The sequence below is a fragment of the Pempheris klunzingeri genome, chromosome 18 (genome assembly GCF_042242105.1).
Source record: "Pempheris klunzingeri isolate RE-2024b chromosome 18, fPemKlu1.hap1, whole genome shotgun sequence".
Classification (NCBI taxonomy): domain Eukaryota; kingdom Metazoa; phylum Chordata; class Actinopteri; order Acropomatiformes; family Pempheridae; genus Pempheris; species Pempheris klunzingeri.
In genome coordinates, this window is record NC_092029.1 from 17,339,071 (window position 1) to 17,460,864 (window position 121,794).

The following is a 121,794-nucleotide window of genomic DNA, read 5'->3' on the forward strand; positions in this document are numbered from 1 at the left end:
AACAGTGCTTTGAAAATATAAAGTTTTCACCCAACAAATCCATTTTAAAGTATTCAGCCAAAATATGCAACATCACTTGTATTTTATCACATCACCCGGTTATTGTTACTATTATACAATGACTGTACAGCTTATGATGCTTCGTGAGCACCAGTACAGTTTTTTTTCAAACTGTCTTCTGTCTTTTTGTGTAATTATCAGAATGGAGAAGAGGGTCATTCTCAAAGATTAAAAAGATATATATATATATATATATATATATATATATGAATAAATGTCTCCTATAGCGGGAGCATCAACAGTGTAAATTGATTATAACCATAAAGACCAAGTGGTCAAACAGTGTGACCGGTTGAGGAGTTGGTGGCAGTCTTGGACAAGAATCCGCGCTACAGTTAGACGAACTCCATTTCCCATGCTCCTTTGGTCCGCTCCGCAGTGATGTGGGGTGTGGTGGTTAAATGACTGAATGCGAGTGTGTGTATGTGTGTGTGTGTGTGTGTGTGTAAGTCTCCCAGTGCGTGTGTGTGTGTGTGTGTGTGTGTGTGTGTGTGTGTGTGTGTGTGTCACGTACAGGAGGGGGGATCTGTCTCTCCGCACAGACCGAGACCCGCAAATCCACCTCGGAGCATCAGTGATCGGAGGACGGGAGGATGCGGACAGCGGTCTGGAGCGGGTCTACCGGGCGTGTTAAATCAGGACGACATGAGTGTGATATCTGAACGTTTTCATTGTTGGATCTTCCTTCACCGAGTGAATCTGGACGTGTAGCGGACTGCAATGGAGCGTCGATCCAACGCGTGAGAGCCGCTGACCGTCTGTCTGTTCGTTAGCTGATATTACAGACAATACGGAGAGGAAAGTAGCCATTAGACATAGTGGCATTCCATCATTTATGGTGGTGATTGTGTAATTAGGTACTGTAGCTATTTTCCTTTATGATATGATCAAGGAGCCATACTGAATTTGTTATTAATGGTTGAAAAATTAATGGTTGCACAGTTCACAGACGACGGGAGGCTGATTAAAGGCATCATATCGTTTTTTTCATTTACATCGTATTAATTGCCCTTTTGTTGTCCACAACAAGAAACAGAAGCCAGTCATGTCAAAGAATAAAAGCAGTGAGTCGGTGAAGGTGGTGGTTCGCTGCCGGCCTCTGAACCGGAAAGAGGAGTCCAGTGGGCCTCCAGGGGGCATCGTGCAGATGGACCTGCGGCTCGGACAGGTGATCCTCAGAAACCCCCGTGCACCAGCCAGCGAGCCCCAGAAAACGTTCACTTTCGATGCCGTTTACGATGCAAACTCCAAACAGCGAGACCTTTACGATGAGAGCGTGCGGCCGCTCATTGATTCAGTGCTTGCAGGGTTCAATGGCACTATATTTGCATACGGGCAGACCGGAACAGGGAAGACGTACACCATGCAGGGGGCGTGGATGGACCCAGAGAAACGGGGTGTGATCCCCAACTCTTTCGACCACATCTTCACACACATCTCCCGCTCCCAGTCCGATAAGCAGTACCTAGTGCGGGCGTCCTACCTCGAGATCTATCTGGAGGAGGTTCGGGATCTCCTCGATCCCAACCACGGCAGCGCCAGAGCCTTGGAGCTCCGGGAGAGTCCGGACAGAGGGGTGTATGTGCGCGACCTCACTTCGTGTGTTTGCAAGAGCATCAAGGAAATTGAGGAGGTGATGAATGTGGGCAATCAGGCGAGGGCGGTTGGGGCGACAGACATGAACGAGCACTCGTCCAGGTCCCATGCCTTGTTCCTGATCACCGTGGAGTGCAGCCAGCCTGGGCCAGATGGGAGGAAACACATCCGGGTTGGTCGCCTCAACCTAGTGGATCTGGCTGGCAGCGAGCGCCAAGCCAAGACAGGCGTTCAGGGCGAGCGCCTGAAGGAGGCCGCCAAGATCAACCTTTCCTTGTCAGCGCTGGGGAACGTGATCTCGGCGCTGGCCGATGGCCGCAGCAGCCATGTGCCGTACCGGGACTCCAAGCTGACTAGACTGTTGCAGGATTCTTTGGGCGGGAATGCAAAGACAGTCATGGTCGCCACCTTAGGCCCGGCCCCCCAGCACTACGACGAGACCCTCACCACCCTCCGTTACGCCAACCGGGCCAAGAACATTCAGAACCAGCCCAGAGTCAACGAGGATCCCAAGGATGCTCTCCTGCGCGAGTTTCAGAACGAGATCGCTCGCCTCAGGGCCCAGCTCAGCTGCAGGAAGTGGAGGAGCAAACAGAAGAAGGAGCAGGTGGACGGTGAGGGCTGGGAGAGGAACGGGGATGAAGAGACAGACGGTGAGGAGGAGGTGGAGAAGGAGGCGGAGGAGTATGTGAAGCTGGAGGAGCAGCGGCTGGAGAGGGAGAAGGAGGCCATCAGAGAAGACCAATTCCTGTTGGCTGAGGAGAAGCAGAGGCTCCTGGGAGAGAAAGAGAGGATGATGGGAGATCTGAGGAAGGAGCAAGAAGCCACGGAGCAACTGACCGCCAAGTACAAAGTGAGTCTGTAGCTTCATTCATTCATTCATTCTTGTCAAAAATAGACAAACTACAAAATATAAATGGATTCAAAGGTCACAAAAACACAGTTTAAGACAAAACAAATAAACATGCAGGACAAACACACCACCACTGCTCTAATGTGAATAATCTGAATGACACTGAAGGTCACTTAATTAGAAAAACACTAACTTCAGCTCCACGTTCTCAATGAACCAGACCCTCATGGGTTTATCTACCTTTCTTTTTCACACTCACAGTCCACACAACTCAGGAAATCAGATTAAGGACATGTGGTCTGTTGGATTATCTTGTGTGATAATCTGGTGAGCTGTTAGCAAGGTACATTATGGACAGTAACACTGGGAGCTTCATATCTAATTATGTCTCACTTTGTGAGTGTGTTATATGGGTGCATCATAGAAATCAGATGTACAGTACAGGTGTTAGTGAAGAAAGTCTCTACATTAAAGGGGCCTTCCACCAACTGAGTCAGTACTTTTATAAAGGTGAAGTACTTGTAGGAGACAGATTTTGAAGAAATGGTCAAAATCGATGCAGCAGGAGCTGAGATATCTCAACTTTTAGTCCTTAATCAGGTTCAGCGGTTGATCCAAACACTAGGTCCTACATTTCCCATAATGCCACTCATCCATTGTTAGCCTCCATACCCCATATTGTTGACATCATAACCCTGATGAGAACATTTTTGCACAGAAATGAGTTTCTGTATTTATTTTAAATGAAAGTACTGATATAGAGGAAATTATATGATTGCTGCCAATAAGCTTAGCTGCTTCCACTTTAGGGTCTTGATCACCCTGTTGGCTTTTATTTTGCCAGCACCTTACCATAGCACACTATGGTCTGTAGATGTTTTACACAGCTATTCTGGGTCCAAAAACAATCCCACTGCCTTGTTGTGCCTGAGACTCACACAACCCTGTGACAAATGCAAATGTAGGTATTATTTTATAAAACCATACATAAAGAAAGGCGTGTGTTTTAGAGTTGGTGGAAGGCTGATCGTGCAGCACAGAGTGAGATGTCTCGACCATGCTCCACATAACCTCTTTTGCTCTTCAGTCTAAACAGGTTACGTATTAGCAAGCAAACACTAGTGAATTCAATTAACGACACAGCAGCTACACCTGCATCCTGTATCACAAAGGGGCCTGGAAACATGGAGTCATGATCCCTACAGGATCCTGACATGGACAAAAATACTGAGTGACAAATAATAAAGAGCATTTTGCTGTTCCAGGCTTTCCATTTCCCATTAAAACAGAGCTTGTTGAGTTTCAGTAGAATAGAAAGCAGAAAATACTCACAGTATAGTGTGACGTATACTGTATAATGATTCCAGGACTTATTTATAGACTTATTTATTTATAGACTAGTACCACAGATTTCTTTTCTATTTTAGATATGTGATTATATTGTCGACATTCCGATTGGTTGAATATCGTTAGTAAACACATAACTAAGATGTGAATCACAAACAGCTGCTGCAGTTCCATCGACTGGTGCTATGTGTGTTTTTGTGCCTGCTGCCCTTCCTCCACAGTATGGACGAGTACCACTGTAGCTTAAAATGTCAGTTCTCTCTGTGGCCTATTCACACACGCAGGCAGCAATCAAAGACTGAGTCAGAGCTGCATTAATTACTTGCTCTGATTCATGGGCCATATCCAGCCAATAAGTCACCCATGCACAATGACTGAGTGACTGCAGTCTATGAGACCTTCCAGCCCACAGCGCGGACCATCAAACATGAGACACTACTGGATCGGCTTACCGAGCCTGAGGCCCCAGTGTGAGGAAATGATAGAGGGAAAAAGATATTTTCAGTGTCATGGGAACAATAGAAGGGCACGTTGAGGTTGTACAGAAAAGAAAATTCCTCACTTGTATCATCATTTTGTGTTTGGTGATGATTTGTGTACTTTAGGAGCACTTATATTTTTGTTGTTCCCATTTTTCTCTCAAACTACTAGAGCGCCTTTAACCTGAGCCTGATTGTTCAGCTGTGTAGGTGATATCAGGGAAGTGTAATAGCAGAGAGAGATTTTCCAGTTTAGAAAAGGTTACATCTATACCCATGTCTGAAAACACAGCATGCATTGTGGCTGCATTACAGTCTGGTCTGTTGAACCTGTTGTCAGTGGAATAATGGATCTGTTTCTTCCATTTATGGCCAAATGGTTAAGACTGATAGGCCTTTCAAAAAATAAGGACAAATAATATTTATATTATTGATACTGATGTACAGCATATCACAATGATGCAAAGTAATGCACTCACATGTAAAAGACAATTTCACATGTGTGTAAGAAAAGTAATTTACTTGATTGAAATTTGTTTGAAAACTCTGTGTATTAGTGTTAAATGTCAAATGCAAATTTGTGGCCTCTGATATACTGGGGTGGCTGTGGCTCAGAGGTAGAGTCGTCCAAAAATCGGAAGGTTGGCTGTTCGATGCCCAGCTCCTCTGAGTCAGCATGTCGAAGTGTCCTTGGGCAAGACACCGAACCCCAACTTGTTCCTGAAATATAGCTTCAGTGTGTGAAAGAATAGTCTCCTCCAACTCCTGTATGAATGATGGGTGAATGGGTGAGTGAGGATGTAATGTAAAAGTGCTTTGACTTGTCGAAATGACTAGAAAGGTGCTGTACAAATACAGACAGACCATTTACCATACTGAATGTATACATTCTAGTCTGGTTCTGGTTCTACTGAATTCTGCTCAGTAGCAACACTTCCATTATCTTCCAGTGTGGCATTACATTTTTGCCATTTGACCAATAATCATTTGGAATGAGCGAAAGGGTGCTACAAAATTTGCATCTAGAAATGCAAAGTATAGTGTAAGCTGTTTTTTGATAGTGCTGCGTGTTTGATAGGGACTTTTCCTTTATTTCAATACATCTCCTTCATTAAGTGTACTTATGTAAAGGATTCATTAGGTTTGGAACAGATTTTAGGTTGTCTTGTTTGGGTTATATATTTTATTTTCTGTCTGTCTTTTGTTCTCATTTGTTCTATGAATGCTTAGACTAGTGTGTTATGTGTGAGTTGCTTATGATGGGCACTTGGTGATGGGTTGAAAAGGGTCAGTCTTTAAGTTAAATGAACATCTGTGCGTTTTACGTACCTCTGCTTAAGATACCTTCACCCCAATAAGAACTTTTTGTGCCCAGAAATGATTTTGCCAAGAAAACAGTGCTAAAATGTTTTAGAGGATTTAAGATATATACATGTCCAGCATAAAGTGAACTTATGGGAAGGTTTCACTTGGTTTGGAGTGAATTAGTGGAAAAAAGCCAAAATGATTGTCAATAGTTATGTATTTGTAATTTGTTTTATATAATTAATGTAACATACAGACAACAGAAAAGGTCTAAAAATCAAATATTTGCCAACCTACAGCACACTCATTTTTAGTGTTTAAGCAGCTTAAGCACTCTCTTGTTTTTGCCTCCTTTTCAGGATGTGGGAAAGTCCCGTGAGACAGAGCTAATGTATATCCTGCTTTCATGTATGCTCTTGTGTGAGGGAGCTCATATTTCTTCCTACTGCGTCCTCAACAATGTTTTGTGCTAAACCGTTTAAAATCTGCGATCATGCAGCGTAATTCAGGCGGTCTTTGACGCTACGTGTGTTTAATGCTGACTGGGTGGCTACTGAGTGATGTCAGAACAGAGAATCAGCAAAAGTCCCCCTCCTCTGCCCCCCCGAGGAGGAAGATGATGAAGGAGAAGAAATATTTCCTGCCTTTGATGCATCAGTCTGTTGCTGTTGGTTTAGAGGGGTTTTCATGCGAGATACAAGTTAATTTGTTTGTTCCAAGATGCAAACATTTAATGTTTAAGTCTGGTGATTTTGTTCATTTTTCTTATTGTCAACAAATCCCATTACAGACCAACTCTAAAAGAGAACTGAAGTATTTTCATTGTCACCAAAACCTGATATTTCTTATTCCTCTATGCTTATGTCTTATGCCATAAGCTCAACTCGGCTCAACTATACCCTATATGACTACTTGCTATTGTTATCAGGTAGTTTGATTTCCACTGCAACCCATCAGTGTAGCCAGGATTCAGCTGATCGCCATAGCGACACCATGTGAAACTTCTGTCACACTGTCGTCAACACAGGAAAAAAAACAGGAACAATGAAGGCAGTAATGTGCCTTTATATACTGATAAACCATAACCTACACTCTACCTAACCTCTCCTTGTGACCTGCCTGGGTTCACTGGGTAATTCTGGGTGATATTTTGTTTTTATGCCCATTATACCCAAATGTTGACCTGACATTGCGTCATGCCAAGATATTTCCAGGTACAAGAGAGTGAAACTTGGCAGACTGTACAAACAGAAGCTTGAATAAACAAGCAGCCAAACCACATTATCAGGAATGGAGGAAAGTAGATGATGAGATAACGCTAATGGGAGGATCATGAAGTAACTCAGTAATGCAATAACCTGCTCTGAGCCTGGTGCATTGATGGCATTGATCAGACAAGGAGGATTCTGTGGCAGCTGGTGCAATAACTGGCAAGAGGAATCAGTCACACGACTCAGAGACGGAATCTTAAATCAAGACAGTCTTTACTTGCAAAAGGTGAACTGGGAGGCAGTCACAAGATAAGGCAATCCAGCAAGGAGAAGCCAAAGATGAGGTCCAGGAAAACTGGCATAGACTAAAAACACTAGGAGAACAAGACAGTTGTTATCAAGACAAGGCTGGAAAAAGATGATCTGGCACTGAGAGAGCCTATTATGTGTTGTTATTGGCTAGTGTGTTAATATGCTGGTTTGTTGATACCCTGCATTTGATGTCTTAATTGTAAGGAGAAATTATTGTGCTCATCTTTATGTGATGGGTAAATTTAACCTATATGTGCCTTATTAGTGGCCATAAACCATAAAATATAGTATATCAGTCTGCAGTTTATTTCTTTGGCTGCATTGTATCATAATGCAATGTTTTGCTTTGATACCGATGTGGAGGTTTGATCGTTATGTATTAGTTATGTATGCTTACATAAAGCAATTAGGCCTACACGCTTGCAGCTAGGACTGCTTCTTTGCAGTAAGAGCCGGAGTCATTCCTCTCTTTGAGGCAAGCGCCACCCCCTCGACCCTGAAAGCCATGGTATGGTTCACACACTGAGAGAGAACACACACAATAAATACCTCGGGGAGGGAAGGATAATGAGGGGCAGGTGAAACTAATCATGGAGGGAGGAGATCACGCAGGGGGACACACACGAGTGAGAGGTGTGTCTAACATGAGAGAGGAGGTGACTAGATCAAAATCAAAAAGGGAAATGATGAATGAAAGACATGAAATAGTGAAAAACATACAGTAGGAAGCAGGACAGAACAGATTCAATGGAAGATTTTTTTTAAAAACAGCTATTTAGATTTTAGATTTAGATTTTAGGGCATCTTTTAGCCAGAAATGTCAGCTATCAGTTTTTCCTGCTTTATAATTTTTGTCTTACAGTATATGATTATGAAGATTTTGGGGGTTTAGCAACAGAAGATTAACCACCAGTAAAAATAATCATGAGTTTCAAACCTAGAACAGCTGAGGTGGTGTAATCACAGAAAATTGTCTTCATCACATGATAATAGTTGATAACAGTAAGTTTCTTAAACACAGGTAGTTTTTTTGTTCCAGTATTTCCTGTTACCCAACTTAACACGATTATAAATAGTAAATAAAGTTTTCAGCTCGTAAAAATATTTGTACAGCATGTCAACATTGTGATTCAGGCAGATCAATCAGCCAGCTCTAACTGACTCTGGCCCAGCTTTGCTTTGGTTGGCTGACACTGATACTCGCCCACCAATCAGAGAATGTGGCCCGCAGGTTCCATTTTTCCTCTCTGCTCTGATATCCAGTGAGACAGAGGTTGCTAGGCAGAGAGTCAAACGGGGAGAGAGAGAGAGAGAGAGAGACAGAGAGAGAGACACTGGAAACATGGTGGAAATTATAGATAACATCAGATCGAAACAGAACCTCTTCTCCCCTTTCCTCTCCCTCTCACCCACGGAAACAGGCACACACGACAAATGGAAGTAGGTCAGGAACCAACCTTGTGAGAGTATGTTGAGTCAGCTGGTGTTTCTGCAGGGCGCCATTAGCTAACTGGCCTCCAAGGTGCAGCGCTCCATCTGTGGATTGTGTCGTTATGACGGTGCAACTGTTAGTGTAGCTGTTGTCTCTTCTCCTGGAAGTGCCACCAGCTCTAATGCACACGGGTAAATACCTTAAATAAGGGAAGTACATGTACACCACCTCCTTTACCTTTTTGCTCATCAACGTGCTGTCAAACCATAAATTGTAGTTGTTTCCTGATTTACTTTGTGGGTGTTTAGCAATTAAGAAAGCCAAGTGTTTCTCTCAGGGATTCATAGGAGACCAGTAATTTTCCTTCTTCAGTACATTTCAGTAACATCACAATATTTCTCGTGTGTCAGAAATTAAATTTACACTCCAGCTTTTGCTCTGTTCACTTTGGCATCCTTTGACCTAACACATGAATAAGCGAAGTGTGTCTTTCAACAGTGTCTGTGCTCTTATGAGACAGACAGGTATCAGTGCAGTCACTGTGGAGAGCTTCATGTTGAGCAGCAGGTTCTCATGACGAGGCTGCTGTGTCCGTCCCTCGTGTGGACTTTTCTGGGTCACAACTATAACGTCTGTACTGTCTCTGGCCATTCCACGTCAAATATCTCTTTCATTCTGTCTCTTTCCATTAAGACTTGAAATGTCTTAAAGCGATCTGAACTTTAGACCCTGAAACATGCTTTTATCTTGTAACTTACTTACATCCAGGTCATATTCTGTCTCTCTTTGAAGTCTGAGAAGGCATTTTTTCCATCTTCTCGGAGAAACAGCACAGTAAATAGGTCAGTTTCGTGCATCTTAAATTAAAAGTCTGAAGTTACTGTTTAAAAATATCACTGTTGCAAATTTGAATCAAACTGTAGAATTTTATGCCTCATTTATTTTAACAGAAAAGCTATATTAGCACAGACATCTCTCAGGAGTGTGAATCTAAACTAATCCAATCTAAACTGAGACTGAAAATAAAAACAACTCCATGGCATGCTGCCCAGATAAAGTCTGCTTGTGGGAAACGCCAAGCTATTTCTCTCCGATTCTTTTGATCTTGTGCTTTATTTTGTAAGGAGTCTAACATAGATTATGCTGCTGCAGGGCAGACGGAGGAGGGTAACCTGGCCCGGAGCACGATCATAATTGAATCTTTCAGATGGGAAACAAATAGGCTACATACTTTCTTTTTTTTTTTCTAAACCATGAATGCATCCTGCAGTCTTCACTGTCTATTGTTATCAACATTGACTGTGCATTAAAGTCTTTTCCTGCCAGCTGAAGTTCAGCCAATAGGAGTACATCAACAACAATGCCCATTGCCTCATGGGAAATATCGTCAGCGTAACACACAAACTGTACATGCACGTACACACACTGTGCTTACATATCAGCTTTCCACATGTACCGTAGACATCCATTTGAGCATGCAGAATGCATTTTACACACACACATACACACACACACACACACATAGCATTATGGACAGTATGACTGCTTCCTGTTTATATAGCTGCTTTCCTGTCCAGTTAGAGTAGGAAAAGTCTGGGCAGAGAGACAGGCTTGTGTGTGTGTGTGTGTGTGTGTGTGTGTGTGTGTGTGTGTACATTAACAAACAGAGAGAGCTCATCGCTGTTCTCCATCTTTCAAGCATGGAAGGCTGCGTCCCTGAAATATTGATGAATTAACTCTGTGTGTGTCCATGCGTTTTTGTATGTGTGTGTGTGTGTGTGTGTGTGTGTGTGTGTGTGTGTGTGTGTGTGTGTGTGTGTGTGTTGTTGTGTCCACATGATTGGAGTGTGTATGTGTGTGTGCATGCTCATCCAGTCATGGGATCGGAGGAAAAGCAGAGCCTTTTCATAAACAGCACACACTCCTCTGTCTGTCATACATGCAGACAAACAAGCAGAGAGAGGCAGAGAAATGTCTGCACGTAAAACTAAAATATTAAATGTGTTTATCTTTTATGGCACAGACTGAGAGAGTGGAAATGACCAGTAACCACTGTAGCCTCGTAAAATATACAAAGCAATTATGAAAACATCTGAATTATTAATTTACCCATTTTTAAATAAGCTGTGTTAAGACTTTTAAGTATGAAATTATGAAACCACAGACACCGAACAGTGGTCTCTCATGACTTAATGTGGCATTGTCTTGATCCATCCGGCCGCCCCGGCGTCACAGTGTTTGTGGACTTTGCAGCTTCGTAACAAAGTCACTATTTCCTCCTTTGCTCATGACACACAAAGGCTTTGTCACTTGAACATAAATAGAACATTCTTTCAGCGCTTTTGCTGAAACAGCTGATGCTGTCTAGAATTTCAACAAACGTGACATTTTCACCAAATACGTAGATTGTAAACGGTTCACTGGAGGATGAAATCTTCACAAACACAATACGTCTTGAGTTGAAAAATAAAAGAGGATTCACTGTGACTTTATCCTTTTAGAAATATACTACTCTGACATACATATCTGCACGCATTTTGCTGCGACTAATTCGAACAGACAGCAAAATAATTCATAATAGAAAAAGGACTTTTTTTTGTCTACGTCATTTGTGTCTATGTTCCATTTTATTCTAGCAGGACAAAGGATGTTTTATCTGGGGTTTCTGGTCCTATGTTGAGATCTGCTGATTGCTTGTCACTTACTGGATCTCCCTCGTGTGTTCGGTAGATGCAGGAGATGACTGACAGGGAGTGAAGGGTAATAAGGTTTCAGGCTTTAAGTTGCGGCTCCTTAAGTGGTGGTAGCATCGACCAGCACTGATTTTCATGCTGTCTTTCATGCTCACTGTATCTTGTCTTTTTACTTTCCCCCCGTCTTTCTCTTCTGTCTCTTCCCAACAATCTTTCTGTCTCTCTGCTGCACACATGAGAGCTGTTGTAGTCACATTGTATTTATAACCCAGTGGCTCCCAGCGGGCCCCGGCCTCGCCGTGATTGGCTGGCTGATGCGGATGAGCTAGCTCAATATGCAACCCATTCTCCTCACTTTCCCATCAGGACATGGATCAGTCACAGACAAAAGAATTTGAGCACGCACTTATGGGCAGATTATACGCACACGCACAAATATGCAGGCTGGCACACACATGCACTCACAAGATCCAGGAAAAGTGTGATGCTTTTATAAATGCTTCAGTGTTTCCTTTTTCAGAGCTCGTACTGCAGATTCTGCAGCCCAGAAAATATTTATCATCCAGCTATATCTGATGTTGTACCAATAATGTGTGTTATTCTAAAAAAAGCAAGAGCGCTAATGGTGTAAGTACACGTGTTGTATATAGATATGCCTCACTTAAAGGATAACTCCAGCATTTTTAAATGTGGGCCCTATTTTTACATGTTTTGGGTTTGAAATAACTGGTAGGTACAATAAGATTTGGTCCAGTAGATCACCTCAGCTGTGAATGTGCCACTGTGGCTATATTGTACATCTTTACAGCAACCTTGCCCATCGCAGTACAGTGGGGTCCAAAAGTCTGGACCACATTGGAAATGATATTTTTTAAATGTATTTTTTATATATACTAATATTTGACATTTTGTACATTATAAAGTTGGTTAATGTGGCCTCCGCCTTTAGGACCCTACTGATACATCCACTAAAAGTGCTTGTTGTTGCCACTGATAGGCTCATTTTGTTATTTTAAAGTCTGACAACATTACAGAAAGTATCCCTATAGAGATTTGTTTAATCAGAAATAGCAGTTATATTGGTTAGTTCAAAGCTACCAGACTCCATTGACAAAAACGGTAATTTTACCTCACAGAAAACGGGACTTGCTAATGTAGTTGCTGTGACTTTGGTGTTTTAACATGTTCTGGTCCTAAATAACCCTTTAAAATACTAAAGTCACGGAATAACACGAATAAACGGATGAAAACAGCTGCAGAATGGCCCCCTAAAGGCCCCTTGAACGATTATATTACAGTTATTGGAGCTTGTTTGCTCCCAGTTCACAGCTGCCGGCTGAGGCAATCTACTGGAACAATTTCAAAACTTTTTTGTACCTACCAGTCAATTTCAAACTCAAAATATGTAAAAATAGGGCCAAGGTTTAAAAATACTGGAGTTATCCTTTAATAATCGCCACACCACAACCATACTGCGCTGTAAATACAACGATGGAGCACAACGCTTGCATGTTTCACTCTGTCTTTGTAATAAAAATCAAGCTACGAATTTCTAAGCATCCAACTTTTTTAGAGATAAGATCATTTCAAAAAGAAAGAAATGTACTTTTAGATAGAACCTGCAACTTTAGTGCAGGAAGATGCAGGCAATATGGTTGAAGTGTTTGTTTGTACCACAGCAGTTAAGATTACAGTTTTTGCCACACTATGGAAAACAACTAATAACATCACAGCTGTTTATAACAGAATTTTTGACAGCGGCCATGTGGGAAAATAGACTTTAGAACTGCTAAAATCTACTTTATCGATCAGGCAAACTGAGGGACAGCCAGGACAATATTTGAGCGTGTGCCAAGAAGCAGGAAGGTTTATGATTACATGATGAACAAACTGAAGCTTCACTGTGACCTTTAGAGAACATCAGACATCCTGACTGCCTCTGAGTGTGAGTGTGTTTGCGTGAGTGTGTGTGTGACTGAAACCTCAGTCTGCACAGAAATAGGATAATGAGTCGAATGACAAGTCGTCTCTCATGTGATTGAAGGTCATTTAGACTCACAGAGTCATCACTCCTCTCCTCCTCTTCCTCCACCTCCTCTCATGTATTCCTCTCATCTTCACCTCGGTAACATCAGCTCAGATGTGACACAGCTCGACCCAGACGTGGAAAACATGTCGTGCTTTGAAAGCTGCCTCAGGTGCCCGTGACTCTGCGGCTGCAGTACATTTCTTGATTAAGTCAATTTTCTTCTAGAGCATGAACTCAAATGTGAAATGAAGTCAGAGCGGGACCACACTTGAGACCGAAAGTTTATTTGAGAGCTCGGAAACAGCTGTTCACAAAAACATCTCACCACATGATACATTTAGCAGCTTTTCTGTAGTTTTCAGTCACATTACATGATCTTCCTCAGCAGATGGAGTTTGCCTATTTCTTATGGAAATATAAAGCACTTAAAGGGCTTCTCCTCTGTGTTGGCTAAAAATAATATATGGAAACAGCTGATCCACATTTTGAAATGTAAAATTTGAACATTGCATGTGTTGCAAAGACTTTACATTTCAAGCAGCAGTTTTGTTTAAAAGTGACCAATTGGCTAGTTGATATTACATTTTTACAGTTGTGTCGAGTTTACAAATACTAGTTTTACTAACTTAATATAAATGGAATACATTCTTCAGATAGGTACAGAGATTATTTTGTATTATTTTTGTATTTATATTGTTTTTTTCATGAATTTAATTTCCACCTAATAACACAAAAATGCTGACATAAAGGTTTTGACAGAGTATGATGTTCAACCTTCCCCTGAATCTGTCTCTGGGGGAAAAAACATTGCAGTTCTTTGTTTGAGGCCGAACCCCAAACTAAAATACAGAGCTAGCAAGCTGTTTTCAGGATTACCGTGGGATGATCTACAGTGTAACAAAACACTGATTCATTTTAATTGGATGTTGCTGCGTTGGAGAATTGGTGTAATTGGGGTTTTGACACAGTTTCACATACAACATCGAATTAAGTGTTAACTGCCAAGCTGTTCATCTAAGTCCGTGCATAACCCACATTATAGAGGCCTGCATGTAGAGGATATGTGCTGCAACCAGCCTATCGGGGGGAAGAGACATGGGACGCATGAGAGAGAAAAGCCCTGACATGAATCAGCCCTATAATGAAGCTGAAAGAATATGACAAAACACAAAGAGCAGTCACACACACACACACACACACACACACAGAGAACACACACAGAACACAAAGACAGCTCAAAACAAAGAGGCTTTCTGTAAAGACCTGCTACAGACGCATCCTCTCTGAAGGAATCCACTGTACTCTGCATGTTTTTGAGTGTGTGTTTTTGTGTATATGTGTGTGTCGCTCATAGAATCAAGTGGACAGTGTGTTATGTGGTAGTAATAAAGAATGTATAGGCTGCACACAACTGACACACACACACACACACACACACACACACACTATCTTCTGTCTTTTTGTGTAAAGTCCCGAGAGAGGAATGTGGCCAATACAAAATGGCCGTGGCTAATGCTTGCCCTTCTCTGGCCCCTTTTTCCTCGTCTTTTCTCCTCCTCCTTTTTACATTTTTCTTCTTCTCCTCTCTTTTTCTCTCCCTACCCTGTTTCTTGTCTCTGCCCTCAGGACAGAAAATGCATGATCATGTGTGTGTGTGCGATTCACCTTTAGCACAGATTGTATTACTGTGGCCCGGGGGCTGTTAATCTCCATAGTAACCAAAGATGCTATAACCAGGAGCATGAAATGATAATGATTCTTCATCAGGGTACAAACACATATATTGAATCAAATCTGCAGCTTAGGTTTTCCATTCAGTAAGGTAGAAATAAAACCAAGCCAAATACGCTGTAACATATTATGTAGTGTACTTGCATTGAGACGTTATATAAACGTTATTATAAAAAGCAATAAGACTCACTCTGCACCGAAGTGATAACCAGACAACATTAGACTAGACATTTTGTTGAGGTCGGCTGATTGATGTCTGAAGTCTGAAGCGCTACAAAGTTTCAGCTGAGCTCAGCCTGTTGTGGCGCAGCGTCATCATGTGGACGTTAAGCTGCCGACCACCAGCTCCGTCTGCCTCATCAGCACAATGTCTGCACGCACAAACACTCACAAAGATTTAACTGTTAGGTGTCCAGATGAACTCAGGTCGACCTCAAGACAGACAAGAAAGATCCTTCACTACTCAGGAATGAGCTGTAACCCAGTACAGTATGAGCATTCATCTCATGGTCCGAACACATTTCGACAATTATGACTTATCTACTGTAACATCACTACTACTGTTCATTCAAAGCTGGAGTGCCACACACACACTCACACACACACACACACACACACACACACACACATAAATATACAGTACATCTGTTACATTCAAGCTTTTACCAAATTAGTGCACACGATGATGATTAAGCCCATCACTGCCAGGTAAATGTCTGTATTTCACAGTATGCTATGATATTATATCACCATATTACAGTGGTGGAAAAACCTAAGAAGCATCCAAGAAAAGTCTCTGATGCTCCTGATGACAAAGAAACTCATTATGAAGAAATAATTAAATGAAACTCATAAAATCAGCTTAGGACATGAGCATGCATCGACAGCGTTTGTGTAATTACTTTGTCACTGTAGCTGTAGCTGTTCTTCGCAGGTTCTTCGTCGTAAATATCAATCCAAATATTCTCCTGTGTTTTCAGGCGATGGAGAGCAAGCTGCTGGTTGGTGGAAAGAACATCATCGATCACACCAATGAGCAGCAGAAGATGCTGGAGATGAAAAGGCAGGAGATTGCTGAGCAGGTAAATCAGTGTGTCATTGTATGTAGAGTATATTATAATGTGTATATACTATATATAAGGTAAATAATTCATTACATACACATTTCTAACATCATGCTAAAACTGCATTTTACTGTTAGATACTACTGACAAGTAAAAGTTAAAGGATATGATTTTCTTTTTCTTTTTTCTTCAAAAATAGATGGTTGACAACTATGTAAATCTACGTCTTCCTATGCTGTCAACCATCAGCAGAACTTTAGAGTTGAGGTTCATTTGCTAAATACAATTTTAAAGAATAGCAAAACAACCACAGACAACGCAGGGAGACGCTGTTGAACTGAAGGGTGACCTGTAAATGAATGCTTTCAGACACGTAGCGAGAGGGAGATACAGCAGCAGATGTTGGTCCGGGACGAAGAGACTGTGGAGCTGAGGGAGACTTTCACTTCTCTGCAACAGGAAGTGGAGGCCAAGACCAAGAAACTCAAGAAGGTAAAAAAAAAAAAAAAGAACAGGCACACAGTATCTGCATGTGTACACAAATACACATACAGTAAGACATTAACACATGCTCCAAATGCACGCAACAGAAGAATGAAGACACACACACACACACACACACACACACACACACACATAAAAACCTTTCTTTTTTGTTCCTAATGTCAGTATATCCCTCTTTACCCTTTGACCCCTGACCCCTGACCTGGATCCTAATGACCCCCCTGACTCGGACACGTGCTCCGTCCGGACACAAACTTAAATCTCAGTACCTCAAGGTTTGTCCTGCCGTCCCCTCCTCTTTGCTGGGCCTTTCCGTCACTCCCAATCACTTTACCTTGGGCCTCTTCACGCTTTCCATGCTAACCTCTTCAATCTGTTTTCTCTTCCTTGTGAAAATGCTAAGGATCTCCCAATAACTCACTCCTAAACCGCTCAGTGCAAACCCTAAAACAACACTCCGAACCCTGTAAACCCCTCCCTGCTCCTCTCGCTTCGCGACCCGTTGCACGGCCAGCAGGACTAACCCAGAGCAACCCATTGTGTGTGTGGATGACAATGTGATTAATGATCCTGTGTTGATCTTTCCTCTCCCGATACCGCGGCACGTGTGTCATCCACCCCACTCTCACTGCATGGTGCCGTCTCTGAGGAACAGAAGGAGGATAAAGATTAGAAGTTTTCACACTGTGATTTCAGAGCCGGTCGGTTTTTGACAGTGAAAAACTGCTGAGCTTTTCCCAGTTGGAAAGGAGTGGTTGATAATGGTCAGGGAGCACCTCTTAAGCTTGATGTATAGTTGTGCATTAAGGGTTTCTTTACAGCAGACTGCAGGCTATGCCATAACTGATGTGCACTTCCTCAAAAATGTAACTACACAAAATGCCATGCAGATAGCACAAGAACTGTGATTGGTCAGCTTGGACTGATTGTGCTTTTTCCTGCAAGTTCCCAATGAGGAAGGAGATTGTTGATAGAGAGTAAGACATTAAAGGTACCCTGTGGAGTTTTTCTGACCTCTACTTGTGCTGTGGAGCAATGTTTTTATGAGTGGGTCCAAATTTACTAATCCACTGATGTGACAGTATGTACCAGCAATGGTAGAGAATCAATCAATCAATCAACCAATCAATAAATCTTTATTTATATAGCGCCAATTCATAACAGCGTTATCTCAAGACCCGTAAAGAGCAGGTCTACACCAAGCTCTTTAATGAAGAGGGAGACCCAACGAGTCAGGAATTCAAAAGAAGAGAAGAAGACTGTTAGCTAGTAAACGTGGTTGGAAATACACTCAACATGTTTGCTAGAGCTCAATGGTACAAACGATGCGCTTTGGTGAGAAACAGAAATATTTGTTTACAAGAAAACTCCATAGGCTCCTTTTCAGTAATATTTCAATAATGACACCTAGCAAAGCTATCACCACTGCTGCTTGCCACTATCACTGCTCGCTATCACAGAAAATTAAAGAACAGAAAAACAGCAATTGGGCACAAATAGTCTCCTATTCAGTAAAAAAACAAGTAAAACAAGGTGGAACATGTAACTGAAATCCTGTGCTGTCGGTATCTGATTAACCCTTTTCGTCGAGTATAAATCTTGTTTAAGTTCTATTAAACTTTTACTCAAAACTACAAGAATCACCTTCTCACAGGCAAAGCTTGAGCACTTGCACCCATGTTTTCAGTTGATGATAAAGAAATGTGTTTGTGCACAGAAGCATATATGGAATTCCCTTTAAATACCTGATTTCACTGTATTTTATTTATTTATTTTTTTGTACTCACTACTCCCGCCACATCATAGAGTGTTTGTGAGTTTGTGAGGTGCTGTATCATCTTTCAGGCTAACTGCACCAGGGCTAAAGTTAGGATTAGCCTACTTGTTTAAAGCCCATGCAGTCAAAGAATGAACAGTGTGAAAGCTCAGGAGCTCAGCAGGAATGTGCCAGAGAGAGAGGGAGGGCTGCCATGTTGCCGTGCTCTTATTGGCTGCCCTTTTCTCCAGGCACCAGTGCCTCCAGTACTGTTGCTATGGGCAACCAAGCTGCAGCGCGTCGGAGACCAGTTCATCAGCTACAACACTGCACTGGGTGACATCTCTCCTCCTCACTCTCTCTGCTTGTCTCTCCCTCTCTCTCTCTCCCTCTCCACCCTCGTAGCTGTACGCCAAGCTCCAGTGCATCAAAGCGGAGATCCAGGACGTGAACGACGAGCACGTGAGGAGCCGACAGGAGCTGGAACAAACTCAGAACGAGCTCACCAGAGAGCTCAAGTTCAAGTGAGTCGAACAGACATCCAGAGGAGTCAGCAGAATCAGTAAATATACCTGGATGGTTCAGTAAACCCACAGCAGACACATACATGCTTTTTCATTATTCCAAATGCTGAGATGCTATAGAACACATAGAAAACTTCAAAAATTCCATTATTTATTTGCATTATTGCAAATATGATGAATTGTATTACATATACAGTATATCTATTTCTCTGATGGAAATGAAAAATGTTTGACTTTTTACAGAGCTGACTTTTTATTCACAAATGAACGCCTCTTCACATTTTGGTGTAGTTTGATCAGTGAGCATCACCTGCCAGTGGGCATTCAGACCAAAAACAATCCTGAGTTAAATAACGAAAGGGGTTGCTGTAGTTGGGGCATTTTGCTTCAAGTACCATTGTGACAATGAAAAACAAAATTCCAGGAAGTCCAGTTCGATTAACACATGCGTGAGTTTGAGGGCCCATTAGAAGTCTCAAATACTATGAGACAAGATCTAAACCTTCCCCCCAGTTTGAGAACCACCGGTCTAACATACAATGAAGATTTTGTCTGAACTTGAACTAAAGGGCCAAACCAAACCATGAAAACCAACCCCAGATCAAAAGTACACAAAAGTATGTAGGCAGGGTTGTCCACATACTTTTGGCCACATAGTCTATTTCAAAATGTAGGATGTAGATGATCCTCACCGACATTTCACATATCAGTGCAGTATTGCTCAGTATAAATTAAAATGTTGATTATCTTTGTGTAAAATAATTCTTCTATAAATCCTTCCATTCTACGTAACTCTGAAGACTTCATTATGAGCCTTTCTAATCCATTTGTTTCTGATGGGACCTCAGACTAAACCTTTGTGTTGCTATGTGTTCTGTTCATGCAGGTATCTGATTATAGAGAACTTCATTCCACCGGAGGAGAAGAATAAGATCATGAACAGACTGACCTTTGACCCCGAGGAGGATCAGTGGAAGTTTCAGCCTCTTGTTCCTGCTGAAAGGTCGGTGTGGGTTTTAGAGATTTGGATATTCCCATTTGGTGGAAATAAAGGACCCAGAGTGTATATAATTTGACTCAGGTTTGTGACCTTTTGACCCCTGTGCTCTCTGTTTCACTCGCTCTACTTCTCTTGTCTCTTTCCTGTCACCCCCCCCCACCCTCAGTAAAGCAGAGAAGCCTTTAATAGCAGAGCAGGGAAAGCTTTGGCCTTTTCATCATTGATTTCTAGCTGATTTCTTTTTTTGCTTCTCTCCATCTATTCAGTAAATCCTCGCAGATGAAGAAAAGGCCAGCATCTGCAGTTGGATACAAACGACCCATAAGCCAATATGCCAGGGTTGCCATAGCAATGGGAGCTCACTCCAGATACAGGGTAAGTGTGTGTTTGTGTGTGTGTGTGTGTGAGTAGTTTTGTTGTGGTTGCTGTGAACAGGAAAAAACAATGTTGTAGTCTTACTTTATGCTAATAAAAAATGTGGATAAAACCTTTGTTTTACATTGCCAACATGTAAAATAATTTATAGAGCATTTTTCAATCTTGAAAGTTTGGTAAATATATTTCAGTGGCCGGACGTTAGCAACAGTAACCGATTGTACGTCATGTTAATCTGTGAAAATTAAATAAGAGTGATCCAGAAAATGTGCTATTATTTGCCACAGCTCACTTTGTGTCTTTGTGTGTGTGTGTGTGTGTGTGTGTGTGCGTGTCTGTGTCTCTCTGTGTGTGTGTGTGTGTGTGTGTGTGTGTGTGTGTGTGTGTGTGTGTGTGTGCAGGCTGAGAATATCATGTTTCTGGAGCTGGACATGACTCCTCCGAACACCGCCTCACTGGATCGTTCAGCAGAGGCAGAGCCGAACCAAAGTCACTCTGTGGACAGCTCGCCCACCAAAGACAGAGGCGTCCGCAAGTCTCAATCCTGGTGAGTCTGAGCTTAAACCAGAACCTGACTGATGATGTATCAGCAGGCTGATACTATCTCATCACACATGACGCACTGCTCCATATGTTGAATATAATATATATATTGTTTCATCCGCTCAAAGACAACACACTTCACATAACTGATCATTAATCATTTAAAAAACCAATTAAGGGAGCAAAAATGTTCATGCTGACTTCATGTGTTTATATGTTGTCTTTTGCGTGTGGTTTCTCTTATAAGGTAACATGTTTCCACCCACACTCTTTTTTATTTCTTTCCTGTGTTTGTATCAATCTGTGCGAAATGAACCAACTAATCATCATGATTATGTCAAAAATGTTGTATCGTTACTCTCGAATACAACTTTTGCATGTGGGAAACCTGCTTTTACTGGCCTGTATCTGACTGGTTTAAATGGTTTAGAGTCAGTGCATCTCTAAATTGGATTATTAGGATTAGCCACACCCTTTCTAGACGGTCCTAATCTGATGGTTTATCTCTCATTTGCTCAGCAGCCTGTAATCTCAGTGTTGCCGGATAATCTTTTTAACCTGCGTCTATGTAAAAGCAGAGATTATACATTATCCATATTTTAATTTTAATTTCTGCTACTTCTTGCTTTCTTTGCAGGTGCCAGACCCCAAAATCCATCACGTCCTCCTCTTCTAATGTTTCCTTGGCAGCGTGTCACACTGCCACACCAATGGCGGCACAGTAAAGCTTTAGCGAAGAGGTTTATTTGTTTTTTTTGTAATTTATTTATTTTATTCCTCTGCCTCTTTTTTGGCCAGTGATCCTCTGAAAACACATCACTACCTATGCTGAATCCAGATGGGTGATAAACTACATATGGAGTTAACAGATAGATAGTCGTTAACAAGGAAATGATCTTCTGACAGGAAACTAAATGACCCGCTGAACCTCAGAAACTCTGTAAAACACCACTTCCTCCTGTTCATCAGAACCCTTTCTTCTTCCTTGCATGAGCGTCAGATCATCCTCTTTAACAACTGGATGCAGTGCTGTACTGCCCAGACTGTGTGTGTGTGTGTGTGTGTGTGTAGACAGTATGATTGCTTGTTTCTAAATGTGACCAATACAGATCTGAAACTGCTTGAATCCCCTGTAAGATATCAGTGTAAATATTTCATGGTTTGGGGGGTTTTTCGGGGCAGGTTTGGGCTGTTTTCTGTGTAAAAGTGGAGAAACTTGGATGAGAAATGTCCGTGTTGGCTTTTGGAGTAGAAAATAATGATGTAACATGTGTTTTTGGTCAGATGAGGTACTCTGAAACCTGGATGATGACCTTTATCACATTTGTTGTCGCACGTTATTCCTCCGCCCCTCCACAGTGTCTAATTTAAAAGCAATGCCTTAAAATAATCTCATTAAAATGAAAATTGTGAGGCAAGTCACGCATCTAAAAATCATAGCTGAGCAATGGGAAAAACAGATGGCTCTTAAAATCATGAATCAGGATGCCGTAAATATTTTTCTGGTCAAAAGTGTTCACAATGGTATCATAGAAACAACACTGCAGTCCTTATTGAGTATAACAGATCATTCTTAGTAGGGCTTGGTAATAAAAAGTGATGATACATGTACCAATAGCAGTACCCTTAAAGTGAAGCCTATACCAGTGGAGGACCTCATTAGATAACTCTAATCTTCATGCTTGATGAGGTGCATCATGCTTTTTAACATTTTGGTGCACCTCAGCACGTTGAACTGCCAACTCTGTCACACACTCTGCGCTCGACTTCACCACCACAGGCTGTATCTGTCAAATGCAGTTATTGTTTGGCTGGAGAAGTTTCAGTACTATTTGGTACTGGGTTATTTTGAGAACCGATGCTCAGCCCGAATCCGAAAAGCCGTGGAAATCTTAACTTGAGGTTCACTTTCTAGATTTTTCTGGAGCTGGATGGTGATTAGATTAGATCCGCCCAATGAGGAGGAAAAATATTGTTAAAAGCTCCAAAAAAAAGCTAATAGTTGGAACCTTGAGTCAGGATTTCCTGGTCAAAACACTGCTTCTGTACTATACGTTACCAGTTGACTCACCAGTCAACTAACTTAACCACTGCTTATACTGACTACAAGTATGGCCACTTACTTAAAATGTAAGAAATAATGGAGTCAGTGGAGAAAATGACTCTCTGCTTTGCCTTATGGTGTGCTTTGCCTCCACCTCAAGGTTATCCTGATGCATAATGAAAGTCCTCATGGAGGAACGAACCCCAGTCTTACTTCTGATTGGGAACCAACTTAACAATTGTTACGCATTCAGCAAACAATAACACTTTTCCTAAATGATGATGATACAACATTTTAAAAAAACATGGTTAACATTGTTTCAGCACACCTGTGCAAAGGTTGACTCAGTGGCCTGTTGTATAGACAGCAGTCTGCAGTCTGTGTGTACAGTTTAGTGTCATGGGGTCTGCACTTGCTGGAGGTTAAGAGGAGTAGACAGTGGGGGTCAGGCTGACTAATTATCACTGTATTATTGATGCCAGAGATCCAGTTGCAGCTGAACCCCCTGCTGGGTTTAGGAGAGCACAAAGCAGTCATTATCGAGTGTGTAGAAACAACATTTTTTACCATTGTGCTGCTTTTTAACCAATTTTTACAATACTTGATAAACGGGATTGTCCCCCTTTGTGCACAAGATGTTTCATAACCCAAACATGAAACCATATCATTCATAATATCTGACAATATGCATTGTAAAGTCCATTGAGATGTCAAAGATGTTTAAAGGTGTGCACAACAGTTACTTCAACTTGCTTATTCCAGGGCCTCAAATGGTTATTTTCATTATGGATGAATCGCCTAACGCTTGTTTCAATCAATTAATAATTTGATCTAGAAAATGTCAAAAAAAAGATAGTAGATATCTTGATCAGAAGTTCCCAGAGCCTGAAGTGATGTCTTACAATAGCTGGTTTTGTCTGACCAACCTAAACCCCAAAGATTCAAAGTTAACACTGATAAAAAAGTACAGTGGTGTAGTGGTTTGCACTGTTGTCTCACAGCAAGATTCCAGGTTTGACCTGGTTTGGCCTGCTGGGGCGTCACTCTGTGGAGTTTGCATGTTCTCCACATAGGTTCTCTCTAGGAACTCTGGCTTCCCCCCCACGTCCAAAGACATGCAGGTTAGGTTAATTCGCGTCTCTAAATTAGGTCTGTGAGAGGTTGAATGACTGTCTATATGTGTCTGCCCTGTGATTGACTGGCGACCAGTCCAGGGTGTGCCCCACCTCTCACCAGATGTCAGCTGGGATTGGCTTCAGCCCCCAGCCACCCTTAAGGGTAAGCGGTGTAGATAATGAATGAAAACGGTGAACATCAGCAGATTCTCGTGTTTGAGAAGCTAGCAAGAAAATCTTTGACTTTTTGACTTCAGAGGCTACGTCCACAATAATTTCTAGCAAATACGGTAACCTCCTGATACTCTGTCAATCAGTAATAGAGAAGGAAAGGGTTAAAAAGGCAAAAATCATTTCTGTTGCACAAAAAACTGTTAATCTATTCTTCCACTGTCTCAACCATTTACAGATGCTCACAGGATTTTGTGTGTTCGGCCATCAGTATCTGGGTACATAATTGACCCAGTTTGTGATATAAAAAAAGAAGTGACTTGAAATGCTCCAAGGCCTCATGAAAATGTTCATGTTTGTGTTGTATAATGGAGGTTAAAATACATGCAACTACACCTTTAACGACACGAAAGGCTACAAATGGAATTGTATTACTACTTGTACATCAGGTCACCTATCAGGGTGGTATTTATCAGATAAGAAATTTACAGAATTTGAAAAATTGGTGTCCGCAATAGTGAAAACAGCTCCTTTAAATGTTTATCTGCTGTGTGCTGTTCATTACTGCCTTAAAAGATCGATGAATTATGATCTACAAATAGGGCAGACAGTGATTGGATTAAATAATTTAGGAGCAAAAGTATGATGAAAAACCAGCCTTTAAACACTGCTCATGTATAAACATTTTGTCTCATTAGTCAGTAAAATCTTCCATGTATGTTTCCCATCTGTGTCAGGGCTGTAAAATATTGTATAAATGTGTGTGTTGAGGGCTGTGGGGGCGGGGGAAGAGGGAAGAGGGAGGAGGGAGGAGGGAGGATGCCGATGGAGGAGGGGGGGATGGATGGATGGATGCAGGGATCCAAAGACAATCAGGAAGTGAAGATCGACTGTGGAGGAGGTGAACACTGGGCCTGTTTCCATGGTAACCTGCCAGTGAAGGGTGTTGGGGCGGGGATGGGAGGTTTGTGTATCTATATGTATGTATGTATGTAACATGGTGGGCCAGTCAGGCTGAGCTCACGTCTGGCTGAAAAAAATAAAAATCTAATAAAGACACTGTCACAGGCGCCTGCTGGTCCATCAGTCACGTTAAATGCCTCTAATCAATAGCAGGAGATTTGTGTCAGGTTAGTGTGTGTGTGTGTGTGTGTGTATAGCACCCAGTGTACACGTGTGAGATCACCCTCAAGAGCAATAACGTTCAGTTTTATCACACTTCATTAGGAGTCCCATTGGAGCCGAAGCTATTCCTAATGCGTTCCACATTACATGCAGCATTATGATCCAAAATCACAGTGTAACCACACCACAGGCCAGCCAGCAGCCGTACACACAATATCAGTCACTGCAGCAAAAAAACCAACCAACTAACCCCAAGACATAGTATCTTTAGTAGGAAGTTATGAATTACACACTACTTTCTGATCTCAAAGGAAGAAGTAGTGGTAAAATAATTCCTTGGTATGACTATTGTATAGTCCACATGGGTAATACACTCCAGCCTATGAAACACTAACAACTACTGTAGTACAGCAACAGCAATGATATAGTAATAGTCTAATACAATATAAAGGTAAATTTGCTAAATACCATCCCACAGGACAGTTAAACATTCATACACAAACACGTTTCATTGTAATAGACTAGATCTGCAGCTGATAACTATTTATATCATCGACTGATCATATTCTTTGGCCACATTAACAGCTGTCCCACCTCCAGGGATGGCGACGTTCAGATGGTTGGTTGGTACACCCCTTCCGTCCAGACTTTAATGAGTCAATAACTATTGGATGGATTGAATTTTTTGCAGACATTCATGTTCCCCAGAGGAACCTGACTGATGGTGATCCCCTGACTTTTTATGTGACCATATGTTGTATATCTATATGTTATATATAATACATGTTTTTTCCATATTACTCTGATGGTTTCTTTAAGAGAAAAAAATGAAACAATGCCAGTAAAAGTGTAGTTTATATGTTGCTCCCTACTATGATATGCTGTGGCAACGCACACACACTCAAGTCTGTGATTTATAAGCAGCATTCACGCTAACCTGCACAATCAGGTCTGTTGGTGAGTCATGAGTGGCAACATACACACACACACACACACACACACACACACACACGTCATAAACCCGCCGCATGTCGTTAATATTTCATGACCAGAGAGCAGCTTTATTAGGACAGTAGGCGTGTACATTTTTTATTCAGTCACACTCCAAGTTAACATCAGATGGTAAACAAATTAAACACAGATTGAGCTCTGTAAATATTTACCAGTTCAATTAGAGAAATAATACAAGTGATTGCAATACAGGATCCTGCCTTGGACACTGAAGTAAGCAGGTTATGTGCTGTTATTGGCCAGAAACACCTCACTGACATTGAACAGAACACTGTTACTGCTGTTGGCCTCATTCCCTATTTAATTTATTCAGTTCATCTCATCGTCCATCATCCATTTGATGCTTATTCTTGTTCCATTTTTATGAATCCATGGGTCACGCAGCTCCCCACAGGTTCCCTCTTTTCTCTAATTTATCAGAAGTGCACATTTTCTCCAGCTGTGAAAAGTCTGGTTGGTATTGTTGTAGAGGTAGACACACTGTTGACAGGGGAGCATGGAGAGGAACAGTCAGTGGTTGCTAACTGAACTAATGCTGCCCTCTGCTGGAAAAGAAGGATTATGCAGCTTCTGTGTCGGCTCAGAGGGAAGGCTGCTCATTTTTAGCCATAAAATACAGAATAACTGCTGGGAGTGAAGTATTTACTGAAAGAGAAAAAGCCTTTTGAGCTCCAGTGGACTTAAACTAACTTTGTCTTCAGTCACACAGATGATCTCAGGTTGTTTTTGAATGACCAGGTTTATGTGTTGAAGATCACAACTTCTACTGGTATTGGACAGTAAAATGGATGCTCCAGTAGGCTGCTCTTGTAAAGTAACTCAGTTTTGAATGAATAAACCATTTCAGTCGTTTCATGTTGCAATTGCTGCCTCCAGTTGTGTAGTTTTATGTCGGTGGTTGTTGTGGCTGTGGGAAGCAGTGCAAATTGGGTGCAAACTTTATTTTCATTGCACTTATTAAACTCAACAGGTATTAACTTTGACTGCCATTAATTGGAAGAAGACAATGATTTAGGCCACACAGAGTGAGGGCATTGTTCTCTGTGATGAACATTCATTAACAACACAACTGTAGTACCGGATTCACTCATTTCTCTCAATAAATTAAATGCAAATCACATGCTCAATTATGAATGAATTAAGGTGCAGCAAAAGATGGTGACTGTGTTAAAGGGGTGTGCAGCGTTGGTGGAGGCAGAATGGGGGGGGGGGGGGGGGGGGGGGGGGGCACTTTCAGGATCAACCTACACAATAAAGTTGGTGACAAATTGAAAGAATTATGACAACGATGCTGATGTTTCCATACAGAACACATAAGGGGCCACCGAATGGTTTGATGAGTGTGAAAATTATATCTGATGAGCGCAGCAGTGTTTTTCCAGCCTTAATCTACTAGAAGTCATTCATCCATTCATTTTCTTTGCCTGTTTTTAGTGCTCAGAGTCATGGGGAGCTAGAGCTTCTCCCAGCATGCATTGGAATAGAAGTCAAGCTTTTTTTAGGATTATTCAGCAGCCCCTCCTGCTGGTATAATGACAGGCACACACACACAGTGAAGCTTAAGCATAATGTCAACGTTATGGAATCTTACATAACTTCAACCCCAAAACCTATAAAAATTCAGAAGCAAAAAAATATCTTGATTTCCTCGTCTTTTTGTGCTCGAGAGATGTTTTAATTCAAGATTCAAGATGTTTATTTGTCATGTGCACAGTAAGAACACGATGGTGACACTGAGCAATGAAATTCTTACTTTGTTCGTTTCCCTCCACATAGACACAAGAATAATATAATAATAATAATAATATTATATTATAATATAAATAATAATATAATGCTCACGTAGAAATACAACAACACTGATGCTGTGACTGCTAATGCAGACGGACAAGATAACTTCAAAAATACATCATTAATTAGTTGATATTATTGTTGTAGTACATATGTGAAGAAAAACATTGCCGCAGCTGATGAAATGCATGTCTTTCTTTCTTTTTTTAGAGAATCCATTCATTTGATTAATTTCCAACTTGCACTGTCAACAGCAAAGTGAGCACATACGACATACTCTAATTCCCACATGTTTCTTCATGACAGCTAAAGCTGCAGATATACAAAGGCAGTGATGACTGACAGTGTTATGCAGTGTTAGGAGCAAGCGGAGGAGCTGAGTGTTTTCACCTGCCAACTTCGACACATCCTCTGAGGGGTCTTAAATCTGTACAGAAGCATGATTAGAACATCAGACAATGCTCCTTGTAAATGTTGGTTTTACAGCAAAATAGAGGTATCTTCACTAGGTTGCATTAAAAAAATGTCTTTCAAGAGCTTTTACACCCACTTGGTTTGAAGACCACTGTCTGTTTAAGATGTTTGCTGGTTGTTTCCCACCCAGGCAGACGTTTTTAAATGTATTTTTATTAATGGAAACATGATATATCATTAACTGCTATCAACTACATTTCCATTATAAATGTATTTTTAAAAGCAATGATTAAAATGACATCTTAGAATACAGTTGAATACATTATCTTTAAATGGTTTGTTTGTATTACATTTACAGGTTTTAATATGCTTTTTTCTTAGATTACACGATTTGGTGCATATTACAAATTTAGATCATACAAAAAACATCATGTGATGAACTCAAATCAACAATACACACCAGCTGTGTTTAATCCCTTGTAATTTTCTAGGTGTCTCCCTGATAGGATGCTCTCATTTTTGCAGCTTTTGCAGCTTTGGCAGCTTTTACTGCTGTGCGTTGGTCTCCTTCATCCAGGTGAGGAAGCTCCTCAGGTTTGGATCGCAGTGAAATGGGTTCACTTTTAGGTCAAGGAAGCTGAGGAAGCGAAAAAGCGGCGGAGTCAGGGGAGGCTATGAAGTTGTTGGAGAGGTTGAGTACTTTGAGACTCTTGGGTGAGACATCAAGCTGGAGATAAGTCAAGGCACTGAATGAGAGGTCCATTTCCTCTACGGAGGTGAGACCCTTGAAAATGCCCTGAGGAAGAGACTGCAGCGTGTTGAACCTCAGGCTGACGGCAGCACTTGACGGCTTTCAAGTTGGGAAGTCCACTAAATGAGCCAAAACCCAGCACGCCAATGTGATTGTGAGACAAGTCTAAGATCTGCAGGTTTGTCAGAGAAGCAAACGTGTTAGAATAGATTTCTCCGAGCAGGTTGTGTGACAGGTTGAGCATTCTTTAATGTCCCTGAAGACCTTCAAAGGCATTTCTGTGAATCTGATTCACTCTGTTGTGGGAAACGTGACTTCTTTCAGCGGACTGAAAACCCCCCGTTGCAATGGAAATATCTACCTACCTATATCTACCTGTTTTTAGACAGATCAAAAGTGAAGACTGATCTGTTCTTCAGACCTCCAAATGTGCAGTGGTCTGGATCAGGGAGTTTATTAAATGAAATAAAGATCTTAGTCCCTTCAGTGGCTCTGAAAAACTGTTTTGCTCAGTTGCTCAATATGTTACTAGATGCTTCTCTGATTTTAAGAAGACTTACTACTGTGTGCACTTGCATTAGTGTTATTTCTGTGACAGTGAAGTAAGATGATGATGTATAGCATTATGAATAAAATGATCCTAAATGGGTAGTTCCATTACATTAAAGCAAGTGATGGATCAACTAGCCAATTAATGTTCAAATTAGGTAGCCTGCATAATGTGCTCGACGTTTCATCTCCATTGTTATCAACTCAAAGCACTGCAGTGTGCAGGGATGTGTGTGATGTGTGTGTGTAGTTAAATCACACAGGGCTGGTGAATTTCACAACCTTTGGAGAATGAAGGTTTGTCAAATACTATACAGGGAGAAAGAGAGACTGGCTGACTGACACTGTGACAATAATGATACAGCCTCTCCTGGTTCGGACTGGTACAGTATAAAAATAGTACAAGTAAGAAACAATCTTATTGTGCTTGAACTTTACTTGAGTATGCTTTTTTATATTTACTTCCTTCCGGTGAAGAAAACATGCAGTGCCATCTAGGGTGCCCCCCAAGTGCAGAAAACACAATACAGCGCCCTGTAGGGTGCCTTTCCAGTGGAGAAAATGTAACGTATTGCCATCTATGGTGCCCTTCCAGTGGAGAATACATGCAGTGCCATCTAGGATGTCGTTCCAGTGGAGAGGATGTCTGTCAGTGCTAGAAAATGAGCTGACCTGTACGAGCCGGGGGGTGAAATGGTTAGAGGTCCCATGTGTGCTTTAATTACAAAAGTGTAAAGTCTGAGCCGTTTTAATCTTAACCAGGAATTAGAACTTTACTGTATTTGATTCAGTCACTGTACTCAAGTAAAGTGTTTTAAAGCAGTTTCAGCCTAGTTTGTTTCACCACTGGACACAAACTATAATTCATGACACTGTTCATGTACTTGAGGAGCCAAAATGCACAATTGTAAAATATCCACTCACTAAAATAACCACTTATAAAAGTTAGACAGTTAATCACCGACATACTTTTGGCAGCAGAGTTAAGTTAAATTAACCAGATTAAACCTGAGTTATTAAGAGTCTGGTGAGCGCTGGGTTGGTTTGGTGCGAGCAGCGCACACCGCTCTGTGTCACAGGGGCGGGGGCAGGACGGACCGAGGAGAGGAGTGACTTTCTTTCAAAAATAGTAGCTGCGCTTCATCTCAGCAGCAGCAGCCGGTACAGCGGCGACGGCGGGCGGGTACGGAGGGTGTGAAACATGGCTGGTTACGGAAATAAATAACAGGACCGGGACGGTATCATTTAAACCAAAGAGGAGGCCACAAAACACGGTGAAAAGAGGAAGCGGATATCTCCAGAGAGAAGAAACTGGGTTACAACTAAAGTCAGTGCCACACGTTTCAGTGTTGATGTTGGTTTTTAGCCACGAATACCTGCCGAAAATAGTCCCGGTGAGTAGAGCCCGTCTCTCAGAGGCTGTGTGAAAGGATATAGTATGGTATGAAAGATAAAAGTTTAGGTTTTAGTTGATGTATGAGTGAGTTTTGATATAAAACTGAATCCGAGTTTGGAGAGAGTGACTCAAGGAGCACATTCATTCGGGGGAACAAGGTGAACAGGGAGTTAAACTTTTCTGCAATATGGCCGCTCAGATGTCACATCTTCCCAGAAGTAGGCAGAACTAAAGTGAGTTTTGGTTCAAGTGTTTTTGAAATTCACCGGAGCTCAAAGTTTCCACCGAGGACTGTTGAAATATTGTACTCGAAACTGTTTTGTTCAGTTCGGCGTCCCTCTGTGTCCTGAGTGCAGGCGGAGACCAAAGTCATGCCCACTTTTCAAATCAAAACTACTATTAGTCTCAGACCTGTACTGTGTGGTGCTGCTCTCCTCTACGGGACGAACCTGATTTCATTCAAAAATCTGGCAATTTTACGCTATCTGGCATGTCGCCACACACACAGGCTGTGTGAAACATAATAACTTGGTACTTTTTTGAAATCTTCACTTTCGACTGGGAAATTCGGCCCACTTCAACAATCTCTGATTCAGGCTTAGTGTGGCATGCATGTATGTACAATTATAGTGCAACAGGCTGAACACAGTAAGGTAGTAATAACTAGTAAGGTTTTTTTATATAAAGTGTGCCACTGTTAAGGACAATACATCATGTCAGGAGGGTGACATGAAGTGGTCTGATGAAATGTTAAATGTTTTAATGAATCATCAACAATCATTACATCTGACCTGTAGGGTCAGCTGGAATGATTCATCACACCACGACCTGCCAAAGAGTGACACCAGAGACTGCCTGAGCATCTCTAGCACAGTATGACAGCACCACCCCACCCCACCCCACACACACACACCTACACCCCAGACTGTGTTCAGAGCATAGCGCAGGTTCTAAAATAGTATAAAAAACAGGGTAAGTTCTGCCTGTAGTCTCCATAGGACTAAGCTGTGCCAGAAGATTTCTGATGGAAATCTGAAGTCGTCATTCTACAAAGTTAATATCCAGGGCTGCAAACATAATGCATGTTAGGGTACTGTTTAGTGCGTCAGTATGACAGTAGAGGAAAAGAGAATACAACTGGATTTTATGTGTTTATTCTCAATTTTCTTAAGATGGCAAAGCAACAATATAATTTGTAAGACAATGTTTAGTTTTTTTTAATATAGATCATTTTTAAAAATAATTCAATTACTTTTTCAGCGTGACATTTTATTTAATCTCTAAACATATTATACTTTGCTTTCTGTGTCCCTAAATATAGTTTTCTTTTTCAGCAACTGTTATTTTGCCAGTTAAAAGGTACACAGAGGCCATCAGAACAACAGTGCTGTATTTATACTTTTGTTTTATCAGCAGCTTAGGATCAAACAGGTAGGCAATGGTCAAGTTCAATAGCAAGCAGTTAAAGACTGCTTTAGAAACATATGGTAGTGTGAAAATCCAAACCCTTGACCAGAAACACAATTAGTGTATTTTTAAGTGTGTGTCCAGTCAGGCTGCAGACCTTTGCAAACTGCTGCTCCCTGTGGGGGAAGCCGTGCAGAGGGATGACAGACACACTGGTGGGCTGTGTCCCACGCTGTCCCCTGAGGGTCTTTACTTTTTTCCCTGGTAGATGGAAATGGTGTGCTTGCATTCAGCATTGAGTGATTTGTTTATATAATTTACAAGACAAATGAGAGAGCAAACCAAGAATTAACCGTCCAAACTTTCCAAGCTTGGTATTTCATCCGATCTACCTGCAGAGGATCCTTCGTGGTTTCTTCACATCAGCCTCTACTTCATAACATGTCATCACAGTGGCTCCATGTGGAAAGATTTAGCTGTTGATTTACAGTAATGCTGATTGTGTTACCGTCTCCACTGTGGGTGTGGGGATAATAGCGGTGAGGGTGAAACCTATGATTAGAAGAAGTCATTTCTATCCAGCCTCTCGATTATAGAATTTCCCGAGAGTTAAATTATAGTGAAATTTAAGTATTCCTCATTTTGCGTGTAGGAGCAGTTGGATGGCTCTCCACTACTCCTGGGGGCCTCAGACCTCTTTGCTCGTTTACTGGTTGGAATGTCTGATGTCTCTGAGTTAAGTGAAATGAGAGACTAGTTAACCAAATTAAGTTTGTTTGATTTACCAATGGTTTGTTAAGGTCACTCATAGTACTACCCTTCAGTCTGTATGTTCGTAGATCTTCTGTAGAACTTCTAAATCTATTGGAATCTAGTACAAATACTTGGATTACTTCTGCTGGGTCCCAACTGTACAAAAATAATGTGCCTGATATGGAAATGCTCAATCAAGGGCAAACAAATTGATGAAGCTAATCATTCAGTTGCATGGCTTAGATACCGATGTAGGGGATCGTTGTGTTTAAGAATGAATTAAGTTGAATTTGGGGATCTTTTGTTTACACTTGTAAGCTGCTTACACTCAGGCTGCAAGTTCAATGTTGGATGATCAAACATTTTTACTTGTTAAGATCTCAGGACGCACTTCACTTTCACTTCTTATTTTTTTTTCTTTGTGCATCTGTTGTGCTCTCTTCCTGTCTCTTTCATCATGTCAGTTTCTCACTCTTACCTTCTTCCCTACTTCTCAGTACATCTTGATTTACAGGTTTACACAGGTTTGTTTAAGTGTAAATGGACGTGAGAGGAGTCTGATAATAGGGCACCCATGCTTTGTTCACAACAAGCAGCACCGTGTTGCTGTAAAACAATGCAGGGGTTGCATGTTTCTTCAGGTACTAGTGACGCAATGAAATACAACCCAGGATGGGCAGTTTTAGTGATAGATCAACGTGTTTGAAGGCTTTTCAAATGCCAGATCATTCTAGAGTTATCAAGGTAGCCAGTGTTTTAGCTGTTTACTGATTAGTTTAGTAGTAGAAAAACAAGTTCTCTTCCAAGAATGTGTGCTTGCAGGTGGCGTTGCATTGTGGGAAATGTTAAGCCAGGTTCAACTTTTTTGTCACAGGCAGCCTTTTGCTACTGATACCCACTGTGTCAATGCACATTAATCTTCCATTGCTTAAGGGGAAGCTGCATTTCTTCAAGCACTGCTTTAGTCTGTCTGAATACGGTCTCGGAGAGCTTAAAATCAAACTGGGGTCAAGACGGTTTTTAGAGTTTTCCTAGTTTGGGTACATCAGACTGATTGGATGGGTGGAATAAGACCAATTCCTTTGGGGTTTTCATTCAAAGTTTTCGACCTGTTAACGCCTCTATAACACCACGTCTCCACCTCGCTATGATGCACCATAACTTCTGAACCAGTCCTCCAAACACCCTTGGTATGCTAGCTGCCCATCCTAAACATGTAACAAGAGATGCCCTGCTTCTGTTTTTACCTGCCTGGCGACACCCTCGGGGTCATGCAGGGTCAGTCGGGTTGTCTCTATGGCACCACAGGGATCAAAGATCAGGACTGAGAGACTGGGCAAGCTTGAGAGACTTTTGCTTTCAGTTCAACCTGCTTGTAATCAATGCAGTTCAGAGTGATCCTCTGTGGAATAGAAGATAAGATGTTTGGTTTTTTTAACATGAAAAATGTGAAATATTTGTTGATTCCACCATCAGACATTTTCTGATTGTACTTTTTTGACTGTAAATTGAGTGTCATTGGGTTTTGGACAGTTCATCAGACAAAAAAGCAATTATGATGGATAATTTTCTATTTTCTGCCATTTTAAAGACCAATCAATTATTCTGCATATTATGAAATTATTAGTTACCATCATGTAACACTTAACTCTCCACTGATACCGAGCAGGCTGTTACAGCTACTACAAATACTGCTCTCCTACTAAGACATGTTCATGCATGCACGCAACAGCATATTGGATCAATTCATCTTATCAAGGCCTCCAATAATCGACCACTGTAGTATCAACCCATTCATACACATTCAGTCAAACAAGTATCATACCAGGGCTGGATTACATTAACTGGTCCAAATCCGATTTGTTGATTCCGGTTTGTTGTAAGAAAAAAAACTTCAGCTAAAATCTCCCAGCATTTTGTTTAATACCTAATGACATTTTATTTGTTCTCCATTACGCCTTAAATGTTTCAAGACGTCAAGTCTTTGAACTGGCCAAACTTCCAAGTTTCTCAATTTCCTGAAACCATGACGTTTTCAAAATTAATTTTGAAAGTTGCTGCAGAGCTTTCAGAGGTATTTCTGGGTCCGGCCAAAGAGCCTCATCTGTTTCGCGTGTCACAGTAAACGGTCGTATAGAGGATAAATGGAGCTCATAAGTATTTCAGTAACGTCTGTGTCTAAAGTTGCAGCGTACTGTACAATATGTATATATATCATGTAAAACACACACACACACTGGTAAGGTTCTGTCAGGGCAGACAGTGAGAATAGCGAGCAGCTGCAAATGGTAATGTGGTCATGTGGCATGCATGGTGTGTGCGTGGTGCGCAGAGGGTGGTAAACACTCTCTTACCCCTCTTTAGTACCCCCTCGCCTGCCTGACGCCTGTTTCTGTATTGGTGTCGTTGCTGTATCGCCTCTTCTGTCCTACTACACTTGAGTTTGTGGATTCACCCACAAAACACAGCGGTGAGTCAAATGTGGGTGACGATTTTGGCTACGAAGCTATGAGTGTGTGTGTGTGTGTGTGTGTGTGTGTGTGTGTGTGTTTGTGTTTGTGTGGGTGTGTGTAAGGGATAGAGAGTACAGTTTGTGAAAGAGATGTGTATGTTGTTTTTTTGGACTATTTGCCTTTTTCAGGTGTTGGGCCTGAAAGTGTGTGTGTGTGTGTGTGTGTGTGTGTGTGTGTGTGTGTGTGTGTGTGTGTGTGTGTGTGTGTGTGTGTGTGTGTGTGTGTGTGTGTGTGTGTGTGTGTGTGTGTGGTTAATGGACAGGTGCACTGGTTGGGTGGTCTGCACTGATGTGACGCCCCTCTTACACACATGATCACACACACATAAACACCCTGTAGTGAGCAGAGAGAGAAACAGTAAATGTCACAATATTTACATCGTGCAGTCCATACGTGATTACTTGAATGTCCACATGCAGTACTTATATATAGGGCAATTGTAATTTTATATAATATTCATCAAATCATAATCTGTGGATTGTTTTTTTTAAGTAACTGATGAATCATTTAGACTCTAAAATAGCAGAAGATAATGAAAAATAGCCAATTATAATTTCCCATGGTGACATTTTCAAGTAGCATTTTCAGTCAGACTGAAAAAGCACCAAATCCTGACATCTGAAAAAATAGTAACAACATGAACTTATAAATGAAAAGATCTTTAAGTATTAATGTAGTATGAAAATAGACATTAATTTGTCTAACTGATTAATCGACTAATTGTTTCAGCCCCACTTTTGCATGACAGCATCATTGACTTGCCCTCTTTTTCTATCATCAACACAGCTTGCTATCATTAAAGAGAAAAAGGATATTATTGCCAATGTGATTCTAAAGACATCAGGTCTAAGTCAAAAGCAGCAACTACTTTGCTGCTGACTTATAGTTTACCATTTATGCTTTCCTTATGCGCGTTGATACTGAGGCTTTTGACTTTCCATCTTAAAGATAATGAAATACATGCATTATGTCTGTATCAGCTGTTTGTGTGATAAACATCCACAGCATCTGTCCTGCTTGTGACACCTGCTTACAGCTGTCTGCCTCCAGTAGCTTGTTCACAGTTATGTCCACGCTGGATGTGGTTCATGTTCAAGTCAAGTTTTCTGTGCATTCACACTCACTTATTTAAAGCTCTCTGCATGAATTCAGCTTCGTCAACATACATTTCATCCTCAGAAATGTAACACAAGTGTACAAATAGAATATTCTGTGCTCATTGCATCCATGAGGCTCAAGTTAGACTGTGTTTGTTGGACAATATTGTCATTCTTTGTTGTGGGAGGTTTGCTGTGAGAGCTTGCCTAATTATATTTGTTATAGTTTGTTTGGGAAAGATTTTGTTGGCACTCTGCAGCTGTTCAGCACTTGTTGTCTTTACTAATATTATTCAACAAGTATACTAGGTTTTAATGAAGGAGTGGATGGTATTATTTAGAGCCATAACTTGTTTCCAGGTTTTAAAGAATACTTTCAGTGCATATGTGAAGAGGATCATGGTACTGATTGACTTTACAATTTGAATAACCTTAAATGATGCAGAAAATCTATGGGAGAAGTAGTAATGCGAATTGACAAGTGTGACTGTAGCATTAACAGAGTGAGTGCTTTGTGGATCATGGTGTTAAATCTGATAAGTCATATTTGTGATAAAATGCTGCCAGTGAAATCTCTTTAAATCTGAGTGACCTTCCACAGCTGAAAGTGAAACTGTGAGCACATGAAGTCATAAAATGTGGAACTGATAAAAGTGTAGTTTTGTATTTGTCATTAGTTTTCATAATTATTGTTTTTCTTTTCGGTTTCAGTATCAGTGTTCTATTATAATATGTGAGTTATTTGTCAGGGGCAACATTAAAGGAGTTCAGAATCAGTATTACAATGCAAACACAATCACTTTGTGAAGGCCATTGACCCCCAGTCATTAAGACATCCCGGCTTGTGTTGACAAATTTGACCGAAACTTAAGTTAACTTAAACATTTCTTGTATATTTTTCTTTTATTTTAGTTAGTTTTGTAAGTATGCAACCTTATGTCAGTCAGCTTTTGTTTTTATGAAGTCAAGTTTACAAATCTAATTTTTATTTTCATTTTAGTTAACCTAAATGTTGTTGTTTTTTTCACACCTAGCCAACTTTTAGTTTTAGTTTATTATAATAACCTTGCTACAGATTACATAACTGATCAGAATTTATTTACAAAAAAACAAAATAAAAAGCCACTTTTGTTTTTGATGACAATCAAACATGCACAGGTCTACTGTGTGTATAGATATGTAGGAGAGAGTGGTTGTGGTTGGTGTGTGTCCTCTGCTGTCCCCAAAGAGCCTTTGACATTATTGTCTACAGACTGAAAAGACTTTTCAAACTTTTCAAACTTTCTCTTCTCTCTGTCTCTCTGCTAGACGTCCTTTATTGAGGCTCCTCTGTCCTGTGTGACCCCCTGACACAGAGAGGTATGACCACACACACACACACACACGAACACATGCACAGTGTATATGGCGATGCAGAGGCACCGTGCTTTTACTGAAATATAGGCATTCAGCTATGTTTTCTAAACCCTGTCTCAAGCCTGAAGCTAGCAGAAGATTGAGAGTGTGTCCCCTGGTTCAGAGTGTGTGTATTCAGAGCAGGATGAGTTGCTTGTGTGTTTGTTTCCGTAAAGCTCAGCAAATGTCAGCCATAATAAAACACCATGGTGCAACAGCAGTGTGCATCGCCACCCACACAAGCATGGAAGAGCAACACACATGCAGTCAGCTGTATATATACCCCACCACGTCTGCTGCCTTCTCTTTCTTTCTCTCCCCCCTGATACATTATATGCTGTGGCTATAGCTGAGCTCCTGAAGAGAAGGCTTTAACCAACAGAGCACAAATGAACTGTGTCAGTCATCAGTCCCATGTGTGGGGCTTTTATTTCCACTGGAAACATGCTGCACACGATGTTGCAGGAAATTTTGTGGTTGATGTATTGATGTTTTAAAAGCCGACACAATTTGACAGCTGTAGTGACTGTAAGCGAAGAACTGCTTCAGCATAATGTTGTATGTTTACCATTATCACCTATATTTCACTCAGCCGATGTTTTATTTTTTGAGTCATTTTTACTTCTGTAGCTGCAAGTGTATTGTTCATCTGTGAAGCAGGGACCTGTTTGATTTGGACATCACTTTCTGGAAAAATGTCTGGATCTGCTTCCTGTGACCAACGTTTGTACTTCGCCCCAGTGATTGTGAAAGTGGCAGCCAAGCTGTTCCTGGCCCTCTGACATAGTTGGGGGTAATTGCAGGAAGGGTAATTATAACTAAGATGGTTTAAAGCTTTCAGAGTTAAAATAGGAAGCAAACCTCACAGACCAAATGTTCCTCCATGTCAGCTGCACAAAGACAGACAGGCATAGACAGACACACATACAAGATGCCGTTATCACTGAGGCCAGGCTGGAAATAACAATTTACCATGGGAGTCCAGTGTGGTAACTGGTGATACATTTGGAGTCAGTCATAGCTTTTTTTTTTTGGCTCATGTAACATCCAACAGACCTTCAGAATTAGCATCAATAAAACTTCAGCAACAGGCTTTTCATTGATTCACATGCATCCACCTGTTCCACTGCTTTCCTTTAGTGTATTTGCTTTCAGTTCGAGAGTTAGATGAAAAGGTTGATACCGCTCTCATATCTGTCCACTAAATACAAAGTTAAAGCTAGCAGCTTTTTGGCTTAGCTTAACATGAATTCTAAACGGGACAATTTGCCACTTCAATAATTGGAAGAATAATTATTAGAAATGATAAAATGAATCTTTTATTGCACCGTTCAAAACAACAGTTTCAAAGCTCTTCACAAAGAAGGATAAATAAAAGACAGCATGAGAACAATCAAATAGAAATCAGCAGAGAAGAAATAACAGCTAAAAGTAAAGGATAAAATAATGGCTAAAAGTAACAAAATAAGAGTAACAGGTAAAACGCCCATGTCAACAGATTTTTTTTCTTTTTCAGCGTCTTTTTTTTTCTCAATTGTTCCCAATGAGGAGAGAGTTAATGCGACTGCCTTGAGAAAGGGCACTGGACCTAGTGCCTTTTTTTTCAAAGCGCTTCACTTTCTTGGGTGAGTGTTTCTTGTTGAAAACCTCTGAACTTTTCAGAAAAGCACTGTCACAATCAGTCCAGACAAGCCCATTTGTGGGAGGACTGAATAGATCACCTAGATACAGAACTGACAAAGACATTATGTAACGACTAAGATAAACTTTTAATGTGGAGCTCAGGATTAAAGTTCTGTTCTCCAAGTGGTCAGAGTGCCAACATCAGCCACGCCCATAAGTGTGCTCAGGGCCTCAGAGTTAAGTTGAAGAATATTTTTTGCTATCCAGTCCTGGCAATTATGCAGATTAGATAATTTAGCAAATTCAGATGGTTTGTAGGACAAATACAGCAGAATGTCATCTGCACAGCGATGAAATGAAATATCATGCTGTGTAATAATGTGGCCCAAGTAAAGTAAGTAAAGAGAAAATAAAACGGAGCCCTGTGGCACCCCGTATCTAGTTAATGTGTGAGAGGAGGTAATGTCATTAACAGTTTGCTTAGATCAAGCAGAACTAGCAGCGTGCATCCACCTGCATCCGCCTTCATCCAAATATCATTGGTTACTCTTTCATGGGCAGTCTCCGTGCTGTGTGTTGCGGTCACAAACCTGTTGAAATTTCTCATAATATTATTAATGATCAAGACTTCGAACAATTGATTTGAGGCAATTTTCTATACGTTTTTTGATATTAAGTCTGTAATTGCCAAGGACAGAGGGATCAGAGCCAGGTTTTTTGTGAAGTGGCTGGACAGTAGCAGTCTTGAAATAATCAGGAAAACAAACAGAAGATAAAAAAACTGTTGATTGCAAACAGGCAAGGACAGTGTTGGCAGGAGGACAAATTCTAATACAGGAGCATTCAGACATACACATACAAAGAGATAAGATGCCTGTCGACATCAGTGTAGGGTCAGTACACATGTAGATGCCGGCAACAGAGATTCAAAGAGGCAAAAATGTTCTGTGCAGCATTAAAGTTTTATCTGTATGCAAATGACCTTGGATGATTGGAAGGATAATCAATAGCAACGAATTTCAAACAGCTCCAGTTCCATTTTCAGCTCAAATCCAGAACCATAACGCTAAGTCAGCCTTTTTAAGCTATGGTATTGTCATTTCTGTAACACTGAAAATTGGAAGATATTTCTTAGAGGACATTTAAGGCTGCAATGATTAGTTGATTAATCAATTCACAGAAAACTAATGAGAAACTTCTTGAAGAATCAATTTATTGTTCGAGTCATTTCTCAAGCACAAAATTCCAAAACATTTCATGGTTACAGCTTCCTAAATGTCGAAGATTTGCTTTATTCGTTCTTGTATGAAACATAAACTGAATATCTGTAATGTGAACTATTCAAGGACAAAACAAACTTTAAGCATTGAGCATTTTACAGACCAAAATGTTAAACTGTAAAAATAATCCGTGGGTTAATGAATAATGAAAATAAGCGTTAGTTGCAGGCCCAAAGGTATTACCCATAAAAATAAAGACAAGTGGCAAGTGAGTTGATTTGTCAAGCCCAATTAAACGTTATAATGAGGCCCACTCACTCTTCCCTGTAGTGTAAATGTCAGAAAACAACTGCCCACTCAGAGCTGCACATGTAGAATATCTCAGTGCTAAATGCACCCAAAAGTTACACACTCAGTTAGAGACGAGAGAGAGCGTCCCTCTTTACCCAGATACCTGAATGCACTATTACTATTACTATACTATACTATGCTCCTGGTGTGCAGTATGCAGCCATTTCAGTCTCAAAAAGGGCGGATATTTTCATCCGTATTTTTGTTGTGTGAGCAGTCAAGATGGAAGTTTACAGCCGGGTAACATGAGAGGACCTTGGACAAAGGCTGTCTAGTGTGTGTCTTACTCAAGGGCACTTTGAAGAAGTGGCATGGCTGTCACTGTAAGTTGCCCAGAGAGCACATTTGGGTTAGGAAGGAAAAGCCTGTAGAGAGAGAGTGTGTGTGTGTTTGTGTTTGTGTGTGCGTGAGTGAGAGATAGCAATGAAACAGCTGTATAAAGATGTATGGGAATGTGAGAGTGTGTGCGTCTCTGAGTGTGAGAGAGAGAGAGTGACTGAAAGAAGGGAGGAATCTCTCTTTTGTCTGGATGAAGCATGAAGTCTCCTGGGAAGCTTTCAAATCCTCTCTGGAATGTGTGTGTGAGTGTGAGTGTGTGAGTAAGTGCAGAGAATGTGTGTTTGTGTGTGTGCAAGTGCCCGTGACTTAGAAAATGTGTGTGCGTGTGTTGGGGGTTGGCTTGTCACCGCATTTATACAAGGAATGCAAATATTTGTGTGTGTGTGAGAGAGAGAGAGAGAGAATTTTGTGGTGTAGCATAACTGTTACCATGGTGACTGATATCCTCTGGTGTTTTTCGTGTCACCTGACAGTAGTGGTTGACAGCTTTTTCTTTCTTTCTTTCTTTCTTTCTCTCTCTTTCTTTCTTTCCTTTCCTTCTCTCTTTCTTTCGTAGTCCACCACCCCCCTCTTTTTTTCTCTTTACCCTACTTAGGTTACCTAAATGCCAGCCTACAGATCAGATGTCATCAGCTGCTCTCATTAATGTGTTTATTTACCAAGCATTCAACTCATCCTCTGGTGGCCCTGAATTTGACTCTGAGTTCGCCCCCACTGTGTGTGTGGGGGGGTGGGTGTGTCGGTATGCATATAATAAGCCTGTGTGTAAAAATACATGTACAGTAATGAAGTGCCTGATTTCTCAGTGTCATAGTTGTATTTTCTGTCCGTTTATTCAATCATAAGGTTCCTACTTAAGGATTTTTTTCTGAACTTTCCACCAGAAACAGAGAACATTTCAGCAATTGGTTGTTGTTGGTCTTTGAAGTCCTTGCTGACAGTATTTCCTGCTAAAGACCAAAACGGAAATGCGCTGAATCAACACCAAACAGTGCTCATGCAATTACAATGAACATGGGAGAGACAAAATAGGGACTGCAGATGAATTAGGTTCAAGATGGTACAATACACTAAATAGTAACGATTATATTCTAGATTTTGCATGATTAGCACGATGCATATAATTTTTATGATTATCTTTCACGTGATAAATAAGATCAAAAACAACTGCAAGAAACTGACTGATCATAAAAATGCATAATGTCTTTACAGGCTTTACAGGTCTCACTGCAGCATCTTTCACGATGTTAAGAACTTTTCAGTACTTGCATGGAAACCAAGGTGCTGAGTTTGCCTGCTGCTTGGTGTTTTGTGCAGGATGGTGATGGAGGAGGGGGGGCAGAGAGACAGAGGGAGGGGGACCTCAGCGACAGTCGGAGCAGAGGGGAGACAGATCTTTGTGGAGCTCGGTGAGTGACCTTTGACCCCTAATATAAGCCGTACATGGCCTCTGCAAGACACCCAGGGCGGATTTATTTCTTTTCACCCTTTAAGCCCTGTAGTATTCCAAGCCTAATTGTTCTGGTTTGGGGTTTTCTTACTTAGAAAATGGGCCTTTTTTTTAGTGGGAAATGTTTTTAAAGTACAACTTCAGCCCTGGCATGCTGAAGAAAGGTGCTTATTTTGAGTGGTTATTATCCTGATCCTGCACACTAACCCAGCAGGGGCTCGAAATGTCTTCTTATTTTTGTCACAGCGGAGCAGAACTTTGATGCCATTTGTCTCTCTACATATCGAACAGCCTGCAAGCTCAGATTCATACAGAAGAGATGCAACTGTAAGTGAAGCCTGGTCTCCTTAAGCATGGCAACATGGGTTATTAAGAGGCGACATGACTATTATAGTTTTTTTGCTATATTTGTTATGTGAATAGACCAGTAAGTATCATCATTGCTCCTTGTAGAGTTTTAATAACACGTCAAAGTGTCACTACAGTGACGTTTTTTATTTTTTTGTGACAAATATCTCGTGAAGAGAAATCTCACTTTTGTCTCTTTTTCTGTCATAACAACTGTTTAGTTTGAATACCTTTTTAGTTTAAGAAAAGAGAGAACGTTTTTCAAACTAAAATAAAAGTCAATATGTGTGAACATGTCACTGACTTGATTCTTGTTCCAGTACATCTGCTCGACATATACAACGTGATCGAGGCGGTGCGGGACGCCGGTCTGAACGCAGTAGAGCTCAACGCCGGCATCTCTGTGACCAGACTGGAGAACTTGGTGTCATCCTTGTTCAACCAGCTCAGCAAGCGCCTGCCCACCACACACACCATCAACCCGCGAGAAAGCACCGTCCTGTTAGTCCAATTCCTACTGGCCGCCATTGACAGGTAGCTACAGAGAAATCTCTGAATCCCTAAGAAGGGATTTTTCACCTTGACCTTTGGATCCTGTTGTATTGTGATGGTACTGCAGTGTCATATGTGTTTGTTTGTGTGTTTGTTTCAGTGAGCCAGACAGCCGTCTGACGGTTCTCTCTGTGAAGACGATGCTGGCCATACTGTGTGGAGGGAAACTGGTAGATAAACTCCGCTGTGAGTACCAGTTGATTCCATCACGACTGACATGGGATGTCTTTTTCAGTGTGAATTTCAGTGTGTTTGGACATATACAGTGCACATGTCACATATGTGCCACCTTGTGGAAAATGCATGTCAATGCTGCTCTTTGCCCATGTTAATTTATTTACTCTTTTATTAATCATATAGTGGGTGCAAGAATGCAATTACAAAGTCACATTATGGACTTATGGACATCTTGTGAGAAAAAGTGTTTTCTCACAATGCTAACCACTCAATCTTCGGTTTAGTTCAGGCTAAGCGTAAGGGTTGTGGTGTATTGTGGATATGGTTATGGTTGGGGTAAGTAAAGACATTGACACAATGTTTTCTGAATTTGTGTGTGTGTGTAGATGTGTTTTCTCAGGTATCTGACCGCAATGGTGTGCTGGTAACGCCCAAGTTTGATGGCTTTCTGAGGGAGGCTCTCAAGCTGCCCACTGCTGTACATGAAGGACCGTCCTTTGGCTATACACACACCTTAGCACGCTCATGTTTCCCACAACAGGTACACTGTCACACGTCATTGAGCTTCATGTGTCATTAAGATTTATTTTATAATCTATAGTAAACCTGATTTTCTCTGTTTGCCTGCTTTTTCAAATATTGTACACAATTTCTCCATATAGGATTATGAGAATTAATCTGATCCTAATGGTTCATTTTTGTTTTGGAGCTTTTATTGTGACCTTTTCTGTGTTCCTGTTAATGCAGAAGAGGGTGATGCTCAACATGTTCCTGGACATCGTGGCTGACCCTCCCCAGTGTCTTGTCTGGCTGCCTCTCATGCAGCGCATGGCCAACGTGGAGCATGGTACACACACACACACACACACACACACACACGCACACGCACCACAGACATATGTAAACACACAAACTTATATCAGCCAACTTTTTTATTGCCTGAAGTGTACTAGTACTGTAGTATGTTGCACCAATACGTGTCTTTTGCATATATTTGGCCCAAATTCAAGGAGATTTTTAAACAATTTCTGTCCAATACAGTACATTTTATTTACTGCTTTGATAATAAAGTTTATTTTCAATAAGCTGCTTCAGGCAAAATTTAATCGCAGTTCTAATAAAATCGTCAAAAATATTTATTCTATTGATGTGGAATTTAAATGTATAAATATATGCTAAAAGTCCACTGTTTACCATATAAATATTGATTATTATTGTCCGCTAAAGGCGAGTTCTGGCTCAAGTCACATCTCCGTCTTGGATTTTCCGAACCCATTACGTTTTAGAGAGGCCAGCTGTGTTTTCTCGTGTCTGTCTTCAGGCTAAAACTATCATTGACAGACGATCTACTTCTGCCTCTCTCCTTTCTCCCTGTCAGTCTATCACCCCGTGTCATGCTCCTATTGTCGTGGCAACGGTATGACAGGCTTCCGCTATCGCTGCCTCCGTTGCCGTGGTTACCAGCTCTGCCAGAACTGCTTCTGGCGCGGCAATGCCAGTGGCTCTCATAGCAACCAGCATCAGATGAAGGAGCACTCGTCCTGGGTGAGTCACTGTGTGATTACTCATTCATCACACCAGGGGGCACTGCGTGTGTGTGCGTGTGTGTGTCTGTGTGCGTGTGTGTGCGTACACGCTCATAGACCTCCATCTTTGTGAGGACCCTGTTAGGCCTTGACAGTGCAGCACTTGAAAAGTAAGACATGACGTGACATTTTGACTGGTTCCCTCTTCTTCACTGGGCTGTTTTGAGGGCTAAGACCTGGTTTTAAGTTTAAGGCTAGATTTAAATCTAGTAGTTTAAATTGAGACAGTCACAATGCATCCCAAAACATATAAGGATGTTCCAAAAAAGTTGCACTAGCCTGACGGCAAGAATGTTTTGAATGAAGAAATTATGTATTAATAGATGGAAACATAGATGTTGAATTATTCATCACCCAGGCTTTGGATAATTTGTCTTATTAATGTTTCAGTTTCAGGAATAAATCTCTTCACTACTGCAGCGCCTGCCTGTCCAAAAGAATCTTCTCATCACAGGAAACTCGCGCTAATAATCCTCAGCAGACTTTGCATATCATTTCCAACAGGATACAGTTTCGGGCTCTATTTTACTCTCAGTTTATCTGCTGCACTTCATTAGTAGAGCACTATCTTTTATAGTGTTACACCAAAGGAAACATCTGTCCTGCCCGTTTTGATAAGGTCTGCTGCATGCACCTATGTTACAAAATAAAATCAGAAACTGAAGCCAGAACTTGACGATTATCCACACAAGATGAAAGGTGGAACAGGGATTACATTGTAAATGAGATGTGAATCATTCACTCCTTGTCATCATCCATTCTAATCACTCAGCCAACTGTGTTAGTTTATTCGGTTACTTATTTGAATCCCTATTAGCTGCTACCAACACAATAGCTAATCTTCCAGAGGTCCATAGAAAACCGTTTCATGTGATTGTGTAAATTTGAAAAAGTGAAAGTAAAGTTAGTATGAATTTACATATGCACATACATGATACATGTGCTGATATATAAAAGAGGAAATAAATGCATTGAGAAACATAACGTGCTTACAAGTTCAAATATTATTTGTATTTTTATAGCAATTTATCACCCGCTTGTCCTGAAGGATTTACTGCAGAGAAAAAAAAGGGGAACAGATACTATGCCTAAATCAAACACACTATAGTACTATAGTGGACATGTCTCAACAAGCCTGCACAATCTAGCTAACCGAACACCAAGACCACCCGATACCACAAACCACCACAAAACTTCATACAGAGTTCAGTCCTGCTCTTACACAGTCACACAGTTTACAAACACTGACCTGATGTTTGTGTGTCTATATGTGTGTAGAAGTCGCCGGCGACGAAGCTCGGCCGAGCCCTGAGCAGGACTCTGGGCTGTGTGTCGTCCAGGGAGCCTCCTCATCCAATTTACCCAGAGGAACCTGAGAGGACCCTTAACCTCTCCAACATAGTGTGAGACATCGCATCACTCACACACACTTATAACTTATAAATAAGGAATGGACCATTTAAAGAAAGCCTTTGTAACGTTTGTATGAAGACTGTCTTTGTCATAAAAAACTTGGAACAGTTGAATTTAAAAGAATGCTGCTACAGTGTTAAAACCACTAATGATAACTTGAGCATAAATGGAACAAGAAAGCTATTATACCTCACTAGAAATGCTTGTTGCTTCCTGCTTATGTCCCTGTTCAGCTCACTTTCACTCAGTTTGCTTCATGATGAAGAAAATATTAAGGGTTTTTAGGGAAATCCAAAGTGCTATTATCCTTGAGCAAAAGCTACACTGTTTTGTATTCAGGGGCACTGTGAATAGCATTATTAGCTCAATAATATACACAGGTAAAATACCACATGGCATGCCCAAACTCACGATTAGGGAAGTAGGGCTTAGCAATATGCTTAAAATCAAAAATCTTTATAACTTATTTATTTTTAATTGCAATGTTCCTGGGATCATCAATAACAGCATTATATAACACAATTGATTGTATTGACACAATACTATTCCCCTCAAAGACTAGACTGTATAGAAGTACACACAGTGTTAATGCATAAGACACTAGTTAATGTTCAGATGAACAGATGAAGGACTTTGAAGAAGTGGTGAATGAGAGTGTCAAAACGGTCACTTTTCATCAGAGAAAGTGAAACATTGGCTACCAAGCAGCAGAGTCTTGGCCCAGAATAACATTTTGGTCAGTTACATGCACACAAAAGTTCGGATAACACGAGACCTCATTAGTCCCACCTTCATCGCCAAACTCTGGTTGCTCCTCCCCTCGTGGTGGATCCACACTGTTTGATTTTCCAAACTACAACAGACTGGGTCATTACAGACCTCAAGCACTGGGCACATATTCAGGCCAGCACACAGAGACTGCACTTGATGCAGCATAGATGTGAGTATGCTTATAATGAAGCTGCGTCACGTTTATTCCTCGCTCAAACTTGCATCTTTCTGAATGTCTGTCTATTTTTCATTCCCCCTTCGGTCTGCATTCTCTCTCTTTCGCTCTCCTTCTCTCCCTCTGGTGATCTTTGCCCTGTCTGTGTTTGCTCAGACCAGTACAATTCACTAGTGCATGATTGCACTCAGAAGCACGTGAGTGTGTGCTAGTATGTGAATGTGAGGGAAAGAATGTGTGTTTTCTGATAGGCAGGCCTTTGTATTTTAATGATTTTAATGCTGTTGTCCTTGCTCTGTATTTACACTGTTGATAATATGGGTCCGGTACATTGTGTTTGTGTGCGTGCAGCCCCTCTCGTCCTATTGGGAACACCAGTGAGGCCATGTTGCTGTCCTCATCAGCGCCCGAGTCCTCAAAGAGGTAAAAAACGACATAATAAGTAGAAAAACATCAGTTTAGCATTTGTCATATTGTCTTCTGTCTGATTGGGGTTATTTGGGTAATGAACAGAAGTGGATTTGAAACGGCTTGCTTTATTCTCTGGTTCCTTGTGAACGACTATTTCCTCCAACAGATTTTATACCAATTGCAAACTTCATTTCGCTGATTTGATTTGTTATAAGTGAAAATTGGAAGGCTGATAAAACAAGGCACTAGAAGACACTGTGCGCTTTAGAGGATCGTGATGGGCGTTTTGCCATGGTGGCTGAAAGAGCTGTGACCAAAGACAACACACGCACATATGTCTGTTTCTTGTGTGGCACGCTGAGCTCTCCCCGTCATTGTTCTTTTCTCTTTTTACTCACATTTTGTGGACCAAATGATTAATGATGGATCAACTGTTGGCACACTGCTAATGAAATGAAATGAAATGAAACTGATAAAGTTAGACATTGAATTTCTCTGTCCATCCTGAGAAACGGCGGAGGACTGAAAACACCAGGGACAATGATGGAAATAACACAATACAGTGTGCTTAGACATGCAGAAAGAATTATAAAAATACATAAGAAAATATTGAAAATATGTGAAATATGTCAAGATATATTGTAATTAACTATATATGACATACATTATAGTCAGAATAATGTAAATTCACAGCATGGATGTGCAGAACAGGGGCTATTTTGACTAGCAAGACCATCTATCACATCACACAAACACGCACATCCATCAGGGACGCATGGCTGTCAGTGTGTGTAATCCCTGCAAATTGGCGAGATTGGATCATAATCAGCACATGTGACGTTTATTTCCTGTCTGTTTCCCTCTCCTCCAGTCTGACAGCTGCTCAGCGTATGAACGAGGAACACGCTCTAATCGCTGCGTATGTGAATCGCCTCCAGAGCAGCCCATGGTGAGAGTGGTGCACGGACATACGTGTGATAAACTGGACTCTCCCAGCTGTTTGTTTATGCAGGTCGAGCTGTCTACCGTGCCTCCATTAGGCCAGTGATTTAAAAAGTGCTGTCCACCATCTGCCCCGGGGGCAACATGTACACTCGGTGTGTTACAGTTTAAACATAAAACATCCTGACTGCTAAGTCATTGACGTCCAACCTCCTTTTAGTCTAATTTAGCACCAGTGTGAAGCTCACATCACCAGGGTCAGGTGGAGTAATGACTGATCACCATTCTGGAGCTTAAACTGAACAGTTTTCTGGAGGAAATGTTGGCCCACTGACTGACCTGATTTTAGGGTGATTCTGGTTCTTTTTGGATGTAGTTACACTCAAAAAGCAGATTCACAGGTTTACAAATAAACTTTTTTTGCAGTATTGCAGGAAACTGTCAGCAGGCCTTTCAGGACATCCCTTTTCCTAATAAGCAGCAACATTCCACTCATTATTTGTTGTTGCTGTGGTTTATGTGGCATGTTCCTCTACTGATGGGTGCATAGTGGCAACATTTTCTACCGCTACAGGCGGTACAATCTCCTATTTGTCACCTTCACTGGCGACATTTGTCACATTCATGCTTAATGTGAATATTTGACACCTCAATAAAATATAAATGATCATCAGTGTATGTTGCTGTCAGGAAGTTGTTGATTTATACCTCCTGTGTGTGTGTGTGTGTGTGTTTGTTTGTTAGCAGCGTGGACAGTCCCAGCAGGCAAGATGAGGAGCACAAACTGATTGCCCGCTACACCTCCCGTCTGGCAGAGACTGATGGCACAGGAGTGAGTCACTATCACCTTATTTTCTCAGTAAACAGTAAACTGCCAATGCATAAACACACAGTCAGGTACTTTTTACAGTGTGTTACATATTCTGTCTAAAACCCTAGAAGAACTAAAATAGAAGTAAATGAGCTCCAGTGATTTTTTTTCTTTTTCGTGGTTGTCTTTCAGGTGATACCGAACCGGAGCATCAACTTTGATGTGAACAAGCAGAAGAGGGAGCTCATCGCTCAGCTGGAGTGCAAAAACAGGTACAAATGTATGAATAGTGGATGAGTTATTAAATTTAATTCATTCCTTTTAGTTTGACTCGTACTATTGTAAGTTTTGTCTCTTTGTATTTGTGACTGCCTAAAAATGTGCAGAATGAGGCACCACTGCAGCAGGATTTCAGGTGTCCCTGTCTGGTTGTCAGCTGGTGTCCATGTCCAGTTTAACTACACATTTATAGAACACTGGTCTTATTTTGAAAATAATTGGAGAAATGATGCAGCGTTACAGCGCCAATTTAGTGTTCACAAAATGTCAACTGTCATTTTGTACTATATTTGCACAGTTGACATGCTTTTTTTTTCCCCCTGAAAGAAACTGATGTCCCTTTGCAATGAAAATGCCATGTACATCTATCTCTGTGCACATGCTTGAGTTTCCCAAATGCAACTGCTTTTCAGATTTATTCTCTAAATCCAAACTGTACATTGCTCCAAAAAATATACATGAGCCTGCAGAATCGTGTGTGTCTGTGTGTGTTCTCGCCCTGTCGTTTTACAGTCTGTTGAGTCATGTAACGCTCCCACTGCCTTAGCTGACCAGTATGTTTTTCATTTCCCAGAGAGATCTTGGCGGAGATCAAACATCTCCGTGCAGAGCATGACGCAGCATGCCAGGCCAGCCCGGAGAAGGGCAGCACCAACCCGACTCTGCTGGCAGAGCTTCGTCTGCTCAGGTAAACACAGACTCCACCATAGACCACACTGCAGAGGAGCTGGGTAGTCTGGTCTCCTGCTGCACATATACACTATAATCATTATTTGTTTTTTTCCATTTAATCACAACCTTGGGAGTCATACTCACAGAAATGATCCCCCAAACATCATTTTCAAAAACAATCAAAAGTCCGACCACGCCTGCCACCACGTTTTCTGCATTGTGTGACTCAGCATCGGACTTGGCGGGAAATCTGCCGTGTTGCTTTGCAGCACAGAGGGAGAGTGCTTTATGGCAGATGGCGGTGACAGATGGTGGATTTTGTGGAAAGCCAACGTGAAAATCGCTTCCAACATGTTTACGCTTTTCGGTAAAAACAAAAACACCAAGGAAGAGGAGGGAGGCTCGATTTAAAGCATTAACAGTTCTGCTAGTGAGAGACTGGGCGGTTAAAAGTGTGACACAGAGCAGCTTTAAATCAGTATAGCGTCTTTCAACTTTCAACTCGCAAAATGTTTCACTTGGGAGTGCCTGGTTTTCCTACAGTCATGCTGGTTGTAGCAGAATGCTTCACTGCCGGTGTCTTTTTGGGCGAGGCCACCAGGGGGCGCCAGATTTAATCGTTTTTAAATTCTACACATAGTGGCTTTAAGTTGTGTAAATCATATTTAGTTCATCATTTAGTCCTTTTTAAGTGGCTTTCACTAAAATATTCAAAATGTACTGTTATGAATGCAACTGAGGGCTCTTCTATTATCTGAATTGCATGCATGTGTAGTGAAAACTGAAACAACCTTAATGACCCACATTAGCCAAATCCCACTTCCTTCTTCACACCACATCAGCAGGTAATTTAACTGTTCATCCAAGGAGCAAATTACAGTCATTTTCAGTAACATTGGTATCTTGAGTTGTCCAGTGGTGAGACCTCTTGCTACTTATAGTCATGGGAATTTTTTGCCATTATTTCCCGTCCTGCCACGTAATGATATTCAGTTAATATGAAGTTCCTACCCTGTGCAGTGTCTATGTATATGTGTAGGACGGTTACCTAGCTAGCTATATAGTTATGTGTCAGTCATATTCGCATTTTAGATCTTCTTTAAGGGGTTATTGTTAAAAAAAACCAAAAAAAAAAAAAAAACCTTAGTAAAATACCTTCAAATAATGCAGATAAAGTCATTGTTGTAAACAGTCTGTCAATCCCGTTGTTGAAGCTTTACTTTGGGATCATAATGACTCAAATCTGGAGTTAGTGTGTGACTCAGACTCTTGTTTTACTTGTTTATTTACTCATTTATCTTACCATGTGAAGAGAAGCCAAGCAGGAAAGACGAGAGAAGCTGGGCTTTTGCTTTAATGTCCCATCCAGACCGCATGCTGTTTAGAAAAAATGATAATAGATACCTCTATATGTTTGTTTACTCTGTTACGATGTTAGCTACATATGCCAACTTCTCAATCTTGGCCTCTTTTTGCTGCCAACAGCAACTATTTATCTTTCAAATGTACAGTTTGGATCCAATATGTACTGCTCAAATGCTTTGAAAGACTTGGTGGTCTACAGTAGAGCATTTCAAGTGGCATTAGGTGCATGATGAACGCCCCTGCTTGCCTCTGTCATCTGAGAACTGGTACACATCCGTGTTGATTGTGTTTCCAAGGTTTTGTGGCCTCTCTCAGATGCTCACGACGCTCTCGTGTTCCAGTCAGCAGCTCTTTCACTGCTCATCTCCTCTGACTCTCCTCTTCCAACCCAGAAACAAACGATCACCCTGGAAAATGTCAAGGATTTCTGACCTTGTGTTCTGGGAGTCTTTCAGGAATGATCTTGTCCTCAAAAGCCTGCTTGAGTAACATCAGTCTCTTATTTCGCTAACCAGGCAGCTTGACATCTGTCTGCATCTGATAAGTGTGTGTAAGAGAGAGAGAGAGGGACTTTGGCAGTTTCCCAACTGTGTACCACTTATAAACCTCATCAGACAGGACACCAACCCCAGTAGCCTGGACTGGGATGGCTCAGTGCAGATGAATGTGTACTAAGTCAAATCTGGAGATGCACGATGTGAGAGGTGTAATTGTGGCCAGCAAGTCTAATCTCAGAGCTCTGAGAATTTCAGCTTTCTTTACCTCTGTACCCTCCGAATATTCCAGTTTAACTGTGTCTTCTGCCTCCTGTGAGTCCTTGAGTTCTTTTATTGCTGCCTCCTGACACTGTGCTGTGTGACAGTAATCGAGGGTTGGTGTGTGTTGCAGACAAAGGAAAGATGAGCTGGAGCAGAGGATGTCATCTCTGCAAGAGAGCAGGAGGGAACTGATGGTACAGCTGGAGGGACTGATGAAGCTGCTGAAGGTGACACACACACACACACGCACACACCTACACACTGACTATTGTTTTCAGCATGGTGCATTGTCACACATGAGAGAGCAAAGTTTCCCTTTTTCTTCACACCTCCCCGTGTCCGTCCTCGCACTAACAAGCCACGCTTTTTCCCCTCTGCTATTCTCTTCTTAATCATTTCTTCTTTTCTAGCTCTGAATGTATCTGACCTCTTCTTTTCCATCCTTTTCCTCCCCATTTGTTTCCGACTGCCCATGTTGTGGCCCTGTAGGATGAGGAACAGCGACAGGCAGTAAGTTTATGCCCTTATGTTGGACTCACAGTGGTGTAAATGTGGGATGCAGCCCTAATGTGACACAGAAACTTTAAATGTCCAAATAAGTCAAGTTTACAAGAAATGGGGAAACGGTTTAATTTTTCCATTTCAGGCCTAAACAATGGCTTGACCTTTTCTAGCAGTAACCACAGCTTTTACTGTGCTGTGGAGATGATGTCAGCTCCAGCAAAAATGACGAGTCACATTTTTGTGAAAGCCATGAATGATGACCGTGATGTCTAACAACCCACATAAATCCGTCTCGCAGGCGCAGGCTGCTGGTTCTTCTCACGCTTCTCCCTCTCGACCGAGCCCATCAACCGTCCGCTCTGTGGGTGCTGCGTCTCCACAGGCTCACATGTACCCTCCTCAAGATTCACTGGCTGGGGTGGGAGGTGATGTACAAGAAGCGTTTGCCCAAGGTAAATGCGGAACTTACTGTAGGGTAAAAAAAAAAAGAAAGAAATCCATAAATCTTGGTTTAGTTTGAGCCCTGAGACAAAGTACGAGAAGTGAGTTTTTATAGGCGATGAATTTACAGGAGCTGTCATCATTGGTCCTTTTGTCACCTCTGTAAGACACACAGGAGAGATGTCTCCAGTAGGATTTAGTCCCGACCCAACAAGGTTTCATTCATGAGCAGCTCAACAATTTCCCTGTTAAGACCTTTGGCTTTCATATATATGAATATGTTTGGGACCAGTTGGCCAAATGTTCCACAACCGCTTTTATAAATGTGAATTTAAGTCATGCTATAAATCTATTCTAATAAGAAATTATGAGGATATTAAGATATTTTAATGCTTCTCTGTAAAATGGTCACAGTGTTGTATTTCCAGCTGTGTTTCCTACATGTATTTATTGAATCTCTGCTCGGCTGCAGACATAATCGTAGTTGGGTAGTTTTCAGTCGGCGTTTAAGATTAGTTTCATCTGATGAGCAGTTCATGGACTGTTAAACCTTCAGCCTGTAGTGTCACAATAAGATTTTATGTTTTACAAAAACACATTTTCCACCTTATTAGAAATTCGGCATGGAAGTCAAATTTTATTCATAAAATCATAAATCCCAAGTTTGCCTCATAGTGCTTAAAAACTGTAACAATGAACAAGCTCCTGCTGCTCTAAGCTCTAAGTGTGTTTTATGAATTCTAATGATGTGTTGAAAAATGTGGCGTTTTAGAAAGTAGTAAAGTTTAAACATGTAAACTGTTTAAATTACCTAATCATAAAGTGAAAGTGAATCATAAAGTTGAAATAGCTTTGTGTCATTCACATCTCATACTGTAAAGCGGTTGTATTAAGTCGCCACAAAAATCTAATCTTTGTGCTGTGATGAACAACAGTGGAATGTTATTGTTTTCTTTGTGTCTCCATCGCAGGCCCAAGAAGGAACCTGAGGAATGACCTTCTGGTAGCAGCCGACTCCATCACCAACACTGTGTCCTCACTGGTCAAGGAGCTCCACTCCGGTACACACACACACACACACACACACACACACACACACACACACACACACTTCTCTATAGTATCCTCCAGATGCTGTTTTGACGTCTTTGTTGCTTCCAAATAATCCACTTTCCACAAATTACGACCAACAGTATGTCTCTCAGTTTTGGGTATAAAACTGGTAAAGAAATACAAGGAGGTTGATATTTTATGTTTTCTTTGTAAATCCTAGTGAAAAATCTTAAGAAAGTAATGAAATTTTTAGTCAGACACACGTTCATTTGTTGAATTTATGCCCTCTTTTCTGAACAGATGATGTTCGGGAGGAAGAGGAGAGATTGCTGAATGGGAAAGACAGAGGTAAATTGCACACTATCTTCTCTTTGCTTGTTTCATTTCAGAGCTTCATACTAACATGATCGTTATAGTGTGTAAACTTTACACTGGGACTTACATGGGTGGATTTCAAGTGTAGCTGAATTAACACATCGACAGCTACCAGATACCAGAGATCAGTCTTATAATGTTACCTTTATCATGCAAAACCAACACCAAACAAAGTCCACCTCTGAACCCACACTTGCTTTCAGAGGGTTTTTCTGAAATGTTCATAGAAAAGCGGGTAAGAACTGTTGAGCTTTTAATAAGTGAAATCAAATTCTAATCTACTTTGCACGGCCATGTGCAGCTTTTATTCTCAGGAACTCTCAGGAGAGCACAGAAATTTGATCTCATGATAGTGGGAAGTTACACACATTTTTCTAGCAAATAAATCTGATATGTTCCACATCAGCTGAGTTGATCTTGCTGCTCGGCTGTTTAAGATATGAATGAAGTGGCCTTCTGATGAGAAGATGTCTTTTTTTTTTTTTCCATCCTTTGCTTAAGTAAAAGTGGTAATATCACAGTGTAACATTTCACAAATACTAGTCCTGCATTCAGCATTCCCAGCAAAATGTACTCAAAGTATCCAAAGTAAAAGTAAATGTGCCCACAAGGTACTGAAACACAGTATTTCGTACATGGGTTATTATATTAACCTGCAGCGCCTTTAATCCATAGAGAAGCATCGTATTTTATAAGTTGATTGTATGTTAATTGTTATTGTATGTAAATCAGTTAACTACTAACTGTCGTCGTTAGATAAATGCGGTGGAGTGAAAAGTATGAAGTTTTAGTGGAGTAGAAATATATCATGAATAGCAAATACTCAAGTAAAGAACAAGTACCTGAAAAACACTTGAATTAATGTACGTTCTGCCACAGAAGATGTGAAATTCTTAAAGTTGGTAAACGGCTGCTCAGCTACACCATTTTTCAAACCAGTAATATACGTAAATACTAATAGTACCAGATTCCCTGCCAAGAAAATTCATTGTTGGGATATATCAGTGAACTATTTTTTGTTAAATATATGAATGTGTACTGTAATACATGACCCCATGTCACTCTAGATGTCAGGGACCGTTTGCTGAGGCTTTAAATGCGTTTTGTACGTGCAACTTTTCCTGCACGTTTGTCTGCGTCTGTGTGACCACGTGCCCAGTCTGCATAAGACTCTCCAGGTGCTCCCGTCTGTTTCGCAGCACGCTTCGTTAACATGTCGTCTCATTAGCCATGCTTTATGGAAACCCTCCTCTTTACAAGAGGACCGCCTGCAGAGACGAAGTGGTGAAACTACTTCCTGGGCTCAGACTAAATGCTTGTTTAAGAGACTAACCTGCAGTACTAACCCACTGACCCCGGACAGCCAGCCAGCCAGCCAGCCAGCCAGCCAGCCAGACAGACAGACAGACAGACAGACAGACAGACAGACAGATGGGGTCCAGGGTTCAACAGTTAAATGTTAAACCTGCAGTTTTTTCTAGTTAGTCAGTTTGTGTTGCACCTGCCAAGTACAGTCATGTTTCATGTTTATTTGCTCAGAATCGGTCTGGTTCTTATTATAGTTCCTGGCAGAAACCTGCAGCACTAGTTTTAACTTCAGACTGTACTGCCCTCCGCTAACTGCTAACAAAACTTATTTCTCTCTTTAGCAGGTTAAAATGAACGCAGGACAAACAAAAACAGTAAGTGATTCAATATATTCGATAAATGACACGGTTGTACTAACTGTTTCTTTTTTTTTGTAATGGAAGGATGCAACAAATATTTAATCATGAATCAGTCAGCAGATGTATCTGTAAGAAAGGCTCTTAGAGATGTTCCTGCTTTAGAGCAAAAAAGGCTGCATTCATGTTTTATGGGAAAAACTGCTTGAATGATTTAATGACTCAAAGCAACAACTTGTTTGTATAGTTTTAACTTGTTTGCACAGGCCTGCAAGTGGCCTGTTTTTGGCTCTTAAGCTCTCTGTGATGTTTTACGGAGAGAGAAAAAATGGAACAAGCAGTCGTTTCCTGAAATGAGGAATAAGAAATACAATCACAAAATTCACAGAACAGGACTTGGATGAGGAGACATTTCAGAAGACGTCATTTTCAGTCAGCAGCCAACAGCTGGTTAGTTTATCTTCTCTTAGCATAAAGACCGGACATGGGGAAACATTAAGCCCTGCTCTGTCCAAAGTTACCACCAGCACCTCTAAAGCTCACTTATTAACATGTTCTATCTCACTTGTTTAACTTTTACAAAAACCAAAGCCTAAGCATGGGTAGGTTATGTGCTTGCTGGAGCAAATACATTTCAGTTTTGCTGTCATCATTATTGGGATTGGGATTAAACTAACAAGATAGAATGTGTTAATAAATGAGGCTTAGAGATGCTGGTGTGCAGATGTTTTATGCTGGTTCAGAGCCAAGCTAGCTTTTTCCAGTCTTTATGCTCAGCTAAGCTAAACTTCACATATTACCCTACAGACACATGAATGGTATCAGTCTTCTCATCTGACCCTACAAAAACAACCGTTTAAGAGTATTTCCCAAAATGCTGCATCGCTGTCACCCAAAATATTAAAGAAAATTGACCCTGATCTTTTGCCACTGTCTCCTCAGGCAGCGTGATGTTTCGTCACGGCCAAAGAAGACTGACCCCGCTGGGATTAAAATGTATCTTAAATTCATCGCTAGCCAACGGGGATTAGAGCTCCACTGCCAATCAACCAATCACGATGCTGGACACCAAACGACCGCTGGGTCCCTACTGATGTATAGCTGTGATTCTGTGTGCGTCTCGTCACTGTGGTTTTTACGTTTGTTTTTCGATTTGATCATCCATAGCTAAATCTGAAAACCTACTGATTTGTACTGTAGCGTGTGCTTGTGTGTGTGTGTGTGTGTGTGTGTGCGCTGCATTTTCAAGGTGCGAGAGGGTCGAGTAAGTGAGAGGGACACCGCGAGGAGACAGAAAGATGCGTTTAGGAGATTCGCCAAGGATGAAAGTGCAGGAACGTTTCAGGATGGAGATACAGGATGTAATGAGAAAACGTGGAGTGAAAAAAAAAAAAAAAAAAACAGAAGGAGGTTAAAGAGAGTTTAAAGTTTCGGCACTGTGTGCTTAGTATTTATTGCTTTTATTTGATTTGATTTTTTCGCCATTTATTCATTCAGTTTGAGTGTTTATGTGTACGTGAGTGTGGTCAGGCCCTGCTGAGACGATAAGCTTTAATGGGTCGTTTCCTGCTATACAAAGCCCAGCCCGGTCCCCCCATGCGGCTGTGGCGAAGCAGGGCGGAGAGCTGTTGAAGTCCCAGTCCTGATCCGGGTGTCTGAGACTTGGGTGAGATTAGAGCCACGGGTGCTGGTTTGATAGCAGCTCAGGTTGTTCTGGCCTCTCTGTGTATCTCGGTACTGCAGTGGGACTCCAGTCAAAGAGGAGCTATCTGATTACTCTGTGTGTGTGTGTGTGTGTGTGTGAGGAAGAGAGAGAGAGGATGTAAAACCATTTGCTTTAGCACAAGTCCAGGGTCAGTGTAGCAATAGAGCAGCGAAGTGGGGTCTGGAGTATTGATTCCCATTTTTTAAAAGAAAAAAAAAAAAATCTAATATTTTAAAGGGTCATTGCACCCAAATCACACACTTTTCTCGCTTCTGTAGCTTAGAAAACCTCAGAGTCCCAAGATAAATCTGACGGGACAAAAGATGACAGATTTAGGAAAAAAATCAATGAATGTGTGTGGAGGGTCATTTTTCCATTTTGATAGAAGACCATTCATAGCAAACAAAGACACTCATCTCTTCCAACGGCAGGAGAAGAACCAAAAAGAAATCTCATTCCTTAAAAGGCAACAAAAGACTTAACTGTACTAATACGATTCCTCCCGAAAAAAAACAAACAAAAGCCAGAATGATGTGTCCCGAGTACAGTGAGGACAGAAAACACTGAAAGAAAAGAAAAGAATGGAAAAAACAAACATGTCCACATTAATTTGCATTTTCATTTCATTTATTTGCTTTTGTCCAAAGCAACAAACAAATGAGGTACAGCCCAACTGGATCAAACAGATGCCACCAAGAATGAGGGAGTGCCACAGTGTCGGTTCCAGTAAACCTGCTCGAGCTGCTTCACTTTGAATCGTGACAAGAGCTGCTCTGGTGCAGACAGATCTTTGTTGTAATCAGGAACAAGTCCTGAATTTGTCCAAAAAAGACTCCGAATCAAACACAGTTTTAAGCTTTGGAATGGGATGTTTCTTACTGCAGCGCTCCTTGGGAGTTGCAGCTGATTCCTCTTCTTAAAGTTTCTTACAGTAACTGTCTTTTACCTTTTTGAATTGAGCTGAATTTCACGTTCAAGCCCTGAAAGTGCTCCAGCTGCTAGTTGCCTAAAACTCTGTATGTGAAAGATGAACGGGACTTTTATTTTCTTAACACTGCCTGCTCCAAATAGCCCTTTACACTTTGCTAGTCTGTGATGCCTTTCAAGCTTACTGTAAAATGCAGGGGATTGTGGGTGTCGCACCCCGGACATCTTCCGACTGAAATCCGTATGCAAACCAAACAGGACCCAAAGTGACTTACTGAGCAGGTTGATTTATTTCCCTGTAATAGCTGTGAGATACTTGGAGGATCAGAAATAGGTTTTTATGTCACCTTTCAGGGTTTTAGTTTGTGTTCATAGGGAGCTGTGATTGACTGTATTGTATATTGTTCGACTGACTGCCTGCGACTGGTATTATCACATTTTCTGTCCTCTGAGTGATTGACGGATCGTATGAGTGGGTTAATAAATGAATGAGGTCATGCTTCAGTGTGTATGTGGAAGAGAAATCAAGACTGACGGGACAGGCGCGTCCTGACACGAGGACGCTGCAAACACCTTCAGCCTTGAAGCTGCCGGCGTGAGTGACAAGCGCTGATCTGTGCTCATCTGCAATAAAGAATATTTAACGTCAACCTCTCGACTTCCGTCTGTCTCTGTGACCGTTGGTCCTACTTTCCAGGACACACAAGCCTGTGCAGCAACATGCAAACGAGGCTATGTGATGCACAATTCAGTAACTTTCCCATGACTTTCCACTACTATGTCAGAGCTCCTCCATGACCTCAACTTTTTATTCCCTCCTGGTTTGTTCACGCTCGTGTTCTTTGACAGTCTGACTAGCACTACGGCTCGGCAAAACCATATATAATGTAATAAATTCACAGAACATGTTGGAAACTACACTGCTATATTCCTGGAAAGTGAAAAACTAAGATTCCTTGACGTCTCTAATGTGCAATACAGCTTCCCTGAGTCCCATGATGCTGCAGCCGCTCTAAAACTACTGTGAACTCTGTGGGAAAATAAACTCAAGGAAAGAGAAAGTTAGAAAAGAAAAAAAAAGTGTTTTCATTGATTTACATGATAAAGTTCTGGACTAACAGTGAAGTGAAGCCACAGGCAAAACAAAATGTCTCTTATTTTTAGGCTGCATCATCTAACCTTCAAAATTCAGCCGTTTTAATAGTGTTTGGACAAAAATCTAGTGCTGGTACATGTATGTAGATCCCTTCGCTAAGTAAAAGAAGCTACACTACAGTGTGAAAATACTATCACAACTACTACTACTATCACAAGCAGAGGTCGTCTGCTGAAAATATTCATATATATATATATATATATATAAAGTAAAAAGATGTTCTTAACAAAATGTACTTCACTAAAGTACCTCAAGTTCAGGTAAGTGTTGCACTGTCATACTGTATATTTATTTGAATTTAACATGTAATTAGTATCTGTGGCTAATGGGGTGAAAAGTGGCCTGCATGTATGAATGCATATAGGTCTGTCTGTCTACCTGTCGAGCTCATATAAAGATATATATAGTTAGAGAATAACAGTATAAGCCTTATTTGAACTTAAATACATGACTTCAGTAAATTTCAACCATAAGCAATAAAAAGTACCGCTGATCCGTCCTACGCTTTCAGTCCTTTTGCTGCTGCAGTCTGTATATCGCTGTGGAAGAGGTCGTGCATTCAAAGTATTAAGTATAGGGAGGTAAGTATTAGCAAAAAAAACTGTCTGATTCACAGTGTTAAATAATATATGTAAAGTAAACTGGAATATTACTGATTTTATTGCTGTCCAGTTGGAGCTAATCTTAATAACTTAATATACTGTTGTAGGAAGCACTGATAGGTAGTAATTAGTACAATATTTCCCCTTGAAATGCAGCTCTATGGAAGGATAAAATAACAGTACAGCACAGAAACATTACATCACATTACAGTAGTGAATGTACTCAAACAAAATGAAATACTGTTAGGGATGATAGGAACACAAACACACAGACTTTCATCCACAGCAGTCTGGGGAGGGACGTGGTGAGGGAGTGTTTTTGGTCGTAACCCAGTTTCTATAAATGAACACCCCAGCATGGTCTTCAAAAATACACCTAATTTTTCTGCTGCATGTTTTTAACTTTCTCCCCCATTTAGTGTCCTCATTAGTATGGATGAGCAGTTCTCACTTTTCCCATGAGCTTCCCTCAGAGGTCATGACTCGTGTGTGTGTGTGTGTGTGCATGTGCATGTGTGTTGTATGTGTGTGTTTGCGCGAGTGTGTGTGTGTGTGCGAGGCGGGGGTGTAAACTATAGACTGAATAAAGCTCACTGAGGTTGTCTGTTGGTGACCTCACTGACTGCTATAAATAACCCCCCACCCACCACCTCCTCTGCTTACTCACACATACACACAGCACCCAGTGCAGTTAGGACCCTGTTCAGTGGGGATCTATACACTTTCTTCTTCTTCTGAGGTCAAACTGAGTTTAACCCTTTCTTCTGGACCACCAACTGGCAAAATGTGAAGTATGTTATGTGGTCATAATGTAATAAAAGTCACTTTGATCTGATTTACACTTGAAATAATAGTTCATTCTGTAATTATCATTGATTTCAAGTTATTTATTACAAGAAAACAATCCAAATATTTGTTTATTCAAGCTTAATAAATGTGAGAATTTGCTGCTTTTCTGGTGTTTTACTTCATTGTAAAGTGAATATGGTTTGGTTTTGGACTGTTGGTCAGACAAAACAGGTCAGCTGCTGCCATTCAGCATAGTACTACTATTCACTTTTCTTCTTCTTCTATTCATTTCTATCTTTAGCAGAGAAAACAGTTTCTACATTTCTATGTTTTACACTGAATACAAACTTTACTATCAGATAAAGGAAAAAAACCCACTCATGCACCCTCTAATGTGAAAACTGTACTCTTCCCTGCAGAGGAGAAGTTACTTTGTAAAATATTTTTGGAGAGTTTCCGGCCTGTCTGCCTGACCTGCTCATACCACATTTACTGCTTTTCCTATGTGTCCTACAATAGTGTGTCCACAGCGGTGAGAGAGCACGTTTCAACTTGTTGCGACATGCTTCAGCTTCACCTGTTCACATTTAGATCAGAGGAAACTAACCCGCCAAACAAGAAAACTGGTTCACGTGTGGGTTGTAGGTGGAGACAAGTAACCTAGAGAAGAAGAAAAAACACATCTCAGTGTCTCTGAAACTGTCTCTAACCAAAGAAAAGATCAAATGAATCTGAGATTATTGAAGACAGCAAATCTAAAAATGTGTGTTAGTTACAAAAACTGCTTTCTCTTCTCAAATCATAGCTTTCTGTATCATTAAAACTGTGAAGTTTGACGTGTTTAGGCCTTTAAAAACTACTCAAATAAGACAAATCTGAGAAGGGAACATCAGTTCGCTCGAAAAGTGAAGTAGAAATTAGTGGTCACATGCCAAAATGAAGGTTGGGAACCAGTGCTCTGAGGTAATACCAGCTGATATAGCCACATAAAACCATGTGTGCAACTAATAAAACTGAAAATCTGATGCTAAAGTGGACAGACAGTGTTTAAGTCCTATTTGCTTGCTTGGCATTAAATCTAAATCCCAGACTTGATCCTGACCTGTAAAACCAAAACAGGCAGATATGACAGTGTGCCTCCGGGCTGTAGCATCAAACATACTGTATATTGTTACAAGAGGATCCTGTTTCCAATGATTATGAGCACGGCCAGACATTATCCTGGGTCAAAAGTGGGCAGCTGGGCCCCGTAAAGCCCCTGCTTCTCCCACACTGCGCCCATGCTGCAGTATCACGAGCCCCTCGCTTTTACTGTGCGGTAGCTCAGCCCAGTATCTCTAAGAATATCAGGGCAAATTAACGACTGGGCTTTGTTAACCATCACCACCATCTTTTCCAATCTTTTTCCCAGGGGCAAGAATGAGTCTCACACTCTTTGTGCATTCTGTTTGTGACTAATTAGTTTGCAACTTAATTAAGCACAAAATTCATTTCAGAATATGTGCCATGCGAGTACAATATAAAGAGTAATAATAAAGGCTTTAAAACTAGATTCTAATTCCCTCTACAAGCTAAGGTAATAATGCTGGTGTCAGTGTTGTATGTATTGTACTTTTGGAGGTTGATAGTGTTAAGAAAACCATTTGACCAATATATGTTGATAGATTTTTAATATATTACATATATTGCTTGTTAATTTATTTCATAATTGTGTTCCATATTGAGCACAGAGGAGTCTACCATACCGACCTCAATATGAGTCAAAGGAAAACATGAAATTCTTCAACTTGAAGCATGAAATCCCACATTTGTGCGGCTTGTCTGTCTGTAAAATACTCACACACACACACACACACAGTCTCCGGCAGCTATTTTTTGTCAAACTGTCTTGAGCGCCTCGTCATCTGTGATACCATCAGTTCTTTGCCGCTCAGCAGATGATTTGGTCTCAGGTTTTTTCTGCAGTAAAGATGCCAGGAGATGCTGGGACTCCCTCCCACACTATTTCATGTGTGGCAGCAAAAAGCGAGTCACATAAATCTCGGTGCGTTTCCAGTCACCTGTTGTGCAACATTTTCAATTTGTGACTTTAAAGACCTGAATGGAAATAGTGAATTTTAAAGGAAAAAAAACAAAATAAAAACAAACAACAAAAGAGCAGCGGAGACCGACTTTGCGTAGATGGTATATGCTCCTGAGAATTAGCGCCACCTACTGTTTATCTCCATAAAACAACTTGCGGGCGGTGGATGGAAGCTAGCATAAATTCACATTTTCCTTTGCACATTTTACTGAAAAGTCTGATAAAATTTGCACTAACTACATTTGGATGGAGACTCCCGTAAGTCAAACTTGCTAGCATAGCAACAATAAGGCTACAAACAACACTGCCCTTCTATTCAAATGGAATATCTGATGCTGTGAACACACTTCTGTCTTGTGTAAGATTTAACTGATGATGATGATGATGATGATGATGATGATGATGAGGTGTTTTTTTCTTGGCTCAGGTTGTGTCCTACACTTGTCTTCACGTGCTCGTGTGCGTGCGCGTGTACACGTGTGTGTGTGTGTGTGTGTGTTGTGTGTGTGCAACTCGGGCAGACTTTAGGACCCAGCGGAAATCTCATCTCCGGTGCGGCAGTCCTCTGCGGCTTGTGAGGGAGCGAGCGGGCCGGTCGGTGAGAGAGAGAGTGAGGGAGGGAGAGAGAGAGAGAGAGAGAGAGAGAGGGAGGGTGAGAGAGAGAGAGAGTGAGAGAGGGTGAGAGAGTGGCAGGCGGGGGAGCGCGAGCCAGCAGCGGAGAGAAGACCCGGTAGAGCGCGAGGAGGGAGAGAGAGAGAGAGAGAGGGAGGGAGAGAGAGATCGAGAGTGAACGAGAGGAGAGAGAGCGACCACCATCAGGGTCCGTGTGCCTGAGGGACGGACGACACGGTAAATATAAACGTTACATTTTGGCTCGTGAACCGGCGACCGTTAAGTTCGCTACAGTCATCTCCGAAAGTCATCGCTCGCGCGCTCCGCATCGAAACCGTTGGTTCCGTTTGAGCGTGTGATGTGCGCGTGAAGACGGAGCGGTTCGTGCACGGGGCGAAGAGTGAACTTGGTGAGTTCTTTTGTACGGTGGGAGGAAATGAACCGGACAGCCGTTATGTAACGAGTGTGCATTAAACGTTGTCCGGTGCAGCGTGCGCCCCGTCTCCCAGCGGCCCCCCGACAGCGGCAGGTAACGTTAAACCGGAGCGCACCGTCCTCCTCACCCACCAGATGCAGACAGACACATCAGCGCGCGGTACCGTCGCCGCGGAGAGCGAGCGGGCGGGCGGACGGGCGCGCGCCTGCCGAGGTTACTGAGTGCATTCGGTCTGAAACGCGCCCCCGTGTGTGTTTTTTACCTGACCCAGTAAAGCTTATCGCCGCCACACACTCAGACACGTGTCTCTCACCGGCTGCCCGCCCCGCACACACCCCCGCCGGGATTACACGCCGTTTATAAGGCCGTCCGGTAAAGGCCGCGTGAGGTCGCTTCCAATATTAATTGTCATAAAGCTGTACCCCGTCAAGCCCGCAGGAATAACTACGACATTTCCGGTGTAGACTTTAAAAATAAAAGTGTCAATGGCTAAAGTCATACACTAATTATTTGTCCATTATGTTGTCATACCAAACGAGTTTAACCAGTTTGATCACAAAGATATTTTAGCAGTGACGAATGAATATTTCACAAGTTTCAATGTAATTTCAAATGATCAACTGATATTCTATTGGTGAAAGATTTGTATTTGTAGATGTATGTGTAGATTGATACCTCAGACAGAATATGTTGTAGGGCTTATTGTCTGTATATCTGTATTATCTGTATAAACAGATGCAGAATCTGAAATTTTGGCTGTTTGAAGCATTGTGGTTTTTTTTGTAGTCTATTTGTAGTATTGACCAATCACGTCTGTGTGGACAGCACAAGAGGTGGGCCGAATTGCAATCTCAGAACCTATTGGCTATCATCTGACAACAAATTTGATTTTTGATAGCTTTCTTTAATTCATTTGCATTCATATGCAGATATCTGTTTATAGAGACTTGCTGAAATCCCAATGAAAGGAAAGAGGAATTTGTTATCCATCTATCCGCTAACTACACAGGAACCCCCGAAATTTTGGCCCTTGTCTGAGAGGCTAAATCTTTGTCAGATGATTGCTGATGGGCTCAACACACAATTAAGTTTGGGATGATTATAGCTTATGTACCTGATTAATCAAATAATATTATGATCTTTAAAATAGAGCAAAGTAGCCATCACAGTTTCCTAGAATCCAAGGTGACATCTTGTCAATGTTTTGTTCTTTATTTACTGTCTATATTTACTACAGAAAGCTAAAATACAGAAAATATTCACATTTAAAAAGCCGGAAGCAGAGAATTTATGTTGTTTTTTTCTTAAATATGGCTTAAATACTTAATTAATTACAAAATAATTGTTTATTCGTTTTATGTCAATCAAGTAACCCATTAATTGTTTAACTGTCTCAGCTCTAATATGTTGTGATCACTAGTTTTTGAGTTCATTCAAGTCTGTGTGAAGTAGTATGAGTGATAAACCATGATCAATGTGTATAATAAAGTATTTTAGAGCCATGCTTGTTGTTGTCTGGTCAAAGAGGGTATTAGGGCGTTATGTGCTGGGGGAACTGGACTCATGACCTCAGATGACCTTATTATTCCCCATATCCTGGCTGTGGCCCACTTGAATGTCTGAGAAAATGGACAGACCGAGAAGTGTTAAATGTTGGACGTTTCAGTTGAAAAATAAGTTTAGGAGTTCTTGTACTCAAGCACAAAACACCCATGTATCTGTCAAGGTGTTGTAATTAGAATATGATTGCCTTCTAGTTCAGACATTCTCGCTAGCAAAAATACCCAGCTCCATCAATAAAATAAGACTTAACTGATCACTAGAGGAAGGAATTCATGTTACAACAACACAAAAATAGGATAAGAGGAAAGACAACAGATACAGATATATTAGAATTAAATAAATAAGACAAATTGTTTATTTTAGCTTTTATTGTGAAGACAAATTCCTACTTCCTTGTCCTATCACTGCGTAACTCTCATTACCTTGACATACCTCTAAAGCTTTTTCTCTGCGCAACCATTTCTCCTCCCACCAGTACAGGCTTCTCCTTGGGCCTCTGACTATGGTCTAATTCAAACCATTGCTGCCTGAAGACTTAAACAATTTAAATCAGTGTATATAGTCCTGCTATAGGAGTGTGAGGTGTGTGGGTGACCTAAATACGCAAAACTTGGAGGAGCTGGTCGTTCTGGAGTCTGGAACTCGTGCAGGGAGCCCCCGGGGGTGTGGGGTGGATACTGTACACCCATTTCTGCAAAGTTTCCACCCTTGTCTTTCCGCTGGTAACCCTGGCCGGCTGCCTGTTGTCTTCACAGTAGGTGATGTAAGGCAACAGCGTGAGGAGTGACATACTGTACAATACATCTAGAGGAAAGCCAGACATATTGGCTGCACACACACTGTGCTCAAATCCAAATCACTGCTGAGATCCAATTTTCTTTTAGGCACATGCAAACATTGTATTTTAAGCTCCTTTTGTGTTCAGATTGTGATCAGTCTGAACAAATCACACACCTGAACTGACTCGTAAAAAGCCAATCATAAAATTAACACACCCGGCATACTCATGCAGAATTAAGTTAGTGAAATGGAGGCTACTTTGAATACTGCCATCATATATGGTGGAACTGTGGTGGTATGCTAATGTCAAGCTGAGCTCAAATTTTTAAGTCAGTTTTATTTATACAGCCCAAAATCACAACTGGACTTTAAGGAAGGTCAAGTATTTTAGCACCTTTATCACTTATTGCCTTTAACACCCTTATTGTAAGCATGCTACATGGAGAATATTCTCAAATTAAGATCTAGGCAGGACAGTATTTCACAATAAGGCTCCTGGTTTGTGTCTTGGTCTCGGGGTAAAATTTAATGAAGCTACCATTTTAGTCTGCAGTGTGATCTGCAGCTAATGGGTACTCAGAGGTAACATTATACTTGCACAATGCAAAGAAAGTGGGAGGAACCGGTGTCAACAGAGCCCCATAGCTAAATGTTGCCCTTGGGCCCTCAAGTGTCTTAATCCGGCCCTGCATAGCTGTAGTTCTTCTGCTTGGTGCTGCTTTGATGTTGCCGCTCATGGTCTGAGCACAAGTGTGATAATACACCTTGATATCCTGCTCTAGAAAATAACAGACAAGGATGGTGGCCATTTATGTTGTTATGTTATTTTGATATGTAAGAACACCTCATTGAGTACATTTGCTTGCTGGTCACAAGCCTTCGATTTCTGTGCCTTAGGTTTTTAAGTGTCAGAACTCGTCAGTCAAACCAATTTAACTGAAAATCTGTAGATAACTGGTAGGGGTTTGGTTGGGCTCAGATGGGTTCAAACATTAGTCACGTCACAGAACATGGTATAGAAAGAGCAGAGGGTAATCAGTGTTTTAAGTTGCCAAGAGGGGTTGTGTCTCTAGATTTGAGCGAGCTGTAGTCCCTCCTTTACTGGCTATCTTACAATGAATGTGTCTTTTTGGCAGTTTATATTCAAACACTATTTAATTGGACCAAGAAGTGAAGCATCACCTTCACTCCACCCTCTAAGTAACATCAGGTTTCCCAGCATGCTTCTCTGCTTCTTCTGAATAGTGTACAGATATGAGCCTCACAGCCTGTTATGGCCATATTTTGTTGAAGTCTGTTTGCCAGTCATTGGTAAACGCCCTTTAATAGTCTCAAGAGCTTACAATCTGCCATAAGAGCTGGGAAAAACAGAGAAAGCAAATCTCAGACTGAATATTCACCAAAGCTGGGCTTTACACTGAAAACAAAACCGTCCCTGTGTTGTTTTATTACAGCTTGAATTTCTTTTGTGCTCGCTCAGTAGTTTTGTGACTTATTAACTTCAATATGACAAATAAATGGTAATGAGAGAAAAGAGAGCCAGGATGAGTCCGAGACTTTCCAGGTCACACATGGCTGACTCTTCACCTTCTTCACAGTTCCACTCCAATTCCCACACCAGCTCCGCCAATGACATGTACGCTCGGTTGCCAGGTGTGATGGCTGATTAGTCAAATGACAGAAAATCAATTTTATTATTCAATTCATTATTTGAATTGGCTTGTTACAACCACTCAAGATTTTCTGTTTTCCTTTGTTATATCATCGTAGATATAATCTTGGAAAGTTAAAGGTGTCACCTTGGATTCTGGGAACTTGTGGCAGAGAGATTTTTATTGTTATTTTATTGTCATTAAACAGCTGATAAACAAAGAAACAGTTGCTGACAGTGACACACTTAGGCACCTTTGTTGCATTTCACCTCCCTGTCTGTCTCTTCTATGTGCTGTTAAAATGCTTCCAGAACAATCAAAAAGAGATCTAAATGATAATAATCCAAAAATTAATCAGAAATGCAAACAACAATTGGTTGCACCCCTAGACTGTGTTACCGTGTTATGAACAGATTTAGAGTTACTGGTCCAAATCAAGATAAAAACTCTAAGATTCAATGTGATTTTACACACACAGAAAACTGTTTCACGTTTGAGGGAAAAAAATGTGACTTTGGCCACATTTACATGCAGCTTGAAAGCAGCCATTTTATCTAATGACACGAGACAGTTTTATCTGGCCACATCAATCACTCTGTGACAGCCGTGTTGAAAGCTACCTTGATTCCAGCAGATTCCTTTGAGGACACCTGTGTGTGTGTGTGTGTGTGTGTGTGTGTGGATTCCTACCAAGGCTATCTTTGGAAACACTTCAGACTAAAGACCAGTTAATTAGGGACGGCTTGTCCATTTGACGACAAAAGTTGTGTCCCTAACTGGGAGAAATGCTGATTTTTGGATCAGTGGTTAGGGTTAGGGTTAGGGTTAGGCAAGTAGTGGTTATGGTTAGGGTTATGGCAAGTCTCCAGGAAATTCATTAATTAATTGTTTTATTGTTTTACTGTTTATTGTCTATTTGTGTATCATGTGTCTGTTTTATATAGCTTTAGATTTTTTTTATGGCTGCTACATTGGCCAGATCTCCCTTGTAAAAGAGATTTCTAATCTCAATGGGACTTCCTGGTTAAATAAAGGTAAATAAAGAATAAAATAAAGAATAGAAGTCTATGTAATGTCCCCCCTAAGTAAACATCTGTGTGTTTGTATGTGTGTGTGTACATGCATAAGTGTGTGTTGACCTGCTTCAACTCCCATCGGGTTCCATCCATCAAGTACAGTTTATAGAGCCACACGTATTGTACAGCCTTGACCTAGGGCTTGTGTGTGTGTGTGTGTGTGTGTGTGTGTGTGTGTGTGTGTGTGTGTGTGTGTGTGTGTGTGTGTGCGTGTGAAAAAGGGTGGAAAGACTGAAGAAGAGAGGAAAAAAGAATAACAAGATGTCAGCCACATACTGAGAATGATTTCTCACTCGAACCTGTTTCCTCTCACTGTATATCCACTCACGTCACACTGAGTGTGTTTTCTCTGTCTTCTTCCAGGTGAGGGGGAGGACTGAGTGAGCGAGTGATCATCTGAACGACTAACCGACAGACCACCAGACAGACCAACTGAATGAAGCTGCACCTGGTGTAGCTGAGGGCCTTTCCTATGTTTTGATTTGCTCCATTTTTTCCTTTTTAAACGTGGTTTTCCCGAGCCGGTCCCTGCCATGCCGTCCAACAGTCCTGCTGTCGCCGAACCGCCTCAGACACCAGAGAATGACACCGCCAATGATGTGGTGAGAGAGAGATTTTCATTAATATACAGTTTTTTGTGGAAAATCTAATATATATACCGAGTACTGATACTACTGCTGTTATCCTAGTAATAATGTCAGGAGTCAGGAGTGTGCCAAAACAATGCATATACATATATGTATGTATTAAGAATTAAAATAAGGACATAGATTTATAAATTGGCCAATTTCATGATGTTTTCATTGTTTATTTTTCTTTTTTAACACAACTTTGATTAATGAACTTGCAACTGGTTTTTATTATTAATTTATCATAATTTCAGCATTCAGGATAGTAGTTAATTTGCCACTGAGTAATTTACAACAGCAATTGTTTTCCATGTAGCAACTTCAGCCATCAGATAAAAGTTCTTGCAGAAAACAGACGATATATATCTATGTCTATCTGTGTATAGTGTCGTGAATATCTATGAAATATAACACAGTAAATTATTTTATTTAGGTCAGTTGTCCCCGTTTTACCACCACTTGTACTACAGCTACTTCTACCCTTACCACTATCGCTCTTATTACTGTTATTATTGCTGCTTCTTTGATTATAAATATTAAATCACTACTGCTGTTATTTTTGCAGCCACAGATATTATTACAACCACCACCATCACTACTACAGCTATCATTACCACTACCGCTTTGGCTTCTACGCTCGCAGTTGAGAGCTTTTTTTAGCCAAAACACACAGCAAATCTGGCAAGTAAGACTGCGTGTGTCTGTAATAATTAAACTTGCAGTTATTTATTTATGTTCACTTTAGGCTTTTCTGCATTCCACACACTCACCCGACCACATGCAGGTGAGACAAGTACGGAGTCTCGAGTCTCAACTTTTTTTTTTTTTTTTTTTACACAAATGAGCACACACACAGATATACACACACATTAACACACAGTCAGACACACACAAGGTGAAAAATGGCTCCATTCATTTGTGCCCCAGAGTCCAGGGCAGCCCTCGTTAATCGGTGAGAAGTTTGAAGTTCATACTATAGAGCTGCTATATAAAGAGTCGTCTTACTCACTCACTTCCACATTCACATGCTGGCAAAGAGCCAACAAGTACAAAGTTTCCCTTATAGAGTTTTTTTTACTGTAGAGTTTGTTGTGCTTTTAACCTCTTGAGACTTTCTCTCAAAGAGTCAAAAAAGCCTGGAGAGAAATCTGAGTGAGTCTCAGAGTTTGAGGACAGAGAGGAAGATTTGATAGAGAGACATTACTCTGGGCCTCAAATAAGGGTGAATAAGTTTCTCGGTTTGTGAATTGATACTCATAAATCACTTCAAAGCCTATAGTTGCATAGTTGCAAACCTGCAAAGAGGTCGACTTTACGTCGGTGAATGTGTACAAAAAATGAAAGATGGAGAAGAAAAAAAATTGAGAATGTTTAAATAAGATACAGTATATGCACAAATTATACTTGTAACCTTAATGTGTGTATGTGTATCTGCAGTATTTGTTGCACTTAAATTATTCATGAAGATCAATTCACAAGTTCAAATCTAATTTTTTAATAACTTAAAAAATATGCTTAAGCTCCGCTCCTTTCCCTTAATGCACCAAGGGCGGCTAAGCTCGTAACCTTTAGTTTTTTAAAGCCTTTGCTGCCAAGTGTATACATGTAGGCTTCATATATGTTTCTAACTACAAAGACAATTTGAGAACTGTTAAAAGATACACTATCCCCTGGGAAAAGTGTATCTTTTAACATTCTAATTAACATCCCGATTATGTGGACAATGGTCTTTTATCTCTGAAGCCTTAGGGCTACACCATGCTTCAAACAAACTAGCTCTTATGATGTGTCTGATCAAGTCTAAAGGCAAAAGTTTTTAGTTCTGAAGGGCGGGCCAAAAAACCAAGCCCAAAGCCCCCCTGCTATCTTCTCTCCTGATCTCTCAGAGGACAAGTAGTCTCGACACAATGATTTGTACGAGTGGGGTTAATGGTGCACATTTTTAGACTATCACTCTTTTCAGGGTAATATACAGTCTAATATTCCACCAAATTGTACAATTGAAAGGTATTCACTTGTGTGAAGACTGAAAAGAGAGAGCTGGAGAGAGAGAAGTTCAAGCGCTGCCCTATTCGTCACTTCCCCATACCTTGTCATCCACTTGCTAAAGATGGATTAGTTAGATTGTGTCAGAAATTTACAAAAGTAATTGGCTGCAGGCCCCAATTCTGAAATTGTAGAGACAGTTTCAGACGTTGTTAGACCATATGGCAGGCAGTTTGTCTTAGTGCCTTGACTGCCAGGTGTCTATGGATACGTAATATACTACAAACTATAAAGACACTTTTATTTAAAGACCTGCTGGGGGATCTGCAAAAGCGACACTCTGTATTCTGACCTTGTTGTTTATTTCATCTCTATAACCCAGAAGTGTTCAGATATGCCATATGTGTGGACTAAAGGTAGTCTGACATCACTACCAACAGTATTATAAAGGTAACTAAGGGAGAATGATGCTTGTGTGATTAATGGTCTATTACCTGTTGGAGTTGAATTTGTAAATGTCCGTGTGTTTATGTGTAGATATTGATTATTTGAACTATAGCATTACGTAAAAGCAACATTTACTGTACTACTGATGTGTCTAAATATTGTAAGTCTGTACAGAGGCTAAACCCTTAAAGTGTATCGTTTGCTCTGTTGACAGCTTTATTAAGTAATTATTAGGTGAGTAGAAGACTTAAAGTGAAATACAGAAAGAAAGCAGAGGAGGAAAGAACAGGAGAGAGACACAGGAGAGGACATGGGGATGGGGTACAAAGAAAGAGGACAAGCTGTCTGCTGCTGATGGGATCCTCCTCTGCCCGCCTGGTTTGCAGTCTGGTTGCTTAGCAACTGCAGTGGCCTAAAATAACCTGCCGGGAGACAGAAATAGACCAAAGATATATGGACAGAATGGCTAGTGTGTGTTTGTGTGTGTTGACACAATCTTGAAGGGATTTGGTTGAGTGGTTTTTGAGCTCTGTCAGTTTATATTTTACTGAGTTGTGCCGTTTTTGTTTTTAACTTGCCACTCTTTCTGTACATGATTGAGTAACAATTGTAGTGTTAAAATATGTGTGTGTGTCGTGACACAGACATACGGACAGCACACCAGGCAGACGGGCACGGGGCCATTACCCGTTCAAGCTGGTTAGCTGGTTGCTATGCTCATTGCCAGGGAAGTGACATCAGAATGTTTAGTCAGCACGGTGGCCCCGTCGGAGACAGTTGCTAAGCAGTTTCTGCACCTTAGCAACCACTCCACTGTCACTGCAACAGAAGGTCCAGCAGAGGAGAGAAAGAAAGGGAGGAAGAGAACAAGCACGACAGCAGGCAGCGGACACAGTCAGGTCGCACTGATTATAGCATAAAACAGAGGCTAGAAACAGAGTGGATGTTATTATTAAACTCATTTATGTGCACAGTGTCACACAAACGTTTGCATCTTACAAACAGCAAAACACAACACATCAGTATTAGAGATAAGAAAGTTGTGGCTGATGGGGAACAAGTGTAAAGTGTTCTTAATTTTAATGCTGACAGCCTGAAGAAGGGTTGGTCGATAGGGCAGACATTCTGTGAGATATTATACAGTCAACCTGCCACGCTCTTTAATATACTCTTTTTATGCTTGTTTTCTGACGTGCTCCCTCCCATTTGCTTTAATCCTACACAAATCTCTTGCCTCTGTTATCTTAATCAAGCTTTGAACGGGTTGGGCAAACCTCTGATTAAGAAAAGAATTCCTCCTAACGGATACATTTAAAGCTGCCTTGTTCGACTCAGCACTACAAGAGTGTAATGGTTCTGCCTTGTAACAGTGACATTTATTTAATTTTTGCCTGAGGCAGCGATGCACATAAAGAGAGCTCAAATATGAATATAAAGGCCTATAATGGAAATCACTGCAGCTGGCAAATTCCTGCCTTCTGGCTAAAATACAGTACTCATCACGATGAGGCCACATTAAGGTTTTGACTGCTTAACTAAAGATGCAGCAGGTTTTGCTTATTTTATTTGGCTTTTTCATGTGTCTTCTTGGGTCCAATAAAAAATTTGCAAAGACTCTCAGCACCTCAAATCAGAGAGAAAGTGAGGACCTGACTCTGATGTTGTCAGACACTGAAATTATTAGGGGGAGGGTTTTACCTTTTGTGTGGCAGTTTTCCCTCCAGTAACGTGATTGGCTGCTGACAGACTGGTTTAATATGTGTTAAATGAAGGGTTGACTTGGTCTGCTCTTGTCATTTAGTTTTTTTTTTTTTTTTTGTTTTTTTTTTTCTTTTTTTTTTTATATTCTTTTTATTGAGTTTTATGGTATGTGCAAATAATAATAAACAAGCAAACAAGAAGGCAAGAACAAAAACAAAACAATCCCACCCACTACAAAACTAACTTCGTGCACTGCAATACAATATACAGAATTTTACAGAAAAAAAAAACCACATATACTTATCAGACAGATTTAAAAACAAACAAACAAAAAAAAAAAAAAAAAAAAACATTGCATCCTTCAGTGAGATATTGAGTTATTATGATATGGAGCTACGGTCAGAGTTTTTTGTAAAAAAGTATGCAGAGGGGTCCAGAGTCTCCAAAATTTTTCTGATTTGTGATTCAGATCGTGGGTCAGTTTTTCCAAAGGAAGAAGGGCCGATATCTGAGACATCCACATATTGACCGTAGGGACCTGGGGGGCCGACCATCGCAGTAATATGCATTTCTTAGCAAGGAATAACAGGATTGTTAATAGAGATCTTGTATCTGTGTCAAAAAGATTATCAGGTACATGGTTTAACAAATAGAGAGAGGATGACATTGTGAAACGTTTACCAGTCACTTCCTGGATAACAGAGTGTACACCTTTCCAAAACATTTTGATGTGATCACATGACCAGAACAAATGGATAAATGACCCCTTATGAACTTTACATTTATAACAAAGGTTTGAGCTGTTGGGGAACATCCTTTGGAGGCGAACAGGGGTGAAATAAGTCCTATGAAAAAATTTGAAATTTTGTTCATGTATTGAGATGGAAGTACATTTTGGGAACACTCCGTCACAAATCTTGGTCCAGTCACTGGAGCTAAATGTTACCCCCAGGTCACGCTCCCACAGCGGCTTCAAAGAATCATAGGCAGAGGTCTGGAAGTGCACAAGTATAGCATAATACTCTGAGAGTTTCCCTTTCAATGATTCAGCAGAGATCAGGGTGTTTTCCAGTTCAGAAAGATTCAGACGAAATTTGCTCCCCCGCAGAAGGGATTCAAGAAAATGACGGATTTGAAGGTATTTATAAAAGTCTTTAGAAGGAATGCTGAACTCCGTCCTAATTTGCTCAAATGGCTTTAAAGAGTCAGAAGTAAACAGGCTGGTGAAATCCAGGATACCTTTAGACATCCATTCTAACAAACCAATACTCCTAACCTGAGGAGGAAAATCAGGGTTCAGAGCCAGCGGGGATCGAACTGAAATAACTGATGGGATGTTCAAATATTTTCTAACGTCCTTCCAAGCCAATAATGTATTGTAAACAACAAAATGAAATTCTACTCTGTCTATATTGTACATAAAAGGAAGAGAATCCAGTTTGAGAGGATGACATGCTAGGGATTCAAGATCAATCCATAATGAGTCCTGTCTATTCATGAACCAGTTAGTCATCATTTTAAGTTGAGCCGACCAATAATAAAGTTGAAGATTAGGCAGGGACAAACCCCCCAGTTCCCTCGGCTTAGTGAGTTTTGTAAACTTAACTCTCTGATGTTTATTATTCCAAATATACTGAGAAATATTGGTGTTCAAAGATTTAAAAAAAATAGGGGTCAAATAACAGGGAAGGTTTTGAAATAAATAGTTTAGTCGAGGGAGGATATTCATTTTTATAACATTAACCCTCCCTAGAAAAGAAGTAGGTAAGGATGACCATTTCTTTAAGTCATTTTTAATTTGCTGAATTAAAGGGGAGTAATTAGTACTAAATAAGTCTGTCAAAGTTGGGGTGAGAAAAATACCCAAATATTTGAGACCCTTTTCTGACACCTGAAAAGGAGATTGTACTGGTCTATCCCGAGGAATGTTGAAAGACAAAGCGGCTGAATTACCTAAGTTTATTTTATAACCTGATAAGGCGCCAAATGAGGCTATAGAGTTCAAAGCAGCTGGGATGGACTTTTCAGGTTTCAATAGGTATAAGAGAACATCATCAGCAAAAAGGGAAATTACATGTTTTTTCTCATTCCTTGTGATCCCTATAATATCAGAGTTAGACCTAATTGCTTCGGCTAAAGGTTCAATAAACAGGGTGAACAATAGAGGTGATAAAGGGCACCCCTGTCTACAACCCCTACGCACCGAGAAACCTTCAGATATCAGGCCATTAGTGTTGACACTGGCCATTGGGTCTGAATAGAGAGTTTTGATCACATTGATGAAGTTAGAGCCGAGGTCAAATTTATCCAATACTGAAAACAAAAAAGGCCATTCAACTCTGTCAAAAGCTTTTTCAGCATCTAGGGAGATTATAAATGCTGGGGTTTTATTAGTATTGATATAGTGAATGATATTAAGAGCACGCCGTACATTATCTACACCATACCTTGACTTCACAAATCCTGCCTGGTCTGGGTTGATAACTTTAGGGAGAATTTTTTCGAGTCTACGAGCCAGTACCTTTGCAACTATTTTATAGTCTACATTAAGTAAGCTGATAGGCCTATAGGATGAACAGTCCAAGGGGCTTTTGTCTTTCTTTAAAATTAGGCTAATAGAGGCATATCTCCAAGATGGTGGAATATCACCTTTCCAGATGTTATTAATGGCGGGTATAAGAATTGGGTGAATCTCGGGCCAGAATTTCTTGAAAAATTCTAATGGAAACCCATCTGGGCCTGGGCATTTCCCATTTGGCATGGCTTGGATTGCAGCCCAGACTTCCTCTGGTGTAAATTCAGAATTTAAGTTGGAACGATCCTCCTCTGCAACAGCGGGTAATGAGATGTTATCAAGGTAGGAATTGATATTAGAATCAGCCTTTTGGGAGCTATAAAGGGAAGAGTAGAAATCTCGAAATGTTTGATTAATGATAAGAGGGTCACAGGAAACGCCGCCACTAGGTGTCCTTATCATGTTAATTGAACGGTCATTGTTTTGGTTCTTCAAATGATAGGCAAGTAATCGACTGGATTTGTTACCAAATTCGTAATACTTTTGTTTAGAGAAAAGCAGTAACTTCTGAATATGACGTGTGTGGTCAATATTGAGTTTAGTTTTTGCGGCCACCAATGCTTTTAGATTTAAGACTGTAGGTGATTGTTTATGTAGTTGTTCTAAATTAGAGACTTCCTTCTCAAGGAGTTTCCTATTGTTCTCCAATATTTTCTTCTGATGGGATGTGTAGGAGATAAGTTGACCGCGTATGGTAGCTTTAGCAGCATCCCATATCATAGAAGGAGAAACTGGAGAGTTTTTATTATCGAGCCAGAATTGTGACAAGGCATTACGGACAAAGGAGCCAAAGGAGTCGTTATTCAAAAATGACATATTGAATCTCCATATAGGGGTTCTAGGGATGCTAAATGTTGGATCAATCTGTAAATGCACGGCGGCGTGATCGGATAATACAATAGAGTCTATGTGGCAGGTCTGGACTGACTGCAAGAGTTGTTTAGGAATGAAAAAATAGTCGAGTCTAGAATATGAATTGTGAGGGTGTGAATAAAATGTATAGTCTCTTGTTTTAGGATTAATTTCCCTCCACACATCTATTAACCCGGTGTCTGCGCACAGGCTGTTGAGAAGTTTGGATGATCGTGGGTTCGGCATGTTAGCAGAGGAGGATCTATCTAAGGAACCATTCATAATACAATTAAAATCTCCAGCCAAAAAACCAAGGCCTTTGCAAAAGTTATTAAACATTAGAATAATATGTGAAATGAAGTTAGGCGTATCGCAATTTGGGCCATAGACGTTGAGAATAGTAATGTGCTGTTTAAGTACAGAACCAGTAATCAAGATAAATCTACCCTCTATGTCCTTCTCCTCGTGTTCCAAAATAAATGGGAGGTTCTTATGTATAAGAATTGCTGTGCCTCTTTTATTTTGTGAGTAAGAAGAGAAATAAACTTGGCCTACCCAGTCCCTCTTAAGTTTCAGGTGCTCTGTATCAGACAGCCTAGTTTCTTGAAGTAATGCTATGTCAGATTTCTGTTTTTTCAAGTGTGTCAGAATCTTTTTCCTCTTTATCATATGGCCAATCCCTTGGACATTCCAAGTAACAAGTTTAAGACCAGACATAGAAGTCAGGGATTGACGTGAAGACTAACAGATTAGGTTGATCAGGAGGAAAAAGAAAGAAGAAAAAGAGAGAGAGAAAAAAAAAGAGGATAAAGAAAACTGACAATGAAATAGGTGTGGTAAAAAAGTCAAAATTGCAGCGCTTACCCTCCCATACCCTGTCCCCAAACGACAGGAATAAAATACCCCAGATAAAGTCACAGACGGGATTAAACGTAAACATGAACTGTTGTTAACTTGAGTAAACCACAGTAACACTATAACCGCTCAAGAAGCCAACCAAACCCCAGGCCAGGTCGTGGACACCCACAGGAGTCCCCCACCCCCCATAAACAAGAAAAAGGAAAACAATATTGTATGACCTGAGCATCTTAAATAAAAGTATAGACCCTAAATTGGTCTTGGAAACAAATATACCCTGCTTATGACAGTTATATTAGTGGTATTAAACAGAGAAAATAATCTTATTACCAGGGATAAAATGCTGATGCTTTCGAGTCCAGTATCTATCATTTCAATGTCTTCGTGAAAAAGAAGAGTGTAGTATGATGAGTGGTGGGGGGTCCACACAGGTTAAGTCTATTCTCTCCATCAAAACCGGAAACAATTAAAGGTTACCTCAGTCAATAGATTCCAAAAAAGTGGCAGCCAACTCGGGGCTGTCAAAAAGACGAATTCGGCCATCGTGGAGACAACGCAGGCGAGCCGGGTAAGCAAATCCACGATACATGTTGCGGCGAGCCATCGCTTTACCCACGGTGTCAAACTCCCGCCGCCTCCGCAGAACCTCCGACGACAAATCAGGGTAGAACCGCAGCTGCGAACCCTCATGGAGGATGTCTCGTTTCTTTAGGGCGGCTCTGAGTACAGCCTCTCTTTGTGGATATCGTAAAAACCGCACCAGGATGCTCCTCGGGGGTCTATCCGGGGCTGGGTTGGAAGCAGGTGGGCGCGCTCAATTTCTAGCGGTGGGAAGTCAGCGGGGAGTCCAACTAGTTTCGGCAATAGTGTCTGAAGATAGGTCGCGAGGGGAACACCAGCCTCAGCTTTCTCTGGGAGATTCACAATCTTCAGATTTTTACGTCTGCCGCGGTTCTCTAGGTCGTCAACTTTCAGTCGTAGCAGCTCCACTGTCTTTTCCATGGCGGCTAAGTTGGTACTGAACTTGCCGCATCCATCTTCTGTAGCAGAAATCCTGCACTCAGCCTCCCCCACACGCTTCTCTAAGTCGATCACCTGGTTAGAAAGAGTAGATAGGGAGCCCTCAACCGATGAGATAGATGTTTTAATTTCACCTAGAGTCCCGTCAATTGAATCCAGGAGAGATTTCACCTCAACTAAAATCTGTTCCATAGTTGTTGTGTTAGCTAGCTCGCGGGGGCTAGCCACGTGTTGATCCTCGTTAGTTTTCTTCCGTGTTGTGGATGCACCAGAAGACGAAAACATAGGGAAATCTTTGTCACGTTGCTTGTTAGGCATCTTTATAGTGTAAAAGACCTGGCAGTTCCAGTATTAGGTGGAGAAAATTGAGAATTTATCCTGAGCCTGGAGCGGAGTGAAATCCTAAGCAGCCATCCTGCTCCGGGTCACGTGACCGTCCCGTCATTTAGTTTTTAATCTGTGGGAAGAATTCACTGTCAGTGTAAAGTCATTGAATTCATGACTGGAGTCAGGCTCTAGTCCATGTCTGCAAAAAGGCGGCCTGTAAACCAGTCAGCTATCAACAGCACTGATATTAAGAACACCACAAAGCAGTTATGTACTTTGATGTGATAGAACAAATTAAAAGAGAATAGATAAAGAGAACTCATCATGCAATCCTTGTGGGTAGAAGCCATCCAAAGGTGTTTTTTAACTTTTCACCCAACACACAGGTGCAGCATGCTATTTTTATTTTATATATCACCATTGCTGTTCTACAACTCGGCTGTACCAGACCACTTTGCCTCTGCTGCGAGCTCAGCACAACAAACCGCTCAGATGAATTCATTTAGGTCCAAAGCTCAAGACATCAAGGTAGTGCAAAAAAGTATTATGTTACATTTTCACAGAAAGTCAAATAATGTTGCAAATTTATTGTCTTTTTTTTAAAAATCTTTTGCTGCATATGCACACTTGGATCCACCCAGACGGAGCAGGTCTAGAAGTATTACAGCAGGCAGGCATCCGGTTTGCTTTACTAAACACAGACGTTTCATGTCTGCAAACATATAATTTACTGGTTTTGTCTTTCATAATTCCCCTATTCATAGCTCAAGAACTGCTTTGTTCAATCAGTACTTGGATAGGTTTTTACATCTTTGTTTTTAAAGTGGTTTGTTTTTAAATTGGTCTACAGTTTTGCTTTTCCCTTCATCAGAGCCATAAAGTGTGAAATTTGTCTTTCTAAAAGCTGCACATATCCCAGATATTTGCAACTGTGAAGCCTCGCCTTTATTCTTACTGCCCTGTTTTCCAGTGACTTGAGGCCCGGAGTGCTTCTTAACCACATCTCCTTGAATCTTTGTTGCTTTAAGGCCTCACTGCTGACATCAATTATAACTTCATACAGTCATACAGATTGGTTCACTGTTTGATGTGGCTGTTTGTTTGTCAGAATGAAGATGGAGCAGACCAGGACAGTCCAGAGGAGGGGACGCCAGCGAGCCCCCGCAACAAGCGCAGAGTGGGTCGTCCTGGCAGGAAACGCAAACAGCTGCTTCCTGTGAGTACTGTAATTGTAGGCTGTCATCGGCCTTTTATACTCTGCACTGCAGCAGGGTGATTGATTACCCATTCACCTATACAGACTCCCTATGTATAGCCTGAAAAGATATGTTAAACATGCATGCACTGTTTCCAGGAACACTTTGCTTCACATTTATGCACTCACACCTGCTAGCTGCTGAGTGGCAAACACAGTTAGTTCAGCTTTTTCTAATAACACAGAAGCACACACATAAATCTGAGGACACACTAATTAAGTGTCAGATTTGAGTGTGTTTGACAGATAATGTGACAAAGCACTTGTCTCCTCACAGCACAGCAACGGATTTTATCAGCAGTGTTAGAAACAGGGATTCCCCCTCACATTTACTGGTCACAGGGCTTAACAGTCACTGCACATACTCTCCCTCAACATGTAATGTTAGCTTCATTTCCTCATAATTTTCAACTTTGTCATCATTTTCACACGACACACTGGCTCCATCACCTATATTCTCCACATACTTGCTATAGTTGTGCACACTCATGTACAAATGACTGATTGTTAGTAAGTGTTAACTAATCCGTCTCACTGTTCACCTGTATAATAGTCTTATCCCCCAAGTTTGTTGCTCCGTCAGACCTATTTTTAGTCACATCCTAAGATCAATCAGCAGTGCTATCATAACCGCTAGAAGTGCTTGGAACCCAAGTTATAATAAACTTGGTGTTACCACCCTTATGCTTTGCAAACGCTGTTTCATGGATTTTAGGTTTGTTGTCACGCATTTAGTTAGTTAGTTAGGCTTTATGAAGTCAAGATGTGAGATGAGATGTGAGAGACTCATTTGAACAAATTACACATAAACTAGATCACCACAGACACAAGTCAGTCAGTTTTGTATACATGTACCTGTTTATCATAAGCAAGTCATGGAGTCCCTTACATGAAAGTGATGAAAAGGCAGAAGAAACCCAAATAGATCTATTTCAACATTCATTCAAAGAACAAAATGAAATAGCATGTTGGGAACAAACATAGTTCATGTGGCTTAGGTTGCTCAATGCCTTTGTAGTGACATCTTTTACTCATCACTGATCACAGGACAGAGTGTCCAAACTACTGGACAGAACTGCTAGAATTGCCAAATGGTGAAATTCATACATCCATCTGCAGAAGTGCTCCCGCTGGATTTTTCTACTTTGCTAATATGCATGCTTGTGATCAAATGTTAGTAAAGTTTGCATATTGTTCTTAGTCCCAAGTTCGTAACTGGGTGCTGTTACTTTTACTCAAGGTGAACATGGTACCTCCTCTGTGTGAGCTTGATGTGGGGTTTGAACTGGCAACCTTCCAATCACCTCTTGGCCAGCACTAATAAGCTGTGATGTTACCAAGCTGCATCATTACTGTAATGACACCATATTGTATATTTCTTCATTCTCAATGACTTCAGGTCTTTTGGCTGCTCCTCTTCTCCATATTTCTCTCCCCATTCATTCTCTTATCGCTCACCTTGTGTGTGTGTGTGTGTGTGTGTGTGGGTGGGTGTGTGAGTGTGTGTGTCTTTGTACTGACTGAACTCTCTGGTCGAATCAGCAAGTCAATATTGCTGATCAAACAATGACAGACAGAAGAGAATACTGAGTGAATGAGTGAACTACTGTGAAAGTGTGTGTGTGTGTGTGTGTGTGTGTGTACACATTCATGTGTACCGGAGAGCAGGTCTGATCATGCTTTGATGTCTGAGCTCTGACAAGGTAGGCAGGATTAATGTGGGTCCTGCAACACACTTACAAACACACACACACATTGCACATAACAGTTGTGTTAGTTGTAGCACAAGTAGCAGTAATAGTGGCAGTAATGTAGTGGTAATGGTAGTAATACTAGTGATAACAGTAATAGTAGGAAAAGTAAGTTAGAGTAAATGCAGTAGCAGTAAAAGTAGTGATATTCATAGCGGTAGTAGTTGCAGTAGTGGTAGGAATTTAATAGTAGAATTGGTAGTTGTAGCAGTATTGGTAGTAGTATAATAGTAGTTGTAGTAGTAATCATAGTAGCAATACAACAATATAAGTAGCTTTAGTTGTTTAATAGTAGAAGTATTAAACTTGTAGCAGAAGTTGGAGTAGCAGTAATACGTAATAGTAGTAATAGTAATATGTAATAGTAGTAATAAAGAAAGGAATTAGTTGTCATAAAAGGTAATGGTCACTATATAATACCACCATACTACAGCAGTATTATCACATGCAGCATTCGTGGAACATACTGATGATAGAAGCCTCTTTCCCAGCGAACAGTATGTCATCCATTAACCCTCTCTCTCTCTCACACACACACACACACACACACACACACACAGACGGAGGAGTGTATCCAGGAATAGAGCCATTGTGTGGAGCTCAGCTCAGGGTGGAGCTGTGAGTGACACTAACTATAGAGAGCAGAGGGGGAGGGAGCCTCACTCTCTTTCCTCTGTCTCCTTCGCTTCTCTCCGTCACTCACTCGTTCACCTCCATCACAAGTAATTACACACACACAAACACACACATTCACACAAATACACTACTCTGACCACATATTATCACAGTAATGATGATACTTTCATGGATAAGTGGATTAGCTTCATGGTCCTTAACTATTTCAACCCTTCACCTTGTTTCTTTTTCCTTTCACACTCATTGCTTCTTATTTTTACTGGCTGCTGTTTAGTTTAAGTTTAGGTAAGTGTCGGTCACTTCCTTTTTTGTATTTCCTTTCTTCCTCATTTTTCTTTTCTTTGCCGCCGGAACCATGTGCGGAGCAGCTGGTGGGTTTTTATGCATTTGTGTGTGTTGTGCTTGTGGCTTTTGCTTAAACATTTTGGAGTAGTTTGAAGTACAATAGGACTAAAGAGATACATTGGCACCTCTCCTAACTTTGATGTTATGCTTTCATATGAAAATCCCGTCATGGCAACCGTCAGATGATGTCAACTGATATGAATAATGAAACTTTTCATGCGCTGTAATAACAAGATTTTATAGCTAAACTATAATTACTAGACATGTCATGTAAAACCTCAGGTCTTAACTTGGACTAAGCATGAATTGATAACCAGAGCTTTCGATTTGAAGTGCAGCTTAGTGTGGTTTCTTTTGGTGTTTTCAATTTTGCACCCATTGTGGTCGTGTTTGCAATGTTTGACAGAAAGTGTCATGACTTTGCTGAAAGTGTTCAGCTCGTGTTGAGGTCCCACATTAATTTACTTAAACTAATTCCCTAACAGATCATATAAATTCAGTTTGGAGAGGAAGAAAGATTACTGCAAACAATGCAAAACACTTTAAATAAATCACTAGTTTAATCTGGACATCCAGAGTCATTTAACTGAGAAATCAGTTAGCATTGATGAATTGTATTGCAGAGGTGTTTCTCTTGTTTGTTTTACCCTGGTTGACATAACAGCAACTAAAGCTGCAATTAATCAGTCAATTTGACAGAATCAAAATAGTTTTAGTCCGTGCTTTAGACAGAAATGCCAGACATTTGATGGTTACAGCTTCTTAAATGTGAGAATTCTATGTGTTTCTTTGCCATGCATGACAGTATACGTAATGTCTTTGTGCTTGGGACTATTGATTAGACAAAACATGCTATTTAAAAATACTACAGTGCGCTGTGGGAAATTATAGGGGGCACTTTTCACTATAAAATCATTTATAGATAATAACTATAGAGTAGTTGCAGCCCTCATAGAAACAATTCAACAGCACCACAAACTGCAGCCTCCAAAAGGACCACACAGTAAACGCTTAATATTATAACCTTCATGAAGGGAGACTTTAATACTGGACTGTTATATGCTACTGCATTAGTTTTAGAGTGTTGTTGAGTTGAGTGTCTAAACAGAAAAACATAATCCTTAGAGATTGTAACCTTTACAGAAACTAAATGTTTCCGGGATTAACTTGTTTGTGATTTTTTTACCGCTGTTAGCTAATGTTGCCAGCATTGTCATTTTATTTGCGTTTGAGAAATAACTTAGTTAGTTTGAAATGTCAGTTTATCTTCCAACTAGAGATAGCTGCTTTGGGCAACATGGCCACAGTAGCTATCTCTAGTAATAACAAGCGTTAGCTAGCAAAACTGAAATAAACAAAGGAAATATAATAAAACCACATAAGAAGTCTTGAGGTTGAAGATGAAGAAGAAGATATCAATATCAAGGCTAAAGCTGAGGCATGTTCAGTTTGGACACTTTTCCAAATCATACAGCTGCTGTAATGTGAGCTACTAATAATAACTGAAATATGAAACTGCCTGCTGTGCATATATTTCAGTGCACCTGCGTTACCTCCATCTGTCATACCGATATTGGTAACTGCTACAATACATGTTTCCCTTCCATGTATTTATTGGCCATATTAGGTTGGTGCGAATGCTTATTTTTGGCGCACTATTGTTTTATTGTTTGCCACATCCTGTAATGGGTATCATCAGAGTTTCATCCAACCTAAAACTTGGCTTCGGCTGGTTGGTTTGCTGCAGCATATTGTGTAAACAGCTTAGGTTAGATTCTGAAAAGTCAGGTACTTTCCACACTGTCTGTCATTCAAGATCAAGGTTAGATGCTGACAGAAGAGGAAGTGCAGGTCAGCAAGTTTTTTGAAAAGGTGAAAGACAACACAAACCACCAGTGTGCATGTAGGACGCACTGTCTTTGTGTTTGAGTTTAAACCTAATTATGACTTTCAGTTTGGTGCACGTAGGGCTTGTTTGTCTCAAGGGACTGGTCGTGCTTGTGCTTTACATTTTCATATCTCTAAGTGAAATTCTGTCAGTACAACGTTAAAGCTGCATTAAGCAATTTCTTTGACAGTCACATTGGATCAAATGACTCCCTTTAATATGAATCAGCACTGTAGTCTGCATCCTGCAGCCGCATTCAGGTCATAGTTTTGGTTCACCTGCTTAAACGAAACCCAACAAATGCACCTGCTCTCACAAAAGGAAGTGTACAACCGGCTCACACAAGCCGATAGTACACTTCCTGTTTAGCGCAAAATGGCGGAGAGGCGAAATGGCTGAAGAGCGTCGAATATATAGCAATCCTAAGACATCCAGATATTTTTCTCAGGAGTTGGTGGACCAAACCAGGCCTGAATTGGATTTACATTCGACATGTGGCCAAAAAGATGACTGCAAGTCCAGATTCCTCTGTTTCTGCTGAATGTGTAAGTAGTCAGTTGTTTGCTTAAAAGTTAGCTGTAGGGGCTGATGTAGTGTCAGAATATTGTTGCCTCCTAATGTTAAAAATTGCTTAATGCAGCTTCAATAAATGTTAAGTCCATGTGTTCACATCAAGGGCATGTGATGGTATTGCATGTGCACCAGATTGATGCTGGTGCACCCATTTTAATTCAAGTTTAATCTAATTTAAGAAACATATTACTTTCATCTCTGTTAATTCATGCCATGATTTTAATTGTTTTGTGCGCACAGTTTTAAAATTCATTTGAGCTAATTTATAACAAAGCACCTGGTTTATTTTTACATAGCAAGTTTTACACTGATTTCAACCACTTGACTTAAGTGGTTGAATTTAGTTGACTGTTTTGATTTATTTAATTTTCAATGTGTCTTTTACATGGAGTCTATGAAATGCTATAAACAGAAATATCTTTGTCATTTTTCCAGTCATATCTCTTTGCTTTCATGTTAGCAGTTCATCTTACAATGTTTTGTCCAAATCTAAGGTGGAACTGTTGCTTTTCAAATATGCACTTTCTCTACTAACATTTTTGGACTATTAAAGTATTATCTGCTGCCAACCATGTATTATAGTGCAGTATTGTCAGTGATAAACTCATCTGTATGAAGACCGCTGTGATAAAGCAGTTACCAGTTGCCTTTTGGATCTCAATGTCACATTATCTTTGAGAACTGGAATGATGCAGTAAGAAAATGAATTTGCCTTATACATGCACACAGCCGTTTGCTATAGTTTTACAAGAGAGGGAGCACAAATTAATGCAAAAATATACATTTTTTTTCTATGGTGGGATGTTTTGGGCATTAAAAGGCCTTTGAGCCACCAAAAATCCACCGATGTAACAAAACCCTGTTCCTGTTTAAGTACCCAGCGTTAAAAGTGTGTGCTGTTGCAGTTAAGCTTGCCCTCAGGCCCTTTTAGTCACCTTTTGTGTTCTGAGCCTTTTACAGGCCTTCTCACCTGCTCATTACAGCCTTTGTGGGCTTGTTACAGCTAGCTAGCGTTAGTGTAGCCTTTGAGTTTGACATTCACCCCTGCTCTCCATTTTCTAACTACCAATCTATAAAATCTGTCCGCCTGTTAGCAACACACACATAAAAATCCTGCTGGCCTTTTAGAAAGGACACATGATCAGACTTTAGCATCATTAATGCTGGTGAGCTAATGGATAAGCCAGTGTGCATTAGAGACAGGATTATACACAGGAGATTGTTTGAGAGAATAATTAAACAAACCATTTACCTGTCATCTCAATATTTTTGCAGTGCAATTTCAATACTAATGTAGTTGAAAATGTAAGTATTCTGGTATTTTCCATTGTTATGCTTTAGGTTATTTTACATTAAATGTCATTTTCACTTAATTTTTTAAGGAGGTAGTACCATTTCACACAAGCGTTTCTCCCACATGTGCTTATTAATCATCAGCTCTGTTAATGACATCAATACTGCTCCCCTTCTCATCCTATGAGTGTGTGTGTTTGTGTGCATTAATGGGAGCTGGCAGTGTTTATTATACTGATCCTATGCAGACATACCTGCTCTGCATTGTACTAACAAGGGCAGACTAACAGGTATGCGTGTGTATTGCAGTAGCTCTTTGATTGTGTGCGTACACAATGTGTATCTGTGTGTATGTGTGCGCGTATAACGCCTGTTCATGTGTGTGTATGGTTATTATGTCTGCGGAGTCCTTTGATGAGTCTAGACAAGGGCCAGCAGCAGTTTTCTCAGACCTAGACTGTGCTCCATTTGTTTCCCAGGAGATGGCGACCTCTGACCCTTGTGCAAACGCCCCCCCAACCCCGCCTGAGGAGCTGGAGCCCTCTCCTCGCAAGAAGCGCGGCCGTCGGAAACTAGAGCAAACTCAGAAGAATAAGGGTATAGATTTAATAAAAAGTCATATCATTCTTATAATATGACTTTGCCCATTTACAGTAGACAGTAGTTCAGATTTATCTATAGAAGATTTTGATTTAAGAACAGTACGCAACAGCTAACTTGCTGACATATGAGAGGCTTATCAAGAGGACTAGTTGTCATTTTACCTCAAACTTTAGTAGTCAAATACCTTCCAGATTGCAGTGTTTGAGGGCATTTCGACTTTAGATATGGATGCCAGGACAAAATGATGAAAACCATGACTTTACCTCCCCATTAAAGCTCTTGTTAAATGTGTACAAATGGGCCATTTCCTGTAACTTTTCTTCTCCTGCAGACGAGCCAGATGACAGAAACTGCGACTCCCCCAGAGAGGTGAGAAAACCAGTTGCTACCCTACTTCTGGTGGGTTTTTTATTTTACAACCAAAAATGAAGAAAAACCACTCTCATAGTACACGTAGATGTAAAGGTAAGAATATAACAAGCTTTTTGTATGTGTGCAGGTTGAGACTGGGAGGCTGCGGAGGAGGCCAGTCCCCAGAGTGACTTTCCAGGCTGGAGATCCATACTACATCAGCAGGAGACAGAGAGAGGAATGGCTCAGCCGCTGGAAGATGGAGGTGGGAGAGAAACAGGTCTCTGTCTGTGTGAATTTATAGATATGGCAACGTGGAGGATTTTATTTTCTATGGAGCAATCAGAGCAATCAGAATAGAATAAGTTAACACATCAGTCAGAACCAAAAGTGCTGGTTTGAAAAAATATGAATACTTCAGACAGACAATTCCAGCGTAAACTCTGTAGATCTCATTTTGATTTTGGAATACTTTGCCCTACATATCTGCAGATAGGATTTGTAAGCTGTAACCAAGTGTAGATTGGTGATTTGTATTGTAAAGAAACCAAAATACAGTAAAAATTTAGCTGTGATTTGCTCTGTGAAGTACTGAGTAGTTAAGTAAAGGGGAAAATTAAATCTGCCTTAACAACAGAAGTGCACTGTGCTTAGTGCACTTCATGGTATTATTGCTAAAGATGTTGTCGTGATTAGGGATATCAAGTCAATATATGCTGTTGGTTAAATGTTTATTTGACTCAAATAAAATGAGAGAGCAGTCATAAAAATGAACTACTGAAGATTTTTTATAATATTGTCAAAAAGAAGCGAGGCCCATTTAACCAGTGTTAGCCATAGCCTATATTTGTTGTCTGTTTTGAATCAAACTGTAAATACTTTGCCAAAAAAAATTAACCACTGACATCTGAATATATTTTTGTCCACACTGTCATCATCTTTAGTTGAACTTTTACTTTTTGTTATTTTTTAGTCTACATCACACACTTTTGATTTGCAGTCTTTCCGCCTTGCTTTACTCTGTAGACTTTATTTGTTGACACTGGAAGGGAGTGGAGTTTCCTTTCATACAGACACACAGTTGGCTGGTGAAAGAGGATCTGTGTTCTTTTGGCTTTCACAGTGACATTTACTCAACAATCAACAAAGTGAAGTGCCATTGAAATGAAAACAGTGCTTTGCCCTTCAGTGGCTGCAAGTCCCTGTCATGCACCATTTGTCCTTTTAAAATAATTCAACTGTGGTTGATTTTGACATGCATTGCCCTAAAGTGCACCAGTGGTACATTTTACCACTTTCTAACCAAGGCATGTAGGTCATGTTCTCAGTAATTTCTGGAAATCTGTTGGGTTTCATGTCATCAAGTGGAGTACACATTCATATATTACACATATTGTAGTTTTATAGGCTGATTCTGATATTTGTGTGGCTCTGATAAAACTAAATATCTTATTTTTAGGCCAAAACTCAATGCATTTAATTTATTTAGGGATTTCAACCCAAATTACATTTATTTAAAGCTCATGATATGACATGACAGTTTGGTTGGTGGCTAGTCAAAACTTTTTTAAGAGGGTGAGGCTCGGCTGGAGGAATTCAATATTTCTAAAATCCTGGTTGCGGCTAACCAATATTTATACACTGTCAACTGAAACATGTGCTGCTAGGGTATAACAGCTGACTCACCTTAGTGGGAAATTGAGATGTGTCATGTGCGCTCGGCCTATTGTGGCTTGAAGGTTACTTGCTATTGTGACAATGTGTATCATAGAGATCAGACTGGCAGCAATACCACACAAGTTAAAGAGGTTTTCACATTATCTTCTATGACATAGAATACATCAGTAAATACCCCACTGTTGACTCTTTAAAGCTTTCATGTGTCTAAGAAAAGGTGGCTGCTAACAAGTGACTGAATAAGACTACTTGTTGGGGAGGTTACGCTGAACACAAACACTCAGCCTCCAGTTGTTTTGCACAGCCTCTAGTTGTGTTTATACTCGCTCTCTTACAAACAGTTCGAACTCTTTCCAACTTGTAGATTTATCAATTTATAGTATTTTACAATCATAGCTTTTTTTTTCAGTGTGTCATTAAGTTTAGTTTGCCACAGAGCTTATTTTCTGCATTAAAAGGAAAACAAAACAGAGGTCTGACTTCTCAAACCTCAATTTTTTCCCATCAGTTCTACAAAACTTTATAGTTTCTTGACCCATGGTTTTGTTTTTCTTCACTCTCAACTTATCCTCACTCATAACCTTATCTTATCAACATAGCTCTGTTTTCACTCAAACCTCTAAAAACTTTGTATGCGATCTCTCAGCACCAAACAGTAGATAGTGGGAAGATATTTCCCTCCGGAATTGGTGGAGACCAAAAACAGAGCTAAAAGAGAATGAATATTAGACTTAGATTCACCAGGTTGCCAGAAATATGCCTCCAAATATTGCTAAAAAAGATTTTACCACATGCATACACTTAACATATTGATATGTGGCTCATATGTATGTATAGAAAGCATAATACAACACAGTGCAGAGAATACTGTGCTGCTATCCTGTAACCTAGAGTGGGAGTGTGTATGAGTGAATGTCTGTAGCTGCAAGAAAGTGCGTGTATGAGGAAAATGTAAAAATGAATGACAGCATGACTGAGAGAGACAGGATGTTTATGTGGTCATGATAGGGAGAGAGAAAGTCATTCAGGTTGATTGACAGACAGGCTGACGGAAGCACACAAGGATGTGAGAGTGTGAAGTAAATCAAGAGTGTGTGAGAGGAAGAGAGACGGAGGAGGCTTGAAGACCAGCTGAGTGGCTGCAGTTTCACTCTTTCTCTTGTTTGAACTAGCTCTGCTGTAGTCTGTGTTTAATGGACACACGCCTCACAGTCTAATAATAATAATATACTGTCAGGATTTTTTTCATGCCCATGACCTTTGAGATTTGAATATATTTAGAATGTATACACTGTTTTATATTTGATGTACCCCCAACAGCAGATCTGCATGACTTGTGACGACTTAAAAAGATGATGGTTTAAAAAAACAAATCTTTCATGCGTATTTGAACCATGTGTAATGACACATAAGCTCTAGTCGGTCAAACTGATGCCAGCTTGTCTTCAGTCTGTGCCATCTGACAGCTGGAGAAAGAGAGAGGCGTAGAGCATGTGTGACTTCCTTTCAGCATTATCCTCTCACTTACTGACTCATCACCTACTCTCAAGCCGTGAATCATTTGCATGAGTGTAGTGAAAGAAATTGAGACTAAAAGGTAGGCTCGTCTCATAACTTTATATTAATTTGAAAGAGTCAAAGAAGGAAACAAAGGAAGGAAGTTTAACAATAAAGTAAACAGAAGTGAGCAGAAAGGAAAATAGGAGCACAGACACAAATGTATGTCGGAAATAATGGAAGGAAGTGCACAAAGACAGAAGGGCAGTCTGTAAGTGAGGTAAAAGTGCAGAAGTTTTATGAGCAAAATATACTTAAAGAAGAATGGCCACTGTGACAGATAAAGTAAAATGAAGGGAAATTAATGAACAGAGAAGTTTTGACAAGGAAAAAGAAGGAAGATAGAAGAAGAAAGGGAAAGAAAAAAGCTGAGAGATTTAACTTAGATGTAAAGCAAGGAAGGAGAAGGACATTGACAAAGTGAGGGAGAGAAAGAAAAACTGAGAGAGAAGTGTGTGTGCATGTGTGTGTTTGACAGAAAGAGCGAACAGGGTGAAATCAGTGACGGAGACAGAGGTTAACCAGATCCAGGTTTCCGCCTGTGCATGTGTATGTGTGAGAGTGTAAGTGTGTGTGTGTGTGTGTGTGTGTGTGTGTGTGTGAGTGTGCTTTTTCAGTTAGTTGAACTGCAGCCAGCTGTTAACACCCTCATCAATATCTCATCTCGGTGTTGTCTGAAGGAAACCTTGTAACGCTGCAAAGTCTTTTCCATTTTGCAAAAATGTTCACTTAACTCTTTTCACTTAATGTCTAAAGTTACAGCCAAGAAAATAAATAATGAGTGGGGGTGTAGTGTGCTTTGCATATTACAGGGTGTACCTTTTTTTTTCTTTAAGAAAAAAAAACAAAACACTGCCTTAACCTAATTTTGTGCTGATCTGACTCTGAGTCAGGAAGTGTGACTTTGTGTTGACCTCTAACCACCTAGTGTGCAGGACCACACTGTACACTTTCTGTAACAAGATCTAATCAGCAATGACTGACAGAAGGCATAATAGACGTATGAACCCAAGAATAGGCACTCTGCAGTATGTTTACATTCAGTGTTTCTCACCTAACAAATGTATGATATTAATTACCTTCCTCATAAAACATTTGTGAAGCTGATTGTTTTGTATATGAATATTTTAAAACCTGCATTGTTTGCATCCTTGTTTACTTCAGCTAGGAGTTGTCTTCTTCTCAACCTTCTGCCAGCACTCATTACTGCCACCAGCTGCAACTTATGATTGATGTACCGATTGATCAATTAATCATTTGTATAAAAAATGCCAAAATAAGGAAAAATGCCCTTTATTATTTCCCGGAGCTAAGGCGACATCTTCATATTGTTTGTTTTGTGTGACCAAAACCCCAAATGTTTCATAAAGCAAGTTCTCACGTTTGAGAGGCTAAAACCAGAAAACATTTGACATTTTTGCTTATGTTTTTGCAGAATAAATTGTCCTTTCCATCCACTTAGCGAATAATCGACTAATCGTTGTAGCTCTAGTTACAAGCCAATAAAGGCTTCAGCCTAAACTACACATTCCTCCTTTACGTGTGACTGTTTTCTTTTATACATGCTTGAAGATTTCAACCCTTTGATTTCAAGAGAACCGCCGTTTGTTGAGTGCATCACAAGATTTACCCACTGAGCACACCACTGTCTGTCTCAATGTTGGGAACACAATAAGTGGGAATGGTAACATTCCCTCTGTAAAACATTTGAATCAGTATTCATTTACATTTACAAGGACCCAAATGATCTTTTTTAGCCTCTTCAAGCTCATTGTTTTGGTTTTATTAATGTTTCAGGCTCAGTCCCATTTCCAGAATCAACCAGTATTTTTTTTCCATCTTTTTTTCTGCCTCAGATATGCAACTGAAAAGAGTTAGTGTTTTCCTGTTTGTAACTCTGAACTGTCTCATATGACTCGCTGTGTCACTGCATTTCATAGTAGTGTGTACTCTTTTGTCTGTAAGTCTGTGTCTGTGTTTGTGTGTCAGGTCCTGACCCTTACACATCCTATTGCCTTGTCAACTCTGAGGCTTACCTAACCCTTGACCCCAGTGCACGTATACGCTTGAAATACACACACATGTGAACCCTAGCTTGGATTTGTATATGTGTGTGTGTTATCATCACCCTGGGGTTACCAGACATAACTCTGCACCACCACTTACTGTGCATGTGTGTGTGTGTGTGTGTGTACGTGTGTGTGCGTGTGCGTGTTGTTGGAGTTCACCTAAACATCTGTTAGGTGAAGGAGTCAGTAAATCACACACTACACTGCGGGCCAATCAGCAGAGAGGGAGAGGGTAAAGAAGCCCTAAGGGCGAGTGCAGCGAGGAGACACGCAGAGAGGAAAGTGTAGGAGGAAGAGGAGGAGGAGGTCGTAGAGAGAGACAGACGAAGAAAATGACAGAGAGAAAGAGAGCCAGGGAGGAAGGGTTGCAGTTACAGAGCTGCCATGTCCGGCCTGTAAGTGATTTAATTTCTTTTTTTCTTTTCCATGTGTGCTTGTGTTGCAGAGCATGCAAATGTGTGAAGTGTGTTAAGCTTTTCTCTTAAAACAAGAAGTGACACAAGCTGTTTCTGTTACCAATATTTCATGGGAAGTTTCTTTTAATGCTTACTAGCAAGGTTTCCTTGAAGTGAAAGGATGTTTAATTCAGTTTTTCATTGCTTACTGGTGGGTTCATACCAAATGCTTAAACACATAGGTGACCTCAGTTGTAAAACATCTGAAATAGAGTTTGACTGAACTGAGTCTAAAGCTGACTGTTTGTTTGTTTTGAGAAAGCTGAAATAAAGGAGCTTAGAGTGTTTCCGACTTCTCCACTGGCAGCAAATACATGCAAATTAATTCTTAATAACCCTTTTAACCCTTAACATCCTCTACTCTGACAAAATTGCGTGTCCAAATATATCAGCTAATAACTTGACTTTTTGGGCCTCAGCTTGTGACCCCTCATCAGTAGTTGCATATAGTATGTCTACCAGTTGTGATGTCTATAACCAAAGACTGACATTTTTACTTTTTTCAGGTTCCCAAAGAAATACAGTGATCCAGCTATTTGCAAGAAAAAAAGCAAAAATTAGAGGGAAGTTTAAAAAATAAGCAAGAGTGTTGCATAAAAGTTTTTTTCTTCTGTTAATCATCTTTAGATTAAATGTATCTTTTTATAATGTTTTATAAGTGTATCCTGATAATAACTGAAGCCTGAAGAAACCAGAGGGTTTATTAGTTAGCCTTTAGAATATCATTTATTAACATTAAAGATAGAATAACATAACGTAAACATTTAACTGTCCATTTTCATACTTTCTGCGTGGTCTCTGGGATGTGATCTTTTCAATAGTGGAGAAGATTTGTAGTGTTTCCTCTCTTGGTTGGCTCAGACCGGCAAATTTTGCATACCGTCTTAATCTGTGCTTAATTTGTGTTTAACATATAAAGCATATGATGGCGACAAAGGTGATATGATAGGTGATAGGTGATATCAAAATCACCTCCATATGATTGGCGAATTTCTTTCAACTTTTTCAACAACGTGAGTTTATGGTTGGAAATGGGCGCCTACTTTGGTGACTTGTTGCGTTGTTTCTTTCTGCTGTGTGACTTGCTGTATCTATCCATATCAATATGTCACCCAGCCCTAATACCAAACCACTAAAGCAGTAAGCTGCACGGTCATCAGATTTGGTATTCTTTGGTGTTGGATTAACATTTTTATGCATTTTCCACTCTTGTACTGACCGGAGAAGCACTCAACAAATGTGTTAAAAGCATGAAACATCACCAAGCTACCAAACTGTTATGCTGTAGGCTTAAAATCAGTGCTGTATTGTCTTTTAACAGCCATCAGACACTTGTTGTGTAGTTTGTCACAAGAGGCAATTTTGTTATTTTTTTCTGGTCACTTGTTGATACTGGTTAAGAGGTTTGAATGAAAAGTTTGAAGCTTTTTCCACTTTTCCATTCACCACGTTTCTATTTGTAAACAGCGAATCAACAATCACTTGTTACGCTGCAGTGTTAACATCAGGTTTGGTCCAGTCCTTAAACAGCCATCAGATGGGCATTGTTTGATCAACTTTAATGCAAAATGTAATTTTTTCTGTTTGCTTTGGTTGAATTAGTAGTGTAAAGCATTCCCCAGTCTCCAACTGTCTGGAAAGGCCTGTAAATGACTTCCTAATATATTAATAAGTGGAAAACAAAAAAAGCCACCAAATTATTATCCGCAAATCAACCATTTTGGTATTGTCTTCAAACATTCATCAGGCAGATGTTTGGTTCTTTTCGTTATAAGAGACCTCCGGAGCGCTTCAAGGAAAACCACTGATTGTTTTCCTTGAACAAGTCCCACGGCTGTGATCAATGCTAATGAAAGAGCAGTGACTTGGTGGGTTGCCTGCTGACAATTTCAGAGAGGGTCTTAACTGCTCTCTTGATTGTACTTTGTGTGTTTGTGTGTGTGTGTGGAGCAATGTCGGGTTCATCTTGAGGTCAGGGTCAGTCACGCTCATAAAGGGGGCGTGGTTCAAGAAATGGCTCATTGGCCAGGTCATGGGGGTGAAGTGTCAGAGGTCGTGGGGGCGGCACTAAGAGTGAAAACACTGACCAGGCCACGGGGTTCGCCAATGTTCAAAGTCGTAACTCTCAACATTACAACCTCACTCTGTCTTCCTGCCTTTATTTGTCCCTCACATGAAAACACACATTCCTGCTGGTTGTTGGTGCGTGCTTTAATTTCTCATTACAATACCAAGAAGTTTTATTAATCCCATTCACTTTTTCACTTTTCAGACCAGGAAGCTTCGTGCTCTTTTTTACTGTCTATTGTTTAGACTTTTTTATGCTTTGGAGATGTTGGAACAGTTGGCACTATCAGCCATCCGTTGTTTTGGCACAATATCTGTTTGGCCTTGCTCTAGTCAGTCTTTATTAAACAGCCATTCAGCTGAATGAGTCTGTAAAAGAGAGCCTTTTGATTGGCTGTTCAGACAAATGAAGCAGTGACTTATCAATGCGGATTAATGAGTATTATATTCAGATACAAATGATACAAGCATGTTGGTGGACAGGTTAAAGTGCGTTTGCTTTTGCTTATTGCGAGTAGTTTTAATTGCTTTTATATTGTTTCCTACCTGAGACTGATCACCTACACCAGCTTGAAGTTTGGTGCTCAGTGCCTCCAACAAGTAGCAACCACAACATTTTAAAGTACATAGCAGTGTGATAAACTTTGGGAGATAATGTTCAACCCATAAATTGTTCTGCACCATAGCACAAGTTGAAGCGCTGAATAAGGCCTTGCAGAGTGGAACACTTCCTGCCAACTAGCCTAATTACTGTACTTTTTATAGGTTAGTAGGTAATTTAAAATCTCAGTCGTTGCAGTGAATCTGCTCCATTCTCCAGCTCCAGTACAGAATATTCAGAGAAATAAATTCAGTATTCAAAAGGACACACCAACAAAAAATGTTAGAGGTCATTATGAGTACTACTGTTGTAAATGTCTGCATTTAAAATCGTCTTATTCGCCTGAAAAAATTACAGTTTTATGATGCAATCAACCATTCTTTTACCACAGGACAAATATAATCAGACTGAAGTGGTACAATAATGCACCAGAGCAGCAGGCGTTTGTGTTTTTCAAGCACCCCTTTTCGACTGCATGATGGTGACCCTTCAGTTTTTTTCGGGCCGGAGTTGCTGCCATAGAAACCTGAGCAGATGAATAGGATTGGTCTGTCATCAGTGAGTCATCTGCATCCCCGAAAGCAGCAAAGCTTCGTGATGAACTGTTCAATCAGCTAATGTTGCCAGGCAACAAACACAGTTTCATCCACTGAGCAGGATTTTGACTTTTTGATATCTAGTAGCAACACGAGTCAGATGATCCAGCCCAGATGCTGTAAGAAATTAACAAGTTTCCTTCACAACAACAAGTGCAGATTAGATGAGGTGAAATTCAAATAACGGCTGCAGAAAAATTTAGCAAATAGTAATATTTGATAAGAATGTAGTTAGATGTCTTCAATTCTGTGTAATTCCAGCTTAATCCAGTTTATCACCTAAATCAATGGTAACACAAATAAGAAAAGACAAGTGAATGGCATTAGGACTAATTTGCTCGGTTGTTTTTCTTTATCTATGTTTTTATTGTGATGTTTGGTGTCTATAGAGCAATTCCCTTAATCCAAGATGATTCTCTCCTGTAATGTACCTTAACTTTAGATTGCACAGCTACTGTAACAAATTCATACATGTAGAATATGTAAAAAACACACATAAATATATGAATAGTAGAAATATCTGGAAAACCAACGTAGTGCAGCTGTACAAGAGCAGCTGTTTTACAAGAACAACAACCAAAGAGCTTAAAAATGGAAAAGTAATCATTTGCAATTTACAATATACAATGATTCTATACAGTAGGCCTATATACTACATACTAATTATCACAGTACACTAGATGAACATATCCTATACAAAAAAAAACTTAAGGCAATACAATATAAATGATTGCAATCATCAATCAAACTGTCAAGTTTGTATATTACTGCCAAATAAACTTTACAAATAGACAGGAAATGTCTTTCTTAAGATTTAATACTTATGTTTTCTTTTCCAAGATATTTCTTGAGCTGTCACTATCATCCACAATTATTTCAAATGTTTTCCAGCTGTAAGCGGCTCCTTCTTTTCCTTTATGCATTGCATTGTGGAAGTGTAGTGTCCATCGACAGCACGCTTGAAAATCTTATTTAGCTATGAGAAGTTTGTTCAGTTTCAGCATACTGCACTCTGTTACTCTTGCAGTCTATGTATTGGGACACACTGACATTTAGTTGTAGCAACAGAAAATCAAAGCATCCCAGATGTTTTAGAAACTAGTGACGACATATGGAGTTTCCCTTGCACTGCACGTATGTATGTGTGTGTGTGTGTGTGTGTGCATGTCAGTGTGTTTGTATGTGTGGTCTGTCTATGATCCGTGTAACAGGCTGATTAGGATTTTATGAGGTCAAAGGTCAACAGGAGCTGAGAAGAGTGTCCTTGTGACCTCGGGGTCAAACAGAGGAGAGAACTGTCACGATCCAACACTCTCACTTTTACCGTCTCTTCCACTTTAATTTATGCCATCATCCCTCCCCTTCTTCCCATCTGTGCTTCTTTCTTTCTGTGTTGTGTTCCCCCAAAATTGTTTCACACATATATTACACTGGATGGTGGTTCTTAGCCCAGTTAGAGTGGAAACTGTATTGTTTCTATCCGTATTTAAAGCCAAAAAAGAAGAAGAATGTTTTTAGGTCATGGAAATGCTGTGGAGGAGTTGTGGGATTTTACATCTGGGCCACTCGCTGTCTTGCTGTGTAGTAATCAGTGAGGTCATGATTATTTTAAAACCTGTTTCATTTGAAGCACTTTTGAATGCTTCCAGCTGCAGTGTTTCGACACCGGATTTCTCAGATATCACTTGTCAATCAAACCATGTCAGCAGCACTGTGACTTTTAGCTTTAATTTTTTGTTTGGTTTGTCTGTTTGAACATGATGGCTATTACTGTTGATCAGAGGTTACTGTAGTACTGTACTTGTGTGCCGTTTAGAGGCACTTGCACTTGCATTTTATGCTACTTTATATTACTACATTTCAGTGGGAAATACTACTGTACTTTTACTCCATTACAATTATGCCACAACTATGGGAACTAGTTACTTTGAAACTCAAGATTTTACACACAAAACAATCAAACGATCAAATTCTAAAATATGAGGCATGATGCAGATTTAACTACCTAACAGTATATAAACTAGCTTCACCTCAGCCGGGTGAAACATTAAAATGCTTTATACACACAATAAAATCCAGTAATCTAACACTCAGGCAGGGGGCCTTCTGCCACCTAATGAGTACTTTTACTTTTGATACATTAAAGGAATACAGAAATGGATACCACTACACCGGTTATCTTAGCAGATAGACTTGAAACAAAGTGAAACAGCTAGCTTGGTTTTGGCCAAAGGTGAGATAATTAACATGTTATCATATGTGTGTTATTGTATTTGGCTTGTTTAGTCTGCACAGAAACTGAGGTGTAAATACAGGTTGTGGTTTGATGGAGGGTTATCAAGTCAAATTTTATCTATATAGCTCAAAATCACAAATCACAGTTTGCCTCAGAGGCCTGTGAGGTCTGTACAATATACGACACCCTCTGTCCCTAGACCCTCGATTCGCATAAAGAAAAACTTGAAAACCAAGTTCTCTGCCCTGCATCTTTTCTCTGTCTGCTACTAAATATGCTCCTCTTTCTTTCTGTCTGTATTATATTCCACAGTTTTATAATATAATACTATTTGCTCCCTCTCCCTCGCTTTGTGTTCTCTCTGTCTTGCTCTCCTTCCTGAGCTGAACCCACTGAACTGCCTCCCCACCGCACCCATTCTCCCCACTCACTTCCTGTTTAGAGGAACAGTTAAAGGATTGTTCCTACAGCCTGGGGCACTAAGGCCTTGATCTAGAGCAGCGACCACATAAGTTGGAAAGACCCACATAAAACATCAATTATTGGACCTCCTTAAAGGACAGTGGTTGCCTCTGGACCAACAGGAATAAAACAAAAGGTCATGATAGATGAGCAACACACGAGGGGACGATGCCTCTCAGCAGCCACCGGAAAGTCAGGCATGATCAGTGACATTAACATGCTGTGTGTAAGTGTGAGGAAGGATTGCAGCTGATATGATAGGTGAGAAGTCGACCATTTAGTGTTGAAACTTTTCCTGTAACTCTTCTTTTCAAGTAAGGTTAGACACATACAACAGATAGGTTTGATGATGGTGTGGCATCTAATTAAAACACAGTGCTCTGCTTGAGACAGTTTGATTGTTCATATAGATCAGATTCAATTAGATTGAGCTTTATTGTCATTACACACTGTAGGTACTAGTACAACAAGATGCAATGTAGCATCTAAGAAGAGCAAATAGTTGTAAGTTTTTATAGTTTTTATGAATAACACTGAGAGCAGCTGAGAGTGTTTGTATCTTTGAATATAACTTAAAAACTACCTCATTAGTGGTTAAATTTCAATGTTTTGTAGCCGTTATTTCTTATTTTCATTTAATCATTTATTTTATTCATGTTTTAAATGTCTAAATACATTTGTACTATAAATATACTATACTATATACTTATATTTCCATCACTTTGCTTTCTCATGTGCATTAGTCATTCATTTTTTAATTGTTTACTCTTGAACTGTCTCCTTATCAGCTTCACAGTCTTTCAATTTCACTTCCCTGCAACCACTTTTTATAGCAACCAAAAGGGGGAATTTGTTTGGGTGGCATTTTGTATTTCTGATTAATAGACTGATGTTTTTTATGCTCATCAAAAGTCCCCATAGTACAAATAAATGTGTTTTTCTTTTTTTACTCGGTATGAGAGCTAAATGAGTAATTTCTTATCTAATCGTATCAGCGCCAGTGGAGGATGCTATGCGGAGTATGTGGAGGCATTTTCCCCAAAGGAAAGTTTGACGAAAAGTCAGCCATAAATGGTGAATCCTGTTGTGCTGGCAAATAGTGCAGGCGTTAGTAGCTTAAGAAGGTATTTTGTTTGACTTGCAATCATGTAGAAATGAGGTCAAAAATGCCAAAGAACTCTTCCCACAGCAATTAAACAAATAATTTACACAGTCCAGAAGAATAGTCACCACTGAAAATAAAAGTCATTGTGTTACTAAGCATGCTGTATTTATTGTTTATTTTCTTTATGTGTACATTTTCAATGAGACCATGTGGTTTCATCAGGAATTATTGACTATCAACCATGAGTGCTAGTCTGATAAAAGCCCTGCTTGTGTAGCCTTTTAATTGTTTTGTGTAGTTAACCTGGTTTTGATTTCACATGGAGTCTAATAGCCACAGGTTTAAACAGTATTGAAATGGTTCCTGTACTTGCTCATCGTTTAACGCTCTCCCTCCCTCACAGGCAGAGCGACGGGCGTACAGAGAGGCAGAGATGAACATGATGGACGACCTATCAGAGGGTGACTTTCATAAAGGGGACGAGCCAGCCAGTCCAGCCCCTCCACCTTCACAGCAACACACAGACCCCGCTTCTCCAACGGTCGCCGTGACGCCGGAGCCGGTTGCCAGGGGAGAACAGGCCACACCCAGCGAAGTAGAGTACCAGGTTATATTATTGGTTTATCTTTTTGAATGACTTTGAATCATTGGGTCTCTTAATGAAAGAGTTTGGTCTTGAACTGCTCTTTATTTCTTGGGATATAAATTAAGATTGACTGATTGATTGATTGAATTCTACAAAACACTCAAAACAGCTCAATTACTGATAAACGTTTTGACACTGACCCAATTAATTTAGCTTAAAGCGACATTTGGTAGAGGAGACAAAAAGTGATGTATGAAATGAAACAACAATCTCTCAACGTGAGGACATTTCTGTCCGTCACATATATAACGAAGGTTTCTGATGATGCTTTAGTTTGTATCTGTGCTAGTGTGTTGTTCCTTGCAAATTGAAATGATCTTTGCATAACTTGGGACAATTGGGAAAATTGAAACTACTGTACTTCAGCTTATCATCTGTGATTACAGTAACTTCAGAGCCACCTTGTTTGCTGTGTGCTCACAGGATGGCAGGGGTTTCGTCATCGGTACACTGGTGTTTGGGAAGCTGCGAGGTTTCTCTTGGTGGCCCGGCAGGATTGTTTCCTGGTGGATGAGCGGCAGAAGTCGAGCTGCGGACGGAACTCGCTGGGTGATGTGGTTTGGAGACGGCAAGTTCTCTGTGGTGAGTAGTTTTGTTATTCCAATTTATGCCTTTATAGACATGAAATGCACATAATCTTTTAAATAATCTTGATCTTTTTTCTTTTTGTTTTCACTCTTCAACTTACATAAGACATATCTTGCATTAACACTCCTATTGCGCCACCCTCTCAAAAAGATATGTACTTACTATGGCACACATACACACCTTAATTAAAGATTTTGAGGGCGTATTCAGAATTTAATGTTACTCTCTTTTTTTGTCTGGTGATTAATGGATTTTTCCTTTTAACCTTGATGGCATTCGTCATCATTTCTTTGTCTTGCAGGTCTGTGTGGAGAAGCTGATGCCTCTGAGCTCTTTCTCATCTGCCTTCCACCAGCCCACCTACAACAAACAGTCCATGTACCGGAAAGCCATCTTCGAGGCTCTGCAGGTAACGAACCCACCATTTCCGCTCTGTGTTTCCATGTTTGGGAGTGTGTGGTTTTGTGTCACTTTTGATGACTGATTTTTTTTTCTGTTGCTTGACTCATTGCATCTCTCTGTGGGTGAAGTCCAACATCTAAAAGACCAAAATATAAATGTACAGGTCATATTTTACTCATCCTTTTCTTATGTAACAAGATCTGCAGATTTGCGTTTGTGGAGGTGCTGTTCTCATCTAGCTTTGCCCACAATTTATAAGTGGTAACAGGGAGGGGACATTAGTTCAATCCCATATTTTTGTAGATTATTTTTGGATACAGCAAAGCTTCATTTTTTCTTTTAAGTAATACAGAACATATGTTCATTTACTTCTTCTATGACGTCATGCTGGATTATGATTCATTCAAGCTTCTGTAAAATTGTAAACAAGCAGCGGAGGATTTGTACGCTTAAACATGCACATGTTGAGCACTTCATTAACTGCTAAACCATTTCCAGCCATGATTACCATGTCTATCTTTCTTATTTGACATGTTTTTACTGTTTGTGTGAGCCACATCATTTCCAAAATTACAACTATTGTAACAAGACTTTCCACTAACTTTGTGTATGTGTATGTTTATTTTGCGTCCAGGTGGCCAGTGTTCGGGCGGGGAGGCCAGTGCCTTCCTGTGATGCAAGTGATGAAGCAGACGGGGTAGAGATTCAAACCAGACAGATGATCGAGTGGGCCATGACTGGCTTCCTACCCAACGGTCCACAATCACTGGATCCTCCAGAGGGTATACGCACATTTAATAATGTATAATTTTTCCTTCGGGATGAATAAAGTTGATCTTATCTTATTAATGGGGATGATTGTCCGAAAGAATTGAAATAGATAGATATATGCACCAAATAGCTCCTGTTAAAAGGATCTTAAATGCTGTTTTGATGTTTTGACATACCACATAACATATGCCACCTGTTGCAAATTGCCATCAAATAGTAGTATGTAGTAGTCCATAAAGATAACTGTCTAAATCATACAGTGAACACCAGTGTTTCACCGCATACAGCAAATTTCCCCTCACAGTGGAACAGATGTTAAAAATCTAGGAAATTATGATGCATTTAGTTGTGTAAATTGTAACTACTTCATTCATTCACAGCCATTTCTTGCTGTTTATCTTAGCTTTCAGCTCCGTCAATACCCTATTTAGGGGGTCAGAGTGTCACATTAAACACCTGTTTCTCCACCTGTTTTGTAGTTGGAGTGATTCACAACAACAAAGACAGTTGTAAGAAATAGCATTCTCATTTAGTTTTAATAAACTCTGGACATATTTGCTGTTTTTGAAATCCTTCAAACGGTGTCACCTCCATGAGACCAGTCAACAATCAGACAAGCACTTAGTTTGAAGCTCACTGATGCCTGAACTGTGTGCGAGTCTACAAAAGCTTCAACCGGTCACTGACTACTTTTACATGCTGAGTATGACAATATTCTGAATTTGATACGGGTCATTTAAATAAATGTTCTATTTAGATATTCCGAAATAGGCCTTATCCTGAATGCATTTTCCGATTATATATTTCTAATTCCAAAAGAAAAGCCCACATTTCTGGTTGGAAGGAGAAGCCTACTTAATAGAAATATTGTCTATTTTGGAATAAGTATGTTAATGTAGTCATTCTACTCTGTCCTTATCCCTGCAGGAGAGCAAAATTCATACAAGGAAGTGTACCCAGAGATGTGGGCAGAACCTGAGGCAGCGTACACGCCTCCACCTGCCAAGAAACCACGCAAGAACACAGCTGAAAAAGCAAAGATCAGAGAGGTGATCGACGAAGGGACCAGAGGTAAGGCTTTTTCTCATATGAAACATTTACATCCACATGACTTTTGCAAAATACTGTCTCTATAATGTTTATACGAATTCTTGGCTTTTTTATGAATGTGTTCATATGTGTTTTTTGTTCCAGAGAGACTCATATTTGAGATCAAAAAGAAGACCAGGAACATAGACGGTAAAAGTTTCAGATTTTTTTCAGATCATTTTAAAATGACTTGAAATAATGAAGTGATGTATCAGTTATGTCATGACCTTGTGGTAATGGACTGATACAATGCCTTTGGCTTTCAGTAACATTTTATACAGTGCTGTTTTTTCACAGGTTTTAGTTAACCCCTATTACAGAGTTGACTGAAAGCCCATTTTTATCATCTGCTCCCTGTAGCAAGTAATATTTGAATGGCTGCTAAATAGTTACGACTTGTCAAAACCATATGAAGTATTCCTCTAAATAGGCCAAAAAGGCAACAGGCCATTAAATATAAGACCTGCATCATTAAGAAAATGGTATCCCTCTGAAGCAATCATATTTTGTAAACAAAATGTCATTACGTTACCTTATTTTTCAATACAGTTTTTCATTCTCGACCAATACAGGGGAAAACTTTGGTTGTATATTAAAACGTTATTACACTGTTTACTAGGCTGTTATTACCTTATCAATTGTTTTGTTCCTGATTAATACAGAAAAAAGGTAAATTACCAATTTTATACATTTTGCATCAGGTGAAAAAGTTATGTCCATATCAAATAGCTTAAATCATAAATTAAGTTTTGGGTTCACTCAGTGCACAGTTTTCCACTCTGAAGTGTTTATGTAGCTCAGGGCTAAACATCTCTGGAATTCAATTCTTGCTCTTGTTTACATCTTTGGCATTTAGCTGATTCATTTACGCAGCGAGAGCCACACTAATAATTCACGGGTGATTGGAGTGAGGGCCAGGGCACCCAAAATAGATTATGAGCTGGAAAGTAACATTAAAGTTAGAAATCACGACACCTGGCCAAGTAATTATTCAGTCTTTGTTGTTGATCATAAGCCCTCTGTGCTGATTAGGGGCAAACAGGCAGTAAAAGTCTGACTTGTTGTACTTTTAAACTCCTACAGCAATATAATCAGAGGGCTAAACACATTTTATATGGAAAAAAAGTAAAATAATCATGTCTGTGTTGTTCAGATATCTGCATCTCCTGTGGAAGCCTCAACGTCTCTCTGGAGCATCCTCTCTTCGGAGGGGCAATGTGCCAGGGTTGTAAAGTAAGAAATCGCGCACTTGTGTCATCTCAGTACACTTTAGGTTGTTCAATAATTCAATATTATTATCATAGGATCGTGTAATGATCCTATGTAATGTTGCTTCATATCATACCCATACCCATTAAAAAAAAATCTGTCGTCCAAATGAATGATTCCAGCAAATTATAATAAAAATGTTTCTTTTGTGATATAATGCAAAACAATGGAGTAGCGTTCAATACATTAAATATCATTTTCATTATTTCATTATTTGATGTTGCCTTCGATGTTGATATATACATGAGATACATAATAGATGAGTACTGGAAGTACCTTTTAGTAAAAATGACTGAATGGAAATATTGGTACACACAGGGAACATGTGACTGAATGCAAATACATGTTCCAAACACTTAATGCATACAGGCTAAAGCTCCAAATTATCATCATTTCATTATTATTCAATTATTATTAGTTAGTTACAGCTGTTTTATTTATTATTAGTTTTGACTTTGGAATGTTGAAAAATGAAAAAAAAAAAAAACACAATTTCTTGTGAAGTTTAGATTGTTTGATTTGTTCAACCAGTAGTCCAAAGCCCAAATATGTTCGATTCATCATGATTTAAAAGGGAGAACAGTCTCAAGTCCTCCTGTTTGTGAAGCTGTAGCCAGAGAATATTTGCCATTTTAGCTCGATGAATTGCTTAAATGACAAATTAGACCAACAAATGTGTCAGCCACTGTTGGTCAAATCCTCACAAAGAGCTCTGCCTTTTCCTGACTCCTGTTTTGCCCTCTGGCAGAACTCCTTCCTGGAGTGTGCCTACCAGTACGATGACGACGGCTACCAGTCCTACTGCACCATCTGCTGTGGAGGCAGAGAAGTGCTCATGTGTGGCAATAATAACTGCTGTAGGTCAGTACAATACTGTGTACACTGTTTGTGGAGTTGGCAAGCGGCAGTTGCTTCCTTTTGTGGCCAGGGAAAGGTTTTTGATTTTACATCAACAGAAACAATTTACCCATGAATGTCACATGTGATATATGGTTCCATTTATTGGAAACTGAATCAGCCAATTCGCATTTATGTGAATACACAGTTTATTTTGGCATCTCGCCTCTGACCTCATCACTGTGGACATGCCCCAGTTCAACACAGCAGATATTGTGAGTTAAGTACAAGAAGGTCAAAATTGTACTTAAGTTCAGTGCTTGAGTTTATGTTCTTAGTTTCATTCAACTACTGGAGTCATGATAATGAATGTCATCCCAAAGCTCCTTCAGATACTGAGCACAAAGCCAGCTATTTTCTCAAAAAAGCACCACCTGGTATTTAGGGAGTGAAATTTGAAGGTCAAAAAGAAACCTCTAAATCCACCTTTAGATGATCCTGCTTTAGGTGAGCAGAAGCAGGCAAAAACAAGTCAGGAAGATCATATACCATTAATTAAAACATATTAAACCCACAAAAAGCAGCAGATGACAGGCAGAAGCTTACTTTGTAAATTAAGCTTGATCTAATTAAGCCTGGTCTAATATGTAAATGAGGGAAAACACAGGTCTCATGGTGTGTGTTTCTGTATGTGCTTGGGTGCCTGTGTGTGTGTGTGTGTGTGTGTGTGTGTGTGTGCAGGTGTTTCTGTGTGGAGTGTGTGGATCTGCTGGTAGGAGCCGGTTCAGCAGCAGCAGCCATCAAAGAAGACCCGTGGAACTGCTACATGTGTGGCCCCCGGAGCACCTACGGGTTACTGCGGCGACGGGATGACTGGCCCTGCAGACTACAGCACTTCTTTGCCAACAACCATGAACAGGAATTCGTAAGTCTTGACAGCTTCATATAAAATACATATAGCTGATGATAATGGTTATGAAGATAGTAGTCCTCTTGAAAACAAGTTCACAGTTGGGTTTATAACTACATGTCTTTTAGTGTGTAGTTTAATTTAATTTGCTTTTTTAGCTGTATTTTTGCTGGCTTTTTGCTGTTTAGCAGCATTACAGTGTAGAGAGAGGGAGTGATGATATGTGATCAGTGGTGGAAGAATTAGGATCGGATCTTTTACTCTGTTAAAATACTCTGTTAAAGTAGATGTCTAGTATTCAAAATCTTCCTTATGTAAAAGAAATAGCATCTAAATTAACGTACCAACAGTAAAAGCACTTGTTATGCTGAATGGCCCATTTCAGAACCAAGAATATTATATTACCCCATTAAAATTAGTGATGCGTTAATGTACAATTGCACTCAAAAATATTCAACCTCCTTTGCAAATTCGGTGTATTGGCAAAATGTACGAAATTTCAGCTGTGTTCAATGAACATCTCAAACAAGAGCAAATTGAATTGCTTAACAGAACTAATATTTGGTGGTTTCTCCAAATTTAACTCAATATTCCACTTTTAATGACTACAGCAGTCTCAAAATTATTCAACCCTGTCTTGACAAGCATCTTTAGTACTTAGTAGAGCAGCCTTTTGCTCTTATGACCTGCTGCAAACGTGATGCACAGCCAGACACCTCATTCTGACAGTGCTCATTCCTTAGCCCATTGCTCGTGGGCAACAGCCTCCAGCTCTCTAATATTCTTGGGTATGTGTGCTGCAACAGCCCTCTTCAAATCCTTTTTTATGCGATTCAAGTCACTCGAGGGTTTTTGGACACCTTCCTCCTCAGAAATCTGGTGCCAGCCGTTGACAGCTTCCTCTTTCTGCCTCCTTTAGCTTTGATCTTGCGAACTATGCTTCCAGCAGTACCTCTGGGAACATTCAGTGCCTTTGGTATCTTTTTGAATCCTTTTCCTTGTTTGTGTAAGGCAATGATATCCTTCTCTTGACTTACCCATATTTCTAACATGCAACCACATGTCACTGTGAACAATCCTCTAGCCAGTCCGGGTATGTGATGTGTTCTATGTCAAGCACACCTGATGCAACTAATGAGGCCCTTGATTAGTTGCATCAGGTGTGCTTGAGTTAACACCGATTTGCAAATGAGTGCTCTTATGAGGGATTCTCTTCAGGGTGTTGAATAATTTTGAGACTGCAGTTGTCATTAAAAGTGTAATAAAACCACCTGTAATATTAATTGTGCTGAGCTGTTTCATTTGCTCTTGTTTGATCTGTTCATGGAACACAGCTGAAAGTTTGTAAAGTTAGCCAATACACCTAATTTGCAATGGAGGTTGAAAAAGTTTGAGCGCAACTGTAAATGTTGCAGCTGGTAATGGTGAGCTTTTTTGATTACTTTATATACTGCTAGGCTAACTGCTTAAGCCACAAGAATGCATAATCATTTATTAGTTGACATACATGTTGTATTAATAATTTAAATCTGCACATGACTATTAAAAGCTTTAAAATAAATGTAGTCAAGTAAAAAATACAATATTTGCCTCCAAAATGGAGTGGAAGTGTAAGGTATCATAAACTGGAAACACTCAAATAAAGTATAAATAGCACCCAGTTGTACTTAAGTACAGGAAATGTACTTAGTTACTCAAAGTACATCCAATTCTAATTCTAATTCTTTAATTCTAATTAATTTGTCAATCATTTATTAATGTCTCTATCTCTTGTTTTCCATCTCACATCTCTGGTGACACACTCCACACTCCACTACTTCTGTATTCCTTCTACAACCACCCATTACCCCACCCTGTTACAGCAATCCAATCATTTCATTTCAGTCCAGACAACACACTGTAGTCACTTAGGTGTAATATATTTGCCATCCTCTTTCCAATCTTGTAACATTCCTAGAAAAAGAATTGCCAAAATATATCAGACTTAAGTGGGAAGCATTAATATCTGGAGATCAATGAGGCTTCTGTTTCAGGGCTTGTCACAGTTTAATTATCCATGAAGGTTAACTCACATCAGCCAAAAGATCATCATCATGAATATAGCCAGCGTGTTTATTATGTACTAATTTGCCAACTTCTCTCTTCCCTACATACTGTGAAGCTTAGTGTTGATCTGATCTTGTTCAATCACTCGTCTTCCTTTTAACTCTTTCAGGAGCCAGCCAAGTTGTATCCTCCAGTTGCAGCAGAGAAAAGGAAACCAATCAGAGTTCTCTCCCTGTTTGACGGCATTGCTACAGGTACATATATGTAGGACTGCTACTAAAGATTATTTTCCTAATCAATTAATGTATTGATTGCTCCTATTGATTAGGGTAACATCCTAAACCAAGATGGTAAACATGGTGAAAAATGAAACCTGCTTTTTTGTTACACATCAGCATCTAAGCATTGTTGTACGTTGTGCCATTCATTGTTCTGATGTACAGCCTCATAAAGCTGCTAACCTGGCTGCAGACTGTTCTTTGATAATTTCATTAATTGTTCAGTCTATCAAATATGAGAAAATAGTGAAAGTGTCTCGCACAAGTCCTCAGAGCTCAAGGTGACGTCTTTAAATTGTTTGTTTAGTCCGACCAACAATCCAAAAGCCACAAATATTAAATTAACAATGATACATAAGAGAGAGGCTGGAACCAAGAACCTTTAGCATATGATGATATACGTTTGTGTGTGTGTGCATGCGTGCGTACATGCTCTTAGGTCTGTTGGTGCTGAAGGATTTGGGCATCCAGGTTGACAAGTACGTGGCATCTGAGGTGTGTGAAGACTCCATCACTGTCGGCATGGTTCGACACCACGGTCGCATCATGTACGTGGGTGACGTACGAAACGTCACACACAAACATGTAAGTGAAACTCCTCCTCTGCATCTGTGACATTTGGGGAAAATCACACCTGAACTTACACGGTCCACGGGTGTTTAGATCAGAAGTGTGAATACTGTATGATTGGGGAATGTTTCTGCTGTAAACCCATTCTTTGGTGTGTTTTGGCTGTCAGATTGAAGAGTGGGGACCATTTGACCTGGTGATAGGAGGAAGCCCCTGCAACGATCTCTCCATAGTCAACCCTGCAAGGAAAGGCCTTTATGGTAAGAAGCAGTCATGAATCTGTACAAGGTATTTCTTAAATGAATACATTTCAAAAATACTTTGAAGGTAGAAAGCGTTAGAATAGTAGAAAATCAATATATACATTGATATGTCCATTTTAATGTTAAAGCTACAAATTCTCAGTGGAACTGATGATTTTCTAATTTTACTTTGACTCTTCGTAAGAAATCAAATATGCAGGCTGAACTTTACCTCTCCTCCCGCAGAGGGAACCGGCCGGTTGTTTTTCGAGTTTTACCGCCTGCTGCATGAGGCTCGGCCAAAGCCAGGCGACGAGCGGCCGTTCTTCTGGCTGTTTGAGAATGTGGTCGCTATGGGAGTTAGCGACAAACGGGACATCTCCCGCTTTTTAGAGGTAGCATGAACACACCAGCAAAATACAGTAATAAAACACATGCATGTGGATGGAGACTCCAGTGAATCACACACATTTAGCCAGTGAGTGGTGACTGAAGGTCGTAAGCAGATTTAAACCAGCCACTCTTTAATACATTTTAACTACAGAAAATTTACTTAGAGGATAACATCAACAGCTACATAAGGCTTTGGAACTGCTCCAGTAGATATAACGTAATGTAATCCTTTGGGGCAACCTCTCCCATCAAAGAACGTCCACTAAAAGTGCTCGTTCTCCCCACTGACAGGCTCAGATTGTTATTTAAATTTTCTGACAACATTACTGAAAGGATCCCTACAGAGATAGTCCTGTAAGATCCTTTTTGTTTAATGAAAGGCAGCTTGATATATTGCTTGGTTCAAAGCCAACATAAAACACAACAAAAAAAATTATTGTACTTTGCTCGGATCAAAATGAACGTGTTAAAACACCAAAGCCACAGCGACTACAGTAGCGACTCCTCTGTTCTACAAGGTTAAATCATTGTTTTGGTCAATGGAGTCTGGTGGCTTTGAACCGAATGATATAATATTTGTTTCTGGTTAAACAAGAAGGATCTTACAGGTCTATCTCTGTAGAGATCCTTTGAGTAATGTTGTCTGATTCTTTGAATAACAATTTGAGCCTGTCAGTAGCAAAAATAAGCACTAGTCGTTCCAAACCCTAAAAATGTAAAATTAGGGTCCAGGTACAAAAATCCAAAATGTACCTACAGCAAGCAAAAAACACATAAATGTGTTCATACTAAGTGAAACAGGAAGTAAGTCTGCTGTCCCTCTTCAGTGTAACCCAGTGATGATCGATGCCAAGGAAGTCTCTGCTGCCCACCGCGCTCGCTACTTCTGGGGAAACCTGCCAGGCATGTCCAGGTGATACAAGCACACGAGCATGTGCCACTTCTATGATCCCGTCACTGTCACTTTTTTCTTGATCATAAATCTAGCTTTCTTTCTACATGACAAAGCTTTAAAAGCATTAAAAGTGACACCAGCCCTGACACACTTACATGTTTTGATATTTTTTTCCCTCCACTTGATCATGTCAGACCTCTGACACCAATGTCAAATGACAAGCTGGAACTACAGGAGTGCCTGGAGCACGGACGCACCGCCAAGGTATTTCCTTCGGTGAGAGTGCATTTCTGTGTGTATGTGTGTGTAATTATCATGTTGTATCTAACTTTCTGACGAGATATGCAAGATTTAGGGTTTAACACTTTTTTGGAGAGTAAAGAAAAAAGTTTGGAATTGATATAATATAGTTTAGTATCTATCTAAAGTAATCTATGGACTAGTTCTGCAAAAGTAAACCCGTCATTGATGTCTATTTTTATTGCCTTTCCTTGCTGCTACAGTCTCACATTTGCTCTATCAGCAAGAAGATTAGTCACTTCTTTAGTGTCTTAATTTTAGTCCTACAATACTTCGTCAAATTGCAATGTACACAATAAGGATAGCTGTAGGATTAAAAAGGATTTGCGTGTGTGTCTGTCTGTCCGTGTGTGTGTCTATGTGTGTGCCTGTTTGGTTCTGGATGGTAATTCCAGTTTGAGAAGTTGCGTACGATAACGACACGCTCCAACTCTGTGAAGCAGGGGAAAGACGAGCATTTCCCTGTCTACATGGACAACAAGGAGGACATCCTCTGGTGTACCGAGATGGAAAGGTACAGTGGTGTGTGTTTGTTATGTGTCATGTGTCGTGTTACATGTCTGAGTCCCTCTAATTTTACCATTGCAAGTCAACAAATTTACACAGAAACTGATGAAATGAGTCATTTTCTGGATTGATTTGTGAAGTTCATTTGGATTCTGTTTGTATTTCTAATCACTTTGTTCGCATGACATTGTAGTACGTATCAATCAGGTGACAGGTTGTTAAATAAATGTCTTTTCCAGTGTGTGTTCCACCCCTGTGTTTTACCTTTTCCTTTATGAAGCAATGGATATAGTTTTCCTAATTTCAAATCTGCATTTCTAACACATTGGTGGCCCAATCTAGACATACAAACTGTAGTCTCTTGTCTTTTTGAGCAGCATTTGGACAATTTCCTGTTAAAACGGTGTAAATTAAGAATATATTAGAGGCTAAGAATAACTCATTTTTTAGATTTACAAATGCTTTACTGATTTTAACAAAAAAATACAATTTTTTCAAACAACCAGACAACTAGATTTTCCATTGAATTTGATGTCCACACAAATCCAACATTTGATTCCTCTTGCAAGAAGACTCTATTCATTGCGGTTTACAATTAACAAGGTCCCTGAAAAAAGAAAAATCAATAAATAGTTTGCACTATTGCTTTTACTATGTGTGCATTTTAGTCAAAGATGGTCAAAGATGTACTGGGTTATACTCAGACATTGATTTACATTATTTCGCCTAATTGCTCAAGTGTTTGGTCTATGAAATGTCATAAAGTAAAATGCCAAGCACAATTTCCACCAGCTCAAAATGATTCCAAATTACAACAATAAGACAGAGAAAAAAAAGTGGATCCTAATATTTTCTGAGCTGAAACCAGGGAATGATTGACTTTTGCTTGGAATATAAACAATTATTCGATTTTTATGATGGTTGCTGATTAACTCTCTGTCAATTGACTGTTGATTAATCGATTAATTGCACGTCAAGCGCCTTGCATCCAATTCAGACTAAAATAAGTAAACGTTGTGTGTGTTCCCAGGGTGTTTGGTTTCCCCGTCCACTATACCGACGTGTCCAACATGAGTCGTCTGGCCAGGCAAAGGCTGCTGGGACGTTCTTGGAGCGTCCCTGTTATCAGACACCTCTTCGCCCCGCTCAAGGAGTACTTCGCCTGCAACTAGTCACACACCACCAACTCTCTCTCTCTCTCTGTCACACACACACACACACACACACACACACACACACACAGTATGTAATGACAAACACAGACAACTACACAGTATCCAGTAAGTACATGAAGGTTGGCTGATGTAGGATGAAACAGATGACACTCACACACGCACACACACAAATACTGACACCCACACATGCTGTAAAGGACTGCTTCCCTAGATTCCATGTAGACCACTGGCTGACCTTAGTCCCCTGGTGCTACCTTGCTGATTTCCACACATACACACACACACACACACACACACACACACACAAATACACACACACACACACACACACACTGGTGCAGGGTCTCTGTACTGTATTTGTTCACACAAAACCTTCCTGTCCGATCTTGAAACTGGTGTCGTCTGGCTTTACTGTGTTATAGCAGCTGGAGTTCAAAACCTCCAGGGAGCGCAAAACTGACAAAGACGCCCCAACTTTCTGTTTATCAAGACACCGATGAATCCCTCTCAACTGTATTCATGCGTAATGACAGTGCTGCTAATGTATTACAGTGCAGTGAACGCAGATCTACAAATACACAAACACACACACCAGTTGATATTCGTGGTGCTGGTCAGACAGTGATACAATCGAAATGGTGCCACTTTAATACAACATTTTTGGTGCTCTTGGAGGCTGGAAACGGTCTCTGGTTATTTCAGTCGCTACAGTCTTGTGTCCCTAAACCAAATGCTTGCAAGCAGTTGGCAGCAACACCAGGCAAGAGAGGTGGTCATGGATTTTTTAAGTCTATTAATTTGGCAAATTTAATGAGCATTTGCAAGGTCGCGTCCAAAAGAAAAACCCAGACAACTGTGTTCGGATTCATAAGAAGCCTTTTTAAACTGACTACAACAAGATTACAACTAAGTCAGATTAAAAAAGCTGCTCTGGAGGTGCAAATGATTTAAGTAGTTGAGTTAAATGTCAGTGGGTCAAACCAAAAACCAAGAAAACTCATTTTTCCCTGATGGTGGTGGTGATACCCGGAATTTGGATACTGAAACAATAGAGCAACTGCCACAGCAGTTTGCATGGTGTCTGTTATTCATTAGCTACCACTAGTTAACTATCAAGTCGTCCACATATACACATTACCATCAAATCAAAATAAACAAGAGGAATATTGAAATATGCACAATGCAAACATAATCTAGAAAAAATAAATAATAAGCCTTCACGTAAAAGACTTTTAGGAAAAATCTGATCCAAGATCTTAATGGAAAACCTTGTAACTGTACAAGTCTTTAGTGTCTGGAGCGCCCTCCAGTGGGCAGAGAAATCTATATAAAGAGGGTGCAATACAAGGACACACACACACACACACACTCTTGTCCGGGTTAAACAGTCCTTTATGCTCCACAGACTTACTGTTAGCAGTTACGAAAGTAAGGTTTTATAATTAGTACGTAGCCGTTCTCAGGCTATTCTCACATAAATGAACATACAGAATATTGCTACATGTCTCTTAGTTGTCAGGACCTACACCCACTATTACGTATCTGTACAAACTTAAAGACTTTCTAGGTGGATTTTGCAATACTTTAGACAGATTACAATGTACATACAGTACATTAAGGTTAACTAAAGCTTTGGTGAATATGCTGTGATATACTGGACACTGGTCGCATTTTAAGAGGGAACTTATTTCCTCATGTTTAGTCTGTGCTATTATGCAACACTTACTTGATAACATTTGTAAAAGTGCTGTTGTATTGCATTGATTACTGTTAACTGTTGCTCAAATGACTGTGATGTTCATCTTAATGGTGCAAAATCTGAACTCTACTGTTGGTCACTATCACTAATTATGTCGTCTCAAACTGAGGTGGGATGTTACAGTTTATGTCTGCAGAACGTTAGACCCCCCCCTGTGGTAAAACTCGTCCCAGTAAACATACCTGCAGAGTAGGTGTGATAATACTGTACCAAACCATGGCCGTCTGAATGGGATCATTTCATTAAGTAAGCAGTGAAAAACGACACTATGTTAAGCCTACAGTGGTCATTATGCTGATGTACTTTCTGTTCTAATAATCCAAAAAATGATATAAACTGTGAAGTGAAATGGCGATTTAAGGTAGTCTTTCTATGTAGCTAGGTTAACTTTGGTGTGTCTCCGTTTGTTTATACCCATAATGAGAGTGGCTTTCATTTTGTGTGACACATAATACTTTATCTGTACAGCTACCTGAGAGGGGCAATTAGCAAATATCAAACAAATTCCTCTACTTCAAAAACCACTCAAGTGCCCACATTTTCTCGTTCCCATGCCTGGAAACAAGCAAGAAATGGATGTCATGCACCTACTTTTGCAAAAACGGAGAGTTTCCCATCTCTTTTAAATATGTCCTGAAACGCAATCAACCTCCAGCTCAACCCAACAAGTTTTAATTCATCTACTTAGATTATTTTTGCCTCCAGAGCAGTGCCGCCTCTGAGAAACATTAAACGAGAACACCAGTGGGGTTCCGAGGAGTGCTCACAGCAGCCTGTAAAGTGAAATGAATCCCTCCATTTACCATACAGCTTCTCTATTGTCTCAGCTTCAGTCGCCCTCTTTTGTCTGGTCAAAGGGTGAAAGGTGAAATAATCGCAAGCCACCAGCCCTCGCTGGTTCGCTCCAACTTTGCTTCACAGGGATCCAAAATGTCCTCCATTTATCACAGTGACATCCATTGAAACCAGAGGCAGACCTTTACGCTGCAGACACTATGCTGGTTTTCTACTTCCTAAGACTGAAACAGCCTTGTATAAATAACACACACAATTGTTCGACCTGTTTTGGGTGTTTCTTCTGCCTTTCACCCAAAGCATTCTGGGACAAATTCAGCTGATCTGTAAGCTTGAATAGGAATCAGCAAGTAAAGGAAATGGCTTGTCATCTAGTGCGATAAATATGTAATAAAATGTCTCCAATGTGTGATGATGCTACACACAGACAGTGTGTGTACAGGTCCCTATACAGTAAACTCCTGTTTTATTTAGACAGGGCTGTCTTTTGAGAAAACACCTCTTTCAGTCTGGTGCTTTTGGTCCTCAGCTGACCATCTTTTTCCAGGAAGCCTTCCGATCCTTTGACCTTCCTCAGATACCAGCTAACTACTGGACACATGCAGTCTATGCTGACACACAGACAAACACACAAACACGCGCACAACCAGTAACAAGAAAACCAACAATAAACCAGCAGGCTCAAAGTTTTTTCCATCATGTTTACTCTCCGTTTATACAACCAACCTTCAGGTGCTTTTTTAACTCCAATCTTTTTTACAGTGCTCTTGCAGGTTACACACACACACACACATACGGATACACACACACACACACACACATACACACACGCACATTTGCTGGAAACAGTGGCGACTTTCATGCTTCTCTAAACTCCATTTGCTACAACACAGCTTCAATACATACACACACGTGCATACACACTGTGTTTTTGCCGGCCGCCTGTCGCCATCAGGCTTCCCACGGTGCCGCCGGGTGTGACATCATCACCCTGCGTTGCTTGGTGCTCCCAAAACCCCCCTGCCCAGTCCCACCCCCACCCTAAACTCCCCAGGTGCTGCATGTCAGTCAGTCAGTGTAATCTCCAATTCCATGTTAGATTAGGGAGTAATGATCATAATAATAATGGTAATAATAATTACAATAATAATCTGTTATTGTGTGTGTGTGTACTGTTCCAGGTTGGTGCTCAGTTCAGTTCAGTCTCGGCCTAGAGAGGGGAGAGAGAGAGGCTAGAGAAAGCATATATTACAGTTAGTATAGTGACTTGTTCTATTGTACCCAAGGATGCCAGAAGAAATTGTTTAACCGATGATCTTAAGGATGCTCTATAACAAGAGCAGGTTGAAATAACACCGAACGCAGTGAAAAGAGGGGGACAAAACTATAAATTACATCTTCAATCCAAAAAATATCCACAAATTGTGCCCAAAGGGATCTGAGTGAGGAATTTCCCCACAACAGAATAGGAAAGAAAAGAAGTCTGCTACACCAAAATAAGATAACTTTTTCAGATTTCTCTTCAATCCTTGTTTATTTCTTGTAAATTACTGGAAAGTTTAACCAAAGGCAGCAAGTAACAATTATTTTCTTCATCGATTAATCAAAATACTTCTCATAAGCTCCCCCAAGCAAGAATGTGAGGTCTTCAAATGTCTCATTATGTTCAACCAACAGTCAGAAAACCCCCAAATATTCAGTTTACTGTTACACAGGACTCAGAAACCCAGAAAAATGTTCATGTTGGAACCAGAAAATGTTTGCCCATTTTTTCTAGTAGTAGTAAAATTGTTGCTGCTGTAGATTAATTGATGGTTGATTGATTAAACTTTTTTCATTTTAGTCTCACCCCCCCGTGCTTCAAAAAATCATTCAACTGAAATTATCTTAAATTTCTACTATTAAATTTCTGTTTCCTACTTTCGCTTACATTTCTTCTTTTCCGGTTAGGTATTGGATTCTGTGACCTCCCTCTGGGCTCTAAACCCCCCCCTAAAAGAAAAGTACAAGTGAAAATGGTTTGCTTCTTTGCTATGACGTGATAAACAAGTCAATGTCATAAAAGAGATTTAAGTCTTTTTTAAGATTTAAGATTTTAAGATTTGCTCTGCAGGACTACCGGCTCAAAACGTGGTGTTATTTCAACGTGCATCTGTTTGAGAGTGCAGTCGGACGAAGGCGAGGATGGAGTTGATATTTCTAAAATGATGGGTGACACGGTGATGATGTTTCTGTTCGCCTATCAACAGCTTTTGGGCTGAGTGACGCGTTGTGTTCAACACTGATACACACACAAACACATACACACACAGAGCGGACGGCGCTCAGACGTAGACACATGCACAACACCCACAAATACAATGCTGTGGCGCATTCAGACACTCATCTCATGAACTAAATGAAAGATGAGCTTTTAGGAAAAGGAGGACCTGGTGGTGTTTCAAAAGGTGCTAAAATTTTATCTGAAAATAAGAAAAATATATTGTTAGAAGTATAAATCAAGTTTGTCTTTACAATGACTGTATTTAAGTTTGTCGTAGTAATGAAAAGGCACTATTATTATTTTACTCTTGTATGAATATGAACTAATTAAAAAGGCATTTTAACTTTGTACTTGAACAATGTAAGAAATGAACCGTGAATAAAAAAGGACTGTTTCTTGTGATTTAGCTTAAAGGCTCAGTGTTATCTACCTTCATGTCAGTTACTTCTCATTTTTCAGCAGCCTATTTAGCCGTCTATGGGGTCAGTTCCCTCCCCACTGAGGCAGAGATCAAACTCTTGACTCGTGACAGTTACTACACTTACTACACCAAAACATTGAAATAATTGAAATAAAACTTTAATAATCTGATTTACAAGTCAGAACTGTTACCCCCCTAATCTCAGTGCATGTCTTTGGGCTTTACATTTATGATGCATGCTTGTTTGCTTTTTGAATAATGCTTTTTTCCAGTGTGGTGAAGAATAGAAAGGATTGAATATGTTAAAAAGTTAATGCCAACTCCTCTTTTACCAAATAGTAGAAGTCTCAATACTGCTTCTGATTGTGTAGGGCCCGTTTACTTCCTGCTTTATCTCTTCATGGAGTTTGGTTGATTCATATTGCCAGCAGGAGTTGAAAGGCTCCAGTTCTCACAAAACAAACTTCAGAACAACCACACTGAAAGTACAACTATTTATGTAGACCATCAGGGTGTTGAAGATACCTCACATAATAATAATATAATGATAATATTCATGAAATCATTAACTTTTGCTCTAATGTCGCTCCAGAAATAATGTAAATGTTCATCTGCAGGCAGTCAGTTAATTTTTCAGACGTCTGTTCACACTGTTCTCACCTCCTTGATTCCCCCCACAGCCCCAGTCAGCCATGCTGCCAAACAGGAGCGCCCTG

General features: G+C 40.3%; 3 protein-coding genes and 1 pseudogene across 9 annotated transcripts; 3 read left to right on the forward strand and 1 right to left on the reverse strand.

Moving 5' to 3' along the window:
- The first annotated feature begins 1,105 nt into the window (after window positions 1–1,105).
- On the forward strand, window positions 1,106–21,704 carry LOC139217743 (kinesin-like protein KIF3C). The gene is made up of 8 exons (XM_070849170.1): window positions 1,106–2,509; window positions 16,029–16,130; window positions 16,482–16,604; window positions 18,778–18,896; window positions 19,783–19,899; window positions 20,163–20,271; window positions 20,673–20,818; window positions 21,452–21,704. The coding sequence occupies exons 1-8, from the start codon at window positions 1,106–1,108 to the stop codon at window positions 21,537–21,539; spliced, it is 2,208 nt and encodes a 735-aa protein (XP_070705271.1). The 3' UTR covers window positions 21,540–21,704.
- Window positions 21,705–29,031: 7,327 nt separating this feature from the next.
- Window positions 29,032–31,554, reverse strand: LOC139218337 (toll-like receptor 5; annotated as a pseudogene).
- On the forward strand, window positions 30,946–60,908 carry LOC139218383 (dystrobrevin beta-like). 6 transcript variants are annotated; one of them, XM_070849944.1, is made up of 22 exons: window positions 30,946–31,179; window positions 38,260–38,310; window positions 43,197–43,288; window positions 43,576–43,656; window positions 43,998–44,211; window positions 44,330–44,415; window positions 44,793–44,947; window positions 45,154–45,253; window positions 45,785–45,951; window positions 47,271–47,395; window positions 48,703–48,774; window positions 49,634–49,711; window positions 50,449–50,536; window positions 50,708–50,787; window positions 51,369–51,482; window positions 53,720–53,816; window positions 54,079–54,099; window positions 54,392–54,545; window positions 55,506–55,595; window positions 55,888–55,935; window positions 57,612–57,644; window positions 58,569–60,908. In XM_070849944.1, exons 3-21 carry the CDS (start codon window positions 43,198–43,200, stop codon window positions 57,617–57,619), a joined length of 1,869 nt encoding a protein of 622 aa, XP_070706045.1. In that variant the 5' UTR covers window positions 30,946–31,179; window positions 38,260–38,310; window position 43,197; the 3' UTR covers window positions 57,620–57,644; window positions 58,569–60,908. The 6 variants fall into 6 exon arrangements, with proteins under 6 accessions (XP_070706045.1, XP_070706049.1, XP_070706048.1 ...); XM_070849948.1 differs by having other exon boundaries at window positions 57,615–57,644; XM_070849947.1 differs by having other exon boundaries at window positions 50,452–50,536.
- Window positions 60,909–65,615: 4,707 nt separating this feature from the next.
- Window positions 65,616–121,070, forward strand: LOC139218374 (DNA (cytosine-5)-methyltransferase 3A-like). Of its 2 annotated transcripts, none has more exons than XM_070849933.1 (23): window positions 65,616–65,737; window positions 71,371–71,609; window positions 82,511–82,618; window positions 89,623–89,740; window positions 90,078–90,115; window positions 90,246–90,362; window positions 103,326–103,529; window positions 103,992–104,150; window positions 104,458–104,565; window positions 105,193–105,340; window positions 106,257–106,400; window positions 106,524–106,568; window positions 107,572–107,651; window positions 108,436–108,548; window positions 109,266–109,449; window positions 111,650–111,734; window positions 112,198–112,343; window positions 112,498–112,588; window positions 112,817–112,965; window positions 113,791–113,876; window positions 114,053–114,122; window positions 114,554–114,672; window positions 115,696–121,070. In XM_070849933.1, exons 2-23 carry the CDS (start codon window positions 71,541–71,543, stop codon window positions 115,835–115,837), a joined length of 2,523 nt encoding a protein of 840 aa, XP_070706034.1. In that variant the 5' UTR covers window positions 65,616–65,737; window positions 71,371–71,540; the 3' UTR covers window positions 115,838–121,070. The 2 variants fall into 2 exon arrangements, with proteins under 2 accessions (XP_070706034.1, XP_070706036.1); XM_070849935.1 differs by having other exon boundaries at window positions 114,602–114,672.
- Window positions 121,071–121,794: the final 724 nt, after the last annotated feature.

Coding starts and splice junctions, on each gene's coding strand:
- LOC139218383 (XM_070849944.1), top strand. CDS start 43,198: ATGGTGATGGAGGAGGGGGGGCAGAGAGACAGAGGGAGGGGGACCTCA. Junction 45,254..45,784: donor CATGGCCAACGTGGAGCATG/GTACACACACAC, acceptor TCTCCCTGTCAG/TCTATCACCCCGTGTCATGC. Junction 50,537..50,707: donor CAGAGACTGATGGCACAGGA/GTGAGTCACTAT, acceptor GTTGTCTTTCAG/GTGATACCGAACCGGAGCAT.
- LOC139218374 (XM_070849933.1), top strand. CDS start 71,541: ATGCCGTCCAACAGTCCTGCTGTCGCCGAACCGCCTCAGACACCAGAG. Junction 82,619..89,622: donor AACGCAAACAGCTGCTTCCT/GTGAGTACTGTA, acceptor TTTGTTTCCCAG/GAGATGGCGACCTCTGACCC. Junction 106,569..107,571: donor GAAGACCAGGAACATAGACG/GTAAAAGTTTCA, acceptor TGTGTTGTTCAG/ATATCTGCATCTCCTGTGGA.
- LOC139217743 (XM_070849170.1), top strand. CDS start 1,106: ATGTCAAAGAATAAAAGCAGTGAGTCGGTGAAGGTGGTGGTTCGCTGC. Junction 16,131..16,481: donor GGCAGGAGATTGCTGAGCAG/GTAAATCAGTGT, acceptor GAATGCTTTCAG/ACACGTAGCGAGAGGGAGAT. Junction 18,897..19,782: donor ACCAGAGAGCTCAAGTTCAA/GTGAGTCGAACA, acceptor CTGTTCATGCAG/GTATCTGATTATAGAGAACT.